Source organism: Podarcis filfolensis (genome assembly GCF_964270895.1).
Source record: "Podarcis filfolensis genome assembly, chromosome: 1".
NCBI classification, from domain to species: Eukaryota; Metazoa; Chordata; class Lepidosauria; order Squamata; family Lacertidae; genus Podarcis; species Podarcis filfolensis.
Window position 1 is genome coordinate 24296861 of NC_139604.1, and position 144179 is coordinate 24441039.

Consider the following 144179-nt stretch of genomic DNA (forward strand, 5'->3'; position numbering starts at 1 on the left):
CTGGTTTTCCTTGCTTCCATAATCCACAGACTAGAAAAGATTTACAGTACACACAAAAACAAAAGGACACCATGGGATTTCTGAAATAATGAGCAATTGCAAAATGATGCTCTGTTCCCACACATATACTTACCTATCAGGGTTGGTCCACCCCCCAGCCCCGCATCACTAAAACATAGTGTTGTGGATCGAGGGCCTGACCCCCGCTAAGTGAAATAAATACACAAGGACACGTGATATAAGGTTAATGGGCAAGGAAAGGCCACAACTTTATTGATTACAGCAGTGAAAAGGTATTGGCTTAGGCATTGGATGACTATAGGAGGTGGGTTTATTCAACAGTAGGTGGAGCCTGTTGATGCTAATCCAACTATAGGCTCACCCCCTGATGTCACCGAGGGTCGTGCCATGGCCTCCCGCCAAGCAGGCATCGGACGGAATACACGACCGCCAGATTCCTTTAACGGAATAACCCACGGTAGATAGCATAGGCGATGGCCACACCTAGCCCTTGACACAGCACAACACATGAATCCAATGCCTAACCTACCCACCAATACCACAAAAGTTGTGACGATTGCTACGAGGTAGGCGAAAAAACCAAAAAGCCTAATGCCAAATGGAAAAATTCCTACCAGGCCCCCCAGACAACCGGGGCGACCAACCTAAGGTCCATAGCAAGGCCAAAAACCTAGACCCTGAGCTAAATGGGAGTGGAGGGTGGGTGACTCGCTGAGGGACGACGACGAATGAGGAGGAGGCGGAGCTGGTGCCACAGCATCAAGCTGCTACACACGCCCCCCGGAGGCACCTGGTTGGCTGCCTCCGGTGGGCGTGGGCACCAGCCAGGTAAGGAGGGGAGGGGGCTAAGGCCCCCTACCAGGGCCGGAGCTCGGTCTCCCGCCCACAACCACTCCCCTCTCTTCCAGGGAGGAGAGTCTTTGCAAGTTAGTCTGCGAGGGTTAAAAATCTAATGGAGGATTCCATGGTTGAATTAACCAGGCAAGGGTCCTCATTACCTGTTTGACAAACAGAAGCTACCTGCATCAGGTACCTGTTCCAGCAGTGTGAATCCTCTAAGCCAGGGGTCAGTAACCTTTTTCAGCAGGGGGCCGGTCCACTGTCCCTCAGACCTCGTGGGGAGCCGGATTATATTTTGAAAACAAACAAACAAGAACGAATTCCTATGCCCCACAAATAACCCAGAGATGCATTTTAAATAAAAGCACACATTCTACTCATGTAAAAACATGCTGATTCCCAGACCATTCGCGGGCCGGATTGAGAAGGCGATTGGGCCGGATCTGGCCCCTGGGCCTTAGTTTGCCTACCCATGCTCTACCAGCCTTTCTCAACCTGTGGGTCCCAGATGTTGTTGAACTACAACTCCCATCACCCCTAGCTAGCAAGGCCAGAGCTCAGGGATGATGGGAGTTGTAGTCCAACAACATCTGGGGAACCACAGGCTGAGAACCGCTGCTGTAGAAGCTGATGTTGGTAAAAGCATTTCTGATAGAAATGGGAATTGTGGGAGTTTTGCAACAGAAGTTGAAATGGGAATCTGGACTAAAATTCCTGTCTAGGTCAAGCTGCAACTATCAGCCTTGCCAGCTTAGTCTACTTATTAATGCTGACTCTGCAGTTGCAAAGGTTTGACGTCAGCTTGAAATACGTCTCATTAGCAACCCGAAACAAAGTCAGAGTTTCAGAGTTAGGGTGCCTGACTCATAACAAGGGCCAGTTTTATGAGCTGTGAAAAGTCGTATTCTCTCCAGTCCTCTAATTTGCAAACTTCATCAGCATCACTAGTGAGCTGTGGTGGCTGGAATGACTTATGAGATGGGAAGTCCCTGGGGCAAATCCTCACCATGAATATTCTAAGTGGCCTTAGGCAAACTATAAGACACAGGCTGCAGATGCACCAAACATTTTAAGCCCATTCTTCCCACCCATCCCTGCATCCTGGAAACTTACCCATCACAGAGCTACAATTCCCAGCACCCCTAAAACAAATCACAGTTCCGAGGATTCTTGGGGGTGCACTTTAAATGTGTGGTGTGCGCACAACTTCTGTCTCAGCTCCCAACCAAATGCAAAGCAGGGGGTGATAATAGCTTGCTTTACATTACAGAATTGCTATAAGGTTTGCCAAGATAATGGGAAGTGCTTTGAACACATGAAAGTGCTGTGCAAATGTTAAATATTACTATTATTTAAATCGTGGCTGTCATCATTTCACAGACCTATGATACTCTGGTAGTTGAGTGCAATGTGTCTGTGGCTTCCACCGGTTTTAAGAGATCGGGATCACTCCTAAGATGGGAATTGGCTGCTGTCAAGAGTATGCTCTTTTATTACTGTCCCTCAAAGGCTGGATAACTCAGTTGGTAGAGCATGAGATTCTTAATCCCAGGATCATGGGTTCAAGCTCCACGTTGGGTGAGAGATTCCTGCACTGTAGGGGGTTGGACTAGATGACCCCTTTCCAACTCTGCTATTTGCCCTTTGGTGGCACAATGGGTCAATGTGTCTGGCTGTTAAGCAGAAGACTAGTGGTTCAAGCCCACCCAGAGACGGCTGTGGGCAGAATTCCTGCATTACAGGGAGTTGGACTAGATGACCATGGGAGTGTCAGGAGCTCATCCTACACTCGAGTAGGACCCTGGCAGAGACACATGCCCGACTGGCATGTTCTCTCCCTCCTGGTCGATCGTTCGGGAGCTTCAAAAGCTTTCCTCAGCCCAAACATCATAGCGACCGATGCCAACAGACATCGGCACACTTAGGGATCCGCAGAGTGTTCGCAGTTTGCGTGACAGACCTCATCAACTCAGCATTTTGGCTAATCTACTTTATTTACACGAAGCACTGCAGCATGGCTCCTTCTCTTTCTAGCATCAGACAGCAAACAGAAAAAAAGAACAAAGGACAATAGTCCCACTTCACGGAACACAGTAACACAAACATCCTGTCTCCGTCACTTCCCACTCTGTGGAGTCAAAACATATACCGTCATGTGATAGACAAAAATCCCATGACTGCAATCAAGGAGCAGGAATTCTAACAGGGAGGTCCCTTCCAGCTTACAATTCTGTGATTCTGTGACTAATCCCAGAGTGGTGACCTTGTTCTCCTGTTGCCGCAAAAACAACAAAGAAGCTTTGAGCACCTTGAAAGACTAGCAAACATACTGTGGCAGAAGCTTTTTGCAAACCACATCATCAGATTCACTGAATATTTTTTCCTGAATGTGGCTGAGGAATAGTGGATTTTAAAAGGTCGGAGGAGAACGGAATATGGAAGGTATTGACAGTGACAATTACATTATTCACAGGGACCATTCAAGAAGAGTGTAGATGACAACACCAACATCCTGGCATTGGTAAGTGAATTAACACGTGCGATCAAAACCACCATCCCCACCCTGTATTCAAGCCACAGGTGGTAGAACTGAACCTCTTGGCAAATTGCCACTCTTCTTGAGGTACCTGTACTTGAACAAAGAAAGTTCAAAGGGAGACTTCATTGTGAAACTGCCAAATTACAACTGATCGGGAGGTTCACTCAGGTTGAGTGGTTTGAATTGGCGTGTGTATATCTCCCATGACACATGTTCATTATCAATGTCAGGGTGTTTGTGTATTCAATGCCAGCATGTTCTTTCTATGGAAATGGTCACTCTTAATAATGATGTTGTTCGTACTCCCTGTATTCCATTTCCCCCTAATCTTCTGGTATTTATAGCTGCGACTCAGGAAAACACTTAAAGCAACTGATGAAGAGGACTCTCGCCCGTGAACGCTTCTGTCATAATAAATGTATTAGTCTTTCAGGTGCCAAAAGACTCGCTTGTTTTTCCTTGCTGGCACTGGGCAGACTTCTGTGGTTCGTTTTGTGCTTGCATCCCCAAGTTCAACAAGGGAGAATGAAATGTCTCTGTGACCACATTCCCTCCTCCACAAACACGAGGACCTGTGCACCAGGGGGAAAGTGGGAACGCCTGCATTATTTCAGCAGGCCTCCTGGCCAATGCTGTGTCCACTAAAGCGTTAGCCTGGGAATAGGGTACTTGTGGGTCCCCAAACATTGCTGGACTACAGCTTCCCTGACCTTTGGCTATGCTGGCCATGGTAGATGGGAGCAGGCATCTAACATCATCTGAGAATTATGGCTGTTGATGTTTGTGTTGTGTTCTGTTAGGCTTTGAATAATGTGTTAACTGCACTGATGTACACACTGCCCTGGAATATTGATCGGGGGTAGCATAGAGAGTTTTATAATAATGAATAAATGAACAAATCAAGACATTATCACCCCCACCTCAAGGTGGCATGCATGGTTTGCCCCTAATTCTTTTTATCCCTATAACAAGCTTCATATTTATTATATAAGACCAGTGGTTAGAGTCAAAACTCTCTAACCACTGGTCTTTTATAATAAATAAGTATCTATCTATGGAAAACAGGCCCAGCCCAAGACATTTTGCTGCCTGAAGCAACAGAGACAATAGTGCCCCTCTCTCCTATTCCACATACAGAACCGTACTAGAATGGCAGTGATGGGTCAACAGGCTCCACTGCACCTGAAAGCAGCAGCCTAGTTTAGGAAGTACGAAGCAAGCCTCTTGGCAACACTGCTACACAAATAGAGAGAAACACACACACACACACACACACACACACACACACACAGCCTCATTTTGCCCCATGGTAGGTCTGGTTCTCTTCAAAACCTTCAAAGGAAGACAGCTTCAGAATCTGTTCTGACAGCTTGTTCTATTGCTGAGTTGCTTTCCAAAGAAGTTTGAAAGGTTTCCAAGAAGCTCATGCTTATATCTCCCCTACTGAAGTCATTCCGGGTTTTAAAAAGTGCTTGATTTTGGGCTGGATCGCATATAATGCTTCTTCCCCTTATTCCCGGTGGGCCTGTTAAAACGAAACACTTCCCTTCCCTCTCTTGTCCTTTTTAAATATCGCAAAGTGTTGACGCGACTCGAGCCATCTTCTTTTGTCTAGACTCAAATGCACAAAGTTGAACGCTAAAACAAAGCAGTCATGCATTTACGTTTCTCCCCCCCCCCCCAAGCTTTATCAGCTGAGCTAATGGAGCAATTCACTGCAGCTCGCAGAGCAAAGAAGAGCCTCAATTGTTCTCTGTTCTAAGAGCTAGTGGTGATGTAAAGTCAACATCCAGGGGTTACTTTCTGGAATTGTGCATGGCTGTAGATCCATGAAGGGGGAAACAGGACACGGGGTTGTCTTAAAGCAAGGCAAGCAATTAGTATGAACTGGTTCCACACCTGGGGGAACGATGCCCAAAATCAACCCTCAGAATGCAAAAGGTAAAACTGCTATTAAAAAAAAAATGTGTGTCTCATATTCAATATATGTTGTTGCTAACAGTATTGTGAAACCTTTGGTTCAGTTCATTAGTAATCTGTTTACTAAGCTGTAGCACAGTGTGATCTCATGCATGGGTTGCATTTCCTTATCTAGATGCCTGTGAAATTTTTATTTGTGGTTGCTTAATCAAGAGGCTGTGCTTCTCCAGGAATCGTGCGCTCCAAGTTTCTTCAGCCTAATACACGGGATTGTGTTATTTATTCATTGTTTCTTTATTGCATTTTTAGCCCATATTTTTCTCCATGGAGCTCAAGGTGGTTCAGTACTTGGTTCTCCCTCACCTTCCTTTGCTCTTCATAACAAACTTTCGAGGTAGGTTGGGCTGAGAGTGAGTGACTTACCCTAGGCCATTCTCATGGCCAAGTGGGGATTTTAACCCTGGTCTTCCAGGTCCCAGCGTGACACTCTAACCCAGGGGTAGGCACCCTAAGGCCCGTGGGCCGGATGTAGCCCAACTGCCTTCTCAATCCGGTCCATGGACGGTCCGGGAATCAGCGTGTTTTTACATGAGTAGAATGCATCCTTTTATTTAAAATGCATCTCTGGGTTATTTGTGGGGCATAGGAATTCATTCATCCCACCCCCCATATAGTCTGGCCCACCACATGGTCTGAGGGATGGTGGACTGGCCAATGGCTGAAAAAGGTTGCTGACCCCTGCTCTAACCACTGTGCCACACTGGTCTTGAAAGCAAGTGCTCGCATATTATTTCTAGTGGCCATATGGACCTGACAGCCACCTGTTGTGGTGATTCCTTGGCTAGAAAATGAAGAGTGCTGTTTGATCAACAAATGGGTCCAAAAAAGATCCTCTGGAGTGGACTGTTCATGGCAACAGTAGTTTACCCCTTGCAGAGCTTTGATTCGCAGCACCCTTAAAAACTCTCCTGCTGAAAAAAAAAGAGAGAAAAGGTAATCTTTGATTATTCCTCTTTTCTGTAGGCTCATGAAAAGTTGGTCCAGAGAGCTGGACCTTTCACTCACGGAAGCGACATTTGTTTTGCTGTTTGGGTACATCGGACGTATTCTTACTATCTATTGACTCATGTATTCTTACTATCTATTGAGTGATGACATGTATTCATGCATGCTCATCCTCTATAAGAGGCCTTTAATACCCCACCCCGGTCAAGCTCCTGTGTATGAACTCGGTGGGTTGGGTTGCATCCAACAAAGTCATCCTATGAGTGCAAGGATTTCCCCCTGTGTCATGGCACTACCTCTCTCCACATCCTTGTCCCAATCTGATCCACGTCTCATACCTCTGGAGCAGATCTGAGGTGGCAGGGGTTGTACAGAGAGAGGAGAAGAAGTCCCGTATTGCAGGCGGAAGTCATGGCACTGAACAGAATGCCTTGTTGGAATGGATGTTTAGCTTTGAAAAGAACACTCTGCTACCAGGAGAGACGCAACAGGCTTTGCTGCAGAGCTTGCTTATTTCAACACCACAAAACAAAGCTAGCCAAAGACACATGCTCAAAAGATCCCTCATTGCATTGGAGCGACAGCACCCGTCCAGCCTAGAAGTTAAACACATACCCAGTCTCTGGTGTGACAGGTCTAATGTTCCTCTGACTGTCTGCTGACAGCCTGTGGTCAAGAGAGTAAAGAATGTGAGAGGAGGTTTGAGAAAGCCACTTCCGAGCTCGAGAGGAGGGGGCGTTGCGGGCCATCCCCTTCCCACACACGCAGGGGCTGGGTTTAGCCCCCGCGAGAAGAGGGAATCCCCGGGCGTGCCCGAGACCCGGCCCGCCAATTGGCGGGCAGGGGAGGCATGGCCTGGCCCCATTTAAGGCCAGGGCGCCCAGAGACCGCCCTCTTTGCCCCCGTTCCTGCTGCCCGGTTTTTTCCCGTCCCACCCACCCTTTAGGACTAGCTAGCTTTGACCTTGCTATGGACTTCGGTTGGTCGCCGCAAGGGGCCTGGTAGGAATTTTTCCAACTTGGCGCACTTTTAGCCTTTTGGTTTTTTCGCCTACCTCGTAGCAATCATCACAACTTCGGTATTGGCGGTTAGGCATTGGCAGGGGTAATTGTTATGCAAATGAAGGGGGGAAGGAAGCGCCATCACCTTCCCCCAATGAAAAGGGGTAGTCCGGTAGAGGACTCCGGGGGGCGTTGCCTTGTCCGAAACCTAGGGAGGTAAGGGCCTCCGGCACGCCCCCAAGCGGTGACACCCGTGGGATCCTAGTTGGCGTACTTCAACAGGACCCCCACGGCTTGTGGATAACCCTTCCCGGTCTCCATGCCGGGTAGTCGATAGGAGCCAATGCCTAAGGCCAATACCTTCCAATTCCTGTAATCAATAAAAGTTGTGGCCTTTTTATGCCCATTAACCTTAAATAACGTGTCCTGTGTCGTCATTTCTCTTGGGGGGAGGGGTTTCGCCACGCAAACTGAGATTCCCCTCTCCCGGGGGGGGGGATGCAAGAGCTTGGAGAGAAGATAGCATTTTGGGGGAAATGCAGTGGTGGTGAAGAGCTCCACATGGAGCAACAGGATGCGGCTGATGCCAACAGGCCCGCTCCTTCCATTGCTCTGTTCTTACTAAATTAGCCATCTACCTATTCAGAACACCTCTTCTCAGTCACTGCATCCCTACAGAGTGTGTGCATGCCTGAGAGCTCTCTGATTTCCTAAACCGTATCCAATAAATATGGTGTTCCCACCATTCCCCCTACAGTGGTACCTTGGGTTACGTACTTAATTCATTCTGGAGGTCCGTTCTTAACCTGAAACTGTTCTTAACCTGAAGCACCACTTTAGCTAATGGGGCCTCCTGCTGCGGCCGCACCGCTGGAGCACAATTTCTGTTCTCATCCTGAAGCAAAGTTCTTAACCCGAGGTACTATTTCTGGGTTAGAAAAATCTGTAACCTGAAGCCTATGTAACCTGAAGCGTATGTAACCCGAGGTACCACTGTATTTATGAGTCCCTCTGGTTCTTTGAGGTTGAGTTATTACTGGAACATATGAAAATACAAGCGTTAATAATAATAAAATAAGTGAGAGGTGTATGCTTTCAGATCTGGGATCCCCCAAGATTGGGGAATCAATCATCTATTTGTTCCAGCTCTGCAAGTGATTTTTCACTTCCTATGCAGCGATAGCAAACATCGACCCTAGCTTGCACCAATGTTCTTGGATAGCACTCCTAAAGCAGGACAGTTTTTGTTGCAGGAAGAAGGGGCAGTCAAAATTCCATATCCCTAGCTTGCTTTCCGCATCTAGAATGCAGTTTTGTGACCTATTAGTTGATGCTTTGGCTAGGACTGCCCCTGCATACACACTATACATTTAAAACACATGGCTTCCCCTAAAAGAATCCTGGCAACTGTAGTTTACCCCTTGCAGAGCTTCGATTCTCAGCACCCTTAACAAACTACAGTTGCCAGGATTCAGTAGGGAGAGTCAAAAGCTTGAAATGTGCTTTCAGCGTATGGTGCGCATGTACACAGCCTGGCGCATAGGTGACATCACTCGTTACGTCCTTTAAAGAGGATTGCTATTCATGTATTGTTAGACAACAAGGGGAAAACCTTTATCTTCAATTGATCAGTAAAATCTTTCTGGATTTCAATGGAAAAATAAAATGAATAAGTATTAATTGATATAAATAAGCATCTGTTGAATCAGCTGGGCATTTCATAAATATGTGACATTAAGTATCAGGAAATCACATCAAGGCTGGCCTTTTCAATTGACCTCTGCTCAAAAGTATTTTGAAAGGTGACATCAAAAACGCTAGAATTAAGCTTAGCGTGTATCAGGTTACTTAACAGATACAGAAAGATACCGTTGGCTTATCTCTTTAACTACCTCACTTAGCTCTGTTTCATAAACATTTTGGTACACTTAAAGGTTGCATATCTACAGCTGAAATGAATCTTCACAGAAGACTTTGATCTTTCTCAATTTCACGAATCTACATAAAGAGAATTGGAGTACTTGACGAAGGAAACGTATACAGCAAACTCTCTTTTAGGCCTAGGCAGACAACCCATTTATATTCAAACACGCTGATTTTTCCTACCAACCCAGACTGAATTTGCACACGGTAAAGTGGTCCTGAGTGCTTCCTAAAAGATGGGGTAGGATGGCATAAGAAATCGAGACCCAGGCACAACACAGAGGGCTCAGATGATTGCGTTGCCGTGCACAAATTCAGGGCCGTTGCAGAAGACACAGAAACTTGAAACTGCAGAAATTGTCATTAGTCATAATGTGTACTGACTGCACATGGAGCTATTTCAACATGTACAGGAAGCCATGATTGACAGGGGATCCCCACTGCATGTGCAGAAGGTAAAACAAATGCATGGATTTGTGCCACATGTCAGACTACAAACAGAATCTACATAATTCCACACAAGGGAGCAACTCCTGCTTCGGATAAAGCTGTTGTCAGTTTGAACTGCCGAAACAACTCAGCGCAGAACAAATGTAAAGTCACAAATGGGTTGTCTGAACTGGCCTTTCTTTAAACCACTAGGAGGCTGTGCATCCACGATCAAAACAACCTACTTTTTACAGAATTCCATATGCCAACATATCTTAGAAAAGATACTTGGTGTGGTTTTTCTGTCCCTGGAGTAAGCCTGATTTTCTTCTGAATTCTGTTTGGAAAGGACAGCAATCCTTGCTACCAATCCGAGCACTAATTCAGGCTTATTCCTCCCATCTAATGGGAAATAGGTTGCTTACCTTTTGTTAACTGTGAAAGTGTCTTGTTCGTTTACATATACACTCACTTCCCCTTTAAACAAACCAAATAAACTACTTAATGTAGGGCCAGAAGAACCATTGGTCCTCCCAGCTCAGAATTCTAGGGATTGAACCTGGCACTTTCTGCATGATTTTTTAAGTGTGTGTGTGTGTGTGTGTGTGTGTGGTGGGATTATTATGGAGAGCGTGGGAGAAATTGGGTTAGTGACATCACTGGTTCCAGCCAGTCCGTGCTGCACACGGTTAGCTTCATTCTGGTGCGATGCAAAATCATGATGATGTTACGACACTGAACTAAGCTCCGTGCTTGTGCTTCCACAGTGGGCTCACTGTTCAAATTATAGACATTTGTATGCACTCTTAGTTACCTCTGCAGAGGTTATTTCTATGATTTGGATAGGTGTGGTGCCATAATGCTGTGCTGCTATATGAATCAAGTCAAGTGTGGGCAGAAAGGAGATCAGAATCTACTGGTAGATTTCCAGGTTGCTTGCAGCAGATCGGCAAACATGTCTGTCTCTGACAGTTAAAACCAAGGAACAGCGCCTGAGTTTGCTTTCCCCCTCCTTCCTCCCATCCATTCTTTTTCTTCTTCTCCCTTTTGTGTTGTGTCTTTTAGATTGTGAGCCTGAGGACAAGGACTCTCTTATCACTGACATTTGTAAGCCACTCTGGGAGCTGCTTTTTGGCTGAAGAGTGGGATAACTCTTTAAATAACGCTTTAAATAAACAACCAAGCAAATAACTATATATACATTGGCAATGATGGAATGACTCTCTCCCCTGCCAATAAATAAATGAATTAAACTGCTGAAATGAAGAAAACTTTGTGTAACCTGGAATGGATTTTCATGTGGAAGGATTGTGAACTCCGCTCAGCTCTGCTGCACAAGACACAAATCCCTGTCGTCAGCCTCTGCTCAAAGGCACCGTGGTCTTTAACTCTATATCTTTTACACCTGGCCCCAGCTGGTGGAGCTCAGGGATCTAGTAAAACACAAAGCAGATCCTGCAAGCCTGAAGTCTGCCCCTGAAGTAAGTAGCCGTGCATTCCCCACAAAGATGATAATGTCCAGTAAAGTAGTGAAAAGGATGTGGTACTGTATCATAAACTGGAATTCCCAGCTCTGTTTTCCTAAGCTCAAAGAAAGTGGTTCACTCTTCTCTATTGCAGCCTCTCTCCTTCTGCATCCAGACATGTGGGAAGATTGGGAAGGTTCTGAAGGAAACTGGTGATCTACTCAAAGACCAGTGGTGTAGCGTGGGTTGCCAGTGCCAGGGGGCTGCATGGAGCAATGGGGTGGGAGTGAGGGAAATGGACAGAGCACACATGCACAATCAACTCCCTAATGGCATCCACATTACCCAGGAGATTGCAGCCACAGAGATAAGAAAAGAAGAGTCATTCCATTGTCTGGAGAGGTCACTTTCTGGTCCACCAGCAACAGAAGCATGCAGCTGTATTGAGGCAGCAATGGGTGTTGAAATTCTGTGCCCCTATCAATTTTACATCCAGGACAACCAGGACAATCCCTGCTATGCCACTGCCAAAGTCCCAACGAACAAATTGCTTCTGCTTTATGAATTTGAAGCGAGGGCTAAGCTAAAAGACCCAACAGTGACTAGTCTTCTGGACAAAACACTGGAGAAGCCTGACATGGATGTGAAGAGACCATGTTCTGTCAATCTGGGGTTCCCCACCTGTGGCCCACACGCTTCATTCAGGGGCCCGTGGTGTGTCTGTGAAGGACACTTGCAATCTGAATTCTGCGCTGTTCAAACTGCAACACAATACAGTCATACCTTGGGTTGAAGTAGCTTCGGGTTGAGCGTTTTCAGGTTACGCTCCGTGGCGACCTGGAAGTAACGGAACGCGTTACTTCCAGGTTTCACCGCTCGCGCATGCGCAGATGCTCAAAATGACGTCACGCGCGTGCGCAGAAGCGGCGAATAGCAACCCATGCAGGCATGGGTTGCATTCTCTTCAGGATGCGAACGGGGCTCCGGAACAGATCCTGTTCGCATCCAGAGGTACCACTGTAAAACGTAATGTAAGAAAGAAAAGAAGTACCGTATTTTTCACTCTATAGGATGCACTTTTCCCCTCCAAAAATTAAGGGGAAATGTGTGTGCGTCCTATGGAGTGAAAGGCTTCAGTGAAAGGAACCCGAAGCCTTTGGAGCTTGGCTATCCCTGAAGCCTTTGGAGTGCAGCGGGACCTCGCGCTGCGCTCCAAAGGCTTCGGGTTCCTTTTGCCGAAGCCGGGAGAGCAAGACTCTCCTGGCTTCAGCAGAGAGGGAGAGCTGTGCAGCGCCCCTTCAGCAAAGCGGGAGGAGAAATGGAAGGGGCTCCATTTCTCCTGCCGCTTCGCTGAAGGGGCACTGAGCAGAGAGGGGGAGAATTTTTTTTCTTGTTCTCCCCCTCTAAAACAAGGTGCGTCCTATGGTCGGGTGCGTCCTATAGAGCGAAAAATACGGTAATAAAAATACAATTGAAAATCATGCAACATCTGGTGCAGTGCACAACAGTTGCGACGGTAGGCAGAAAAGAATCAGGGTCTGCCAAGACCCTTGGCAATTTTCAACTGGTCCATAGGAGGGGAGGGGAGTTGGGAACCAGTGCTGTCAATCATGGGTGAGGAGCTCCTTGTCCAGCCCTCTGCCTAGCCCTTGGGACTCTGAGCCACACCCACTCTCCCTACGCGATGTCGCTCAGTGCTCTCGCTCTGTGGCCTCCTCCGCTGCTTTGACCTAGCTAGAATGTGTCCTTCAACTACCATAATCCTTTTTGTGTCAATGGAATGTAGCCTCCTATGCAAAAGCAAGAGTCACATCCATTGCTCCACCTTCTTTTGCTTCTGGCTCCACCCCTTTTGTACTGTGGCTCCACCCACCACTTTGAAATGGCCCCCAGAAGGTGACCAATGAGGGAAAGTGGTCCTTGGGCTGCGAAAGGTGCCCTGCCTCCTGCTTTAAATGTTCACCTTCACAAATAGCTCAAGGGGGAGTCTAAAAACATTTCTCAAGTTGGGAATCCTTGTCTCTGTTTTGTCTCATACATCTCTCCATTGACCAGCTGCGAGCTTGCCACCGTTTGTTAGTAACTGTTTATGGGGAAATTGCCCAATAAGGATCCTTTCTATTCTGGGATCTACATAATAACCCCCCAGTAATTATCTTAATTCATAAATGCTTTTGTGTTTCTCAGCTACCTTTCCCCCCTATTTTGGGCACCCTATAATTACAGATAAAAGTGGGACCCTTCCTAGGGACTGGTGGGAGAAGGGGCTGCTGTGCCGCGTTTGATTTGCTGCACAGAAAAAGCAGCGCGAGAGTTTTGAGCCTAGCTGCATCATTAATTCTCACCTTTGATCAAATACATTTCCAAATGCTTAATCCTGACATTCAGGGTTTCCTCCTAATCTCCCAAGTCTCATTTGGCACCATCAGCGGCAGGCAGCTGAACGAAAGGCTCTCACATTGCTGACTGATAGACTTCTGATATTGTCCTGCGTCTCGCTTACTAATTATGCCCAAGCTGCTCATCATCCAAGATACTGTTTATGCTAGGAATTTTTCGACTGTGCGTCTCAGGGGCAATTTGCTTGTAGTGGGGAGCTGGGAATTCTCTGAAGCCTATTTTTTAACAAACAAACAAGCAAACATACATACATACAAGCCTTTGCTGTTCTTCCACGCTGCAGTCGAACACCAAATTCTGCCTTATAACCAGGTCAGCTTGCTTGTTCATTTAGTCCGGGTCTGCGGACTTTGACTGGCAGTCGCTCCCTGGGGTCTCTCAGGTAGAGAGTGGGGCTCTTCACATCACCTGCTGCCAGGTTCTTTCTAACTACAGGTACCCGAGACTGAATGTAGGAATCTAGAGTATACAAAGCACAGGCTCTGCTGCATGGTTGTACTGTGTTTACATTACCCCCCCCCCCATTCTTTGACTGCAACAACTTATGCTCCAAAAAGCCGTCGTAAAGAAAAACCATTAGGGTCACATTCTGAGTGCTCTTACATAACTGTAAACATTCATAAAAGGTAAAGGGACCCCTGACCATTAGGTCTAGTCGTGGCTGACTCTGGGGTTGCGGTGCTCATCTCGCTTTATTGGCTGAGGAAGCCGGAGTACAGCTTCCGGGTCATGTGGCCAGCATGACTAAGCCGCTTCTGGCGAACCAGAGCAGTGCAGGGAAACGCCGTTTACCTTCCCGCCAGAGCAGTACCTATTTATCTACTTGCACTTTGACGTGCTTTCGAACTGCTAGGTTGGCAGGAGCAGGGACCAAGCAACGGGAGCTCACCCTGTCGCGGGGATTCAAACCGCCGACCTTCTAATTGGCAATTCCTAGGCTCTGTGGTTTAACCCACAGCGCCACCCGCGTCCCTTTTGTAAAGTCATGGCTTCCCTCAAAGAATCCTGGGAAATGTGCTTGGTTAAGGGCACTGATGACCTCGCCTAGCTGCAACTTCCAGCCCCCTGAACAAACCACAGTTCCCAGGATTTCCCATGACTTTGAAAGTGGTATAATAAGAGTGCCTTAAATGTACATCTTGCGGGTGAGCTAAATCTGGGGAGAAAGGGGGCCTGGGAATTCTGGGATAGCTTCATCGGTAGAGCATGAGACTCTCAATCACAGGGTCTTGGGTTTGAGCCTCATGTTAGGCAAAAGACGACCACCACCCAAAGACCACCATTTATGCGGCAGCACTTTGGAGTGTTTAAGAAGCATCGCACACATTATCACTCAGTCACAGTGGCCACTGTTATTGAAGCGTTGGAGGCAAGACACCTGGGCCAGCCGCTGCTTCTCTCTCTATAACGGGGGCACATGCCTAGTTTTATGGGCACAGCTGATGATGACTCCCGAGTGTCAAGTCCATACTTGAAATGCGCAGCAGAGGAGAAGCCCATTCCCTCTCTCCAGGCTGAATTACTTTTCTTGCTGCAAAGATAAGTGCACTTGCTTGAGACTCTCATGTATATGTGCTGGATTCAGGGCCGGATTAAGACCTTTAGAGGCCCTAAGCACTTAAAAGATTTTGGTGGCGCCTCCTCCCATATATATCTAATTCAAAATATAAACAATAATAAACCTAAAATAACATAATAACACTATTATGTCCATGACAGCCACTTTTTACATGGTGCCTTAGTATCGGTCATAAATAGAATGAAACTCTAGGGTGATTCCCTTATCGGTTATCACAAACAACATAGCGTTTGGTATCCAAATTAAAGACGTTACGAATTCATAGTGATGCACATATGATTTCAACACAAGTTGACACATTGATTGCCTCCAAAATCTATGCAGTTAACATTTCGCTCCCCCTAAATGCCCCCAAAAGAAAAGTTCTCTCCAGAATTCTTGCCAAGGTCTTTTTAAAAAACCCAAATCTGAAGAAACACCCCCCCCCCTCCAGCAACACTGTATGGAGAACTGCTTCACTTTCTCTCAGTGGACACTGAATGGGATAACTGATATGATAAATATTAGAACAATCATTCCAGTTACAGATAGGTAGCCGTGTTGGTCTGCCATAGTCAAAACAAAAAAAATTTTTTTCTTTCCAGTAGCACCTTAAAGACCAACTAAGTTAGTTCTTGGTATGAGCTTTCGTGTGCATGCACGTGTGCATGCATGCTTTTGTGTGTGTGTATCTGAAGAAGTGTGCATGCACACGAAAGCTCATACCAAGAACTAACTTAGTTGGTCTTTATGGTGCTACTGGAAAGAAAAATTTTTTTTTTGTTAGAACAATCATGTGAGTGGTAACTCAGTGGACCAAGTTACCAGATTCTAACTTGGCTGTATTCCCAAGGTTAATGTAGATCATAAATCTCTATTTTACCTATTTCACATTATATTATTAATTTTGTGTTTGTGTGTGTGTGTGTGTGTAATTTTTTCATTTATTGTAGGAGCCTTTTTTGTAGAACCTGGTTCAGCTGCACCATATGGTCCATGGTAAATCCAGCAATGGGAATTTTCTGTGCCACCCCCTTCCCTTGATTCCCTAAGCGTGTGCTCATTTGGCTTAATGGTTAATCCCGCCCCGATTCAGGACTCTCTGTGGTGGAGAGATGTGATATTGCTTTTCTTGGCCCCCACCCAGTGTTTAGTGAGAAGGTTTCTGCCTGCATAGATCAGATAGTCCTGTCTGGCTGAAACCCTAGGAGCACAGGTATATTCATGTGCAAAGGGAAAAGCTTTTGCAATAGCACTTAGAAACGTGGGTACTGCAGCAAAGGGTTGCAGCCCTGAGTGTTTCTGTGCTTGCTTTTAGCAGGCCAGCCTCACCTTTCTCCAGGAGAGTCCATCCCATTCCCCAGCCCTCAACAGGCATTCAGGGGTTAGTGTTCAGTCTTTATTAGGTCATTTTTGGGTGCCCACCCCTCAAGGCCTTCTGCAAAAGTGTCTTTTGTACGTCTTTAAAACTTGGGGTTCTCCCAAGCCCGCCTCTTGCGCTATCATTTTGCCTACATAAAAATGGCACTTGGATAATGAGTTTGCTATTAGAACAAGATATTTGCTTTGCACAGATCATGAAAGGAGCCAACCCTTTGTTTAATTCATGAAATGAACAATACGTTGTTAAAACAGCATGCCCCTTTGCGAAGTAGGCATTTAATCTCTTTCTTAAATTTAGGCTAGGGTGGTGTTGCCAGTTTGATAAACTAGGCAGAGTTTGCCGAAATGCTACAGGTAGAGGCAATTCATGAACCAATGTTCTTGTTTCATGAATAATGTAAAGAATGTATTTAATTCAGACATCAGTGTCTTTAATTCAGACATACGGCAGTTTCTGACATTATGAATCCAACGATGTTTTATGCTTGTGTCTTGAAGCTTATTTCCAGGGATGTGTGACAACACTCCCCCCACCCCACCCCGACCCACAGTTCTGCTTGTCTCCTTGAAATATTTTTGGCTGCCCTTAATATTCCTCAGATATTTGAATTCTGCTTTAGGCGAAATCTGACGGCAACCCAGCAATACGCAGAAACCTTCTAAAAAGGTATTTAGTTCTGTTAAGTTATTTTTGGTTTCCCTTGAAAGTCCTCCAAAGTTCTGTCTGAGACCCTCCCTCACTCCCAACTGGCTTCAAAACGCTCTTTAAGTAGAGACTCTATTAATACTCAGCCTCAGGGATGGGAACCAAGCGCAGTGTTTTTTTCATCAGCACTCTTCCGGGAGTCCACATGACAGTACTGGGCAGGGCGAGAGGCAAGAGTGGATGGAACAATGGATGTGATTCTGACCTCTGTCCAACAGACTCCATTGCAGCCACGCCGAAGATAGGACTGATCCACACCTCTGTTTTCCCTGCTGCCACTTTCCCCCGGGGAAACCCACTCTCTATTGCTGGAATGGCACAAAAAACCATTGGGTTTTCTATGGATTTTCATTGGTTCCGATTCAGCAGTAAAGAACCCTTTGCAAATGCAAAACTGCTCGAACCTATGCCTAGAATTCGTGCAACAAGTGGGTGCTGGCAAACTCAGGAGAATCTGGAGGTTTGCAGGACTACCCAAAAAAAATGTCTTTTTTCATTTTGGGGTGGCGGCGGGGGGAACACACTCACCAATAGTTCAACAGCGTGGAATGCTAAGAGACTGAATAAAACCCCCCACTGTTGTGCAGGTGGGAGAGGGGGACTAAATAGAGCAGCTGAAAGGAGGAGGACAGAAGCACACACATACAAACCACTGTCTGGATAGGTCACTTCCTGGTTCACACTGAGAAGCTATTTTAAAACGCCCCCAGGGGCAGAAGTGAGAGCTGCTGGTAGAAATCAATGGAGGAATGCAAGATTTCCATGTTGCTGAGTCTGGGCACTGTCATATGCACACTTACCAGGCCCCCTTCCCCAACTCCCCCATCTTGAAGTAGCAGCAAAAGAAAGAATTTGCACTCTGTCTAATTCAGATCCTATTCAGTACGAGGTAAAAGGTAAAGGTAAAGGTACCCTTGACCGTTAGGTCCAGTCGCGGACGACTCTGGGGTTGTGGCGCTCATCTCGCTCTATAGGCCGAGGGAGCCGGCGTTTGTCCACATACAGCTTCCGGGTCATGTGGCCAGCATGACTAAGCTGCTTCTGGCCAACCAGAGCAGCGCACGGAAATGCCATTTACCTTCCCGCCGAAGCAGTACCTATTTATCTACTTGCACTGGCGTGCAATGGATAATGATATCCAATTTTGTAAACTCTCACAGCACAATGCAAGGTAAAATAAAGCAGGCATAGGTTATGTTATTATCAAACCCGCGATCAGAAATGCTTCGTAACTGGGTCTTGCAAAATCGGGGCAACCCAAAAACTGGGAAGAGGAAAAGCAACAGAGCGGCTGGAAATCTGAAGGTTTAATTCCGAAGGCTGCAGCTAAAGGGTTGGCATCACAGGGGTAGTTTTATATGAAAGTCTACCTCTCTGCAAGGAAACACAGAGTTACAAAGGGATAAAGGCAACGGAGGAACGGGAACAAAGTTGATTCTGAACACTGCCACTTACTTTTTAAGCAGATCTATGGCAGATGTTTATCATTAGGCTACATTGTACATCGACGCCACGATCATCAGAATGCAGAATGCATAGCTGGGAAGGAAGGAAATTATTTCCCATCATGACTAATAGCACAATTCTCCTGGTGACATTTCATGATTCCCAACCCCCCAGCACAAACGGCACATTGCTTTATTGCTCCATAATTGATTAGCCATCCTTTAATCATGATAGTCAAGTTCCCATTACTTCATTATCAAAATTAATATTTCATTCACATTAATTTGCTTTGGGGCACAGTTGTCCTTAGCCTTAGGAGACCTCGGCTAAAAATCGAGGCTTGCTGTATGGAGCTCTGGATTCAAATTCCTACTCATGCAAATGAGAACTATCAGTTCTGCTTCCAAGCTTTTGGGGAGGAGCTTCTGTAGGTCCCCTTTCTACTTGCTGCTGCTCATTCACTTGCCCTTCGAGGGAAGAAGGCTCAGAGCCAGGGGATTGGTGGTGGGACAATGATGAGTGGTCAGAGGGAGAAGAGGGAGCAGACGGGAAGGAGGAGGTGTCAGAAGCTGAAGAGGGAACAGGGCTTAGTGAGCAGGAAGAGGCTGTGGCAGAGAGCAGTCCAGACTCAGCAGCAGAGGGGGCCAAGAGGCAGAGATCAGGCAGGCTACTGAAGAAGCCAGGAAGTTTCCTGCTCCTGCTGCAACCACCTCCACTCCCCACTGGTCTTCCAGGACCAGAAGAGGCATGAAGAGGGCGGACCAGAGACAGACATGTTGACGGAGTCTCAAATTGCTTGGGAAAGACTTGGGGACTTAGGCAAGTGTGGGAAGATGGGGACTTTCAGTCCTCACAACTGCCCCATTGGGGCAAGATCTACTGGGAAGAATTGCTGTGCTCACAAGGCCTGGTCTCCTGAGCTGTTTGTTTCTTAGAATAAAGATTTAAATTCACTGATGCCGTGTGAATTCCTGCTGACCTTGCTCAGTATCCCATCCTTTCTCAAATTTGGGTCCCAGATGCTGTTGGATTACAACTCCCATCATGCCTAGCTACCAGGACCAGTGGCCAGGGATGATGGGAGTTGAGGTCCAACAACATCTAGGGAACCCAAGTTTGAGAAAGGCTGATACGCTAGCTGGCAGTGGCTCTCCAGCCCTACCTGGAGGATTTCTGGGATTGTACCTTCTGCTACCCACTGAGACATGATCCTTCCTCTTCCCCATCCTTTCTACATGGCCAGCAAGGGAGTGGTTGAGTCCCAAAGAGGAGGAGGCTCCTTTACCTTGCTCCTGTCACTTGCTCCGACAAGTTGAGTGAAGAGGTGGTTAAGTGGAGGAGGATCAGGGCCACAGGACTCTGGTGGCCGGAGTGGGCCCCTGAGTCAGGACATTGGCCCAGCAATACCAACCCTTGCAGATGTCAACATGAATAATAGCCTACCTTGCAGGACAGTTGTGCTATACAACCAATTTTCCCCTGAGAACAACTCCCTGAGTATGCATCTTCTACCCTCGATTTGAAGTGAACCCAGAGAACCAGCACATGCTGGCAAGATAGAGGATCCTGTCTCACATCATTTGGCATATACAATAGAATTGTGGTGGGCAAGGAGATGGCAAGGTCCATGGAGAGATGAACACAGGCCAACCTATGCAGCTGAAATATCTTAGGAACCATTGACACAGGGCTTGGTTGCCCACATGCAACAAGAAGGAAGGGAGAAGGACTCTCGAGCATGTCACACGCAGCCCCCCCGCAACACATAAGGAATTGTTACTGTGGACTAAGTATGTGTGCACCTGTGGCCTGCAAAAAAAGAGGTGGATAGATTGCATGGGGGTCAATATGCTATCTCATCAGGAGGACGTAGTAATTGGGGTGGAATTCAACGTTACATTAATAGGAGTGTTCGGCCAGTGCAGGCACTTTTGCTTGCCAGACAGAATGATCTCCCTTCCTCTTCTCCCCCTTTCCACCCCATGCACTGTTCTGCAGGTTCTCCTGAAATTCCACAGCAGGATTGAGGGCATGTGGGAGAGGATGGAAGAAATCCCATTGCACTAGCGGGATTCCTTGCACTGGCTTCCGCTAGCACAGTGGGCGAGTTGAATAGCAGACATGCACCGCCTCTGTAGTTTCCTCGGCACCTGTTGCAGATCTTCCCTTTCCAACAAGCCTTTTAAAGTGGCGGTTTTTATCCAGGCATTCAGTTGGGTGGGTAAGGGACTTGCAGCCACTCACTCCTGCACATCACCCGCTTTATAGACTGTACATCCTGGGTGGAAGCACAAGTGAATTCACCCTTAGAATTCCTTGCTCACCTAGACACAGGTGTGCAGGTCGCAGCTTTTCAGATGGCAGTCTCAGTGCCTTGGCTGTGCATCCCTTGAGGAATATAGGCTGGGCGCTTAAGGCTTCAACCTCCGTCCCCCGCTCCCAAAGCATGCATCACCAAAAAAGGAGGACATAAAAGGATCCAGATTTGCATAGAATCGATACATGCTAATTTATGTTTGTAGACACAAATTTAGAAATTCTGTCTTTAGCGGTTTTGCCTGCAGAGCAGGCAGCAGGAGTGAAGACCTTTGCCCTGGCCAAGCCTATGGGCGTACCTCCTGCTCTTTTGATGCAGGTTTAGAATGTTCTGTATTGTTTGTCTAAAGAGAGACAAATCATGCACGTTGCCTTGAGTTTATTGGTGGAGAGTAAGGATATGGATGAATGAATGAAATACAAAGTGTTATGGGGGGAAATGGATTTTGAACTTGGACAAAAAGTGATGATGATGATGCCATGATATCTTCTCTCCCTGTCCCTCTTCTTTGTTTGAAAGCAAACAGATCAAAAGTTCAGTAGTTCCGACAACCCTTGTCCTCAGCCGTACAATCCAAGGGTTCTTGAATGAAGCTAGGAAAGTTCATTCAGGGTGAGATGCTTCGTATGTGGAGTAGCAGGAAACAAAATACTTTCCTGGGAAGAGAATTGAGTCCCAATATCTGTGGTGGAACAGTAGAAGTGTGACATCTTTAGGTTCAGTTCTGGGGAAGAAGAAGCAGAGGAGGAGGAGGAGGAGGATTGTAGAGTTGGAAGGGGACCCTGAGGATCATCTAGTCCAACCCCCTGTAATGGAGGAATATTCAGGCGTCCCATACGGGGATCAAACCTGCAACCTTGGCGTTATCAGCACCACGCTCTAGCCAAGATGATCTGTTCTCTGCAGTGCTTTTTTCTGAGGGGACACATACCCCTAAACATTTTGTGAATCTTTGCACTTTTGTCCATTTACTGTATTTATTTTTCCTGATTTGAACTATAAAATGGTGATTTTCTTGAGTCAAAATGAGAGTACCCCTAAACATTTTTTTAATAAAAAAGCCCTGGTTCTCTGTATCCATAGCAGTGCCCAGACAGGCTGACCCACCAGAAATATTGAGCTGGCAAGATGGACCTGAGCAACTTTTGGTTAGGCGGGCCTCTCTTTTTCCTTTCTGAAGCCCCAAACCTGTGCGTCACCTTCCAATAGTTTGGCTGAGCGTCTTTTTCAGAGCTCACCTTGCACAGCAAAGTGGGCCTCTCCCTTACTCAACCCTAGACTTTTATTTATTTCCCTGAGAACAGATAAGTACCATATCTACAGCTACCCCCTTTCCCAGGCTTAGGAGGCACCTCTAGAAAGAGCAGTTGGGGGGGGGCACAGGAACATGGATTGATTCTTCCTCAGCCCATTTCATCACAACTGCAAGGCAGCTGTCAGCTCAAGCCAGCCGATTCACGATTTCACTGCTCACCGCCACCATCCATAGCTGTTATCCCCCCCCCCCCACACCCAACATACCCGCAATAACTGCCGCCGCTGGCAAAACATGGGAGCGGTGTGTGTGTGTTAAGTGTTCCCCCGTGGGATGTCTAGGGGTGGGGTGGAGGGGCAGAGATGAGTGCCTCCAGAAGCCATTGCTTAAAACAAGAGCCAGGGTTCAAAGTTGTTGTTGGTGGTGGGGTGTCTCTCAGCACAGGCACCAACTCTTTGTCCTTGGCCAGCACCGAGGAAAGCAGGCACCCTGCAAAGGTAAAGAGCGCGCGCGCCCGCCCCGGCCCACAGGGGCGCGCGCGCGCTCTGCCAGCCGAGTAAAGCGAGCGAGCGAGCGAGCGCCGCCCCCCTCCACCGTTGCTGCCACCTTCTCCCTGTCAACTCCCCCCCCTCCACACTCTTCCCACCAGGACATACACCCGCCCCCCACGCCAACCCGCTCCTTCCTCCGTTTTGGAACTTTGCTGACTGCAACGTTCTGGAGCCGAACGTAGCGACACAAGGGGGCGGAGGCGGTGGAACGTTCGATCCTTGCCTCGTTCCATCCGGCCTTTCCTCCCCCCGGGGAAAGCGGGGGGGGGGAGAGAGAGAGAGAGAGGGAGGGAGCGTGAGAAAGAGGGAGCTCGCGATCCCCGAGCCACGTTACTCCTTACCCCGCCGCGGGAGCTGGCTTGGAGGAAAGGGTGCGAGGTGGGGATTGGTGGTGGGGCTGGGGGAGGAGAGGCGGCAAAGGGGAAATAAATAAATAAATTAGGAGGCCTCTGCAGCACCACCCTCCGGCCATCCAGCCGCACTGCACCTCCCCCTTTCTCACTCACTCACTCACTCACTCTCCCCCCCACCCCACCCCCCCGCTCCGACTCTCAATGTTCCACACTGCCCGGCCACAGAGCCTCCTCTGCTGCTTTATTTCAACGCCCCCCCACCCCACACCCGGGGCTGCTTCCATCCCCTCCAAGGACATTTTCTCTCCCCTGCCCTCCCCCCCTCCCGTCCATCCCTCCCCCCTCCGAGCTAACGTCGGGACAGGACGCCTGCGAAGGTAAAAGCAGAAACGGGTTAGGTGGCTGCAGCAGGAGCCTGGGCGAGCATGGTGGGGGGAGGAGGAGAGAAGAGGAGGAGGGGGAGGAGGGGGAGGGAAAAAGGAGCGCGGCGCCCGAGGTTGAGGGGGGGGGGCGCGTTGAAGGAAGAAAGAGAGATTGGTAGAGGGAGCTTTGTTCTTGTTTTCAGCGCTTGCTGCCTGGCGGTGGCCGGCAGAGCCGGAGGAGCCGAGACTTGAGTTCAAGCCTCACTTGGTGTGCACACACCACGCTGGTTGTGTGTGTGTGCGGGGGGGGGGAGGCTCCTGCCATAGCAGCCCCTCCATACCCTCCTGGCTGGGAGCTCGGCTCTCCCTACAAAGCCGAGGCGCGGGGGGCGGGGGGGGGGGCGAGACGGCGACGACTCTCTCTGTGTGTGAGAGAGAGAGGGAGCGCGGGGTGGTGGTCTTGGGGGGGCCCCGCAGAGCTGCAATTTTTGCCCTCCTGCAATTCCCGACGAGGATCCTCTGGTTTTTTTTTCTTCCTTCTTCTAAAAATAGAAAAAAATATAGATATATAATACAAATATTCCAAGCCCTCCGATCTGAGCCTCCCTGGATGTGTTTTTTTTAGAGGGGGCAGGAGAAAAAAAATATGTCGGTCTGTTTTGTAGAAACTGATCAAGACTCGGTGGCGTTGAAAGCTTTGCAGAAGGTGCAGTTTGAATTATGCTTCTTCTTTTCTCTCTCTCTCTCTCTCCCCCCCCCCCTTTCCCTCTCTCCCTCCTCCTCCTTTCCAGGCTGCTCGGTGGTGACCAAATGCAATTCTTGCTGCCGGCCGTGTAAATAGAACCCGAGCTCGCGGGTTTCTCTGGACGGAGAGAAAAGCATTTGAGTCTGAAATAGCAAATCCTCTCCAGCCCTTTAAATACAGGGAAACAAGAGGGAGTGGGTGGTGTTGGTGTTGGTGGGGGGTTTATTTCTCACTCCCCCTCCCAATTTGTATATCAGCTTAAGTCTTGGGGGTGGGGTGGGGGCTGGGAAGGAGGAGATATGTCTGCCTTGACCCCCTCTGCTCCAGTGTAAATATTTAGAGGGTATTACTGACTTGAAGGGGAAAAAATCCTATATTTTTTTGGCAAGCCTCTGCTATTTACAACGTGTCATAAGTTATTAATGCTCATTGCCTGAGTACTCTGCTAAATCTGCCTCATGCCTCCGAACAAAGTAGACAATTGACGTACTGTCTGAAGAATTGGGGAGTGTGTTGTGGGGCGGGGGGGGGGGGAGGACGCATGATAGGATTTGGAGGTGGGAGGAGAAAATCCATTTTTTTTAAAAAAATCTTTTAAAAAAATTCATAAACATTGGAACTGTTGCATTAGAACCTCAAACTGAGACGTGATTTTGGTCAACCCTATTTTCCCCCTCTCGTACACCCCCCCCCCCCAATTCCAATCTTCATCATGACCAGTTTAAGGGGCACCAAATAAGTATGCTTGCAGATGACAGGGGACTGAATGAATAGCCCTTCGCTGGGTGGAACTGATTTTTATTTAATTATTATGTGCAGGAGAGAAAACGTAACATCAACAATCGACACACAGTCATAATAAAGAGGAATCAATAGATTTGTTGTTCTTGGGTGAATTACAATAGAGTATAGCTTCAGTAGTCTTGGCCACCAAATGTATAACTAAGTCATATTTATTTTTCCTGGAAATTGACGTGTGTGTGTTTTTTCTTTTTGTCCCTCTTTTGCTCCTTCCCTGAAAGTTTTCCAAGATGTCCAGTGACAGGCAGAGGTCAGATGACGAAAGTCCCAGTACTAGCAGTGGGAGTTCAGATGCAGATCAGAGGGACCCACCAGCTCCTGAACCTGAGGAGCAAGAAGAGAGGAAGCCTTCGGCCACCCAACAGAAGAAAAACACCAAACTCTCCAGCAAAACGACTGCCAAGCTCTCCACTAGTGCTAAAAGGTAATATGTCCCACACACAAGTTTTGAGGGAGAAAGGTTTTATTTTTGTTTGTTTGCTTTGCTTTGCAAACAAGGGAAGGTCCTTAAGGTGAACTAACAAACTTTGAGATGTTGCTGTTCACTGTTGGGATGGCATGGAAATAGTCCGTGGATTAAGAGGTCTCTTTCTAACACCACGTCAGCGATGGCGGTAGAATGGGTCCAGGCAGAGTTGTGACCAGTGCGCTGTTGGGTTCACCCCCTGATTCTTGGGCGCTGCCCAAAGTGAGTGTGTTTAATGGGGAGTCGAGTTGTGAACTGCTTTGCCCCTGTATATGTGTGTGCTGGGGGCGCTGCTTCGATTCACTTTGCCCACTCGTAGAGCAGCTCCAGTTTCCCTGGGCGATGCAGCATCATCATGAGAGGTTCATTCATCCATGTACATTCATACCTGGATCTGAATGCTTCAACTCTTTCTTTTGGTGGGGATGGGAGGAAATGGGACGATTCATCATTTGGCTTCGGTTGGGTGCTGTAGAAGAGTACTTGACGAGAAACGACTCTTTTGCTCTTTTTCTTTTTGGGAACCTCATGTATTCACATCCATAGAAGGTTTTTTTGTTTGGTTGGTTGGTTCGTTGAAATGCAAGCAGGTGTGCTAGCTTGAGTGCCTTTTACCTCATCGGAAATACAGATTAATGACTGCCCTTCTATCTTGAAAGTTTCAAAAACTTGAGAGGAACCTGCTAGAGGCTACCTCTACGCATCTACGATTTGCAGCGTTCTGGAGATCCTCACTCACGGATTAATTTTCTTTAACAGCCTTCTGAATTGGGCAAACTTAAAATGCCTTGTTGATCTCTGCCTCTTTGGAGATAACCCAGTAATGATTTCCTCGAAGCTCACTTTTAGCTAGGAATCTGCGTTACATTCTCCAGTAGTGTATCTGACAAATGGCATCCAAGATATTTAAGGGTGCAACAATCTCCCACAAAGTCAGTGGGAGTGTTTAACACTTATTTCTGAGTGGGCCTATATGTTTGGAGGGTGCGTGTTGGAATATGCTGATGCCAAATGCCACACATTCATTAGCAGCTCTGAAACTTCGCCTTGCAGATGGGCAGTCCTGCAAAAATGACTTGAGGGGCGTGTTAGCTTTTACCATCTGCTGCTTTTAAATCGAAAACAGTAGAGTCTGAAAATAAAAGTACGTACAGTTGTTGAGGAGGGAAAATGATAAGAAGTGGATCTTTTGTGTAACTTCCGATGGATTTAAGATAACTTTTGCTAGCGGCTTACTAGGTATTTATATAGTAAGTTTACTGCTGATACATAAATACAGTGAGTGATTCTTTTAATATCCTGCTTGATCTTGCAAAATCTTAGCCCTGCGTGTTATTTGACCTGATGTTTTGTGTAAATTCATGCATGGTACAAATCCAGAGCAGTTCCATCTAAATCATTTGTCATCGCCATGGATCTACTACAGGCAAAACATAAATTATCTGAACTTTGCAAAATTAGCAGTAAAATACTCCTCCCTTCGAAAGAGAGAGAGAGAGAAAGAGAGAATATTTTGTTCCTTCTTTTGATGACTTCTATTAACTGTAGCAAAACTGGTGAAACGTTTTCTCTCGGGATCCAGGCATCTTTATAACTGCTGTCCAGAGATACCATCTGGGCTGAAATCACAACTGATAGATCAGTGTTTGTTTTATTTTACGGGATTTCTGGAAAAGGAAAGAAAAATGTTTCGTGGGTTTGAGGAGAGAAAGCAGCAGAAGGATGTCAAGGCTTAGTTCCAGCAACCTGGCTGCATATATACCAAGGTGATTGAAATGCTAAAAGTCACTAGTGGCAGTAGGAGAAGCATTGCGCCCCCCCAAAAAAAGTGTCCTTGTTTGTCATGCAGGCTACAACTCCCAGGCAATGTTGGTAGAAAAGTCATTCTCAAATATGCTTCTGTTTTCCTCCTGTCCCCCTCCCTCCCGGGTCTCATTTGCATATAAGATTAAAAAGAAAAAAGGCCTCCTAAAGAGCGGCTGGAAATCCCTGAGACTGACTTTCCTGAGGGCTTGGTGGGAATTCCCACCGGGCTGAAGGTGCAAATGCTCTATTTACCGCCACAGCTAAGAAAAGGGAAGCTGCAAAGTTTTCTCTGTTCTGGGATTTGGGTTATGCCTCTGAGAACAAAGAGGAAGCAGCCATGTTAGCATTACTGAAGCAAAACCAATCTTGCATTTAACTGCATGGTGGTAGAGGGCAGTGTAATTCCCCGAGATATTCCTCAGGCTCTCGCAAACGCTCTGTGTCTCTTCTCATTTTGCCAACAGGATTCAAAAGGAGCTGGCTGAAATAACCCTGGACCCACCTCCGAACTGCAGGTACGGGGAAAACTGCCCAAACTTATTATTTTTTTGGGGGGGAGGGGGTGGCCGCGGGGGGGGGGAGTTAGTGTGCCAACGAGGGCAGAAACGGGGGGGCGGGGAGTTAGTGTGAACAGAGGAACGCTTGGCGTTGGACAGATGTGTCGCTCTGCAATGTTTGTAAGTGGATTGAAGATAAATCAGGAGTTGTGTGAGGAACAAGTGCAGCCAGATGCTGGATAGAACGTACCATGAAGCTTTGATTGTTAGCTACACAGGGTAGGTGTCACGCTTGCTGGAATTAGTAGCCCTTGTTGACAAGTGCTATGTTTGCATAAGCTAAATTGTCATTACAGACGGGATTTCTTGTTAGCTTAAGGAGAGCTCAGGCTTACGGAATGGTGTGTTGGAATTGGAAGTGAAAGCAGGTAACCCCCTGGGTTGTTGGTTTTTTGTGTGACTGCGCTCTGCTTTCCCCACCCCCTTCCTTTTTTTTTTTGAAAGAAAGTTGTAAGTGCAGCATCTGGAAGTTTGGTTTTCTGGGCAGCCGAGAGTCCTGCGATAAAGAGGCATTGTAAACACAACTCGGAGACTCTTGGGAGCGGTGGAAGCTTTTAGCAAAGGAGAAGGGCAAGTTGGTGCGAATGAATGAATGCTTGTCTCTTTTTTTTTTTAAAATGTGAGAACTCTGGGGGATCTCTACAAAGAGTGAACGCTGGCTCAGCCTTTCGTTGAGAAATGGTCAGTTGTCATGCATGCATGTGCAGTAAGCAAAACTGTGATGTGTTCCTCGAATATTCAGTGTTGGGGCTAGGAAATAAAAGTTGTTCTGAACTGTGCTGGATACACCTATTGACTTTTTGCTCTTGATCAATTCTTGTACGCTTCCGTCCTCCACACCCGCTGTTTGCGTTGCAGTTTACAGTGACCAGTATATTGGAAGCATTCCTCATGTGCGAGAATATTGCACTATTCGGGCGAGGATTGCTCTTTAATTGGATTCTGGGGGAAATAGCTGTCAGAGCCTAAGTGGCTTTTTTATTTTTTTGCTGCTGCTGCTGTTGTGTTTTGGCGCAAGCGGTCTCTTTTATCACTTTCCTTACCTGCTCCAAAATAAATAAATACATCTTGACACCAGGAACTGGCGACAAAAGCGTTGACTTCTGCAGGGCAGGTCAAGCGCTATTCTGAGCTTTGTGCCGGCTCTTTGCTGCAACAGGTCGGATAGTCTGTTCTTTGTTGTTGCATTTGTGTGGGTTGTTGTTGTGGTGGTGGTTGTTTGTGTTACTGCTGTGTGGTCACATCACATATCTGGTCTGGCATCCTATAATGGAAACAGCAAAGCGGGATGATGGTAGAACGTTTTAAAGAGGGAAAGAAACCCACATGCATTTGAGGCTGCTGGTAGAGAGACTGAGCTATGAGCTTAGAGGCCCGCAATTTGAATTTCGACTTGGCACTGCCATCATCTAGCTCTAAACTGACTTATCAGGGGGAATTCCCAGCCCTGCCTGGAGGAACTGTGGACTGAACCTCCTTTCTGCATGCAAGGTAGATGGTCTCCTTCTAAGTTCTGGCTCTTCCCCCTGCAACCTCTCCATCCCAGAAAACTGTGTTCTTGCAACCTTGCAGTGTTTCTGTAAAGTTCGCCCAGGCTGAAGTTGGCAGTCTTCAACCTGCAGATTGATGCTCTGCCTTGTTAAATTCATAGCTGAACTGGAAGATGAGGCAGAGGCTGCCTCTCTGGACCATTTCTCCTCGTCCCACTCCCCTCTGCCCGCCTTCCCTGCTGCGCAGCACAGCTGCAATCCTGTTTTCCTATAGCAGCGGGGGTGGGTCAGGTAGCATAAACAGTTAATTTAAAGGCAAAACGGCAAGATTTGGGTGGTAGCCTGAAAATTGTTGAGTGCTGTAACCTATGTGAAGTGTTTCAAGCACACAGGGGAAACGCTGCACATATACCGGCGGCGAATGATACATTGCGCCAGTGAAAGAAATATTTGCTTCTCTGAAAGTAGATTTTATCGTGCTGTGCAGTGCATGTGGTTCTTCCCATCCTTGCTTACTGTTTGAGGCACTGCATGTGTTTGGAGAACTTTGGAATCCAGTAAGACTGCACACAGTGAGAGGGGTGGGGGGCTTATTGGTCTGTGGGTTTATTTCTGTTCTTGTTTTTATTATTCATTTTGTGTCTTTATCTTGCGTTGTTACGTTCTGAGGTCTACAGATGAAGGGCGGCATGCAACTTGGATAAATATATAATAAAATGACAATAAACTGCATAGTAATAATAATAATACTAATAATAATTTCTTATTTATACCCCGCCCATCCGGCTGGGTTTCCCCAGCCACTCTGAGCAGCTTGCAACAAAACACTAAAATACAATAACCTACTAAACATTAAAAGCTTCCCTAATCAGGGCTGCCCTTCAGATGTCTTCTAAAAGTTTGGTAGTTATTTTTCTCTTTGACATCTGGTGGGAGGGCGTTCCACAGGGCGGGTGCCACTACCGAGAAGGCCCTCTGCCTGGTTCCCTGTAACTTGGCTTCTTGCAGCGATGGGAACCACCAGAAGGCCTTCGGAGCTGGACCTCAGTGTCTGGGATGAACAATGGGGGTGGAGACGCTCCTTCAGGTATACTGGACCAAGGCATAGTTGTTCTTCCTTGAAAGCAAAGAGAGTGCAGGAAGGAAATGATAACGTTAAAAAGAGGAATCAGTAGCGGATATTTCTTTTTCTTTGAAAAAGCTCCTGGAGTATGAGAAATATCCAGGGGTAAATATCCATGAAGTCCACTATCTATGCCATGCGTGCCATCTTGCCCCCTCGATTGACAGGACTGCACAAAATCAGCATGCCATGCATGTACAGCCACCGTGGAACATTAAGGGGGCCTGGCCCTTTCACTGAAATTTTTTTTGGATGCCCAGCTCCCCAGCCCTCCTACATGGTGTGTCTGATCTATGCAGAGAGGTCTCAGAAGAAAGGGTGTCTCAGGTTAAGAACAGTTTCAGGTTAAGAACGGACCTCCAGGATGAATTAAGTTCTTAACCCGAGGTACCACTGTAGTTGCCTTTGACTGGACTTAACCGTCCAGGGGTCCTTTCCCTTTGTTTACCTTACATGGCATGTCTGGTCTATGCAGAGAGGTCTCAAAAGAAAGGAACCACCTGTCTCTTTGCAGGTGCTCAGAAGCAGCGAGAGGCACCACAGGATAAGGGATTCTTTTTCTCCCCACCAAATCTCATTCCAGAGGACTGTAAGGGAAAGATAGTCTCTCTCTCTCCCTGCCCACCCAAACAGGCTTGCACTTCTCATCTTGAGGAGGTTGTAGGTACGGTGAAAGAATTCTTAGTTTGTGAACGCTATGCTTTCCAGGGGCAACTTAGGATATCTCCCCACCCCCACTCCCCAAAAACACCTCTGGTGAGAGCCCCTTCCTCTCTTTAAGTTCTCGGTGATGTATACAGAACTCAGGTAGGGGCATCTCACAGAGTTCAGGTGATTATCAGTGTAGGGTCCCCAGTGTGGAACCAATGGCCATATTTTTAGAATTCTGCAGGTCTTTTGACAACAGTGGAGAAATCTGTGGAAATTACTTTGTAAAAGTTTGACTGATTTTTTTAATGTGTTTCCGCCGATAATTATTTTACATATATTTGTCTGTCAGTAGTTCTTGTTTTCTCTATACAGTTTTAGCGTGTACACTTCTTAAGGGAGGTCTCTGATAAAGCAGCTTACTTGGAAAGTTTGATAAACAGCCCCTGGTTAAAATAATAAGCGTGGACACTGTGCCCCCTTGCAGGCTTGAAGTGAAGAGAACGTAAATGCTGAAATTTTTGGAATTTCCCGCCGTAATTTATGGGATGGAATGCTTTCTCTACCTGATGCAAATTTGTTCACAACGAGGGTTTTGCTTTTTTATTTTGGTGGTGGTTTTTTTGGTTTTGTTTAAAGAGGCCATTGGATTCTACTGTCACACCAGCAATATGGAAAAAAGTTCCTTGTTCTGTGTGAGAAATAAGAGGTGAATGAAAGTGAAGCTTCCCCAGTAAAAAGGTAGCGTTATTGGGAGAGCTGTTTTGTGAGGGAATTGCCAGTACCTTGGAAGCTCAGGGTGTCTTCCAGTCGTGCTCTTAAACGGTTTTAAGGGCCATTTCGTAAACTGCATTTTGTCTTCAGAAACCACTTCCCAAGTATATAAATATGTGTGCCTTATGAAGGGCCCTTGTGTGCAAATAAACAGCAAATTACTGTTTGCAAATTACTCACGAGCAATGACTGGAAATCCCTTTTCTGGGGCGTGTTTTGGCGAAAGCTGCAATTTGCACATGTGGGCAGCTTTTAGAAATTGCGCTGCGCTTTGTACCTGGGAACCGGCGCCCAAAATGTACCATAGGAAGATAATAATAATAAAACGCATTTCTATATAGTGCATTTCAGACATACGGAGCGCGTCATGTAGATTGTGAAATGAAATCATTATCACAGACATTACCCCATTAAACAACATCCTCACCGTTAAGCGACAGGCTCAGAATGTTTACAACAATAAAGGCAAGGCATTGTTTCTTGTGCAGCCGAAGCGAGGCTCAGAATAGTAGCTTTTCTTGGTGAGCTTGTGTTCAAAGTGAGATTTGAACCCAGGACATCCTTGCTTGCGGTCCCTGCTCCTGGCTGTTACACAGCATTGGGTAGGGTTACGCTTTTTGCCTGTTCTGCTTCTGCAAATGGGATGAAAAGCCACAGTTGACTAGCATTTCCATCTGATTTCAAAATGATGCTCTCTCTGCTTTCTGTCTTGCATTAATTATCATCGCAGGCAATCCATTCCAGATTTAAAAGCCTGCTTAGCGTCACTCGTGCAAATGTCCTGAATTCAGAGCGGCAGGAGGAAACTGTTGTACTTTGTAGGTTGTGTTGGCACAATGCGGAAACACACCAGGTTTCCAGGTGCACTGTGAATGTTTAGGTTTGGAATTGCCTACGTCATATTTATTTTCTTACAGTGCCAGAACTTGGTTGAGAAGCTTCTCAGTCATTAAAAGTGGAGCTTGATAGCAGTAAAACTCCGCTCACAACTTTAGCACTGCTAAGCAGGGGAAAAAAGTGAGGTATTGGGGGGCAGGGCGGGGAGAGTGCTCTGCTTTGAATGGAAAACCAGTCTCTCCATTGTTTAAAGCTCCAGCATTTCAGGGTAATCGGGATTCGCAACAAACCCAGTTAGATGCTGCCAAGAGTGATTTCTCGTCGTCCGAGCTAAAAAGTAATCACAAATGGTAAGAGGAAGCTTGGCTTCTTCTCGTGCCAGAACGATACTAATATGCAAAGGAAATGATTGGATTACTTCGGGGGTTGCTGTGTGTTATTTTGTTTATATGTATAATTAGGAAGCCACTGTGGTAAATGTAATTGGGGATAATTTACCGTGCAGCAAACGTTAGCTTTCCTCACTGACTAGCAGCACTGCAAACATCGCGGCTTGCTCCATAATACAATTATGTTTATCAGCCTTTATCTGATGAATGTGAATATTCAGTGGGGGTTTTTTGCCGACAATTTGGCTTGCAATTTATTTATTTGCTGTTTATTTGTTTGTCGGAGCTAGAGCTATATTCACACATTACAGCCCTTCCCAAATTTGGCAGCGCTGCTGTTAGATTTCAATTTCTGTGTGAATTCTTTTGAGCTTCGTTCTTACTCTTCCCCCACCATCCACTTAACATTCCCATGTAACAGCTTCTTATATTTCACCTGATTTGACCTCTTTGTACTTGACACATGGAGAGAACAGGCCTTTTCCATCTTGGCCATTTGCTGATGCACATCCAAGACATTTGCAAGCAGTAGTTTAATGTGTCAGTGAGACAAATCCATGCTTTATTTTATTTTTATTTATTAATTAATTTATTGCATTCGTGTCTACAGAGCTCAAGGTCCTGCTCCTCTACCTGTTCTTCTTTCACCTTCACAACAACCCTGTGAGGTTGGCTCAAAGGGAACAGTGACTGATCTCAGGTCACCCAGTGAGCTTCATGGCTGAGTGGGGATTTGAACTTGGAGTTTCTCAGTCTGAGTCTTGATGCTCCAACCTTGGGATGGGGAGCCTGCGGCGCTTCAGACACTGCCAGACTCCCAACTCCCTGCAGCCCCAGCCACCATGACCAATGAATGGTCAGGGTTAATGGGAGCTGTATTCCACAACATCTGAAGTTCCTCACCTCTGCTCTAACCACTATACCACACTGGTTTGGAAACACGAGCTAATAAGGTGTTGACTGTGTGAATGCTCAGAGTGTGGATGGGGAGAGCGATATACATGCAAGCCCCACCCCAGTGTCCTTGAAGCTGTCTTGCCCTCCCTTACTCCTCAACCTTCCTTGTGTTGCGTTGGAAACATCTGCAGCGGGCTTCTATTCCTATTCGCTTGGGGTTTTTTTGCTTTATCTTGTCCATGGTTCTACATAGAGGGTTCAAGGGAACACGAGTAGAAGCCCCTTACAGACCTCCCTCCTGTAACATTAAGGGGAGGGGCAATCTTTCTGCCTGATGCCAAAATTACAATGAAGGAGTTGCCAGGCAAGCTTCCTTTGGGAGCACATTCCCCAGTTGAGGAACTGCCACTAAAAAGGCCTCCTCCCTACACCACAGATGCCTGGAGAAGGCCCTTTGCTGAAGATCCTAGAGCAGTGTTTCCCAAACTTGGGTCTCTAGCTGTTTTTGGACTACAACTCCCATCATCCCTAGTTAGCAGGACCAGTGGTCAGCAATGATGGGAATTGTAGTCCAAAAACAGCTGGAGACCCGAGTTCAGGAAACACTGGAGTATAGACGAGATAAGTGGTCCATCAGGATTACTGTCCTCAAGCCGTAAAGGCCAAAAACACGGCTTTGAATTTAGCCCAGAAACTAACTGGGAGTTGGGATTGGCACAACAAACTGGCAGAAGAGAGGTGTAATGTGATGACAACCACCTAGCCTCACAGTTGTATTTTGGACCAATTGTGGTTTCTCTGAAATGCCTTCTGAAGAGTGCATTACTGGGCTATGGATCACTAGACCAGGCATGTGCATTCCACGTAGAGTCACAGCTGGAGAATTAAGCTGAGTTGGCAGTTCGTGCTCCAGGAGCAAAGACAGGGCAGTGGATACCACTAACACCCAAACTGCAAGCCCATTCATACAGGAGGAGTGTAGCCTTGTTGAGCATGGCGTGGGTACCACACATGGCGGCAGGCAAATCACCCACCAGCAGAACCTCCATTTTGTCTGGATTGAGTTATTGGCCCTCATCTCATCTGTTGCCACTGGTTTAGCACTGCCTCACCTGAAGTGAAACAAAAATTAAAGGTCATGAAACTTTGGCATCATTAGATCTGAGATTGTGCATGTATGTATATGGACTCTCTGATCCTGGTATAGGTTTTTGCCCTTGTATTTATCATGTGCTTTTGTTCTCTGTGCTTCCTTTCCCTTCACTTCCTGGCCTTCAGACCCATTTCAGAAGTAGTAGCCCACTATTCCACAAACGGGTTGATTTACACCATCATGTCCACTGTAAAATGAACATGGGAGATTTTGCTGAACCGAGCAATATCAGATTTTTGCAAGGCGACAATAAAAGAGATCAGAATTAATCAGTCCATGATACAATTGAGTGGAAACTGTGGGTGAGCTTTAAAGCACAAGTCGGCACTGTGAAAAAAGTGGACTTTCAGTGTTGTGAGTGTGGGGTTTTAAAAATAGAACCTAGACTGCAATCCAGTGCATCTCTTGCCTGAACTAAAACATATTGAGTTCAACTGGACTTAACTGCCAGAACTGAATCCTCAGGCATGTTTTAGGCACAGCCTCTTGGGAAAATCCTGCTCAGTCACAATCTGCATAGTTAAGTGTTGAAGAGTTAGGTTTTAAACAGTTTTCAGTTCAGACCTTTCGGATGCTTTTATGATACCAGTCACTATAAACCCACTGGTAGCCTCATAAAGGTTGACTTGCCACTTCGAATGGAGCTCAACAGGTTGTGGGCTGGCTCTCATCAGAGTGGCCACATAAGATCAGCTGAATTTTGAGAAACGACCAGGAGAGGACAGAAGGCAGGTGAAGGTCTCACCATCCATCCAAAGCCAGCGTTCAGATCAGCTCAGAATTTCTCTTTTCCTCGGTCAGTTACAATTTGGAAAAGCTGGACTTTGGGAACAGTTGCTCACAGAGCCTGTACCGAGCACCCAATTCTAGCCTTGCCTATTCAGAAGTAAAACCCAAATAGTCTTACTAAGTCCATGTCGCAGGAATAGCTACCATGGCAACCTCCCAAAATTGCTGGGACTTCATTTCCCACCATCCCCGACCATTGGCTGCCCTGGCTGGGGCTGACAGGAGTTGGAGTCTAGCAATATTTTGATGGCACCTGGTTGCCTTCTCCTAGCTTGGCCTAAAATGACCACCCAGCCTGCTGCAGATTGTTGTAGCGTTTCCCAGTTCGCTGTTTTTCCTGGACGTGTATTTTACTCGTCTCTCTGCCCGCGAAACACGTGCACTCAAATTCAACCTTTTGCCTGACATCCAGGGCTTAGCGCATTTTCCTCGACAGCTGGTCATAACATTCAATTGATACACTAAGCCTGTTAAACCAAAGGCTGACAGGAAATCTGTGCCATTCACTTCCCTAGTAATCATAGCCGAGCAAGGAAGTAACCCTTCTTCTCATAAAAACGAAAAGGGTCATGTAATGCCTTTAGGGGTTGCTCGTGCGTAAGTTGCCGCCGCTCTGGGCTAGGTTGGTTGGTTAAACCATTTCTCGCTGGACAGCCATCCACTCCGTGGCTGTTCAGTCGCTGGCAGAATCCGTCAGTGGGCGTTTCTTAAACCTTTTCCAACATAAAAGTTGTTTGACGCCCAGTCTCCTCCTACTCTCCCTGCGCGGAAGTCTTCTGCGCAGGGAGGGCGTGGGTAGCGGAGGACCTGTGCTCTCCCCGCTGGTGTCCAGTGAAGAGTCCCGGAGCCTGCTCTCTGCTTCCCCCATTGGCCCCCCTCTATCCCTGGTGTTGCGCTGATTTTCTTCCCCAACAGGAGACCTGCCTCTCTCCCTGCTTGGCCCCTCTCCAGCATCGCTGTGGAGCCTCGCCTCCTCCTCTAGTTCCGATGGCAGTTTCCTGACAGGTCAGGAGTTTCTCATCCAGGAGCTGTCCTCAGACTTTGCTTAATGTGGCTTCCTTTGTATCTCAGCTAAACCTGGAGGGCGAATGTGTGGAGGATGTAGAATTGTGAAAAATACACTTCTGTAGCCGTATTCAAGGCCTTGGGTTTTCCCAACCCTGATCTCCAATACAAATTAAATGGCCAGGTCCCTATCATTTATATGGATTTCTCTCTCTCTCTTTTTCACAGCAGTGTAACAACACTTCACTTTTAATTTTTTTGGAGTGGGGGAGAGTTTCCTCCTAAGCACCAGCAGCCTGCAAGGGAGAATGGCATTTAATTTGAAGGAAACTTTTGGAACCCTCATCTTAGGGGAAATTTGCACTTGGCAAAAAAATGCAAGTTAATTCCTTGAATGCTGTTGTGGAATTTCCTTCCCTTGGAAACGGGTTTCCACGTGTTTTTGTTTTTGTTGTTCCCTGCTAGGGAAAAAGAGTTCAAAAACAATGCTTCTGTTTGGACGACGCAGTTCAAAAGCAAACTCCGAGTTGGCTTTTTGTGTTCTGACGTCTTTGAAGCGCCAGCCTCCTTCCCCCCGCCCCGTTATTCTCTCCGGCGTATAAAGGAAATTTACTTTCCTTTAGTTTCCTCCCCATTTTTTTTTTTTTTTTTGCGAGTGAGTGCATGCGCATAAACACAACGCGCCACTGAGATGATCTTTGATTGTGGGAATCTCTGCTGTCGCCGTAATAGTGACTAGAGATAGCAGCTGTGGCATTTGGTCATCTAAGCAGTTGTGACAGGAGTTTGCCGTGCCAGTGGATCATTGCCAGTATTATACAGCTGTCCAAAAAACGGTAATGGATAGGCTCACAAGGGTGATTCTGTTTCGCTGAACGAAAAATCACAAGTTCTGCAAACATAGGAAGCTTGCCTTATAACTGTCAGATTGTTGGTCTATCTAGCTCAGTATTGTCTAAAAGAGCCCGTGTGGTGTAGCGGTCAGAGTGTTGGACTAGGAACTGGGAGACCAGGGTTCAAATCCCCACTCGGCCATGAAGCTCACTGGGTGACCTTGGGCCAGTTACTGCCTTCTCCGCCTTGGCCTACCTCACAAGGTTGTTGTGGGGATTAAGCAAAGGGGGGAGAACCATTCACACCACCTTGAGCCCCTTGGAGAGAAAGGGGGGATAACACAGCCCCCTTGTGTTAAAATTATTGTTTTTAACAGGGATGGGGTTTTAACTTGGGTGGGTGCTGTTCTTTTTGGAGGGTGGGGTTGTTTTAAATTGTTGTTAAATGTTATGTGTTGTGGGAGCTAGACTAAGGCTACCAAATCTTCCCAGGGACAGTCCTCAGATTTACAAATCAGTCCCCACACAAAATCCATTGAAGTTGAAAAGTGTCCCCGGATTCATTGATAAAAATCTGGTAACCTTAAGCTAGACTGGTGACTGGGAGTGGCCGCCGAGACTGTATAACACCAGTCCTGAGAGACCTTCATTGGCTTCCAGTACGTTTCCAAGCACAATTCAAAGTGTTGGTGCTGACTCTTAAAGCCCTAAAGGGCCTCGGCCCAGTATACCTGAAGGAACCTCTCCACCCCCATCGTTCTGCCCGGACTCTGAGGTCCAACTCCAAGGGCCTTCTGGCAGTTCCCTCACTGCGAGAAGTGAGGTTACAGGGAACCAGACAGAGGGCCTTCTTGGTAGTGGCGCACGCCCTGTGGAACGCCCTCCCATCAGATGTCAAGGAAATAAACAACTATCTGACTTTTAGAAGACATCTGAAGGCAGCCCTGTTTAGGGATGTTTTTAATGTTTGATGTTTTATCGTGTTTTTAAGATTCTGTTGGGAGCCGCCCATGGTGGCTGGGGAAACACAGCCAGATGAGCGGGGTATAAATAATAAATTATTATTATTATGATTAGGATTAGGATTTTTGTATTTGTAGCCTGAAGTATTATTTAGGGTTTTTTTTGGTTGTGGAGTATTTTTGGTTGCGGAGTATATTGTTTATTAGTGTGTATATATTAGTATTGTTAATTGTTTGTGTTATTTTTATGTTTGGGTCATTTTTATTTTCCTTTTCGTTATGTATTTTGTTCTTTGATTATTTTCATTATGTGTTTTGTGCTTCGTATACTGTAACTTTGTGTCGTGAACCACCCTGAGACCTCTGGGGATAAGGCAGTATACAAATTTAATTGATGATGATGATGATTAATAATGCTCTCCAGGGTTTCAGATTGGGTGTGTGTGTGTGTGTGTCGGGCATTCCCAGTCACACCAACCAAATCAGGAATCATCTGCATAGAAAGCATATTTTCTGTCACTGAGCCGTGGCTGCTCTCTGGTAGTATAATCCAGACTCCATGTTAAGGAACAGCTGAATGCTGGGGCTTTTATATATTAAGCAAATTAAGAATACTTGGGCATTCTCACTTGTTTGTACACTTCTCCTTCTGCTGGCTGTGGGAATGGAGATATGAAATAATAAAGCAACTTTACCTGGAACTCGCAACATACTTTCATGCCTTGAGTTCTTCTAAGTCCTCTTGATTTTGTTGCACGAGGTCATTACACGCTTAATAAGAGTTTCCCGCTTGAAATTAACGGCATTCAAACGTGTTAAACTTTGGCCGGATCTCCAGAGGGATGCTGGTGTTGTCTGGACATCGGATTTCGCATCCAACACCAAATTATACGCTTGCGCGGAATTGTGGAATAGTCGCAGTTCAAAGGTTATTCGAGGTGAAGGAATCCTGAGTTACATCTGCAAGTCCACAAATTGCTGTTTGGTGAGTCCAGAATGGTCTCAATCTCTCTGAGATGACTCTTTGCAAATTTAATACAGTGGTACCTCGGGTTAAGTACTTAATTTGTTCCGGAGGTCCGTTCTTAACCTGAAACTGTTCTTAACCTGAAGCAGCACTTTAACTAATGGGGCCTCCCGCTGCAGCCTCACAATTTCTGTTCTCATCCTGAAGCAAAGTTCTTAACCCGAGGTAGTATTTCTGGGTTAGCGGAGTCTGTAACCTGAAGCGTATGTAACCTGAAGCGTATGTAACCCGAGGTACCACTGTACTGGCTATCAAAGTGGCTAAAATATATACAGTGTGTATCTATGTATAAAAGGGGTCATTAACCATTTTTTGTCATGCTGTCAGATAATGCTGCCGGCTGCCATCGTGGCCTAGTCTTGCACTTACTGGTTCCCTATTACAGGAGCTGTCTCTAATGGTGCCATTTGTGCTTTCTCCGAGGCAAAGGGCTTCCTGTTTATCTGTTATTGGCACCTGTGAAAATACTGCTTGACGGGGTTTTCCTTGCACGCTTGCATTCTGCCCTGGGGAGCGAGGGTGGAGAAAGGAAACTCCGAATAATGGTTGAGGTGGTCTTGCCACATTGGAGCATGCGTATGAAAGAGTGTGTGCTTTTCAGTGTTAAAAATGTACTGCTTCCGGGTCAGTGAACACTTGCTGACAGGATTGAGCGAAAGCAGGGTTTGCTGATTTCCGGAATAGTCATGGAAGGCAGGAGAACAGGAGAGGAGAGAGGGTTGTGAGTATCCTAAGGGTATCCCAACTGCCCAATGGTAGAGATGGGCCTTTAGGTTGCCGCTGTAGCAAAGTGTTTCCCGAACGTGGCTCTCGGGAAGTTTTTGGACTACAGTTCCTATCAGCCCAGACCACTGGTCCTGCTAGCTAGGGATGATGGGAGTTGTAGTGCAAAAACAGTTTGAGAAACACAGCTGTAGCGGAGCCATCCTTTGGAAGATGGAGCTGAATGAAGCCCTTAGCTAGCCGATCCCGGTGGCAGGACTGTCTGTTCAAACTGCGACTTCCTTCATCGTTAATCTTTTCGGAAGGTAAATCAATGCGTCACAGCCGTTTAAAGATGTGTTTAACTAGCGATGGCCTTTATTTACCCATAGCTATTATTAGTAAGTGATTTATTGGCGTATTGGGGAGGGACTCGATGATTTAATTTTGGAGCAGCGAACTCGGGAAAAGAAGAAAAAGGGAGCGAGATGCCATTTAGTACAGCAGCGGCTGCGACAATCTATTATTTTATTTTAGTCATTGTGCCTCCCTTTCTGCCACCTCTTAGTCCTTCAGGGTAACTAGTACTTAATGCGAGTAGCTATGGTGCTAGATACTAAACACAGTAGAATTCCGAGGCAATTAGATGCCTAATAGAATTTTAAGAGAGTTATTAATTTAGCAGACTTGACAAGGCTTGGAGATCAGGAGGGTCTTTCTCACTTTGCTACGCTTAGGAACGATTAGAGCATATTTTATCCAAGACAGGCTCAGTGTTTTCAAAATAATCACAATAATAATAATAAAAACCTAATGGATTTTGTTTTGTACAGACCGAGCTCCTCTCTTCCTCTATAGCGAGGTGAAACTGCACTCTTGCCATCTTCATAGGTGGAGGCCTGTGTTCAGTGTTTTGAGTTTAATATCCCTTCATTCGTGTTATTATTATTATTAATCTTCACAGCAACCTTCAAGGTAGGTTACACTGAGCTGCCATGACTGACCAAAGCTCATCCAGTGAGCTTATTCGCTGAGTGGGGATTTGAGGCCTGATCTCAGTCCCAACACTCTGAACACTACATCAGAATTATTTCCAACAAGAGGGATGAATTAAAATAGGAGGCAGAAATACATACATACACAGAGGGCCTAAATTCAAATCCTGCCTGGGCCTTTTCAGGACTCAAAACTATCCCAGGGGAATTTCTGATCCTTTCCTCCGTTTCATCTGCAGTTTGTCATACATCCTAAGTACTAGACACAACTTTTAGAAGACATCTGAAGGCAGCCTTGTATCGGGACGTTTTTAAGGTTTAATGCTTTATTATGTTTTTATATGTGCTGGAAGCCACCCAGAGTGGCTGGGGCAACCCAGTCAGATGGACGGGGTATAAGCAATAAAATTATTATTATTGAATTGTTATAATGGGCTGGGGTGGCAGTGGCGTAGCGTGGGGGGTGCAGGGGGGGCCGGCCGCACCGGGCGCAACATCTGGGGTTAGGGCAAATCCACAGGTTAGGGGGTGCAAATTACTTGCCTTGCCCCGGGTGCTGACAACCCACGCTACGCCACTGTGGGGTGGGGAAGATGCAGTTCAAGTTAAAAGTGATTGGCTGCCGGTTTATTTCTGGACCCATTTCAAAGTGTTGGCGAAGGCTACAGAAACAAGAAAACCACAGTGCTATGCCTCTGGTGGGTATGTGGGCTTTCAGGGTTCATACTGGGGGAAAAAAAAACATTTTTAAATGCCGCCCCCCCCCAGGTTGGGAGGAAAAACTGTCCATAGAAATCAGTAGAGAAGTCCAGAATTTTACCATAGATGTGACTGGGCAGTCACATGTCTGGCCAGAAACAAAAGTTAGCTCTTTCTAACTCAGGGCTTGTTTTGTGTGAAACATCAGATTTTAAAATGATTTTAAATGAAAATAGTTCTGCCTGTGGACATTCCAATGCGGATTCCATCAATTATCCCCATAATGTCATCCCCTGCCTTGTGTCGTCTTCTTCTGTAGTTGTTCTGCTGCCTTGTTTTAAATATCTACCGGGTCCAGATATTGCGCCCCGCCCACCGCTCCTGGACCAGAAAGTTTGGAGTTTGAATTCAAAGCCGGCTGCAGATGGAAAACAGCGGCAGGCGGGATGGAGATGAGAGTTGATTTCAGGTCCCCCCTTGCCGTTAGCATAATCTTTCCTTTAATTTTATTTGTGTTGTCACAATCTTTTAATTGAACCCAGCTTTGGGGATCTGACAGAGTTGAAAAGTGAGCTAAAAATAACCCAGATATATAAAATTCTGCAGCTCGAGGGGGCTTGGGCTGAGAGAGCAATCGTCCAGGGGTCCTTTACCTTTGCCTTTACCTAGGGCAGCCTGCAAAGTAGTCCCTTGTTAATATTGCACCCGGGAGAATGATCTGAGTCCAGTTTATAACTGCCCTTCGGTGTAGACCTGTGCAGTGTTAGAAACTCAAGATACTGTAGATCAGGAATGAAAATCCCTTTATCTGTCCTCTGTCTGTCTAAGGTGTGATGGTTAGCAACATTTATTTATGGAAATATTTATAGCCATCACTTCCATAAAAATACAGCCAGGCAGTATACAGCAAAGAAAATTGCAGCAACATAAATAAAAACACCAGAAGTGGGCAAAAATGAAATTTGCATTTCTGAATAGCACAGGTTTTAAGCGGTGTCTAAAAGAAAGAAGGGATGGTTCTCGCCAAACCTCCAGTGGCAGGGAGTTCCACTGGGCAGGGCCTGCACCAGTAAGGTCTTGGTCTTCATCAATCACATGCAAAGGGCCACATGAAACACATAAGAGGAGTCCTGCAGCTGCCCATCTAGTCCAGCATCCTGTTCTCACATTGGCCAACCAGATGCCCATGGGAAGCCTGTGAGTGGAATGTGGGGGAAAAGATTCCTGCATTGCCAGGGGTTGGGATAGATGACCCTCGGGGTCCCTTCCAATGCTACAATTCTATGGTTCTGTGTAATAACATTCTCCCTACCTGTGATCTGCATCAGCTGGCATTCAGAGGTATACTGCTTCTTGACAGTGGAGGTAGAAACCTAGCCATCTTCATTGACACCAAATTCTTAACTGATAGGGGGTTGTGTGCGTGTGTGTGGTCAGAATCAGGTAAGGGTATTTTGTGCCCTCGGCAAACTCTCTTCATGCATAATATAACAGTGCATTTTAGTGGGTTGCCTTGAACAAGACAATGAGACTACTAACCAGTTTCATTGATAATAATAATAATATTTAGTGTAAATTTCCATCTTTGAAGTTCGTGCCATTTCAGCTCAAAACCCTCTAAAATTACGCCAGATGTAACTGTACTATTCTGCAGCTTCTCACCGTAATGGTTTTTTAAAAACCCTGTTCCTCAGCAAATAGCCCTGTATGTAAGACAAAACTGTGGGGTGGGTTAACGTAGAAGAACCCAATAAAACTGAATTAAATTTTTGGCAGTGGACGAGAAAATCCTTAAGGCTGCTATCCTGTGCGCAGTTACCTGAGAGGAAGCTACTCTGTATACAGCAGTATTTATTACCAAGTATGCATGCGTACAAGGGACGCGGGTGGCGCTGTGGGTTAAACCACAGAGCCTAGGACTTGCTGATCAGAAGGTCGGCGGTTCGAATCCCCGCGACAGGGTGAGCTCCCGTTGCTCGGTCCCTGCTCCTGCCAACCTAGCAGTTCGAAAGCACGTCAAAGTGCAAGTAGATAAATAGGTACCGCTCTGGCGGGAAGGTAAACGGCATTTCCGTGCGCTGCTCTGGTTCGCCAGAAGCAGCTTTGTCATGCTGGCCACATGACCCAGAAGCTATACGCTAGCTCCCTCGGCCAATAAAGCGAGATGAGCGCCGCAACCCCAGAGTCGGCCACGACTGGACCTAATGGTCAGGGGTCCCTTTACCTTTACCTTATGCATGGGTATATTGTGCTGTTAAATATACTTCTGCAACTTTTCAAGTCTGACATAGGGATGGACAAACCTAATGGCCAGCCTGTAAAGGAGATATCCATCCATCCATCCATCTATATTTTAGAAGGAAGAACTATACATGTACCTCAAAATACTTACAAATATTGTTGGTGACTTTTGCAACAAATTAACAATTTAAAATAAACATGAAGTTGGGATGATAACATTTCTTTGATGAAAATACGGACGTTCTATTCCATACCTTCCAACATTTCTCCCATGAAGATAGGGATGACCTAAGGAAAAGCGGGACATTCCGGGATCAAATCAGAAACAGGGGTAGCTTCTGTAAATGCAGGACTGTCCCGGGAAAATAGGGACACTTGGAGGGTCAGGAATGATAAGAGCTTTACAAATCTTGGTGGGATGGGAAAGGGAAATATTCGCCAAGTTAGGAGAGGGGGAATGAGATTGAAAAAGAAGAGCTTCTTTCTGCTGTCTCCTCTCCAAGAAAGAATCAGTTGAATTGCTCTTAACCCCCAGTATCATTTTGGAAAATTGGATGGCAATGCTAAAAGTGAAGGGAGGTGGGGAAAGGCAGGAGACTTAAGATTATCTCTAAAGCAGGGGCACCCAAAGGTCTGCTGAAAGCTTCGATTCGCCAGGTATAAGCCAGGGCGGCTGCTATTTATATGCACCAACCTGGAAGATAGCTGAGTGCAAAGAGGCTTTTAAAAAAGACATATGCTGAAATCAGGAGGAGAAGAGAAGAGCCATTTTCAAGAGAATGAAGAAATCTCCTCTGCCCCCTGCCCCACTTTCAGTTCCAGATACCCCCCCCCCTTACACAATGGCTAAGGGTATGTGGTTTGTGTTTTTTTGGGTTAAAAAAGAAGATGCAAAAGGAAAATCTGCCCAGAACCCTTAACTAACAACAACAACAATTCTCTGCAAGTTTGATCCATCTCCATGGTCTTAATGATGATAGTGATCAAACCAAATTTAGGTATTTCCTACGAAATTAAAAATAGTCGGGAGTGTAAAATTTTCTCCCTCCCTTGGCATTGGGAGAAGGACCTCCAGGGGTAGCAAACTGCCCTTCTGATTTTGCCACCCTTAAAATCCCCCTTCCCGGGCAGCTAACCTACTTCGCCTAGTGCTGAATCCGACTTTTGTCAGAGTGTGTGTGAGTGGTTTGGTTAGCAGGTGTTACTCCGCATGGGCGAAGCGGAAGGCCTGGCCACCCCAAGGACTTTCTCAGTTCTGCCGTTTCAGTTGTGCCAAACCCTCTCCAGAGATGCAGCCTCATCATTTTGCCACTCGCCTTTTGGTGAGTGGCTTATAAGTGGCTTTTTTCAGACAGGCTGGAGTCAGTCAAGTTCTCCGAACCATAGAATTGTAGAGTCAGAAGCCCGTCCCCTGCAGTGCAGGATTCTTTTGCCCAATGTGCGGCTCGACTCGAACCCAAGACCCTGAGATTAAGAACCTTATGCTCTGCACCTTTGCAGTTCCTGTTCTGTGTTTTGGTTGTTTTTATGCAGTCTGAAATCGGCTGTGTTTGTTCTCGCTTTTCTTTTTCATTTCATCACCGATGGCGTTAGCTGCATTGAGGGTCCTCAGACTGAACGCCAGGTTACAGTGGTGCCTCGCAAGACGAAATTAATTCGTTCCGCGAGTCTTTTCGTCTTGCGATGTTTTTCGTCTTGCGGAGCACGGTCAGTCGCAACTGCACCTCTTCAAGCGGTTTTTTTTAAAAAGGACACAAACTCACAAGACGTTTTCGTCTTGCAAAGCAAGCCCATAGGGAAAATCGTCTTGTGAAGCAACTCAAAAAACGAAAAACTCTTTTCGTCTTGCGAGTTTTTCGTCTTCCGAGGCATTCGTCTTGCGAGGTACCACTGTAAATATCTTTAAATAAATAAAGCACCCCTGAGCTGTTTGCAGTTTTGTTTTGTTTTTTGGATTCTGATATATTTAGAATTTACATGTGTGTGTGTGTGTAGGCCTCAGATTCTGGCTTTAAAGAATCACTCCACTTAATGCTCAGGTAATGGCATGCAGGGATAAATGAGTGGCTGTTTATATAGGATTATGTTGACATGAAGCTGCTGGGGATGGAGATGGGGGATGCCACAATAAATGTGTCTGTGTTGCTCTGCACATCATTTCTATTAAAAGTGTGACCTGAAAATGAGTGGTGGCTTTGTTAAAATACCTTTTTCTGAAAAATGGCTCTCAGACTGTTTGTTTGTTTGTTTCATTTATTCCCAAGGAGCTCACGCTGGGATACATGTGTCTCGCCTTCCCCATTTTAACCTCCCAACAACCCTGCAGGGTGGTAATAATAATAATAATAATAATAATAATAATAATAATAATAATAATAATATTTTTTGTGCCCTGGCCTTCTGACTGGGTTGCCCCAACCACTTGGGGCAGCTTCCAACAGAATATAAAAACATTAATTATGAAAAACTAAGTCTCTCTGATCCTAGTCGAGCACTAGGGAGTAAGCTTCATTTAACATAGTGGGGCTACTCTTGAGTAAATGAAGATGAATTGGATTGCACTTTAGACCAGAACTGTAAGAGGTGCTTTGCGTGTTATTCCACAAACCTATCTTATATGACTACTCAGAAGGAAGTCCTGCTGAGTTCAGTGGGACTCACTCCCAGGCACGGGTCTACAGGGTTGTAGCCTCAATCGTTGAGTTTGTAAAGTTTGTTGAGATTGTTCTTCGAGAGGGATAAAGAAAGAGCCTAGAGTTGGCCATGGAAGAAGCAAACAACGAAGATACGCAATCCAGCAAATGTTTATTTTTTTTTTAAATGAGTGGTCTCTGGGCTTGATTGCTCACTTCTCCTCACAGTTGGCTGAGCCTGTGAGTTCAAGGCTGGGCTCCGGATCTGTCACTGAGTACTTTGAGGAAACATCTGATATATTTTGTGAGCTATCATCTGAACAGGCCCAAGGCAAATGATTAAGAGGGAGATTTGGAAGATACACAGAAAGCATTCTGCTCACAAAAGGGAACCCATTCCTCAGTATCCTAATCCCATATTTTTGCTTGAAAGAATGCCAAAGACACATTCTTTCCTAATTTGATCCTCTCTCCATGGGTAGAGCAAATGAAGTCAAATCCTGCTTCTTGTTTACAAGAAGCCTGTGAGGTGGGTCACCATTAGCCTCTTTTTTCAGAAGAAGGGCTTGGGGTGAGAGACTCTAACCTTTGGAAATGAACCTTTTAGATAAGTACACTATATGCTGGGTGATAGTTGGCCTGAAAAATGAGAAAAGCCACACAGTTTAGCATTTTCAAAGCTTGTTTCAAATCCATGCTTAATACCAGCCTTCCATTTCACTTCAAGATTGATTGACATCTATCTTTCATATGTAAAATCAGACTGTGCAAAAATCCTCCTGGTACTGGTTAGCTGTGCACCTTGCAGCTGAAGTCTATGCATGTCTATTTAGAAGCAAATCTCACTGACTTTAGTGACACTTATTCCTGGGTAAATATGTTTGGGACTGTGCTTTAATAAATAATTGTTGCATAGATTTCAGTACACTGGATGTGTCTTGTACGTGTGTTCCAGTTCTGGTGTGCAGTAATCATTGTCTTAAGTTTTATATTCATTGGTCTATGTCTTTTGCACAAGTTTACCTGCGTACAAGATGGTTGAGCTGTGCAGATCAGCAAGTGTATACTTTCCCCAAACAAATACTTGTACATGTGTATAGACAGCTTCAGTGTGAACCAGCCTAGACTGTAAACTCACTGAATGTTACATGTGAATAGCCATATGAGTGTAAAATGGTAAAGGTAAAGGACCCCTGACCATTAGGTCCAGTCGCAGACGACTCTGGGGTTGCGGCGCTGATCTCACTTTACAGGCCAAGGGAGCCAGCATTTCGTTTGCAGACAGTTTTTCCGGGTCATGTGGCCAACATGACTAAGCCGCTTCTGGCAAAACCAGAGCAGCACATGGAAATGCCATTTATCTTCCCGCCAGAGCGGTACCTATTTATCTACTTGCACTGGCATGCTTTCGAACGGCTAGGTTGGCAGGAGCTGGCACAGAGCAACGGGAGCTCACCCCGTCATGGGGATTCGAACCGCCGACCTTCTGATGGGCAAGCCCAAGAGGCTCAGTGGTTTAGACCACAGCGCCACCCGTGTATCCCACGTATGTGAGTGTACAGCTTAACTATTTGCGTACACAGATTGGACACTTGATGCATGTAACTTGTGAACTTTCCTGTGGCTTTGGGGCAACCCTGTTTCTGCACATTTCTATCTTTGCTGTGGCCTCCGATTAAGCAGATCTGTTTAGGGAAGTTTTTAATGTTTAATGCTGTATTGTTTTTAACACTTGATTGGGAGCTGCCCAGAGTGGCTGGGGAGACTCAGCCAGATGGGTGGGGTATAAATAATATATTATTATTATTATTATTATTATTATTATTATTATTATTATTATTATTATTATTATATCTGTGTGTTTCTGCAGCACTCTGAACAAAACGAACATTTGTGCATGTGTATATATGATGGTAATGAAATATCTCTATAGTGCCATTTGTGTAGAAGCCACTTTACAGAGTTCAATGGGTCCCTACTGCAAGGGGTTTAACAGTCTAGAGAGGAAGGTGAGAGAGGAAGGAAAGGGAATCAGAGGCAGAGTTAAACAGGGGAAGATGTGCTTCAACTATATGCATTTAGGCTCAGTTACAGTGAGGTATTGAGCAACAATAGTTCCATACTTTCTTCCTGGCGTCTATGAAAAATGGTCATCCTTATCTAGCATAGTTAGCCAGAGTTAGGCTTGCTCGAGTCCCCTCGAAATCACTGAGAATGAAAGAAACAGTTAAACACCTCCCGGGGAATCCATTGGATTTAAAGGGCATTCCTCGCTGGATTTTCTTTTCCCCAGGCAGATTAATTTACAAGCTGACTAGCTATCCAAATAAAATTATTCTTCCAATCGTTTGCAACGGGCTTTTGACTTCATATCCCGCTGCCCCCAGTGCCTTGATCTCTTCCTTGCAACCCACGGTACATACGATGGAAAATGAGACGTATCTCTTTGTTTGCTGAGTCTGGAGTTAAAATACGTCGGGGCGGTGGATTATTAGAAGCATGAATCCCTGTAACAGCAAGAAAGAAGGGGAAGAATGGATGTCTCTACTGTTGGCTCGAGCCTGGAAGCAAATAGCCTTGTGGGTGATGATCAGCTGGTCCTCTCTCTCTCTCTCTCTCTCTCTCTCTCTCTCCCCCTCTCCCCTCCGCCCTTCCCAGCCTCCATCTCATTGGAGACTAACATTCATAGAGCAAAGGCCAGGACAGGTACACCAAAGCTCATGAGCACACCAATGATTTATTTGGAGGCATCTCCCTGCACCCTGGCCTCGCTTGACTAATTTGCAGCTTTATTTTGCTCCAAAGGGATAGTGGCGACAAGGTCTTTGTTGCCGAAATGAAATCCTTGGGCAAAGAGAAAAGGGTGCGCAATCCCTTGGGCGCAGAATCGGATAGTGGTGTGTCTGTCTATGTATATAGGTGTGTGTGTGTTTGTGTATATGCATACCCTCTAGCTTGCAGCCGGGCAAATGGAGTGTTTGCAAGATGGCAACAGAACCACTGGCTTGGGAGTCTGGTGTGTCGTGTTTGTTATCAAAGGGTTGGGCAGACCAGGTGGGGAGGGAAGGCTGTTTTCCTTGGGCAATGAGCTTGACTTGGAATGTTGTAAAGCGTAACAGCAAGCGGTAACTGCAGGAAGTGTTTTCTGCCAGAGAGTAGGGCAAGTCTCCTCCACTCTGTTTGTACACGCACATAGGCACGTGAACATTTCCCCCCACCAACTTTTTAAAATAAACTGAAAACGAAACCAGGCAACGGAAGAGACAAAGTAGCAGCAGCTTTTGAGATTTGCTCCTTGCCTGATGAATTTCTGCTACACAATATGCCCAAAGAGTGTTCACTTCATCCTATCTGAATGAATCTCGGGTACAGTGGTACCTCGGGTTACATACGCTTCAGGTTACATACGCTTCAGGTTACACACTCCGCTAACCTAGAAATAGTGCTTCAGGTTAAGAACTTTGCTTCAGGATAAGAGCAGAAATTGTGCTCTGGCGGCGCAGCGGCAGCAGGAGGCCCCATTAGCTAAAGTGGTGCTTCAGGTTAAGAACAGTTTCAGGTTAAGTACAGACCTCCAGAACAAATTAAGTACTTAACCCAAGGTACCACTGTAATATCTCTCTCTCTCTCTCTCTCTCTCTCTCTCTCTCTCTCTCTCACACACACACACACACATTCAAGTGATATATATCTGTAGGATCTGAGCATTTAGCATTTTTAAAACTCCCTAGATTTCTTTCTTTCATTAGATAAAACTGTTTGCTTATATAGCTATTTATCACATTTGTCTTCCCATTTCCCCCAAGGTGGTGTATGTGGGTCTCCCCCTCATTTCATCCCCACAAGAATCTTGTGAGATAGGTTGCCCCGAGAGAACAGTGACTGGCCAAAGTTCACTCAGTGAGCTTCATGGCTGGGTGGAGATTTGAACCTTGCTTTCCCAATTTCTGCTCCCAACACTCTCGGCAGCACACTAACATTACACTACACTTCACCACACAGGGAACATGAGGCTCCTTGGGAGTTTATTAGGGCAGGAATGGCAGTCCTGCAACCCTGGAATGCAAGTGACTTTTGTCAGGATTCTCCAGAACCAGCGTGACAAACTCATATATATATATAAATCAAATCGCCAAATGGAGCCTTAAACCTGGATTACGGTCGCCACAATGGAATGCCTAGGCACCATTTTTGTTTTGCTGTGGACTGTTGTTGTTGTCTATACCGCTTTGTATTTTAAAGAACATATCTCAAAGCGTTTTGCTACACATTAAAATATCAAACAAAACAATCCGGAATAAAACAAATTCAAGCTTCAGTGACAATATTTCAGATCTTTTTCTTAAGCGACCTCTTGTTATCTAGAGATCTCCGCAGTTGGTCGCAATTGGACCTGCACCAGTTGCAAAACGTGCCTGGCGCCTGGCTAATTTTGAACACGGTTGCGGACACAATTATGTATATTAGAGCAACACAACTCATGGGCATCCTATTAGTTTAGTGAAGCTGAATTTTGGAAGATTCAGTACAGACAAAAGTACTTATTCACAAGGCACATAGTTAAACTATGGGATTCATTCGGATAAGAGGCAGCGGTGACTGCCAACTTGGATGGTTTTAAAGGGGACTCAGGAACATTCCCAGAGGATAACTAGCCATGCTATGTTCTATCTCCACTTGCCGGAAGCAGAATGCAGTGGTTGGAAGCTACAGGTGAGGAGAGTGTTGTTGCGCTTAGGTCCTGTTTGCAGGCTTCCCATGGGCATCTGGTTGGCTTCTGCGAGAGCAGTATGCTTAGGGTTGCCATACCTCCAGAATTTCCTGGACACAGCTGGGATTCGGCCGTCGAAAACAGTGTCCGGGTGGGAATCGCTTTCATGTCCGGGAAAATCTGGATGCATGGCAACCCTAGAATTTGGCGGATTTCCTCCAGATTTTCTCTTTTTGAAATATGGCAAGGTCCCTAAGAATTCTTGACTAGATGGGCCACTGACCCAATTGGCAAGGCTCTTCTTATGCTAAGTGCAACGAAGGATCCCATGGTAGACACTCAGCAATCCCTGGCTGAGGGGTCAATGGAAAGGATTCACTCCAGGTAAAGAGTTTGAACTTGCCTGAGTTGTAAGTCCAGGACTGAATGTTGGTGTAAGGATGCTGCTACCTCGTAAACAAGTCCATTAAAATTATTAGTCTACACATTTCTTTTTACTAGTCGCTTGTATATAGCTTTTGATAGTTGGGGAAAGGAGAAGAAGAGGAGTTTGGATTTGATATCCCGCTTTATCACTCCCCGAAGGAGTCTCAAAGCAGCTAACATTCTCCTTTCCCTTCCTCCCCCACAACAAACACTCTGTGAGGTGAGTTGGGCTGAGAGACTTCAAAGAAGTGTGACTGGCCCAAGGTCACCCAGCAGCTGCATGTGGAGGAGTGGAGACGCGAACCCGGTTCCCCAGATTACGAGTCTACCGCTCTTAACCACCACACTGGCTCTCCAGTGGGATAGAAAGGGATAGAGGGGAAACCTACTCCACACTGGATATCTGGGGGCAATTTTTACTTGCCCCTGGCTGGTTTCCAGTTGATGTCATTAGACTTGGAAGACCAAACATCTCCCTTTGCTTTGAGGCTAATAGAGTAAATATGAGCAATGAAGACTAGCCTGAGATACAAACATGTTAACGTCAGGACAGACTTTTGCGTTAGATATCATGAGCTTATTTCTCCCATCGTTTATTTAAGTTAGATATTAAAATAATTTATCACATGCCTTTCCCCTGCTGTCTATAGCAGAGCTTTCCAAACTGTGTGTTGCGACACTGTGTAGGTGTGTCGCGCGAACACTCCCTGCGCTACTCCCGGGGCTGGAAAGGGGTTAGCTGAACCTCCGGGTTGCTAGTAAAACTGAATTACTGTGTCACGAAATGATGCATGTCTAAAAAGCGAGTTGCCAACATGGAAAGCTTGGAAAGCTCTGGTCTACAGTGCCAAATAAATATAACTCCATTGAAAAAAGACTGGGGTTTTATGTCAAAAGTAGAGAACGTGGGTATATACCTAACCAAAGAGAGGGGGAGGGAAGACTCCTGCCTTAAATTGTTTATGCTTCATGCTGTTTCAGTCGGCAGAAGGTTGGAAAATGTTTGATATTAAAGCATTAAAGGATTGCAGTTTACTTGTATCACCTTAAGGCAGAATTGTAATGCAGAATTAGGCTGATGCAGTGCCTTGTTTCTCTAGCTGTTAAGTTATATTTAAGCCAAAATAGATGTTGAATTTGCAGTAATAGCAGTAGTCTTACATACTCATTTTTTACGGCAGCAGCTGACAAACGCGTTCGCAGACAGGCTGAGCATTAGGCAAGGGGGAGGCAGATGGACTCAGAAATAATGTTTTATTGTTATGGTGCTTTAGCGCTGGGAAGAGGCCTTGTGTGCAATTAGCGCTATATAATCTTTACCGCGTTTTTACTCATGCAGTGTGCCGGGCCATTGCCTATAGGCCTTGGACCACTTTCAGGTAGGCCCCAGTGCCACAGCCTGCCCTGTGCACTAGCTATGCCATCGCCGTAGCATTTTGTTTGGGCCAGTGCCAACACCAGCAGCTCCTTGCAAAGCTGGTGTTGAGGAAGTCAGAAACAGAGAGGAAAAAGTGGTAAGCGGATGTTAATATATAAATAAGGAGGGAAGAGAAAGGGAGGGGATAAGAGAAGAAACTGGTTCTAGGAGGAAGAAGTGAATAGAAAAGGACCGGGGATGAAATAAACTGGCAATTTTCCTGTGTGTGTGTGTTTGTAAGTCAGGTACGAAAGAAGAACGGGAGAAGAAATTACAGGAGATGGGTAAAAATACGTTGAGACACACGTTGAGGGGAATTGCGCAGCGAAAAGCCTTCTCCACTGACTCTGAGTCATTGAATTCTGCCTAAAACGGGGAGGTTGAGTCACAAAACCCCCAGAGTCAATATCTGTACTCTGCAAAAGCTGAGCTGTGGAGCGCTTTGCCAAAAGGAAAGTGCCATGGCAAAGAATTTAGCGACTTCCAAAGGCGGGTTAGGTTTCAGTAGAAAACGATGCCAGCCACTGGCATGTGACTGTGCCTTGTACCTGACTACCATATTTGGACTGGTGCGCCTCGGTAATTTTTGCCTAAGTCAAGTGGGCTCTGGGATAGAAGGTTTGAGAACTCTGCAAGGTGGACCAATTTTATTACCTTGTAAAACCGGGGAGGGTAATCTGAGACGGAGAGATATAGTGGCTTGCTTCTCTGGGCAGACCTAGAGTGGGTGACTGGAGGGCAGTGGAAGGGGGCAGAAACAGCATGGCAGAGCAAAGAATGCACTTGATTATAATATTTTGCTGTTCCACCTGTAGAGCCAGAATTGACTCACTTTGCCTTTGAACTGAAGAATTCTCAGATATTTGATTTGCTAACTGGCTTTGCTCATCTCTGAGCCTCAGTCTTCCCTATCTGTATAATAGGACAACATATATATGAATTTTAGGCCCAGGAGCCTTCCAGGACTATCTGTCTGGTTCTTGGGGACTCTTCCCTAGGCCACATTCCGTCTTCAGCCATGTCCCTTTACCTACCTTAACTTCACATCCTCCTTGAGAGTTTTTACTCGACTAGAATGTGCCCTTGAACTTTGATAACGCCTCTTGCTTGCCTGTATGGAGGTTAGAGTGTGTGAGACTGTGGAAACCAGCCTAATTTACATTTTTTTATTGCTACATTCACTTCCCTGCTCGCCTGGCCTTTGGGACGTTGCCCAGAAGGAAATGTGGCCCTTGGCCTTTACTTTTTACTCTTAAGAGAAAGAAATCATTGCTTTTTCACCAAGTTCTGAACAGGGAAAAAGAAGTCGGCCTATGCAGCCTGCTGAGAGGTCATCTCTTCAAGAGTCCCGCACCTTCAATTGTCCTCAGCCCTGTTAGTTAAGTGCCGGTCAATTTACCAATGAAACCCCTTATTTCTTTCCCGCAAGAGTTTGCAAATGAATGGGCAGTCTGTTGTCTACAGATGAAACTGTGTAAGAGATCTCACTTCCTAGCGGTTGCGTTAGCACCAGCGTTTGAAATTTGCCTCCTCTGACCACGTGAAGATGCCTGAGCACCAGGATGGATAGCAGACCACTGGATAGCTCAGAGCATGGTGCTGATAATACCAAGGTTGCAGGTTCAATCCCCATGTGGGACAGGTGCTTTGCAGGGGGTTGGACTAAATGATCCTCAGGGTCCCTAGCAACTCTACGATTCTGTGATCCAAAACGTCTCCACCAGCTGGAGGTGCATGCCTGCGGATCCTCGGATCTTGACTGTTTTCACACACTAGCAACACATCCCGTAGAATTCTATCCATTATATTTTATCTGCACCATCAGAGTGAATTTCAGGAAACAAAAAGTTTACTGAAAAATACGACGTTCGAACCCCAAAACGGCAAGCAGGCGTATAGTTTTGGTGACTGTAACCCTGGTTCAAGGAGCCATTCGGCGCCTAGCTTATACACCTGAGTTTCAAAAACTGGTTAGCACTCACAACTGTTTCTGGAGAAGGGATGCCGAGCGAAGTGCTTGCCGCTCCCGTTCTGAATGGGCTGAAATATTGACTGGGAGTGTTCCAGCGGCGAAGCGGAAGTGGCACAGCAAGGGCAAGACGCAAATAGGCAATAATGTCAGCAGCCTTTCCCAGCTCTCCGTCCTCTCACAGCAGCTGTGCAGCTCTTTTGTAGCCACGCTTTCGTTCCTAGTTATCTGCGGAAAGTGTGCCATTCCCCCGGTGCTCTTTCGGAACCCCCCCTCACTGCGAGAATGAACACACCCTTCACCAACTTTAGAGTCTCTGTCTGGAGAGGAGAGGAATTCAAATTATTATCACCTGTAAGTCGTATGCTCCTGGTTCCTATTAAGCCCTTGTTTTCGCTTCCACAAATTCCTAATAAAATCTTGGCCGTTTCCCGCTGATGTTGTGGGCCCTGGATGCAGTTGCTTCAGTTTCCACGTCCCGATTTGAAGGTGTCCTCCGCCCTACCTCTCCCCCCAGCTGTTGTTTAAATTCCAGCAGTTCTGAGCTTGCTGTTTCCTTGGGGAGACCAAGGAATGACACGCAGAAATAACATTTCCCCTCCCCTCTGAGCTTTGCTTTAGACTGGCCCCAGTGTTTGGATTTGGATGCCTTTGTCCTTTGCTGACAGTGGAAGACACTGCTTTGTGTATTTGTGTTTTTTAGCAACCTCGTGTGGACTCAGATGCCAAGAAAATAAATAGCTTTGCCATGGTTTCTCTGTGTGCTGCTGCTTTGTGCTTCCATATGTTGTTAGCTGTTCCAGTTTAGTGACGTTAATCTTAGAAAGCATCACAGACGGATGGCCTCCTTATCAACAGGTGTGCTTTCCTTTTTAAACCCATTGGCCTGAACATGCATTTGTGTGCATGTCATAGAATAATGGAATTGCAGAGTTGGAAGGGACCCCGACGATCATGTAGCCCAACCCCTTGCAATCCAGGAATATGCAGCCATCCCATTCAGGGATTGAACCTGCAACCTTGGTGTTATCAGCATCAAGCTGTAACCAGCTGAGCTATCCAGTCTTTGTTTAATCCTTGCAGAAAATAATCAGGTTTGTGCAAATGTGGCAGCACCATGTTAGGAACATGGGGACCCATCTGATACCTTTGTAACTCAGGGATGCCTACACTAGCCTTTGCCAACCTGGTGCCCTCCCGGTGGTTTGAATTACAGCTCCCAGCAGCCCCAGATAGCATGAGGAAGAGGACACAAAAGCTATCATCCTGAAGAATGCAGCCTTTCAACGGAAGTGTTCATACCTGCACTTATTGTTGGCGGAAGATATACATGGCAGCAGATGAGCAATATGTTTTTGGGACAGTGCTGTTAGACATCGTTTCAAGAGCTAAACTGGGATTTTTATTCTAGCCTTTTAGCAAATTTTAATTGAGTGCCCCCACCTCGGTTGCAGGGTTATGGTCTCAGTGTGGCCACACATGGAAAAAAATGGTCTGTGACTGTTTTGGAGGATATGGCGCCCAGGCAGCCTGGCATTTTGAAATGTCATTTGAACGCTGCGACAGATCACAGACACCTTTGGCACCTTTTCTGGAAGAGGGCAGGCAGCGTGAAGAGGCTATCCTGCATGCCCACAACACATTGGAGCAGTCAATTGAGCCAGTGTAGTTGCCCCGTGGTTTGGTGGCTTCATGGCATCAGCTGCCCCCTCGATGGCTCTTAGCCACAATAGCCATCTTCTGCCTCTGCTGTCCCAGGCAGTATTGCCTGTCAATGTCAGTTTCTGGGCCATTGCATGTGAGCAGAAGGCTGTTGTTTGCAGGTCCTTCTGGTGGGCATCTGGTTAGCCACTAGAGTGTCGGATCAGATGGACCTTCTGCCTGATGCCTCAGGGCTTTTCTCAGGGCTTTTTTTTCCTGGACAAAAAGGTGGGGAAACTCACCACGAAGTTGCTTGCTTGTTTGTTTGCTTGCTTGCTTATTGTGGGCCCAGTCTCACTGCCAAACACCCACACCCCTTGTAGTGGCTAAATGTAAGCTGTGATGAATAAACTCAAGCAGACAATGATCTGGATTAGAAATGGCCACAACTTTATTGATTACAGATATAGGTGGATTTTTGGCTCAGGCGTTGGGTGTATTCCAGTCCTCCCCACCTCAGACCCCCCCAAAAAAAGAACTTTGAAAAAGGTAAAAGAACTCAGTTCCTGCTCAAAAAAAACCCCCTGGCTTTTCTTATATTCTTACATGGTTGCTTTGCGCCTTCTTGATTCACAGAATTATTCACCCCTCGCACTCACTGTTACTTTCCCATAGCTAACACACTGTCCTTTTATAGCCTATTTTTTTATTAAATTGCCTATTGGGATGTGAGCGCCAGCCTCTCCCGCACTTCTTATTCCAGAAGGAAACTCATCCATCTCAGCAGACAAATTTGACTAATGGCAGCAACACAGAGTCTTTGCCTAACTGTTTGGTGTTAACTCAAAAGCCCTGTGTTTTTCTAGCGCATTTCTTCATTATTGTATCCTTGCATTATTTAATGAAAACCACGCAGGGAGACGGCGGTGCTCTGCCAGGACAGCATACCAAATAAAAGCCAGGTGGTGTTTTGCATCTGTTTTCTCAACGCCGACTTTGGTGATATATGTATTCTCTGTGCAAGCCGCTGGGTTGTTTTAAGGTGAATCCTCAAAATAAATAGAGTGCATGTGGGAATGCAGTTTCTTTATGAGCGCAGCTAAGCCAGCCATGAAGAATCCTAAGCCCTTATTCTGTGAGGAGCTCAGGTGATTCCAGGGCTGGGGAGTCAGGGCCGCTTTCCTTTCTGAGGAACCTTCGAAGGTCAGAAACTCAGATACATAAGCTAGGTGTCAAATGGCTCCGTAAAGGTAAAGGGACCCCTGACCATTAGGTCCAGTCGTGACCGACTCGGGATGCGGCACTCATCTCGCTTTATTGGCCGAGGGAGCCGGCATACAGCTTCCGGGTCATGTGGTCAGCATGACTAAGCCGCTTCTGGCAAACCAGAGCAGTGCACGGAAACACCGTTTACCCCCGGAGCGGTACCTATTTATCTACTTGCACTTTGACGTGCTTTCGAACTGCTAGGTTGGCAGGAGCAGGGACCGAGCAACGGGAGCTCACCCCGTCGCGGGGATTCGAACCGCCGACCTTCTGATTGGCAAGTCCTAGGCTCTGTGGTTTAATCCACAGCGCCACCCGCGTCCCAGTGGCTCCTTAAGCCAAGCTTAAAGTTGCCAAAACGGAATGTCTAGTTGCTATTTGGGGGAAATTCTCATTTTTTAAATGATGGACTGAACTGTGATTGATTATCAGTTAAACATCTGACTAGTTCAGAGGACAACCTTGAGCTAGGTTTAGAGCTCCTGAGAACTTGATGAAGATAAGTCACCTTATCCATGAACAGTCCACACATATATTAGCCTATTCCTACCTCTGTTTTGTAATGGCGACACAGGCCATTCACAACATAAGAATATTCTTCACAACTGTGAGCAGGGCAGTGGAGTGGGGCAAGCGAAGACAAGCGACAACAGTTAGCTATAACATTTTTCACCACTCCTGCTCAGGCCACACAGAAAAAGCGTTTTGGTTCCTGAAATTCATTCCAATTGTGCAGATGAAATATAACAGATAGAATTCTACAGGACGGGGTATTAGTGTGTGAAAACGGTCAAGATCCAAGGATCCCCAGGCATGCACCTCCAGGTGGTAGAGATGTCAGGTGCCAACCTGGCGCCCACGCATCTTCACTTGGTCACAAGTGGCCAACAGCTAGCTGCAAAATGTGCCTGGCGCCTGGCTAATTTCAAACACTATTCTGAGGGCTGCATGGGGTGAGCCGGAAGCAAAGTTGGGAAGAACAAGGAATATACTTGTTACCTTTACACAGCAGGCTAGTTTTTCCCCACACACCTCTCAGTGTCCATTCCAGACAAATGAAAGTAAAATTAAGTACCGTGGTACTTTGGGTTAAGAACTTAATTCGTTCTGGAGGTCCTTTCTTAACCTGAAACTGTTCTTAAGCTGAAGCACCACTTTAGCTAATGGGGCCTCCTGCTGTTGCTGCGCCGCCGCTGCACAATTTCTGTTCTCATCCTGAAGCAAAGTTCTTAACCCGAGGTAATATTTCTGGGTTAGCAGAGTCTGTAACCTGAAGCGTATGTAACCTGAAGCGTCTGTAACCTGAGGTACCGCTGTACAGTCATACCTTGGGTTGAATGTGCTTCAGGTTGAGCACTTTCGGGTTGTGCTCCGCGGCAACCTGGAAGTAATGGAGCGCGTTACTTCCAAGTTTTGCCGCTCGCGCATGCGCAGACGCTCAAAATGACATCACGTGCATGCGCGGAAGCAGCAAAATGTGACCCGCACATGCAGATGCGCCGTCGCATCTTGCGTTCCATTCAGGATGTGAACGGGGCTCTGGAATGGATCCTGTTCGCATCCCGAGGTACCACTGTATAGTCAAAAACACTGACGTGTGAATCTGTGCCAGTGAAGGAGGGGGAGTCTTTGTGAGGGGGAGTTGTGAGGGCTCATATAGAGAGGCAGAAAAGCTGAGGTTTTCCATCTCTGCATCACACACACACGCCGGCAGCCAAGTCCCAGTTTTTGTTGTTTAGATGAAGAGTAGCTTTGGGAGACTGAAACACGGCCAGCTGAATTGCATCATGATTTCAGCATCCTTTTTCAGTCCCGCCGCGCCTTGGTTTGAAAAGTGCCATCTAGTTTTTGAGAGCTCCAGAACACTTCCCTCCGAAAGCATGTGTCTTTTTAATACGTCATGGCTCAATTATCACATTCAATTTGGACTGCCAAAATAGCCATATATATTGTCTAGCGAGTGACAGGCTGGGCCTTTTTATCTGTGCCTGGCTGCCTGCCAGCTGCTTAATTGAAGCTCTGTGTTTGCTGTGTGTCAGATCTTACAGTGGTCTATTACGCCTAGCTAAAACAATATTTTGAAAATGTTTCAAATGCAAACCAACCCTGCGCCTAAGAATTTCATGTTGTCTTGCCGAATTGTCTCCTGCTGCAGTTGTAGCACTTGGTCATTTAGCATAGGTTATTTTGGGGTGCTGTATTTTTTTTGGGGGGAGGGGGAAGTTGTTGCCTATGGGGATAAACAGGATCCGGTCCTCTTGCATTCATCTTGCAAAATTACTGCAATTCCAGCACCTTGCCACCCCTCAAAGCCGAGATGATTAAAGCGGATCCCTCTGCCTGTAATTTCTCATTTGAAGAATGCATTTTACACTTGCGCACCACCCAACCGGTCTTGCTTTTCATTGTGGAAAGCAGCGAACGCCTCTGGAGGGACCCGCCTTCCCGTAGACCCTGCTCTGCTGAGTCCCACATGTCGACTTGTGTCATAGTTACACTCCATTAATTGTGGTTCCGTTTGACTGAACTTCACAAGCGTTGGGGAAATGCTACCACTTCTCTTCCAGCCTCTGCATTCTTGGCTGTTTGATAAATGTGGGCATGTCGCATTTTGGGGGAGCCCCAGCTTAATAGCCCCCATCCATCTGCAGCCGCACGTGGCGAGGCAATTTGCATGATTTAGGAGTCCCCGGATGAAGAGATGGGGGAGCACGTTGCCCTCCTGTTGCAATGGCAGATGGCCACATCCTACATGCCACAGCTATTCCCTATGATGCATTTGTTACCGTTGAGTGCTGACAAATGAGGGTCTTATACGTTAAACCGCAGGGGGGTCGAAAAGGGGAGAGATAAAGGGTGTTATGTGTGCTGCAAAGGGTAAAAAAGCAAAATGTTGACACTATTAAGAAAGTGAAGTGCAAAAGGCAGCCACAGATCCTTCTGCCCATCACAGTGCAGTTGGCCATCCAATTTGCCAGCTGCCGATTGCCCAAGGTTTCAAATACAGTAGGAGAAATGTGTATGGGCAACTCGGGGCTGGATTAAGAGGCCCTAAGCACTTGAAAGATTTTGGTGCCCCTCTATATATCTAATTCAAAATATAAACAATAATAAACCGTGGAATAGAACTGTTTCGATTCAATTTCTAGATGGGGAACCAGTCCCATCGGTACCATCCATCATGGCCAGTGGTCAGGAATGATGGGAATTGTAGTCCAGGAATATCTAGAGCAGGGATTCCCAAACTTGGGTCTCTAGCTGTTTTGGGACTACAACTCCCATCATCCCTAGCTAGCAACACCAGCGGTCAGGGATGATGGGAACTGTAGCCCAAAAGCAGTGCTTGGGAAACATTGAAGAAGGCCACAGGTTAGCCACCCCTGTGGTTTGAATGGTGCAGCGGATGGCAGCTGAATAAAACACCCATTAGCATGTTCAGAGTTAAACTGGCCCATGGAAAAGCATTAAGTTTTCCCGTTTGCAAATTTGGCTTTGGCTCCTTCTATCTATGTGTCTGGAATGGAAACTCTGAATTCCCATTTTTTTTCACAGGGAGGAAGCAGTGCTGGTTGATTTATACTTTTGGAGGGGTGTGCGTTTCTGCCTGTTTCCGCTGGCAGTTAATTAAAACTAGCCTGTGGCCCCGGTGTTTGACCAAACAGGCAAGGAGATTAACCTGAATGCCTCTTCCTCTCCCCTCTCCCCTGGCACCCACTTCAGCTCTTTGCAAGATGAGAGTCTATATAAAGCCGTGCAAATTTGCCATGGGCATGATAACTAACAATTTCTTCGCAGAGCGTGTATAAATACTTAGAACTTGTCCTTTGGAACCATTTCTGCCAGGAACTTTGTATATTTCTTTCCTTCCCTTTCCCCTCCAAGTGTGTTTTATGTCTGCTAGGAATATGTTTGACTGCCTGTTGAGTAGTTAAGGCCATAAAGAAACTTTGTGTTGGATTTTGAAAATGTTGTATTTTATTCCCTTTTTTCCTTCTAAGGGGAGAATGAAAATATATATAAACACAGATATATTTACACACTTTTATATATCCCATTGGGAGGATATATTTCCTGTTGAAATTCATTTTTTAGATGCATGTATATGTATACATATACACACACATATTCATATGCACTGTTTTATAAACATGTACACACTCCACTCAGCAGGGAACAATAACAAATCCCTCAGAAACTATAGAAAGTTAATGTGAGATTATGCCTGCAAACATGCCCCCTTCATCACGAAGAAGAGGATGGAGGGATTTTAAGCATTTTTACGCATAAACTCCACTTCCCATTTAAATGCTCCACACAAGTTGGGGCAGCAGGATGTCTTGGGGACTCACTCCTTCATGTAAGCGACGTAACTCTGGGGTCCTGTGAAGGCTAGCTCATTCTAGGGTAGAGAACCTTTTTTAAAAGTGGAATTGAAGCAGGGCTTTGAGGGAAAACAATGGCAGCAAACAGACACAAAAATGGTACTATGAAGATGTGACTCTGATATGTAGCCTCTGAATAAGCACTTCTTATGTGCTAAAAAATCAAAAGGGGTGAACCTTTAGCGCCACGGTAATGAAGACATTCATGTATCTATGTTTACAAATTGCACTGTTAATTCTATCTGCACAAGAAATATTGTAAGGAAGGACGCACTATTTCAGATATTTGGGGACTGAGCCATTTAGGGTTTTTAAACACTTAAGCTTTTTAAAAAACAAAAACAAAGCAGGAGTTATATGTGCTGCAAAGAAAACCGCGGCCAGAATTCTGGCAGCTGGATTTGGGACCAGTTGGAAGTTTCTGGGTAACTACCATCTTCAAGGGTAGTCCCATGTAGAGCACATTGCAATAATTCAGTCTGGAAGCTACCAGAGCATGGGATTCTGTGGCCAAGCCATCTTTGTCCCAAAAGTACCATAATAGATGAACCAGCCAGCACTAGAAAAAGACTTCAGGTCTGACAACCTGAATCTCCAGGGACAAAATTGAAACAAGCAGCACTCCCCAAGGGAGATGGAGTCCCCACCAGGACAGGCCATCTTAACACCTTCTGGATGTGAGAACTTGGAGCACATAACACCCCTGTCTTTTCAGGATTCAGGTTCAGGGTTTTTTTTTGCCTACATCCAGCCTATCACAGCCTGCAGGCACCAAAATATTAACGCCTGAACTACCTCTCCTGTTTCAGATAGAGCTGGGTGGCATCTGAATATTGATGACACTTCACTCCAGATCTCCTGGTGACAGTTCCCAGGAGCTTCACATGTTAAATAGGATGGAGGACAAGCTGGAACCCTGCGGGACACCATCAGACAACTCCCATGGTGTTGAGCAGTAGCCTTCCATAACTACTTTCTTGAAGAGGCCCTGGAGGGAGGAGTGAAACCACTGAAGCACAAGGCTGCCTACCTTTACCTCCTTGAGATGTTCCAGGAGGATGCTGTGGTCAATGGTATCAGCAAAAAAACATGTTTAGCCATTTATTTCATTGTAGGGAACAAATGGCTGAATTATCACCTTCATAGTAGACTGACTGCTTTCCATACTCATTTAATTGAGAGAGGCATTCAGCACTTGATACTAAAATCCCGTGATTTTCTTCTTTTTTGTTTGCAGGTCACCCTTTAATGGAACTGTAAAACTAAAGTGTAGACAGCAGCTTTCTTTTTTGTCGCCTGAAGGGCTTAAAAGTTGAGAAGGGTAGTAACTCAGATGTCAGAAACTCCTGAGGAAAGGAGAAGGAAGAGTGGGCCGCGCTGTTAGCCTTGTGTAAGTAATGCAGCCGTTAGCAGCGAGGGAAGTTGAAAGGCTCAGATTGTGACCCTTTTCATTCATTATCGCTGTAAAAAAAGGAAATAAATGCCTCCCACACATGGTGTATGAATGTAAAAAAAATTCTGTGGTCCATGTGCCTCTGTTGTTAAATGGTCTTCACACTGTGAATAGTGACAGGCACGTATTTTCCATTGTTACGTGGTGCCGGCTTAATGCTGACTCCCTGCAAACGATGGTTTGCAAATGGGTTATTCCAGACTCCCTTTGCTTCCTTCCCTTATCTTGCATGGTCCCACCTCCCTTTCCTTATAATAATTTGTTATTTATACCCCACCCATTTGGCTGGGTTTCTCTAGCCACTCTGGGCGGCTCCCAACAGAATCTTAAAAACGCGATAAAACATCAAACATTTAAAACATCCCTAAACAGGGCTGCCTTCAGATGTCTTCTGAAAGTCAGATAGTTGTTTATTTCCTTGACATCTGATGGGATGGCGGTCCACAGGGCAGGCGCCACTACCGAGAAGGCCCTCTGCCTGGTTCCCTGTAATTTCACTTCTCGTAGTGAGGGAACCACCAGAAGGCCCTCGGAGCTGGACCTCAGTGTCCAACCTGAACGATGGGGGTGGAGACGCTCCTTCAGGTTTACAGGGCTGAGGCCATTTAGGGTTTAAAGGTCAGCACCAACACTTTGAATTGTGCTTGGAAACGTACTGGGAGCCAATGTAGGTCTTTCAGAACCGGTGTTATATGGTCTCAGTGGCCACTCCCAGTCGCCAGTCTAGCTGCCTCATTCTGGATTAGTTGTAGTTTCCAGGTCACCTTCAAAGGTAACCCCACGTGGAGTGTGTTGCAGTAGTGCTCTATTTTAGCCATGGTTTAGTGTTACACCTGCACCTGTACACCTGTACCTGTTAACACCTGCTCACCAGACACTGCCTTAACAGCGAATGCAGACTCTACCCATAACCCAGGCAGGTTTGTATGTGAGAATGGTGATACGTCAGGAATTATTAGTTATAGTTGTGCTGCCGGGTGCCTGGGACAGTTCCCCTCCCCTAACTTTCCTTCTTTGCTGGCTGGCCAGGGGTGGGTGGGTGAGATTATGTACTGCAGCTGACTTGACTTTGACCTTTCTTACAAGTAACCATTTGCCAAGTGACTACTTAAAGGTTTCCTGCATGTAACGGCTTGTCGTCTTGTGCTGTCTTGTCAAGCAGTGAGGAGATTGGACAGCTGGAGATGGCAACTTGCCTGACCCCTGATATAGGGCAGCTTCCTATGAACCTGATAGCTATATGGCCCCTACTGCTTGAATTTTCCTCCTTGAGGTGAAATGAGCATTCCTCTGCTTAAGGTGAAGGGAAAAAAAGGTGCATTTCCAAAAAGGGAGGCGGAAAACCAAAGCAAAACAGAGAAGACTAGATTACACAGCTATTATTGTCCTTGTTTCAAAGTGGGTCTTTTAAACTCTTTTTTTCTTCTGATAGAAGGGCAGCTCTGTTTCCTCCTCTCTGTTGGAATTGCTTGGCCCAGCCATTATTAGCAGGGTTTGGAAGAAATGAGGCAGCTGGTATCTCTCCTTAGAGACCGAAGGCAACCGAAGGCCACCAGTCCATCTTGGATTACAAGCGGCATAAACACAGCTCTTCCTTCTCTCTCCCCCCTCCCTTGGCTGCCTTGATTCCATTTTTTTCTTAAAGAGGAAGGGAAGTTGCATTTGCCACTGCTGCGCTGCAAAAGAAAAGATCTGGAGGCATGATATACAGTGGTACCTCGGGTTACATATGCTTCAGGTTACATACGCTTCAGGTTGCAGACTCCGCTAACCCAGAAGTAGTACCTCAGGTTAAGAACTTTGCTTCAGGATGAGAACAGAAATTGTGCTCTGGCAGCGTGGCGACCGCAGGAGGCCCCATTAGCTAAAGTGGTGCTTCAGGTTAAGAACAGTTTCAGGTTAAGAACGAACCTCCAGAACGAATTAAGTACTTAACCCGAGGTACCACTGTACATATATTTTAAAGTTTGCAGGGAAATGGGGAATTGAATCAAACAACAACAACATTACCTTCAGTTTGATCTTTAATGCCCCCACATGGCAAGAAATCCCCCCTCCTTTTAGTGTTTGTGTGTTTTTAAACAAAAGGATGGAATTCTGCTCATTGCTAGAACTTGATGCTCGCTTGTTTTCATTGGTTTTGGGCTTTGTGTTCTGGCTCTGCCGGTGCAGCTTGCCTACCTCTTATTTCTGCTGGCATTAGAAGACCCAACTAGGCAGTCAGGACTCTGAATTCTTCCCTGCAGGACTTTTTGCTACAGACCGCGATACCCCCTCGCACTTAAGGCACCACGTCATCTCCAAAGGAGAATGGTGTTTCACCGAACGGATAAGAGCAGGTGTGGGGAATCTCAGTCCCACAGCCAAATGCAGCCCTCTAGACCTTTATATTTGGCCCTCAGGACTCCCCCCCCAGACCACACCCCTCACCACCCCATCTTCATGGCCTCCATGAATACTTTTCAAGTGTCCCTATTGCCCTTACCAGTGCCGCCACTGCTGAGCTTATCCTGCTTCTTTTCGAGCATCTTAACTGAGGCACAGCCTTCAGAACTTACAGTGTTTTTCCGTGTATAAGAAGATTTTTTTATTATAAAAAATGTTAAAAACTGGGGGTCGTCTTATACATGGATAGTGCAGAGGGGGGACTGGCGATTGGTGGCAGCCGTGAACAGGAGATTGTCAGTGGCGATTGGGCGGGTGATTCGTGGCTGCGGCAAGGCCTGCTGGCGATTGGCTGCTGCTGTGGCAATTGGGCAGGCGATTGGCGGCTTTGTTGAGGCGTGCGATTGGCAGCGTTGATCAGGCGGGTGAGTGATTATCACTATAACCCCCCAAAAGCTCAACAACTCTGGGTAATCTCCCCCCCCCCATTTCCTTAATTTGGAGTCCCAAAAAATAGGGGTCATCTTATACGTGGGGGCATGTTATACATGGAAAAATACAATAAGCCACTGAGCATCTTCTTTTACTACTGAGGAACAACTGTGAGCAACCTCAGTTCATCTATGACTAGACTGAAAGGGCTTTTAGTAGCTGGGAGTTTTGGGGACTATTACAATGCATTGGGCCAAAACCTGTAACATAACTACTTCTTCTTCTTTTTCTCCTCCTCCTCCTCCTCCTCCTCCTCCTTCTCCTCCTCCTCCTCCTCCTCCTCCTCCTCCTCCTCCTTCTCCTTCTCCTTCTCCTCCTCCTTCTCCTTCTCCTTCTATAATGAACCACTGTATTGTGCCTTTCCCTCACCTCTATTTTTGAATCATGGGTGCCAGGAACAACTTGTAAGTGGAAGGGCAAAATTCATTTCGGGCAAATGCCACCTGCTCTTGTGAGCTTCCTTTGTCCCAAAATCTAAGCATTTTTGGAATGCTCTTTCAAGATGCTTCCTGATAGTACTTGCTGCTTGAATGGACTCAGCACTTTTGGTGCTTCCTTTTCGAAAGTTATGTTCAAAACCAACAGCAAAGTAAAAAGGGGCTTTCTGTGGTTCCTGCTGCGCCCACACCCTGCAGAGATGCGAAAGAGGCAGCGAGAGAAATTGCTTTTTTGCGGGAGAAATGGGAAGGCTATGGAATTGTGAGAGACTGAGGGGAACAAAGCATGATTGCACAGCGCACCTGTTTTAGCGTCTGTTTTAAATATTTATTACATGCTTGAAATGCTTAAAGCTTCGCACTTAAAGCCGCGGTCTGATTTAATGTTATGTATAGCTGTGAAGGTATAACTGAAAAGAAAAGAAAAATCACTGGGCTGGGGTGGGAGCGGGGGATGAGAGAGAGACAAGGGGAGGGGGAAACAGAGCTAGGCATCAAAGAAGTGAAAAGATTGACATGTGTGAGAGAAAACGGCGACACTTTGACAGGGCAGTCTGTGCATGTCTGCTCAGAAGTAAGTCCCAATGAGTTCCATGGGGCTTATTTCCAGGTGTAAGGTTGCAACTTACTGGTTGTTTTGATCTCTGAAAACAGTTACTTATTTATTGCCCTCTTTTTAGACAAGTATTATCTCCCTAAAGCGGCCCTCCTGGTGAGAGAGAGGCCAGACCAAACATGAGGCAGAATGAGGGAATCGCCTCAGGCGCCAAATTCTGAGGGCATCCTCTTGAGTGAGCCCTGTGGCTGTACTCTTCCTTGGGAGACCAGAGCTGTTAACAACAACAACAACAACAACAACAACAACAACGACAACGACAACGACAACAACGACAAGAATTTATAACCCGGCCAACTTACTCTGTTGCTCCAGCCCCTCTGGGAGGCTTCCAACAATTATAAAAGCATAATGAAAAATCAAACATTAAAAACATCACTGAACATGGGCTGCCTTTGTATTTCATGTAGAAGTTGTATAGTTTAACAATGCAGGCAACAAAATGCTTTTATCTTGTCCTAGAACCACTCCTGGTTCTAGGACAAGATAAAACTGAGTTAACAACATAACTCATATACTGTATCCGTCTATAAAATAGGTAAAAGGGAGGGTGGCTGACTGGGAGCGATACAGAATATTAGATGAAATGTGGAAATGTGACTAGTTTACATATGTTTAAAGATAAGTGAATTAACGTGTTACAGAATGGGAAGGGAGGAGTATTCTCTGTAGATTGTATACAGTTCACTGAGAAGATAGGTTTAAATATTTATTAGGTAGATTTGTTATAGGCTAAGCGAGGAGTGGGCACAGTGGTTTTACGGGGGCATAATTCGTACCCTTTCGCTGCTCAGGAAAGTTAACATGGAACGTTTCAGTGACTGACTATGTGAGGATCTTCAGTGGATGAAAAAAAAATTACATATTGCAGGATTCATAATCATAGTAGCTATAGTCAGTTAATTTATATAGACCACATTTTACACAAATACTTCTGTGCTCATAAAAATGTCTAAATACAGTAGTAGAATAACAGGACATAATAAAAAGTAGGAAGAGCACTGCAACCTCACACTATACCCACCCCTTCAACAATTAACAGTTCGTTTAACATACATCAAAAACCTAAGGGAGCACAAAACTCACCAATAGTTCAAGTAAAAATATATTCAGGTTCGGAGCTGTTGTGGGTTTCATTACAGGCTTGCCACGTTTATGTCAGTATCTTAGTGGTACTTAACTCTGCGATTGACTGTGACCCTTTGCTGTTACAGTTGTGAACTGGCTTAGTATCCATGTAAGCTCGCAGACATTATCAAACAGAAATTTTGCAGTTGGCTCCCTTGATACAATTCTGTAGTGCAAAAAGATGTTGGCTGTGTGCTCAGATATTTTGGACGATGCTCCTAGGCAGCATAAAGGCTCTGTTTAGATGCAAACCAACGTGGTTTAATATTTATTACAACCAACTAGCATGTTGCTTGTTTAGGAAACATGTGAATGACAAAATGGGGAAACTGATTTAGGGCAGTAACTTGAGTTAGTCCTTTTCTCCTTTTAACTTGGTGTCTTCAATCATGACGGAATTAAATCACTCCACCCTGCTGGAGAGTTTATTTAGCTGGTACTGAAACGGACAATGAGACTTGCTTCTTTGCTTGAAAGAACAGTAAATTAACCTGATGATATTGCTATATCTACTCAGCCTGAGATATTTTAAAATGTCATTGAGCCTGGAAACACATCTGTTAAACCACACTGAATCTGAACATCAATTGTTGTCTAAGGCTGCAACCCTGAACTCTCTTTTTTCCATGGCAGTAAATCCCACTGATTGAAGTGGGACTTGCTTCTGAATAAATGTACGAGATTACACTGAAAATTGCTTTTAGTTAAGGCTGAGCTGAAAGTTCTCCCCCTTGACACCAAAATTTGGTGTGTACAGTGAAAAGGGGTCATTATTGGGAGGGCAATTTTTTTTAAGGGGAGATAACCAACTCCCTCCTTTTACATTTTTGTGGAGAAGAAGAATATCTTCTGTTGACATGTTAGATTTCCACCACAGGAAGACATGTATGAATTTGGGGGATGGGGACCCTTCATATATGCAGTTTTCCCCCACACACTGAAGTGGTACACTCCTTATAGGGTTGTACCATGTGTTTCCTCCACATCAGGGGCAGAGAAACAGTTTCCAGCCTGTGGGCATCCTTCCAGGGATGTGCGAATTGGAAGGGGAGAGCCTTCATATATGCAGTTTCCCCCCCACACTCTGAAGTGGTACACTCCATATGGGGTTGTACCATGTATTTTATACACATCAGGGGTGAGGAACACTTTTACAGCCTGGAGGCCAGTGGGTGGGGCCAAAGGCCAAAGTGGGTGGGGCAACAGAGCGTATGCCTCTTGCCTTCAAGTAGGCTACCTTCCAGCCACTGGAACCAACTCCTGGGGGCTGTGGGTGCTTTGACACCCACAATAATATATTTGTGGGGGCTGGGCCACCCCCAAAGTTCATGGGCAAAGTTGAAGTCCTTCGTTGTGGGCACCCACAATCTTCGGCACGAGATGGCACCTGTGCTTCCCAGCCATGCAAAACCAGAGGTTTCTGTACACACACATACAGACACCTGCACCTTGACAAAGAAGAGTTTAGCACCGTTTTAAGACTAGAAGAGCACACATAACTGGGATGGTGAGGGTGTGACCTGGGAGATGGGAGTCATCGCTTGAGGGGGCTTCAGAGGGCCAAACAGTAAAGCTGGGAGGGCTGCCTTCAGTGTCTGGCCTGGAGCCTCTCCACCCCTGCGCTATATTTTTATAAAATCTGTCGTTGGTATCCAGGTAGTCCAAAACAGGAAATACACATGCTCTGAGTTTCTTGTCCAAGGAATGCTGTAGTTGAAGCCAGGGATGTGCAGGTATTCGCCTCCCCCAGCATCTGTTGTGTCACCTTAACTGTTGTCACTCTGCTCTTGCACCCTGTGCATTGGCGCAGCAACCTCAATCGATGTGACAGAGTGGATGACAGAACGGCAGACTTGGTCATGGTCATCTCTTGCCAGAGGCAGAGCTCCATAGTCAGTTCACTCTGAGCTCCAAAGACAAACAGAACAGACACTTCTCATGTGGGAAGCTCCATGGCGTTTGGTAATGTAGAATAATAGTAGTAGTAGTAGTAGTAGTAGTAGTAGTAATAGGAGGAGGAGGACATGTTCTTATTCTGAGGGACTTCGGATCTGGTGTGTGCACAGATCTGCTCGTCAAGGGAAAGGATACTCTAGGCCTTTGGCAAGGAGGGTGCCCAGCCCCACACGTCCCCTCCCTCCAACCTCTCACTCGAAATGAGTTTGAGAGATGGTAAGAAACAACAAGAGGATTTTTGAAACCACAGGGCATTTGAGAGGAGACCTTCTCTCCCCTCTGATGCTGGGGTTTTCTTTCACATGTGCTAAGGTTTAGAGCAGATAAGAAGCGGCAAGTGTATCTGTTTATCTACATCTATATCTGTTTCTTAAATTCTCTTCCAGGCATTCAGCGGAGAAGAAGGAGTTAGTTGCAAATGCAATCAGAAGCTGCCTTTATACTAGGGAATGTCAATATTTGTGAATTCTTGGAAATTTGCTTCCTTTGTTTATTATTTTAGGGGTTTTTTTTTTAATTTGGATTTGTAAAGAGCCATTCATGTGGTCACCTATGGTGTTTAAAAATCACCTGCAGGTGACCAGACTGGAAAGCGTTTGCAATCTGAAAGGTCGTTTGCTTGCTTATCTGTCTGCTTTTCAGTCTCTCATTCATGTAAGCATTATGGAGAACAATAACCACTTCTTTGAAGTGGAGTTTGGTGGTCTTTCGGACATGTGCTCGTACACATCCTTGCAGTTTAGTTGTTTATCTGGCAAGCTGCAGTTAGTGCTTTTAGTTTAAGTGTTGAAAAGTTTCATTATATTTTCCAAAGGCTTTGGCATCACGTTTGCAGGAAGAAAACCTGTTTTTAAAAGTGATGATTAACATGGCTGTTAGTTAAATCCCATTTATGAAGTGGGTTAGATGGTTAGAACGGTTTATTTCCTGCATGTTGTTTTCATTTCCCTTCTTTATGACATTGCTGAGTAAGAGTAATAAGAGTTCTTCAGGGAGGAGCACAACGAAGAGCAAAATTCATTTCTCTCACTTTTTTATTGCCTTGTAATTTAAATCGGTTGGCACACTTTTCCTCAGAGGCAATAAAACATCTCTATTGCTCTTCTAAGGGCGAGTTTGCTGTTCTGCTTCTTCTTTTTCACCTGCTTCCATCCAGCATTATTCTTAAATTCTAATTGTCCTCTTCCCAGAAACTTAGACTCACAGGCTTGTTTATGTAAGGATAACCATTCTGAGTAGGTAAGAGGTGTCGGGGCAGAGACACCTCTTTGTTGAACTACACTTTCTCTGAGCTTTGAAATCATAGAATTGCAGAGTTGGAAAGGACCACAAGTATTCATCTAGTCCAACCCCCTGCAATGCAGGAATCATTTTGCTCAATGGTAGATCTCGAACCCACAACCCTGAGATAAAGAGTCTCACGAAACCTCAGAGCTACCATAGCTTCTTGCGTGTGGCCAGACCCCCAGAACCCTCTTCAAGCTGTAGTGTAACAGAGATGTAAAGAATTACCCTTCCTCAGAAATTATGGCCACAGAGTGAGCTGGGAGCAGGGGTAGTCTTGCTCCAGCATCTGGATGTACAGAGCAAAGTCTGCAGCAGAAAAGGCTTCGTGCATATAGCTGTACACAAGAAGAATACACAGCTTGGGCTGTGTGCATGGACACCAGAGAGCCTGTCTGAGGGGGGCACTGCCATGGGCTGATCAGTGGCCTCCAGACCATCTGCTGCTTCCCCATTCTCATTTTTGTGACATGACCACCAGCACCCACCTCTCCTTCCCTCTGCCCCACTTCCTGCTCTCCCCTGACCCCTTCTCTCTCTCTCTCTTCATTGCTACCATAGCAGCAGTAGCGTTGATGGGTCCACCTGCTACTTGGCCAGTGGCGTAGCATGGTGGGCAGAGGGACGTTGGTCCCAGGGCACAGAATTCTGAGGGGGGAGTAACCAGGAACAACACCCACTCACCCTGCCCCTGAGACGGCTGAGCCAAGAGGTTTCTAACACAGGCAAGCAGTAGGAAGCCTCTGGGCTGACCAAGCACTACATAAAAACTCGGGAGTCCAGCCCTTGCTTGGGAACAGATAATACACATTTTTGCATTTTGCTATTTCATCCAAATTTTCCCATATCCAGCAGCTGTGCTCATAGAGAGGCTGAATATTCCCCTCTAATACTGATCCAAATAATACACCCCTCCTAGAAAAAGCATGTATGATTTTATTTAGAAAATCAAAAGATATATACAGAAAGACGCTCAGAATTGTCTTGTTGGATTAGACCAATTCCTATCTCACCAGTGATTTTCCTTACAGCACTGTAAGATCATAGGTATCTCTGCCTAAAAGGTAAAGGGCCCCCTGACCATTAGGTCCAGTCGTGGCCGACTCTGGGGTTGCGGTGCTCATCTTGCTTTATTGGCCAAGGGAGCCGGCGTACAGCTTCCGGGTCATGTGGCCAGCATGACTACGCCGCTTCTGGCGAACCAGAGCAGTGCACGGAAACACCGTTTACCTTCCCGCCGGAGCAGTACTTATTTATCTACTTGCACTTTGACGTGCTTTCAAACTGCTAGATTGGCAGGAGCAGGGACCGAGCAACAGGAGCTCACCCCGTTGCGGGGATTTGAACCGCCGACCTTCTGATCGGCAAGTCCTAGGCTCTGTAGTTTAACCCTCAGCGCCACCCGTGTCTCTGCCTTATACAGGTACAATTAGCTCAGCATTGTTGACATTGACTAGCAGTGGCTCTCTAGGGTTTCAGACCAGAATTCACCACCAGCCCTGCCTGGGGATGCAGCCTTCTGCATGAAAAGCCAGAGCTCTACTGTTCAGCCCTGGCCCTTTCCCCAGATGGCTTCGGAAGCTCACAGCGGTGCACAAAGGCACCACTTTCCTTCCCTCAACTCTGCAATCCTGTCATCCATAGGTGCCAACTCTGTGGGACTGAGGACACCTCAGCCCCGCAAACTATCTGGACGGAGCTCCCCAATCTGGAGGGGCTGGGCCTCGTCAGGCCTTCCCGTAGCTGTGGCAGGGCCCCATATGCTGCGGGCCTTGTGGCCCCCTCCTGCCACGTGGCATCACAAGTGTGTGCCGTGTGCGTGACATCACACACGTGCGACGGGCACCTCCAATTTGGGCGGAACCTGGCACCTATGCTGTCGTCTGCCCCTGGCATCTAGTTCTTCAGAGTCTTGCCACCTCTGGGCACAAAGGTTTTGTTTTTATCTTTTTGCCTAATAGCCATTAAAGACTTCGGATAGACTACTCTCTTCTGAAGACAAAGGCAGCAGGAGAACCGCGACAGATCTCATTCAGTAGCTTTTCATCTACGCAGTGGTAGCGAGATGTTGTTCATCTTGTGCATACAGGCCTTAATCAAAGGGGGGGAAATCCTTTCATTTGCCTTATGTGGCCTGTAATTGTCAGGGTCATAATTCCAGGCAAGTTCATTGTATGTTGTTTGGCTGCGAACCGATTGCTATCTGGCCAACAACAAGCACTTCAAACTGCTTGGCTCTGGTCAGTTTTATTACACAGGAGCAGATGTTTCCTGGCGCGACTGGGATTCTTTCACAACTGAATGAGTCGTTTGAGTGAGTGTTACTCTGTGCAAATGAATATATAACCTCACATTTACACGCAGGATTGCATTTTCGAAAATGTTGTTTTATCTATCCAAAATATTATCCTGTGGCAGTTCTGATGTTTGCAGGTTTCTGATTTAGAAAGGCAAATACACCGTCACTTTTATGTAACCTTCTGCGCATGGCATTACTTTGTATTCGGCAACGAAAAGGGCTTTCCTTATATTGATATGCTACAATTGGAGGCTCAGAGAAAGAAATAAGAAATGCTTCTTCCTTGTACCTGTTTGTTTTAAAGGCTTATGTAAATGTTTGTTTACTTACATGTGGCATAAATAAATCAGAAGCCTTGGGAGATAAATATCACACACCTTTTTCCATACCGAGGATGTATTCCGTCTACAGCAAGAAAAATTAAATTATATTTACAGTTAACACACACTGCTTAGATGCACTACTCAGATATTTATGTTTTGTTTTTAAGCTGCTTGTATTGTTACACTTTTTTTTTTTACTTGCAAAGCTGGTTAGATATTTGCAAATTTTCACTAACAATGCCCTTGTGTGTAAGTTGTAGCCCACCCTGTTTGACTGAATCTTGCGGTGATTTGATAGCAGAGGCCATAAGGAGAAAAGTCTGGATTGCCAGCCCTACGTGAGTCAGGAAATTTCTGAAAATACACACTTCACTTGGGAGCAGACATGATCAACACCACCCATTCTGCTTTAGAACGCTGACCGTGTTTAAAAACTGCTTTGGCCTTTGAGAGTTGCTGTCTGTGTTTTTTAAACTTTGTTTTAAAGCAATTTTGTAACTGTTTGGGTTTTCCCTACGGCTCCGGGATGAAAGCCAAGAAGGAACCATTCACTCACTTGAATGGGACTTTATGCTTTTCCTCGCGTGTATTTAATATCTGCACGTGAATAATAAGGGATTGCAATTGTTCAGAATCTAATGCCCCATGTTTCGTTTTAACCAGTTAACCGATTTGGTATTTTCTTCTAGGTTTGTAATTGGAATCGGCCTCTCATCTCCTTGCAGTCCTTAACACATGAGTCCTTTATAAATACTTTGCAACTGCACAAGTGTGTAGTACTTGCTTTTATTTATTTTTTACTGTTCAAATGGTGAACAGTTGCCAAATTGAAATCTGAGACTTGCAGGTGTAGGAAATTACTGATGCCAGCCAGAGATCAGTCTAAAGGTGTTGAAAAAAATAGGTCCTGGGATGATGCAAATGCTGCTAGTTTCAAAATAAAGAAGATCAAAGATCACAGTCGAGATCGAAGGTGATCTTGGATGCCATCTGGCAACATCTCCTGTTTTTCCAGGGAACTGTATGCCGTGCCTGCAGAACCTGACTCCATCCTTGCTAGAGCCACAAAGCACCACCTTGACACCTGGCTGAGTTCCTGGCCTTTAACTGGTAGCAAGAAACCTCAGAGCTTTGACATTTCCTTTTTTTTTTTTAATATTTATTGAAATTTTACAAAAACATAAAAGAAATAAGAAAAGAAAAAGATAAAAAAAGAAAACATACAAAAATACATAAAAAATAAAAATAAAAATACAAAATACAAAAAAACGAATAGATACAAAAGAGTTAAAAACAAATCCATTTTTTGTAACTTTAAACTCATTAGCTTGTTTCCTTGACTTCCTCACACCTCCCCTTTTTGCATTCCCATTTAAATAATCAAATCAGCAAATCCTTACCCTCTTTCGTTTATCTTAACTCTATATCTTAACATATTATAACTCTATATTTTCATCCATTATCAATTCATTTTTGCATATTCTCATTAACTTTGTTGCTAATGCCTCTTATTTTCAATCCATCATCATTTTTAACATTCATTAATTTTACAGTGTTTCTGAAGATAGTCTTTAAATTTCTTCCAATCTTCTTCCACCAACTCTTCTCCCAGGTCTCGGATTCTGCCAGTCATTTCCGCTAATTCCATATAGTCCATCACCTTCATCTGCCACTCTTCCAGGGTGGGTAAATCTTGTGTCTTCCAATACTTTGCAATGAGTATTCTTGCTGCTGTTGTTGCATACATGAAGAATGTTCTATCCTTCTTTGGCACCAATTGGCTGACTATGCCCAGGAGAAAGGCCTCTGGTTTCTTCAGGAAGGTATATTTAAATACCTTTTTCATTTCATTATAGATCATCTCCCAGAAAGCCTTAATCTTTGGGCACGTCCACCAAAGGTGAAAGAATGTACCTTCATTTTCTTTACATTTCCAACATTTGTTATCGGGCAAATGATATATTTTTGCAAGCTTGACTGGTGTCATGTACCACCTGTATATCATTTTCATAATATTCTCTCTTAAGGCATTACATGCCGTAAATTTCATACCGGTGGTCCACAACTGTTCCCAGTCAGCAAACATAATGTTATGACCAATGTCTTGTGCCCATTTAATCATAGCAGATTTAACCGTTTCATCCTGCGTATTCCATTTTAACAGCAAGTTATACATTCTTGAGAGTATCTTAGTTTTGGGATCTAACAATTCTGTTTCCAATTTTGATTTTTCCACCTGGAAGCCAATTTTTTTGTCCAAATTATAGGCCTCTCTTATTTGATAATAATGAAGCCAGTCTCGCACTTTATCTTTTAATTTCTCAAAACTCTGTAATTTCAATTTATCTCCTTCTTGTTCCAATATTTCCCAATATTTCGGCCATTTGGCCTCCATATTGAGCTTTTTCTGAGCCTTTGCTTCCATCGGTGACAACCACCTTGGGGTTTTATTTTCCAGTAAGTCTTTATATCTTATCCAGACATTGAACAATGCTTTCCTGACAATATGGTTTTTAAATGCTTTATGTGCTTTAACCTTGTCGTACCACAAATATGCATGCCACCCAAAAACATTGTTGAAACCTTCTAGGTCCAAAATGTCCGTGTTCTCAAGAAGCAGCCAGTCTTTCAACCAGCAGAATGCTGCTGATTCATAGTAAAGTTTAAGGTCTGGCAGGGCAAATCCGCCTCTTTCCTTTGCATCAGTTAATATTTTAAATTTTATTCTGGGCTTCTTGCCCTGCCAGACAAATCTAGAAATATCTCTCTGCCACTTCTTGAAACAGTCCATCTTGTCCAAAATTTGCAATGATTGAAACAAAAATAACATTTTTGGCAATACATTCATCTTTATAGCTGCAATTCGACCCAACAAGGAAAGCTTCAAATTTGACCATATTACTAAGTCTTTTTTCACTTCTGTCCAACATTTCTCATAATTATCTTTAAATAAATTTAAGTTCTTAGCCGTCATATTAACCCCCAGATATTTTACTTTCTTAACTAATGTTAAACCTGTCTCCTTCTGAAACCTCTCTTTCTCATTCGATGTTAGATTTTTCTCAAAAACTTTAGTTTTTAGCTTATTCAACTTAAATCCTGCCACATGACCAAATTCTTGAATCAATTCTAATACTCTTTTCGTACTAGATTCTGGCTCCTGTAACGTCAAAACTAGGTCATCTGCAAAAGCTTTCAATTTGTATTGTTTGGCTCCGACCTGGATACCTTTAATCAGACGGTCCCTTCTAATCATATTTAACAAAACCTCCAGGACCGAAATAAAAAGCAATGGGGAAATTGGGCAGCCTTGTCGTGTCCCTTTCTCTATCTTAAATTCCTCTGTCATCACATTATTGACTATTAGCTTAGCCTTTTGTTCTGAATAAATTGCACTGAAGGTGGCGCTGAAGGCACTGAAGGTGCCCGCTGAGTCCCACGAACACAGGCTTCTCCCGCCTGTAGTTTTCTAAGGGGTCCCCGCGTCGCCGTCACGGCTAGACCCGATTCCCGTGGAGCTATTCCCTCACAGCTGGAGGGAATCCGCCATTACCGTTGGCGCCGCCTCCGGAAGTCCCCAGAGCTTTGACATTTCCATCCTCCCTCCTAAACAGATTTGGGTGCAGGCATGGGGTGAGAGATATGGAGCTGCACAGAAGCCTCACTTCTCTATGTCTGCTGTAAGAAAATCCCCCAGCTTGTGGACAGATTGATGGGCAGATACCCAGCAGCTGAATTTCCTTTTGGCTGTGTTCATAAGCCATGAGCTACAAGTCCTATTAACTTCACTATAATGATGGAATTGTCTGGGGCCACCATATATAGTTGGAAATTGTGGTTCATAAAATGTAAACCAAAGCAGCCATTCATTTTGCTTTATTCTCTAGGGGATTAAAAATTGTGCATTCTTTTGCATGTACATCTTACTTCATCATAGCTACCAATTGCCATATTTCAAAAAGTTAAATTTATGACACCCGCAAAGTTGTTCAGTTTTTTTTTAGAAACCCACCAAAATTGTTAAGCTTTTGAGCTCGCTGCTTTTTCCATTGTCATACATCTGGGTTTCCCATGACATTTTGCCGATTCGGCAAAAATCCCCCCCCCCCCCCCCATGACATTTTTACACTTGAAAACCAGGACATGTCGGGAATTTCCTGACATATGGCAAGCCTAACGATTGCAGCATTGGAGATGTCTCTCACTTGACTTCCTCCACTTGGGTACAGTCCTTCCTATGTTGAGACTTCATCCTTCCTATTGTTATTGTTGTTTAGGCATTTAGTCATGTTCGACTCTTTGTGACCCCATGGACCAGAGCACGCCAGGCACTCCTGTCTTCCACTGCCTCCCGCAGTTTGGTCAGACTCATGTTGGTAGCTTTGAGAACACTGTCCAACCATCTCGTCCTCTGGCATCCCCTTCTCCTTGTGCCCTCCATCTTTCCCAACATCAGGGTCTTTTCCAGGGAGTCTTCTCTTCTCATGAGGTGGCCAAAATATTGGAGCCTCAGCTTCAGGATCTGTCCTTCCAGTGAGCACTTGGGGCTGATTTCCTTCAGAATGGATAGGCTTGATCTTCTTACAGTCCATGGGACTCTCAAGCGTCTCCTCCAGCACCATAATTCAAAAGCATCAATTCTTTGGCGATCAGCCACCTTCAAACATGCTACTGTACTGCAGAAAGGTTCTAATCCCTGTCTCTCTTCTGGAAAGTCTCTGCTGCGTTCTTGATTTAAATTGACAAAATGCTTAGGACACCTGCACACATTACACTGGTCCTCATCTTGCCCTAGGGATTCCTAGCTTTTTAAGGAGAGAGCGAAACAACAACAATTTCTGTACAGCTGTAGCATTTTATCAACACAGTGCATTTCTTTGTAATCTGGCTGCACAGTTGATGATCTGGAGCCAGAGTCGTTCATGAGAGATGGATATGGTTTGCATTTGCATTGCTACTTGCCCTGTGAATGTAGCAAATGTTATGTCTGCTTTAAATTGTGATTGGTACAGAGCTGGGATTATGTGGCATGCCAATCACCAGAAATACAGATTTAGGTTGTGCTCATATACTCAACAATCCTCTTGTTTGGTGGATGAGGGTGTGTACACAACTTCAACCCTGCTGTATGCACATGTATGTCTGGTTGTGTGGAAACTCAATTTGTACAGTGGTTCCTCGGTTTACAGACGCTTCAGGTTACAGACACTTCAGGTTACAGAGTCCGCTAACCCCGAAATAGTACCTCAGGTTAAGAACTTTGCTTCAGGATGAGAACAGAAATTGCGCAGCGGCAGCGGGAGGCCCCATTAGCTAAAGTGGTACCTCAGGTTAAGAACAGTTTCAGGTTAAGAATGAACCTCCAGAACGAATTAAGTTCTTAACCCGAGGTACTACTGTATTACGTTTCTGCCCCCTTCTTTGACCTTCCCACCACATACTGTATAATTTAGGACTACGACATCTGGGATAGTGGCATTTAAATAATCCTCAAAACAAACGAAAGACAGAGTCAGCCCTCAGGAACAGAACACTACATTTCCTAAAATTCTCTGCATAATTGGTGGGCGGTATTAAGGTAAATTCAACAGTATAAGATTTTAAAAGGGATGTAAGATGGGAGAACTGAATCAGATGGATATATAAAAATATGCAGGAATGGAGGGCAAATTAAAAGAACTCTGGAAGTGGAGGGAGGGAAATTGTTGAATGGATGGCTATAAAATTGTAAAATTTAATTTAAAAAATTTATATTTATAATAAAAAGTTATCTATATAATTTTTAGTATTTCATTTGGGCAATATCCAAAGTTAGTATTACTTGAGAGTAGACCAAAGGAAATCAATTCATTTATTTCAATGGGCCTACTTTGACTATGACTTAGGTTTATGATTAAACTCTACCTTTTGGCCCACTAGAAACCCTCATGACAACATTTATATTAAACAAGCAAACTACTTTGATAATTTTATTCTGCTATCCTATGCTTTCCTGCTAGTCTATCTGCCTGCAGTATTTGGGAATGTGCAAGATAAGTAGTTTGAATTCTCTTGAGAATTGTCTTGAAAGTAAGTTGCTGACAAAGAAATTTTAGGTTGCGGTTCTGTCCTCACTTAACCTGGGAGGAAATCAGAGGGGCTTACTTCGAGTAGATACACAGAGAATCACAGTGCTAGGGACCTTTCATTAACACTAATTGTGGTGGGCTTCCTTAGCATATTTATCGTATCATTTTCACCAGCTCCTTTGCTGTTTCTTCCACCACCCTGTTCAATATTTGTGGGTTGTAAATGATTTTTCCTTTGGTTGGTTTCATAGTCACTGCTTGCCTAAAGGTTTTGTCACATTAGCACCACAGTTTCCATTTGGAACCAATGTAAGCAACAACAACAAAAAAATGATGTTAGTGGGACAGGATATTATAACCCAATTAGCAGGGTGCTGGAACATTTACCACAAATAAATGAATGATGTCACTGGAAAACCACAGGCTGAATTTACCTCTGCTCTGACATATGGCAAGAAGGCACTCTTTAAGAAGCAAACTGTCCTCACATGCCTGTTAGAAATCTGGCAAGAGTCTGTTGCTCTGCAGAAGGCAAGGGCACCATTACCAAATGTAAATACAGATTGGAATATTTACACAGCTTGCTTCTCAATGCAGCATTTTCCTGAAGCCATATAACGTAATGACTTAACAAGGCAGAGCCTAAAGCTTTTGCGGGATTGCAAGTTTGCAAAAAAACAACAACAACCAAACCATCATAGTCCCTCATGGTTTTCCCCATATCTTCTCTAAAAACCACTGTAGCCTTAGGAATAAGCCTCATAGATATACAGTGGTACCTCAGGTTACATACGCTTCAGTTTACATATGCTTCAGGTTACAGACTCCGCTAACCCAGAAATATTACCTCAGGTTAAGAACTTTGCTTCAGGATGAGAACAGAAATCGTGCTCCAGCGGCACGGCAGAAGCAGGAGGCCCCATTAGCTAAAGTGGTGCTTCAGGTTAAGAACAGTTTCAGGTTAAGAACGGACCTCCAGAACTAATTAAGTTCTTAACCCGAGGTACCACTGTATAGAGGATTGACTATGGTTATTGTCTACAAGCAATCTTGGAGCCATTCCAGCACATTATGCAGAATGTTGCAGGAAAGTTCTGAGGCCTAATTTCTTTCTTTCTTTTCTTTTTATCTCCTTTTATTTATTGCATTTATATCCCACCTTTTCCTCAGTGGAGCTCATTTAATTCCTCCTCATTTAATCCTCACAACAACCCTGCGAGGTAGGGTAGCCTGAGAGGCAGCGACTGGCCCAAGGTCACCCAGTTAGTTTCATGGCCGAGTGGGGATTTGAACCCTGGTCCAAGGACGACACTGTAACCGCTACAGTTCTGACAATCGAAACGCAACTCGGTTGTGGGAAAACCTGAGAGCTCATACACTCAGTCTACTTGCATGGTCGGTATATGTGAGAACAACCAATTCTTGTAAGAACCCAGGGGAAATCGAAACGTGGAGGTTTCCACTTCCTAGAAGGGCGGGGGTGTTTTTATATGGTTCTGCCACTTCTGTTGCCTCCCTCCCACAACGTATCATATGAGCTGTATCTCTGATCATAGAGATTTGGACAGGACCACCCCAGACTACAGTGGTACCTCGGGTTACATACGCTTCAGGTTACATACGCTTCAGGTTACAGACTCCACTAACCCAGAAATATTACCTCGGGTTAAGAACTTTGCTTCAGGATAAGAACAGAAATTGTGCTTTGGCGGTGCGGCGGCAGCAGGAGGCCCCATTAGCTAAAGTGGTGCTTCAGGTTAAGAACAGTTTGAGGTTAAGAACGGACCTTCAGAACAAATTAAGTTCTTAACCCGAGGTACCACTGTACAGGTGATGTGCTTGTATTTTTTCAATGTTCTCCCGTTTTTTAAACATAACCCCCTGCATGTAGTAAGCTAGCCCTGCAGGGAAAGGTGCCAAACATTTCTTTCTGATGTGCTAGCTTGTTATAAGCAATGATGTTGGATTTTTTTTCTGGTTCTTTTTCCTTTTGCAGCGAAGACCAGCCAAACATACGACAACTGCTTCTTCCCTTTGCAGTTTGAAGTAGTACAGTCCAGAAGTCTCTCACCTCTTCATCTCTCTCATTATATAATGTGTAGATTGATGCTCCATAGGAATGTATTAAAGAGTGGCAGCCCATCTCAACTGTATTTGATTCGGCCTTCTGGTTGTCACAATGCAAACAGCTATTTCTGCCTGGGCTTCCCCGCTTGAAGGAAATGACAAGTTCTTTTTGAAAAGCCCCCGTGCAGACAAGTTCAATAGTAGGTTATTTAGTGCCCATATATTCCGTTAGGCATTTAAAGTGATTTAAAAGCATTGCTGGCGTTCCTTCCTACGGCTCAGCTCCGTTTGTTATTTCAAACAATACCCACAGCGTATATTAAAAGATTAATAAATTCATACATAAATCTGGATTCGCCAGCAGTTTTAGCTCAAACCCAACAGAAAGCTAAACTTATTCCTGTTCCAAGTGTCGACATCTGGAGTTTGGGTCTTTCCAGCATTCTTGAAGAACAAGAAAAAGGAATGTAAGAACTGTTTAATTTTTTGAAGAAATATGTATATCATGAGGTCCCGTCCCCCCCCCCAAATAAGGCTTGGGATTTTAAGTAAGTCAGTTCCACAGCCCAGTCCTGTGCTCATTTAGAAATAAGTCCAATTGTCTCTAATGGGGCATTCAAGAAAGCATCTTTCTGTATATAGCCCATGTTTTGCCAGTCGGAGAGGTTGACAAGGTATCTGGTAATTTATTATTCAGTTTCTAGGGAGTACTGTTGTAAAACCAGTTTCTCCAGGCAACTCTAATTTCACACAGCAGTACAATAGACCAGGCTTGCAAGACATAGGATTCTTCCAAGGGAGGAGCTTGCAACCATTGAATTCCTCCCTGATCTTTTTGATACTTCAGCTCCATGCTGAACTAACACAAGATTAGGTTCAGGCTCATGGTTAAGCTTTCTCCTCACTCACCATGACCTGGAGCCATTGCTTTTTTCAGGAAAAAACCATGAAGCTATTGGTTTGAGTCTTACCCTCCGGAGCAGGAGAAAACAAGCTTGTTCCCTCTTCCATGTGACAGCCCTTGAGATATTTGAAGATGGCTATCGTATCTCCTCCCAGTCTCCTCTTTTCAAGGCTAAATATACCCAGTTCCTTCAACCGTTCCTCATAAGGCTTGGGTTCCAGACCCTTGATCATCGTGGTTGCCCTCCTCTGCAACATCCTTCCAAGACCTGTATAGGATTATAGGATCAGAAGGTAGCTTGGCAGGAGATTTAGCTCACAGTCCTGCACCTAAATTTTCCACTGCGGTAGAATAAGCTGGATTCCATGCCAAAGTACTAGCCGTCCAGCTTTACATTACTTGCAGGGCTGGGGTGGGTAACTCAGCCCCCCCCCCCCCACTACCAGATTTCCTTCTCCATCTTTCTGAACAGACTTTCCCATTGTTGGGAAAGAAAAAGAAAAAAAACCCAACCCATTGCTGGCAGGAAACTGGCAAGTGTCCATTGACTGCAATGCAAGGCTGTGCTAATATTTCAAGGCCGGGCCAGGAAACTAATAATTCATCCTTGCCCGAGATTTATACAGGAACTGATTCCGATCTTTCTGGAAGGTAGGAAGTTTTATTTATTTGTTTTAGCTTTGACGGCAGCTGTCAAGCGGGCTTCTGTTCTGCGTGGAGCCCAGCATTTGCATTTTCCCTGCCCTTTGGCAAGTTTCATTATCGTGGAGTCAAATTAGAAACAATTCTAGAAAGGTCTAAACTCACAGTTCTCCCCCTCTCGGCCTCGTATAGTATGTGTTACTGTAGGGGCGACTTTTTGTGAAATGTCAGAAACCAGGAATGGGAGGGGGATAAGTGTTCCAGTGATTGATTGATTGATTGATTGTACCGCCTTTCTCTCATGGGGGGTACAGTGGTACCTCTGGATGCGAACGGGATCCATTCCGCATCCTGAAGCGAACGTAATATGCGACTGCACGGGTCGCGTTTTGCCGCTTCCGCGCATGCACGTGACGTCATTTTGAGCGTCTGCGCATGCGCGAGCGGCAAAACCCGGAAGTAACGCATTCTGTTACTTCCGGGTCGCTGCAGAGTGCAACCCAAAAATGCTTAACCTGAAGCGTATTCATCCTGAGGTATGATTGTATATAATTTTAGTGTGGTTAAACAAACAAATGGTATAAATATAGAACAACTGGGGCAAAGAATCCTCACTCCGTGAGCTCTGTAGCCTGGGTGTCGTGTGGGTCATTTACAGTAGCTGGAATCCTAACAGCAGCCCTGTAAGATGAGTCATTATTATTGCTTCCCATATTGCAGATGGGGAACTGACACTGAGAGAGAGTGGCTTGCATAAGGCCACGTAGTGAGTTCGTGGCAGAGGTGAGATTTGAACCATGGATTATCTGATTTGGTGCTCAGTCTCTTAGCCACTATAGTACACCAGCTGTCTGTATAATGTATACAGATAAGTGTCTCTATGTAGAAGGATACAGTGGTACTTTGGTTTTCGAACGTAATCTATTCTGGAAGACCGTTAGAGTTTTGAAAACATTTGAAAATTGAGGCGCAAAGGGCAGTCTGCAAATTTAATAGAGAAAGTTGAGGAAAATAACATATACACTCAGTGGAAGCCGTTCGACTTCCGAGGCACGTTCGAAAACGGAAGCATTTGCTTCCGGGTTTACGGTGTTCGGAAACTGAAACGTTTGTCAACGGAGATGTTTGAAAACAGAGGTACCACTCTATACATGTTAACTATAAGCTACACAGCTTTTACAAAAGTTTTTAAAAAAATAATAATAATAATTTTATCAATATATTATTACAATTGGCAGCCAGGACCTTTAGTTTATGGAACTATTTTTAATCCTCTTGGATTAACAACACCTTGTTTGTTCTCATAGCAAATTAATTTCCCTCCCTGTGTATCGATAGAAACTGCGTAGGTAATTGCGTGTTGTTTGGTAGAGATAGAGCTAGATCTGGAACTTTGGCGCATGCGCGAGCACACGAAACCAAAAGTTGCTTGTTTGCAAGAACAAAAAATGAATGGATTTTGGTTTGGCATTCTGGTGTGAATCAACCAGAAGAGGCTGCTTTTTCAGTCTAGTGCTCTGGCCCAGCTGATTTGCACCAGAGCACCACCACTCGCTGCTTCCCACCACGGCATGAAACCAGGGCGCCCCAGGATGAAGACAAAACCTGGGGTGTCCTCAGAGAAAGCCGGGCCATCTCACTGAAAACAGGGTGCTTGGCATGTATGGTGACTGCAAGAGGAAGAGGGAAGGAGTGGAAATCTACCCTCTCTCAACTCCCTCCAGATGAAGCCTCTGCTGGAACAGAGTCCTTTCTGTGGACATAAGTTCGAAGAAGAACAGGTCTGGACCAAACCCAGTATATATCCTGTATTTTGCCTGACTTTGTAAGTCTAGCCTGAGAACTCTGGGAGAATTATTGTCTGGGAGGAGAATTTAGTGTGCCTGTAAAGGCGTACTGGAGGGACGCGGGTGGCGCTGTGGGTTAAACCACAGAGCCTAGGACTTGCTGATCAGAAGGTCGGTGGTTTGAATACCCACGACGGGGTGAGCTCCCGTTGCTTGCTCCCTGCTCCTGCCAACCTAGCAGTTCAAAAGCAGGAAGTGCAAGTAGATAAATAGGTACCGCTCCGGTGGGAAGGTAAACGGCGTTTCCATGCGCTGCCCTGGTTCGCCAGAAGCGGCTTAGTCATGCTGGCCACATGACCCGGAAGCTGTCTGCGGACAAACGCCGGCTCCCTCGGCCAATAAAGCGAGATGAGCGCCGCAACCCCAGAGTCGTCTGCGACTGGACCTAATGGTTAGGGGTCCCTTTACCTTTTAAAGGCCTACTTAATGCATGTGAGGAGCAATGGGATCTGAAGCTCTGTGTGACTGCTTTGGTGTCAACCACACAAAATGTGAAGGACAGAGAGGCTGGCAGCAGTGTGGAGGTGTTCTCATGGCATAAAAAGGGAGCGCTTTTTCATACACTTGTTTTGATTGATTGAAGTCAAAGTGGGAACATGAATAGCATCACTGGAGACAGGGCTCTGGTCGCCTGAGCAATTCTTCATAATAGTGATTGGAAGGAACGCAGTCTGTTACGTGTGCTATTGGTAAGGAAATCTAGAACAGCAGGTACCACACAATCCTATACGTGTCCACTCAGAAGAAATGCTCATAGTGAGGTTTACCCCCAGGTAAGCAGGTATAGCATTGCAGCTGTAGTCTGCAAACATGTGTCTGCAAACATGTGGAAACACACTGATACATTTGTGTTCATCTGCCCTGGAAGAAATCTTGTTTTGCTGTAGATCAACATCAGACAAGAATTAAAGTCTGGAAACTTTAACATATATATGTAGTATTATTTTAATAGCATATCCAGTTGCCTTGTAATTTTGACTTTCTGCCTCTCTAAAAAAGCTTTCAAAATAGTTATATGAATGCCACCTTTGACACATGAGTTCTATTTGGATTCGAGAGGTGTGTGACACCGTTAATTATCCAAAGCTTCCCTCCTAACCTCTCTTCTGTACCTCCTCAAAAAAACAAAACAAAAACAAGGTTGTGGTTTCTTAAACTGAAAGTTCAGTTAATTGCAGCAGGGTAATTATGCTTAAATGGTTGGCTGACATTTCTGTCCTTTAACAAAAATAAATAGAGCAAGTTTTGCAGTGCCTGCAATACATCATACAGCTTAGCTTAGTAAAACACAGTGTCAGCCCCCAAGAAAGGGACGTGGAGTGGGGGCTAGCATGGTGACAGGTTAATATTTAGCATTTCTAAAGTCTCAGTCTAAAATGGGTTCAGGGCTGGGAAAGACTTCAGTCTAAAATCTTTGAGGATTCAGCGTAGGCAGCACAGGACGTATGTACCATTGACTTTGACCTGGTTTGCTCTTAACATTAAGCCAGACCATGGCTTTGAACAAACCTCTGGGTTGCCGAAGCAAGAATAATGGGCACAGACAGCACTTCTCTCTGGCTTCTGCTGCTGCTACTGTGGTTTGGCTTAGCGCTGTGTCTGATCCTGGGCTCATGATTTCTCTGGGGGATCAATATATTTTGAAAAACAAACATGAAGCATCCCCTCTTTTCCTTATCATTTGGCAGCTGGGGAAAATTTTGAAGCATCCAAAAGTTGCACTGGCAATCTTCTTTTTTTAAAATGAACAAGTGTCTGTTACGATTCTCGTTTATCTGATGACACTGTTTTAACAATAACAAACCCTGTTTCGAAGGAAAAAGATGATAGGAGACAGTCAAGTTGTCTACTCAAACGTCGTTTCCCTTGGCCAAGACAGTGTCGGGGTGAATTTGCTACAGAAACCATCAACATCGAGGTGAACGCTGAGAAATTGCTCTGTTAGAATATCCCTAATTTGTGGCCAGCTAACTTCCTACTTTGAAGTCACTATGTCTCCTAAGGCTCTCGCTGACTCCACTTCAGACTTAGGAGGTAGAAAGCAGCTGTGCAAGGAGGAATCGACAGCCCTTTACAGTTCTTTCCCCTTCTCCTTTGCACATCCAGCATTGCAGAGAAAGATGAGGACAGTAAAGGGCTTTGCAAACTCTCCCTTCTTGTTTGCACCTCAGGCATTCAGAGGTACAAAGGAGAACTGCTTGGAAGGACTGCAAAGCCCTTCCCTGTGCTGCCCCTTTCAACCTCAGATGTTGCAGTTTGGAAAGGGGGCGTGTGTTCCCTATGTAGAAAGTACTTATGTCTGCGAAAGACTCTGCAATCTTTATATAATTCTGTGCACACTGGTTGCACATTTGTACTCCAATGCAATTGTCAGACATGCCAGTTCATAGCAAGTGCATGATCATAGCTGTCAACTTTTCCCTTTTCTTGTGAGGAATCCTATTCGGAATAAGGGAATTTCCCTTAAAAAATAGGAAAAGTTGAAATGGAGGCAGTGAGAGATTTTCTTGGGCTTTCTTGGGCTCCATGATCACTGCAGGTGGTGACAGCAGCCACGAAATTAAAAGACGGCTGGTTCTTGGGAGAAAAGCAATGACAAACCTAGACAGCACCTTAAAAAGCAGAGACATCACCTTGCCAACAAAGGTCCATATAGTTAAAGCTGTGGTTTTCCCAGTAGTGATGTATGGAAGTGAGAGCTGGACCATAAAGAAGGCTGATCGCTGAAGAATTGATGCTTTTGAATTATGGTGCTGGAGGAGACTCTTGAGAGTCCCATGGACTGCAAGAAGATCAAACCTCTCCATTCTTAAGGAAATCAGCCCTGAGTGCTCACTGGAAGGACAGATCCTGAAGCTGAGACTCCAGTACTTTAGCCACCTCATGAGAAGAGAAGACTCCCTAGAAAAGACCCCGATGCTGGGAAAGATTGAGGGCACAAGGAGAAGGGGATGACAGAGAACGAGATGGTTGGATAGTGTTCTCAAAGCTACCAGCATGAGTTTGACCAAATTGCGGGAGGCAGTGGAAGACAGGAGTGCCTGGCGTGCTCTGGTCCATGGGGTCACGAAGACTCGGACACGACTAAACGACTAAACAACAACAAGAACATGTGCATGATAGGATTGTATGTAGCCCCATAGGATGCCGGTTTCCATGTAGGAAAGTGTGAGTGAAGCAGCCTTAAGAAAGATAGGCTCTGAGCTAACAGACAGTCTTTGGTGTCTCTGGAAAGCAGAAAACCACACGCATTGGCTGTAGAAACTGGAACTCCTTCAATTTGCTGTGATGGCTGTAAGCCATTAGTTTGGAATGGAATTTTAGCTGACGGCGTTAATAGACTACTTGGGTTTTCTTAGCAGCAAGCAAAATAGCTGGGATAAGCTGAATCCCTAACTTATGCAAGTGAGTTTGTTTGTTTTTAAAAAAGAAAAATATCATGGTAAATAAGCTATCTAAATAATGCTAATATTCTCCTGTTTAGTTCTGAGCATCTGTACTTCTGGCCTCATCTTTTAGCGGGACAATAATGTAAAGTCTTAATGAAGCAGATATGTTAATCACACACCTTCAGGTGCTTTTGTTTGTTTTTAATGGTTTTGAAATGCAGCCCAATGCTGTAATAAATGTTACTTAAGAACAGCTCCAATTTGCCAGAATATCAGTACTGGTACTTCCATGTAGAATCAGGTGTTACCCGCACCTATTCGAACAGATGTATATTTTAATAGTTTTAAGGGGTTTCAGATGGTCCATGTGCAAAGTGTCAATTCCAGATGGAGAAACCTCCCCGTGAAGCAGATTGTAAACAGCTGCAACATCTTCCTTCTGTCGGCCAGTTTTGTGATCATGGTTTGAAGCAAAACAAACCACCATTCTTGGTTCTGACGTAGCTATGTGCTAGCAGGGAGTAGCGCATGTGTGTTAAACACATGCACAGCAAACCATTAACTGCATCTTACCTTTCTGCTTCTATCCATGGGAAGCTTAGAAGCAAGGCATGAAGGCAGCTGTTCCCCCAAGTTGTTTTGAGAAGCAAGGGTTGGTCACAAGTTTCCAACATGCTTGAGAGGCAGCAGCTCGCAGGACATAAATGCCCCCGCATTCGTGGAATAAAGTACGTGGCTTGCAAACAAAGCAAAGCGAAATGTAAGAAGGCAAAAGGACTTCTAAGAGAAGGAGAAATCTAAAAGGCCAGGTCTGTGTTCGAATGCTGGTCAGCTGACTTTAAGTACTTGGTCATGCAGATAGACTTGAAAGAGGGATTAAGTTAGCAATTTATGCAGGTTTATTAAAAAAATTATTAGCATATTACTAAGGGGCAGATAGTGGGTGGTATTCAGCCAAGTTTTACTGATAGAGTAGACCCATTGAAATTCATTAAAATAGCCAAGTTCGGTCTATTAATTTCAGTACGTCTACTATGAGTAAATACTTAGTTGACGACTATCTGTTGTTAAGAGCAAAGTTAAGCATTGTTTAGTTTGTCTCAAAAGTGCTGAGCATCTGGTTGGATTCTGCCCCATGTGCTGCATTGGCTGGAGGCTCGCAAAAGTAGTAACATGAATCCATTGTGGGAATGTGGTGACAAATTGTTTTCCACGTGGGGAATGAACGCTAAACTATATCTTTGCCACACTTTGCTAAAGTGCCTATTTGTGCTCCCTTTAAGTTGTATTAATATTAGTTAGTGAGCCCTTTGTTTATATTATGCCCCAGGGGGAGCCATCTAACACAATTATTATTCTAATTATTTACTTTCTTCATATTATTTGGATAGGTTCTACTCATGCTTAATCTTAATGCAGAGCTGAACATGGAGTTGGAGGGCGGCTTTATTAAGGGAGCTCTTGAAAGATCATGTAAGATTGCTTTACATTATGCTGACGCAAGATTCTCTTTATATTGAGAGAGGCAACAAAATGCATTGGGTATCTAGAAATCTCTGTGGCTGTGATTGTACTATGAATTACAGCATCTGGCTTTCTAGCAAAGGCATCTGTGTCGTCAGTGCTGGATATGTCAGCTTTTAATTTCCTTTTCCCCCCTTTTAAACCCTCCCCTGCAAAAAAAGGCATGTTTCCAGGCTGTGTGGTTACAGAAAACTTTACAACCGCTCAAGCAATTTAAGCGAAACTAGAAGAATTCAGCGCAGGATCTGTATCAGGATTGGGCATGGTTGTGTATTGGAGGGGATTGGTGTATGTGTGTGTGTGCACACACTCAAGTGCAGCTTCAAAACTATTTTCATAGCAGGTGGTTTGGCATCATCTGCTGGATCAGTGTTTCCCAATGTCTGTGTGAGAAACCTCTCGCCCGTTCTGTTGACATGTATGCTGTTAATCCTGACTGTATCCAACAGCCGACCTTTAAAACCACTCTTTCCAGCATCCACATTTGAGAGGCATCGACAAAGGGCTACTAAATGCAGCATAACCACTAATTTATGCAGGGTGAAAAACATCTCCTAACTGACGCATCTACATCTGTTTTATATTGCTTCGTTTTCTCCCTCTTTCCTTAACCACCATGCATTTTGTAGCATTATGCCATGATTTTGAAATTTTGGGGTTAGCTCTAGGTGCTGGTGCAACTGGCAAGAGGGAGATTTGTTCCTCTTACTAACTCCAGGAAGAGAAGAGGAGAGCATTTGCTTGAAAAAAACCTGTCAATCACAGATTCAGATGCAAAACCCCATTAATTGTAAACACCAGGGTAGCTAAACTTTATTGCCCCTATGGCTGTCTCATTCCACAGATCCTTATTGATGAGTGTCCAGAAGTAAGTGTAGCAAATGCAGAACACTTCCATGAGCTCCACACTTGATCCACAACAATTGCCACGTAGCCCTACAAGTGATGGGGTGCGCCTCTCCCAAAAACGTGCTGAAGTGTAGGCAACTTGCCAGAACTTTTGAACTCTGCTTATGAATGCATCAGGGCACCCAGGTGCAGCCAGGATTGCCAGGGGTTATGCGCCCAGGTGTTTAAAGATGCTGGCATGATATCGCCTGTCCTTTACACACCTTGCAGGAAGGAAACATACCTGTAAACACGAGGCAGGTGCACTTGCAAGAGGACAGCTGTTGGAGTTGTGGCACTTGACGCCAGCACGAGCAACTTAATATCCTGTTCCTAGTCAGCATTTTTAAATGGGTTAAATTACTCATGAGAAGAGAAGACTCCCTGGAAAAGACCCTGATGTTGGGAAAGATGGAGGGCACAAGGAGAAGGGGACGACAGAGGACGAGATGGTTGGACAGTGTTTTCGAAGCTTGACCAAACTGCGAGAGGAAGAGAGGAGTGCCTGGTGTGCTCTGGTCCATGGGGTCACAAAGAGTCGGACATGACTAAACAACTAAACAACAACAAAGTTAGCATTTTGCACTTTTTGGTGGCCCTAAGGTTTTCAGTTTCGCCCCTCTGTTTAGGGCTCTTCCCTCTATTGTTTCCTTTGTGATACACGAGCGAACGGATGTCTGTGAGTTAAAGGGTGTGGTGATGTGCAGTTGCATTAATGTGATGAGTGGTTAGTGCATGGCATGTTAACTGGGTCTCAGCTTGCGGCTGTTTGGGGCCTTGACCAATGTCATTTGTGTGTCTTTCAGTTTAAAGACCTCTGTTTTGTTGCTCCCGCTGTCCACGATTGCTGGAGATTACTGTAGTAGGGAGGAATGCTGTTGGTGTTGAATGGGGTTTGTTGAGAGCCTCCACACCCTTCTACCTTCCCACCTATAGCTGATTCGTGCTGCGGTTGAATCGTAGCTTCAGTGAAAAATGTTTTCAAATGCCCTGGTATCCCAGGACATTTTGCTGCACTAGTGAAAATGCCACAGCGCATCTTCTTTTCCATGCTTTGCCTTACACTGACAGTACTGGCGCTTCTTGAAATTATGGGCTATTTCTAGCAATGAGGGAGAGATTTGATTCAGTTCACATTTTATTGCACATCCCGAAACAGTATGGGAATGGAATCGTGGCAATGCTTAGAAATTCACAGCCCTTGAAATTTTGCAACGTGGTTCTCCAACAAACAAATGCATCCTTTTGGAGGAAATGCACATAAAAATGGATGCATTTGTGAAAATAATATAAACCTGCATTATATTAGGAAGAGTAGCTTGCTAAAGTGTATTTTTTTTTAAGGGAAATTGAATACAAAAATGTGTATATTAGGATAAAAGTGCAGCAAAATGATTTCTTGTGTGAAGGCTTTTATAAAAAATGCAAACTGACCTTATGACTGGGGAAACAAGAAAATGAAAATAAATCAAAATACTACCTGAAGAACTACAATATTACCAAATGGGTTAAATTACTAGTGTAAAAATTTGGTTTAATGGATAGCAGTGAGTGCATTTTATATAATACATTCCTGTCGGTTGCTGTGTAGCTAGCATTAGCTGTGCAGAGTTGAGCTGTCAAATATATTATGGTTTCTTTTTGTGAATGAAGAAAAACTGTAGGGTTGATTGCTTTGTGTGTGCGCATTTCTTTTTAAGAACCAAGGAAATTCTTCAAGGTTTCTCCAATGTGTTTTGCTGAAACTTATTCTACATTGTTAGAAACAATAACACCTGTGCGGATAACATAAATAAGGAGAAGGAATGGGATTCCCCACTCTCACCCTCCCAGCAACACTTTCTAGACGTTTTAGCTAAATGCCATGTGCAAGCACTGTGGTATTTTGAACAGCACTCCAATATGCCAGCGTCTTTTATGAATGATTTAGAAATGCTAAATAATTGTTCCTGTTCAGCTGCTGTTTGTGTTGCGCCTTTGACTTAAATAGACAGCGCCAGCTGCATAAAGAACTGCTAAATGTTATATTTAAAGAAGCAGCCCCGAGCCGAGAGTTTGTAATACTGGTATTTTGAAATCTTGCTTGCTTAAACATATACTTTAGTGGTCACATTTCTGAAAAGTAATTATTAGATCTGGCATCCAAACAGGCTTGGGATGCTTACAAAATCCTGTCGTTTACCTAGCACTAAAATCACTGTTGGGCTCATAACAAGAGACCTGCTGGTGGCATTAAGCTGTTGGAAGGTTTGAGTAGCGTTAGAAACTCAAATAGATAAGCTAATCAGCCAGTGGCACCTTAAACCTAGGTTACAGTCACCACAACAGACTGTCTAGGCACCATATGTTTCCTCAGTGAAATAAATAATTATTATTGTTATTTTCATTACCACTTTATATTTTAAAGAAAAAAAAATCTCTAAGCAGTTTACAACACATTAAAACAACAAATGAATATAAATGGAATGAATTTATGTACATTTATGAGACGTTCAGATGACTGCAGTTTCAGCAGTTGTTTCAGGAGTTCTGGTCTTGCACAACTCTCTGCTTCCTTGGCGAGAGTGGGCCTACCTTGCTGGGTCTATTTTGCACCAAATTTTGCTGCCAACCAGTTTGAAAGCATACCAGCGCTACGGCAGGAAGGTAAACGGCGTTTCTGTGCGCTCTGGCACTCGTCACAGTGTCCTGTTGCGCCAGAAGTGGTTTAGTTATGCTAGCCAAAAGACTCAGAAAAACTGTCTGCAGACAAACGCCGGCTCCCTCGGCCTGAAAGCAAGATGAGCGCCACAACCCCAGAGTCGCCTTTGACTGGACTTAACTGTCCAGGGGTCCTTTGCATTAGACTTATCCAAATTTGAGCCCTGAGGGAATTGCTCTGTTGTGGGCTTCCTCAGGCATAGTGGTGGCAGCACTGCACTAAGGGTGGCAAAGAGCTGGTGTTTGGTTTTTCAGAAGCCCTTAGAGCTCCCAGCATAGTGCTTTTGGGAAATTTAAACGGTGGTTTGAGGACCTACCTGGAAGACTCGGGACTGCATACCCTCCAACATTTCTCCGATGGAAATAGAGACTTTCTATTCCATCATCATATTTATACCCCATCTGACTGGGTTGCCCCAGCCACTCTGCTTGGCTTCCAACATATATAAAAACATAATAGAACATTAAACATAAATAAAAAAACTTCCTTATACAGTGGTGCCTCCGGTTGCGGACAGGATTCGTTCTGGAGCTCCAGTCGGATCCCGAGGTTTCCGAAACTGGTGGTGCCTGTTCTGTGCATGCGTGTCACACGATAGAGCCCTACTGCGCATGCGGCGAAATCCGGAAATATACTTCCAGGTTTGTCGCGTTTGTATCCCGAAGGATACGTAACAAGAGGGGCACATATGTAGAGGTACCATTGTGCAGTGCTGCCTTCAGATGTCTTCTAAAGGCTTTAGAGTTACTTAACTCCTGGGCTTCACATAACTCCATACCCTCCCAACATTTATCCAATGAAAATAGGGACATCCTAAGGAAAATTGGGACACAATCAAATCAGAAACCTGTAAATCCAGGACTGTCCCTGGAAAATAGGGACACTTGGAGGATCTGGGGCTGGACCAGTGTGAATGGGCCCTGTTGGGGTCCCGGCAGCTCCCCAAATTTGCCAGGTTGTGATGCTGGGCCTGTCTTGCTCAGCTGTATCCACGCCAACAGCTAACAAACAGAAAGTGTGGGTAGACTAAGCTGAGTCAAGGGGAAATGTTGTGGGACAGCTTTATCCTCTGATTTTCAGAGGCGCATCTGAGATAATCATTCTTTTTTCTTTGTAAACCCCCCCCCCTAAGTTTGGCCTTGTGTTCCTCCTGCTACAGAGGCAACTTTATTTTAAGAAGGTTACTGCCACTGATAGCACATCCCAAAATACCACGTCTTTCCCCCCTCACTTTTGCAACAGCTTTGCTAGCTTAAAGGACTGACACCAGCGCTGTTTCCTCCAAGAATTCTTGCTTAACAACGTAACACTCCGTGTAATCTGCGGTTGGGCGAAGGCCCGGAGATAACATCAACTTGGAGCCCTTGTTGAAACACGATTCATCATTCCTTGTGGCTGCTACCATAGATTCTTCGAGTCAAAGCTCCTAGGTCAGGCACACCCTGTGTGTGTGAATTGTATATTCTCCCCCCCCCCCCCCGAAACAATCTTCCGGTCATTAGCAGTCCTATCTCCCCCAAGTGTGCTTTGCCTACACTTGAGGAACTTGCATTAATTTTCTGTCTCGATTTCAATGGCAGATCCAAACCCTAACAACACAGAAAACATGGCCGAGTTGATTTGTAAAAACTACGTCCCAGTTATTAAAGGGAAGATGATTTCTGGTTCAAAACTGGGTTTTTAATCTCTGTGGATTTTTTTATTCCCTCTTAAAAAAACAAAAGACAACATTTATATGCATGTATATTGACTCCCATCCTTCCCTTTTGCTATCTGTACAGTGGTACCTCAGGTTACAGACGCTTCAGGTTACAGTCACTTCAGGTTACAGACTCCGCTAACCCAGAAATAGTACCTCAGGTTAAGAACTTTGCTTCAGGATGAGAACAGAAATCGCACGGCGGCAGCAGAAGGAGGCACCATTAGCTAAAGTCGTACTTCAGGTTAAGAACAGTTTCAGGTTAAGAACGGACCTCCAGAACGAATTAAGTTCTTAACATGAGGTATCACTGTATATTGATAATTCCATACTGTATTTGACGTGCAAAAGCAAATAAACAAAACTTGACGATCAGCAGTCATATTGATCTGTTTTCAAGCAGCGCATGCCATTATATTCCCTTTGTCCTCAACAGACAGGGTCCCTTGGTAGATATGACCATGTTTTGGGGGAGGGTGCAAGTTTCTACCGTCAGCAAAATAGAAATGACCTAACGCAGCTTGAAGTTTGTGCTAGACTTTTTAACCTTTCCTACCTGTTAAGAATCCATAGGAAGATGGACCAGGCCAACAACCTGTCTCGTCCATCATCCTCTTCTCACGACGGCCAGCCTTATGCATGTGGGAATTGCGCAAGAGGGACCCTGAGAGCTCAACTGCAGTTTCCCTGTTTGTGAATCCCAACAACTGATATTCAGAGGCATACAGCCTCCAATGCAGCAGCTATAGGTAGCTTCCCTAAGGTGCCTTAGGAAGGGGCTTTATTAAGGTCATCTGAACAATCAGGAATGCAGCTTGGAATGTTCTCCCCAGGAAAGCTCTCCTGGCTCCATTGTCATATATCTTTAGGTAACCAGGCAAAATCGTTCCTGTTTCGCCAGACCTTTGGCTTTTAGTTATCCATGGCTTCTGTAAGTGGGCGGGGATGTTTTAATGTCGTTTTAAAAAATAGGATTAGCCTTTAGAGTTTATTTTAAAAATGCAGGTTTTCAAGTATGTTTCTGTTTATTTCATGGAATCATAAAACTGTAAGAGTTGGAAAGGGACCACAAGGATCCTCTAGTCCAGCCTTTCTCAACCTGTGGGTCCCCAAATGTTGTTTGACTACAACTCCCATCACCCCTAGCTAGCAAGGCCAGAGCTCAGGGATGATGGGAGTTGTAGTCCAACAACATCTGGGGACCCACAGGTTGAGAACTGCTGTGTCTAGTCCGACACCCTGCAATGGAGGGTGCAATGGAGCCCAACGTGGGACTCGAACCCGCAACTCTTAAGATTGAGTCTCATGTTCTACCAGACTGAGCCATTTGTTTGAAATAATTGTAAGTCGTTTTGAGTTGTCGTGGCAAAAGAAAAGCGACTAATAAATTTATTGAGTGGTGGTAATAACAACAGCAGTAGCAAGTGACCAGCATGAAACACATGTTTGCCAGTCCACTTAAGGAAGGCTGATTAATTTTAGGAAGTGAGACACTGCAAAGACCATCCATGTCGGCTGCTGCAAACATCTTTTGTCCCCTGTGTGGAACAAGTCAGACTGCATGGCGGATGTAATGCCTAAAGGAGAGCTGCTTGTAGTTTTTGATGACAGCATGTGTGTCTTTCTCATTGCCAGCACATGCTCTGGGAAGGCAAGATTGGCATCAGCTTCCCGGCACAAGCTTTATTTATAGGGTGCCATCTGTGTGCCCGGCACTTTGCAAAGAATGAGAGAACGGGTCCCTGCTCTGGAAGCCGCAGCGGCAGATGGCTTTGTAGGGTGGCGGTGGCCTCAGCAACCACACAAACCGGAGGTCAGGTGAGTGGCACTGCCACATGGCACTGCCCAGTACTGCCAGAGAAGCTTGGAATCCCCACAGGGGTTGCTAACGTGCAGATATTCCTGCACTGCAGCTCCCATCATCTCTGACCGCTTGCCTTTCTGGCTGAAACTGATGGGAGTTGGAGGGCAACAACTTATTTGCAGGAAGGGATGCAGGCTATCCCCGTACCAGTGTTAGAAACTCAGATATATATGTTCCATTGGCCTTCTCTCAATTTCTTAACTACAGCTAAGAAGGAGATCAAATCCTGACCTTTCCACCGGCCTTCAGTGAATGAGGCCTGCACGCAGCCAGCGGATGACTTTGGGGCACTTTCAGTCTCTGCGTCTGAGGCAGGAGCTGGTCAGCAGCCTCTTTGTAGCTGCACAGTTGACATCTGCCCGGATTATTCCCCTTCTGTGGGCCCAGGCAGGTTCTTAGAATGGTAATTGCCGTCAAAGCCTCCAACCTCTTGTCAGGTCACAGGCTGAATTATTCTTTCTTTCTTCTCCCTTTTGTTACCCTAATCCAGTTATTATGTGATAATGAAATGTTCTTGGGTTTTAAGTCTAATTATTAAAGATGAAACGCAGCTGACAAGCATTTAATGGAGCTATTGCAAGGTAACCTGTCTGGCGTGGCATGCTTTATATTGCTGATCTCTGCCCCAGTCTACTAGTCAACCCCCAAGATAAGCACCTGGCATTGGGTGCCCCTGTCATGTATATGCATGTGTGCGTGCGCATAATACTGAATTTGCGCTGGTCTGTCATCACGCAGGCAACCGAGCGTTTATGCCGACGCAGGGGAGAGGAAGTAAGTAAGTGAGACAGTGAGATTGCTACCAAAGTGAACATGGGAAATTCCGTTTGCGACCCATGCTGCGGCCACCAGCCTCTTTACCCAGTGCTTCATGTCTTTTTCAACACTGCTTTGCCTGCACAACTCTCCACTGGGCCCATGCAGGACTGGTTCTGGCTGGTTCCTTGAGGTGGCTGCAATATGCTACCTTGTTTTATGATAGTACAGTCATACCTCGGGTTATAGACACTTCAGGTTGCGTTTTTTTCAGGTTATGGACCATCAAAACCCAGAAGTACCGGAATGGGTTACTTTCTGGGTTTCGGCGGTCACACATGCGCAGAAGCGCTAAGTTGCGCTATGTGCAGAAGCGCCGAATTGCTACCTGTGCATGCGCAGATGAGCTGCTGCGGGTTACGAACATGCATCCCGCACGGATCACGTTCGCAACCCGAGCGTCCACTCTAGTTTGTTTCAGCAAGCTTTTAAATGCCACAGAACTCTTCCTTGGCATATTCAGTGCAGGTGGAGCTGTGGTCTAAACCACCGAGCCTCTTGGGCTTGCCGATCAGAAGGTCGGCTGGTTCGAATCCGCTCGATGGGAGTGAGCTCTCATCGCTCTGTCTCAGCTCCTGCCAACCTAGCAGTTCAAAAGCATGCCAGCACGAGTAGATAAATAGGTACTGCTGTGACAGGAAGGTAAACGGCATTTCCGTGCACTTTGGTTTCCGTCACGGTGTCCCGTTGCGCCAGAAGCGGTTTAGTCATGCTGGCCACATGACCCAGAAAGCTGTCTGTGGACAAACGCCGGCTCCCTCGGCCTGAAAGTGAGATGAGCGTCGCAACCCCAGAGTCTCCTTTGACTGGACTTAACTGCCCAGGGGTCCTTTACCTTTTTATATTCAGCAAAGCAATGCAAAATAAAAATAACTGGGATAGATGCTTCAAGGGATGATTGGGGGTGGGGGAGACACCGTTTGCAGTTCAATCAGATTGCAGCAGGTGGTTCTGACAGCCACCATAATAGGTTGCATTTAAAAAAGGATTTAGCAGGTTTACAGCTAGATCTGCCTGACTGCTAGCCTTGATCGTTATATAGACTCCCTGCGTTCAGAGGAAGTGTAACCAGATCTGATAGCCAGATGCTGCGGACAAAAACACATGTGTGCTGTCGCAGTCATATTAATTGGATCCCTTGAGTTGGTGTACTGTAGTGGTTAAGAGTGTCGGGTTAAGAGTTGGGAGAGGTTCAGATCCCCACTGGGTGACCTTGGGCCAAGCTCCGTCTCTCAGCTGTGTTTTGGGATGAACTAGGAACGGGGAGATAAATGTAACAACTAATATGGATTTGCCTGATTTCTGCATTGATTTTCTGAAGCCTGTTGCACGTCACCCTCCCGCATGACATCTGCGCTGCGGTGGATATGCACGGTGGGCAGAGCCTTTTCTGTGTTGGCAGCCAGATCACAGTATGCCTACAAAAAGAGGGCAAGAATGTGGCCAAAGAAGTTGCCTGTCCCGATTGCTGCTTGCCTTCCAAATACTTTGCCCTTTCTGTCAGCATTTTAGGTCTGGGGACTCAGCTATACAGCTGCAAATATAAAGTTTTAAGTGCGTTTTAAGAGCATTATATAAATGTGACACTAGATGGCGATGGTGAGCTAATGGCAAATTCAATATATATTTTAGGACTTTTTTTTTTAAAGCATTTTCACAGCATTTTAAATTTTGTCTAGATTCAGCCTTGGTCTGTGAATCTCATTTCTGACTTCGTTGCTTTGTGAATGTTTTTAATTGTACTTTCAATGTACTGTCTGCTTTGCGTTCATTTCTAATGTTTGAATTTTTACCCTGCCTTCTGTACAATTTCTTAATAAAGTGAGTTATAATCCCGCCGACCTGGAATAGCTCAGTCGGTGAAGCATGAGGCTCTTGATTTCAGTGTTGTAGGTTTTTGTCCACTTTGGACAAAAAAGAGTCCTGCATTGCAGGGGGCTGGACTAGATGACCCTTGGGGTCTCTTCGAACTCTGCAATTCTAGGATTTTGTAAAAATAAATAGAAACACAGCAAATCGTGCCCTGCTGGCGAGCTTCCCAAGTGGATCTAGCCAACGGCTGTCCAAAATTGATCCAGATTGAACCAGATTGATCGTTAAGCTAAGCCTAGTAAGGTAACACTTAAGCGCTTAAGGAATTCTGGGATCAGGAGTGGTTTTTGAATAAGAACATTTTAAAAAGTGGAAAAATCTTAAGAACTTTACAAGCACACATTACAGTCTTTCTAAATGCTTGGGAGATATATATATATAACCTACAAGTTTCCTTTTGGAAAAAGCTCTCTTGTAACAAGAAACTGTACTTTCCAGCATGTGCCAAGGTCCAATAAGCCACTCAAGCTGCAGCTGCCTTAGTAATATTTCAGAGCACCTGAATCACACCAATACAGCTCAATACAGCCCAGCAACTGGGAACAAACCCTCACACTCTTTTCCAGAGAGAGCTTCTGCACTTCAGAGTATTTCTGAGACAGCAGTTCCCGAATCCACGCTGTGAAGTTTGACTTGGGAATAAGAGAGTGTAGGAAGATTCTTGTGATCGACTGGGGAAAGCATGACACTTCCACCATGCCGTAGGATTTACACATTTACTTTTTGAATATCCTGGCCATAGAATAGGGCTTAGCTTTGCCCCCCGCCCCTTGCAAATTTACAAGAAGTGCCTGCGACTAAATGTTGCAGTGCTTAATGCTTCTGTTTAGACTTGCAGCCAGCCAATTCCAAGCCTCTTTCCAGGACACTCTATTCCATTCCCAGAGCTATTTTTTATTTGTTATTGATACTTTTTTCTTTTTCTTTTGAAATTCCGTGCAACCGACCCTGTGGCCCTGCCCATACCACACCACTGACAGCAGGGGACAGGAGAGGTATGGAGGCTGCATTGATTGTTATGGTTTTACGGTTGTCTGCCTAAAATCAAACATTGTCCATATTTTTAGGCATGGATTTTAGGCTTTGCTGCACTCTTTCTCAGCAGAGAGAGAGAGATCATAAAAGAGGCCAAAAATTATTTTTCAAAATCTGCAAAGTAAAGATTTAAGCCTCGGAGTGTATTTGGTTTTCTTAGAACGGCAGTGATTTTCTGCGGCACCTCTCAGTATGATTCATCTTATTCTTTGCATTGGATTGACACACAATGTCTCCGGTTTCCCATCCCAGCAAGCATTTGCAAGAGAATGGTTCTGCGAGAGATAAGCCCGGTTGCAAAAAGGCATCATTGAGCTGCCTTGAATTAGGAAGCATTTCTGTGAACCTGTAAAGGCCTCCCGAAAGGGAGAGCAAAAGCAGGGTATAAGTTACACCAATAAAAATCAAATAGGATCCACACGGAGCAGGATGGGGGACCACATGGGCTTTGCGTGCAGAAGCTCCCAGGTTCAGTCTCTGGCATCTCCAGTGGTTGGTCTGGATCCGGCGGCAGGTGATGGAAAAGACCTTTGCATGTGACCCTGAAAAGCCACTGTAGTCAGGGTAGGCAACGCAAGGCTTAGATAGGCAAAGAGCCCAGCCTGAACAGCTCACTGTGTGATGGAATCTGGTGCCGTTTCATTGGGCTGTGGTTTTCAGCCCAAGTTTTGTCTCGAGGAAGCCATGTCCACATTCGCTTGTCTGTGCGTTGCAGAGGGTACTGGGGGTGCACACCTAGTTCACACAAGGCGCTGACACAGCCTGCATGCTGCCAACAGGGAGAGCAGGTCGTTCGCAGAACAGAGAAAGACACTTCTGGTGCAACGGAACACCGTGACGGAAGCAAGAGCTCATGGAAATGCCGCTTACCTTCCCACCGCAGTGGTACCTATTTATCTACTTGCACTGGCATGCTTTTGAAATGCTAGGTTGGCAGGAGCTGGGACAGAACAACTGGAGCTCACCCCATTGCAGGGATTCAAACCGCCAACCTTCTGATCGGCAAGCCCAAGAGGCTCAGTGGTTTAGACCACAGCGCCACCCACATCCTTTTTCACAGTGCAGTGGAGAAGAACACTATCACCCTGATCCATCTGAAGACAGGTCTTGTATTAGACAGACGTGTCAGGCTTCTGAAAAATGCCTTCTGCACCTGCCAGGTTAGAATACATGGATTTATTTTTTCCCCCAGTAGACTTTCCCCCTCCAGGAACAACCCTTGTAATTTTAAGTGGCACTAATGGTAATGCAGTAGATGACTGTAAATAGTAACTTAGGAATTATTGCTCTTAGATGTTTGACTATTTAATTGATAGATGCCCTTGTTCTGACTCTTTGAGTGATTACCAGGTAGTCTGGCACACGGCTAGAGGCTGTAACCTTAATTGTGACTGATTAATTTGGCTGAAATATGTTGCAAAGTCAATTCAGCTGTTTCGTTAAACTGATTGAATTGCATCCAGCTATTAGAGGTGTTTGAAGGAAAGGTAGCTGACAGATGATATAGGAGCATGAACCTCTGCATTAAGCTATAAAATAGCCATTAAGGAAACCTGTGCCAAAACTGAATTGTTCCACTGAAATTTGACTTCCAAGCCTAATGCTAATTAAACGATATATGCTTAATGGATGTCAAAGAGTTAATTAGCGCACCGGATGGCCTGTGCATGGGTTTTAAATATTTCTACATTTCTCCAGCCTTTTTTTTTTTTGCATTATTGCTTCGGCTGTTTTGTTCTGTTAGCAAACTTAAGAAACGCGGGCAGAATAATTTAACTGAGCGACTTTGGAAATGCCTGTGAATTACTTAGGCATTGTGGCCTGCTGTCCCTTCTCCGTCTTAATTCTGTTTGATATATTTGAATCACCTCTGTTGATTGCTCTGAAATACTACCAGATGTTGTGGTCTTAATATCGTTCGGGTCACAAAAGGATCACCCACTACTGAATGTACTTGGGATAACTGGGTACAGTGTCCCAGAAGTCACTTTGCAGGAGTTTTGTACCCCAATCTCTTTCCAAATTTCGAGCCATGGTTCCCAACGTGGGACACACGCCCCATAGGGGGTAATTTGAGAATCAGTTATTAACAGTGATTTTTTTTTAATTTTTTTTGCAACTGGCCTTTTGTTCTTTTATTTTTCTCTTTCATGGATGTCATGTTCTTTGGAAGCTTGCTTAGACCAAGTTAATGGCCTTTTAGGCTTCCTCTATGTGAATAGGAGTTCACTTTTTGAATAATAAGAATTATATGTCACCGGGGAGGGGGGGATCAGGATTTTAGAGGTGCTTAGATGGGGCATTTCCCAAAAAAGGTTGGGTACCACTGATCTAGAGGTTGGGATGGCAAATCCATGAAAAGGAGTCCAGCCATCTTTTGCCCCACCTCCAATCAACATTGTTATGCTATTCCAACTCCTTTTGTTCCCAGCTCACTATCAACTTAGTTCTATTCCCAGATAGGTTTCTCTAAATGATTCCTGGAAATAAAACATGTGGGCCTCTTCCTCCAGGCATCTTTTTCATGACACCTTCATGGTGATTTATGCTCATGATCCTGCCTTCAATACTATTTTTTTTTTGAGGCAGTTGGACTGCTTCATTTCCCTTCAAAACATATCTTGTAACTTGGTGCAGAAATCCCATAATTTTGCTTACCACAAATGTTCTGGGTTCGTTCCGTTTTTTGTCCTGCTTTCATTGTGCTATAACCCCTTCGATCAGCAACAGAGTGGGTGGCATTGGGGAAGCTCAGTTGGTTAGAGCATGGTCCTGAAAATGCCAAGGTTGCAGGTTCAATCCCCACAAGGGACAGCTGCCTATTCCTACATTGCAAGGGGCTGGACTAGATGATCCTCAGGGTGTCTTCCAAATCTATGATTCTATGAAATCCGTCACTAATGCATCAGGGCCACAAAACCTCTGTCCTGGAGGGCCAGTCAGATTTCATACCAGCAGAAGAGTTTATTTGGGAAGGAGGGACTGGTGTAAAAAATCTTGAACAGGGAGCTTCGTAAGACCGCCTTGATGCTTCCATATAGAATTTGTGATAAACATTACTTTAGAGATCTTCTAAAAAAAATGGTTACTTGCTGAAGTCTTTCGGAAACTGTTTTTGAATCAGTGTTAAAAAGAAAGGAAGCAGAACGGACATTGGGCCCTCTTATAGTATAACTGTACGAATGTAGATGTTCTTACAACATTAACCTCAAAGTGTATTTGTTGCTTTTTCAGTAACTTTGCAGCCTCCTTTATAAAAATAGCAGTTCCTCTGTCAAAATAGGCTTTTCAGGGGGGTGGGGGAGTTTAGCTTAACAGTGGTATCGTTGCTGCTACATTATTGTAATGCGCTGAGCACTTAAGCCTTAAAATAAGTATTGGGCGGATCCTTTAATAGCTGTCCATTTCTATAAAACTGATCAACTATATAATACAGGCACTTGGGAACTAAAATGGCCTTCGAAACTATATTAGATTGTATAATATCCCCCCCCCCCCCCGGTGCTTTCACTGTCAGATAATGTGATAGTCTGAGGAATGGCAGTTCCTGACCACCACTCTTCCACATCTTCGTTCTGGAGGTCAAGGGAGGCTTTTCAGGAAGCGAGTGAACAAATTCAAGAAGCATTTGTAGTATTTTAGGACCCGAGGGAAACTACTTGGAACTGACTGTATGGCAAAACTGCAAGAACAGTGTGGGATCAAGCAATAAAACATTCTTTTAATGTCTGCATTGGTTACCTCGGAGCAGGACTGGGGAACCCTTGGTCTGTCGGATCTGGTTGGACTCAGAACTCGCAGGGATGATGTTGAGTTGGAGTCCAGTAACAATTGGAGGGCCACTGGCTCCCCATCACTGCCTTGGAGCCCTAATTTACAGCCGAGAGCCATTCGAAGGGAGTTTTTTTTTTGCCATTCAGTTGTGTCTGGTTTGCACCTTTTGGCACAGGTTTAGGCAAGTTGACTGAAAAGCCAGTACTGCTGTGTTTCGTGGAGTTTGCTCTCAGGCAGATGGGCATAGGATTGTAGTCTTACTGGACCAGAGCAGAGAGACCTGGGTTTGCAATCCCTTCTCAGCTTGGAAGCTTTGCTGGATATATCGTAGGCAAGTGACTCTCTCTCTTAGCCTAACTAGCTTTGTAGGATTGTGCAGATAAGTTGGGATAAGCCCATGCACGCTGCCACGAGCTCCTTGAAGAAAAGGTTGGATATAAATGGTGAGTGGTGGATGAATGGGTTTAAGTAGGCCTAACCCTTCCCTGTGTTGGATTGTAGTCCTTTGTGTTTTAAGGCATCCCCTCTTCTCCCCCCTCCCCCCCCAGCTTTCTTTCATGAATGCCCCACGCACCGGAAAGAGCAGCAGACAAAAAGGCCACAGAGCTAAATATCATAAAAGACAAAGATGGGTTTTGTGTTTGAAAACATTGACAGAAGCACAGTTGACGCGCCGTTCCTTCGTTCATAGCACACACATACAAAAGCTCCACACCAATGACAACAGATGTCATTGACGAGGATTTAAGGATGAAATGAGTAATGACTGTCAATGCCCAGGAACTGTCCAGATCACTTTCTGTTTATCCCTCCCTCTCTTTTATTTCAACAGTGCTGGGCCTAAAGGCGATAACATTTACGAGTGGAGATCTACTATCCTCGGTCCCCCAGGTTCTGTGTACGAAGGTGGTGTCTTCTTTCTGGATATCACGTTTTCATCCGATTATCCATTTAAACCACCAAAGGTAAGGATTTGTGGCTCTCTGTATTTTTATATGTAGCTTCTCCATCCTTGAATGTATCTCCATTCTTCACATTTGTACCAGTGCTCATGAGACGCTTGCACATTTGACTATCAGGGGAAGAGAAGACTCCGTAGCTCTGAAGTTTCAGGCGTAGCCCAGGATCTCAAATAAACCAGTGACCGTGCCAAGCTGTACAATATGCAGCCCAAGAATCCACATTTAACTTGCACTCAGTGTGTTGCAGAACTTACAACTCAGGGTTGGCAATTTCCTGAGGTGGGAGGAAATGAATTCTGTCAGCGTGCCAGTAGCTATTAATCTCCCCCCATCCCCCTTAGATAGTTTAGGGAATGTTTATGGTTGTGATTCCATTCCCTCTCACACATGCAGGAAAACATTCCTAAATGGCTAATAATATCCTCTTAGTTCCCCCTCTCCTACCAGCCTTTGATCAGGTGAGTATACTGCCTAGTGTGTTAGAGTCCCTGGGAAACCGGTGTTTCCCAAATTTGGGTCTCTGCTGTTTTGGACTACAATTCCCATCATCCCTGACCACTGGTCTTGCCAGCTAGGGATGATGGGAGCTGTCGTCCAGAAACAGCTGGAGACCCAAGTTTGGGAAACACTGGTCTAAGCCTCTGTGTTTCGGCTGCCTCAAACTGAAACAGAAAATTAACCGTTGCAAAGAAACAGTTGCTTTACTAGAGCGATGTGAGTTAACTACACAAAGCAGGGAAATTCTGAGATGAAATGAAGTGTAACACTCAGCTTGAACTAAGCTAACTTTGTGCTCCTGTCCGGTCTCTGTGGCCATCATACGTAATGGCAAGGTAAGCTTATTAGCATAATAAACCTTGCTGTGCACACAGTCCAATTGCATCTACTTCATTCTTTTCCTGACACAGGCAGGTACCTAAAGCAGGAAGGGGACTGCTTAGTGTTAGGTCTGAACCCTGGGATCATGGTTTGCTCCACTCCAAGATATGATCAGTAAGTCAACACCAGGCCATGGCTTAGGGCAGGCAAGCAATAGTGTGGTTTGTTAGGGCAAAACAAACCGCAATGCTGGGTTTGGCTGAAGCATTAAGTTACCGTATTTTTTGCTCTATAAGACTCACTTTTTTCCCTCCTAAAAAGTAAGGGGAAATTTGTGTGCGTCTTATGGAGCGAATGCAGGCTGTGCAGCTTTCCCAGAAGCCAGAGCAGCAAGAGGGATTGCTGCTTTCACTGCGTAGCGATCCCTCTTGCTGTTCTGGCTTCTGACATTCAGAATATTTTTTTTCTTGTTTTCCTCCTCCGAAAACTAGGTGCGCCTTGTGGTCTGGTGCGTCTATATGCTTTCTGGTTTGTTTCCCCACTCTCTCCAGGGGAGGAGCGATCAGGCTTCATGTGCAAGTATGGTTTATTAAACCAAGAGCCTCGGCCTCATGTGAGAATGGAGTCAAATTCTTGGTTTAGCAAGCTAAAGTGCAGCTTCAGCAACTGAAGTTAGTACAGTGACCATACCTCTCAACTGAACTGATTCAATCAGGACATCCCGTTTTGGGGGGCCGTGCTCTTGAGAGCACAGTGCCCAAAAACATGTGTTTTGCCACAGCCCCAAAAGATGCGGGGTGCGATCTTGCGCCTGTGATGCACATCCCGGTTTTCTGCAGTGACCTGTTGGAGGTGACTTGTGTCAATCATTGTTTTCTGCGTAAGCAATATTGTAAGACCACTTGACCCAATTACAGAGATTTTGATAAGTGCCCATAAACGTATAAGGAGGGTGTTGAAAGCCAGTTCTTACATTTAGGCAGTTTAACTTAAAACTGAAAGTAACTCTAACATGCTGCAATTTGACCACAATTCGTTGGCACTTAGCAGGCATTCATGTGACCTGAACAGAAAAGTACCAGTGTGAATAGACTCAAAAGTACCCACGAATTAGGAAAACCCAAACGAAGCAATTCGCAAACTGACAGGTTGAGGACAATATGATATTTCCTGAAATCTTGTGTAGTCCCTTATGTCCCACTGATTCCAGTAGTATTTAAGGGTTTATGACATGTACGCTGAATTGTAAAGTTGTTTATTAATCTCAAATAATGCGCTTTTGATTACGGAGAACTGCTTGACTTCCGCCCATATTTCTGGTAACTGTTGTCAAAATCTGTCATAATTGTTTCGCTTCTGCAATAAGGCGGGTTAAATCACTTGGAAAAGAGCAAGGTCTAACGAATGGGACCTTCTATTTCAAGAACTACATCCTGATATTAATTATCTATTTTTTTTTTTTAAAAAAAGGAATACTGGTCTTAATGCTGTTCTACCAAATGAAAATTAGGGCCAAACTACATATAATAAATGGGACGCGGGTGGCGCTGTGGTTTAACCCACAGAGCCTAGGACTTGCCGATCAGAAGGTCGGCGGTTTGAATCCCCACGACAGGGTGAGCTCCTGTTGCTAGGTCCCTGCTCCTGCCAACCTAGCAGTTCGAAAGCACGTCAAAGTGCAATTAGATAAATAGGTACCACTCCGGCAAGAATGTAAACGACGTTTCCGTGCGCTGCTCTGGTTTGCCAGAAGTGGCTTAGTCATGCTGGCCACATGACCCGGAAGCTGTATGCTGGCTCCCTCGGCCAATAAAGTGAGATGAGCGCCGCAACCCCAAAGTCGGTCACGACTGGACCTAATAGTCAGGGGTCCCTTTACCTTTATCTTTACATATAATAATGCTTGAATGGCTCTACACTTAAGTATAGCATACTTTTTGAGAAATGGCTATTGCTTGTTCCAAGTTGGAAATCCAGCTTAGGTGCAAGGAGGGGGGGCAGGGGACCCAATATGGATCATGCCCCCCCCCAAGATACTTGTCCCCTCCCCCAACCCTGTGCATAAGGGCAGAGCTACAAGACTAAAGTTGTGTGTATTTGAGTCTTCAGTGTTGGAATCAATTATCATTTGCAAAACAATGTTTATGCTAGTGATTCGTTTGTCTAACCCTGTTTCTTGGGGGGGGGGGAGCTGGGAATATGGAAAACACGGCACACAAAATTGTCCCAAGTGTAATTTCATGTGCTCGCTCATATCGTATAGATATTTATGCCAGCATAAATGTTTGTTTAAAAAATTGCAGCTGCGTAGCAGATGTTTGATGAGGAAGATTCAGAAATCTGCTGTTGTACAAATAAGACAAAATGTTAGGTTTGCGAAGCTGTTTAATCTGCTGAAGATATGCCGCAAAAATCAAGGGACCTAGATCCCAACTCCTCACCTCTGCTCCCCCTGCTGTTTCGTGCCTCATCTAACTTGTTGTATATTCTGGCTGAGATCCAAAGAGCTATTTTTGACATACCCAAAAGACTGGGTATCCCCAGTGGGCTTTTGGATTTAAAAACCAAGCAAAAAACCTTCCACATACAAGCTTGCTTTTGAAAGTTCCCAGATAGTTTGCCATGCAGCATGGAGTGCTACTGGGTTTTTTTAGGGGGGGGGAGGGGGGATGGGAACCCAAACCCAAAGTTCCCTTTTGATGTGATTCTGCCATCATTTCTTGCTTGTGAACTTCCAAAAAAATGAGGAAACAGGATGGTAAATTAGAGAGATCTTTGGTCTGATCCTGCAGAGGGTAGCCTGTGTGTGGAACTAATTGTGCATTTATCCGGATCGTGTATGGTAGATCTTTTCTCTGTCCATCTGTCCCCACGTGGCCTAGCAAAGGGAGGAAATGAAATCTGTCCTCACAGTTCTGCAAAAGCCAAAGAGCCTGGTCTTGAATTTGGAACAGAACAAAGTTGCTCAGAGTTATGCATTTTTATTTAGCTTTTACAAAGCACCGCCCTCTGCAAAAAGAAAAAGGAAAAAGCATTGAAAGGACTGCTGTTTCGGTTTGTTTGTTTCCTCTAGCGTGCGGTGCCGTTAAGAGTTTGGATTACCCTTTGCGCCATAAAGTATTCCTTCTGTAACTAATGCATTTCAACTCTGTGCGGGGTTTGTACAGAATGTTAAAGTCAATTAAAGCAGAATGATGACACAAATTAGAGCGTGGTGTGCCTCACACATAACGATGCCGTCTATAAGTGTTTTTCAAGTCCTTTGATGGCGAGCAGCTCCCTGTTCCATCCGTGAAAATCTCCCATGGGAATGTTAATGCTGGACAGATCATGTGGTAGTTTTAGACTATCCAAGTTCAATAGAATAGTCCCCATGCACATGCAAACCTGTGTGTTTGTGTGTGTGAGAGAGAGATCTCCTTTTCCAAAGTATTGTGTTCATTTCATTTCTAGATCACTCTAGGGAAACTTGGAAATATCTAGTTGTCCTTCAGAGCCGATGACAAGCCCCTATGTTGGCCTGATTCATAGACTATGGTTGGGGGCCATGTATTCCTTCCTCGCTCCTCTGCTCTCCATCCAAGTTGGTGCCCATCACTGCATACTGTGGTTGTGAATCCCAAAGTTTAACCATGTGCTGCACGAAGCTCAGTCGGTAGAGCATGCGTAGGCAAACTAAGGCCCGGGGGCCAGATCCGGCCCAATTGCCTTCTAAATCCAGCCCGTGAGCAGTCCGGGAATCTGTGTTTTTACATGAGTAGAATGTGTTCTTTTATTTAAAATGCATCTCTGGGTTATTTGTGGGGCATAGGAATCCGTTCATTTCCCCCCTTCAAAATACAGTCCGGCCCCCCACAAGGTCTGAGGGACAGTGGACCGGACCCCTGCTGAAAAAGTTTGCTGATCCCTGCAGTAGAGCATGAGACTCTCAGGGTAATCTCAGGGTAGTTGGTTTGAGCCCCATGTTGGGCAAAATATTCCTGAATTTCAGGGGGTTGGACTAGATGACTCTTGGGAACCCTTCCAACACTACAGTCCTACGATTCTACCTTTTGTCCGCCCTGAATCTTCCAATGTTCTTGCCCCCTGGCAGGCACACCTAAGCTTAGTTGGCCCTTTCTCTCAGCCCTGATGGTCCTAGCCTTCTGGAGAGCTTGACACTGGACACTGATGTCCAGCTCTGAGGACCTTCTGGTGGTTCCCTCACTGCAAGAGAGCCTTCTCAGTAGTGGTGCCCTCCCATCAGATTTCAAGGAAATAAACAACTGAAAATCTGACTTTTAGAAGACATCCGAAGGCAGCCCTGTATCAGGAATTTTTTTAAGTCTGACGTTTTACAATTTCTTTATATATGCTGTAAGCTGCCCAGAGTGGCTGGGGAAACCCAGCTAGATGGGTGGGATACAAATAATAAAATATTATTATTATTACAGTGGTAACCTTGGAAGTTGAACGTTCTGGCTTCTGGGATAGCTGCGCAGCCTGCATTCACTCCATAAGATGCACACACATTTCCCCTTACTTTTTAGAAGGGAAAAAGTGAGTCTTATAGAGCAAAAAATACGGTACTTAAATTTCCCCTAACAAATTAAATGGACTGGCTTAGTTGCACACAGGCTCCTCAACCCATTTCTCCCCAAACCCCAGACTCCTCTGCAGCAATCAAACAGCAAATTTATATAACTTTATATCTCTCTCTGATGTTTTGGCCTTAACATGCACTGAAATGGAACGGAGCTAGTCATCTGAGTGCTAGTTTTGTCTATCTCCCAGGCACAGAAGGACAATACAAAATAAATTTCCCTATGTTGTTGTGGTGGTGGTTTCAAAGTGGGATTTCAAAATGCTGTGTGCATGCCTGCCGGGGAGGGGAGGGTGAACCGCAATAAAGCTTTTAACATTGAGATCTACATGGCAAACATGAGTCAAGACAGCTGCTTGAAAAGTGGCAGTGGCGGGGAACCACTTTTCAGATGAGCCTTACAGAATGAGCAGCAGCAACAAAAAATAAAATGAAATGAAAGGTCTCTATAGAAAAAAATTCTCCCACAGAGGGTGAATAATTCAAGGCTGGTTTCAAAAAGCTGGCAACAAGCTGTGCATGAAGAGCGTGTAATGATTCTCTCCCCCCCCCCCCCGCAATCTCCCCCACCCACACTTCTACCTCTAGGTTACGTTTCGCACTAGGATCTATCACTGCAACATCAACAGTCAAGGAGTCATCTGTCTGGATATTCTGAAAGACAACTGGAGCCCTGCTTTAACTATTTCAAAGGTCTTGCTGTCTATTTGTTCTCTCTTGACAGACTGCAATCCTGGTAAGGCAATGGTTTGTTTTGTTTTGTTTATTTTTTTGAAAGGACAGGAATTTCTAATTGGGTAGTAAGCAGAGTCAAAACAATTCCTACCCTCAGCTGTAAAAAAAAAAAGGAGGGGGGAGATTGTTCAAAGTACATTGACTGTGTAAACAATTACATAAATGTGGGATCAGACCGGGATGAGATAAATTCAGGTTGAAAAGGTGGGTTGTTTTCCTTTTACACAGGGTGGCCTGGAAACGGATCCTCTTTGTTCAGGTTGTGTTTAAACCTCTGAATACCTGGACTTTGAAGTAGAATTGGCCACGGATTCAGACTTTGCATTCAGTTTAATGGCAGAATGCACTCTCAGCGCTCCCAGTTTGCTCAAGATTAAATCACAAAATCTGCGAAGCCCTTGAGATACCTTCCCATGTACAAAGTTCTAGGCTTGTCCAGCTCTAACTTACTTTAAAAAGGTGGAATAAGAAAGACTGCTATAGATGATTGCCTTGGATTGCCAGCCATTTTGGACCAGAGGGCACATTTTGAATGTTGAGAGAGTGCTGGGGGCACCATTCACAAAATCACAGTGTGAAATGTTCAGGGGAAGGGGAGAGTTTTGACAGAGAAAAGGAAGACATTGTTGGAGAACCAAACCAAAAAAAAAAAATTGCTTCTTGTCCAGAAGTGTCCGCATTCTCTTTCCAGCTGATGTTTAGGTCAAGCACCTTGTCTTTTGAACAATGCATGCTTGAGGAGGTTCTGCCCCGCAGCTTAGCTTGGAAACAAGTGTGGCGAAATGAACTATTGTGATGCTGATGTGTCTCTGATCTTGACGCGCCGTCTCCTCCCTCTCCTCCCATTTCTCCCCCTGTCGTCCCCCCCCCCTTTCCCCACGCACCCAACTCTTGCAGCTGATCCTCTGGTAGGAAGCATAGCTACTCAGTACCTGACCAACAGAGCCGAGCATGACAGGATAGCCAGGCAGTGGACCAAGAGATACGCAACATAAGCCATGAACCGACGGCTTGGTGTGCGGCGCCAAGGTGCACGGAGGCAGCCCCTGCAGTGTGCAACCGATCTTTATAGCCTTTACAATACGGACTTCTGTGTATATGTTATACTGATTCTACTCTCTGCTTTTATCCTTTCAAAGACGGGGATATCGCTTTCCCTCGACCCTTAACCCCTCCCCTCCCCAACCACGAGAAACAGAAAGGAAAAGGTAAACGCTATCCAGAGTAGAACTTTGTAGCTGTAGATTAGTTATGTTTAAAATGCCTACTTGCAAGTCTTGCTTCTTTGGGATATCAAAATGTATTTTGTGATGTAACTAAGGATACCGTTCCTGAAGTCAACCAAATATTATAGTGCATTTTAGCCTAATTCATTATCTGTATGAAGTTATTAAAGGTAGCTGTAGATTACTAGGAAATTACGTCATTTGTATTAAGCCCAGATCTATTTCCGATATGTGGTACATGCTGTTGTGAAAACTGTTTTAAACTTCTACCTTCGTCGGTTTGTAATGAAAGGGTTTCCCCTCCCCTCTTTTTTTTCTTTTTTCTTTTCCTTTCACCCCCTTTCCCTCCCATCGCCACCACCTTGTAGCTCAGAAGAGAGCATCCACTGTATCATCTCAAACACAAATAAACATGTTCCCCCCAAGGAATAGTTTCTTTGTTTTCGTATTTGAAGCTAAAAATCTAAAGCATACTGCAGCAGGTTAGAATGTAGGGCTGTTTAGAGATGGACGCCCACAGTGCCCCCACCCACAGCCAGAAAGCCAGCATGAGGGGGAAAGGAAAAACCTGAGCATAAGATCTATTGCTCTTGTCTAGACTTGTAGTTTGCCTCTGACTGGTGCTCCTGAGGGACAAACTTCATGCTGAACCTTCTGCTTTTCTAGTTCTCTGCATGTTAAGTCTTAAGCACCAGCTATATCTTAGGCCTGGGAGAATGGATAGATCCCATCATCATCATCCCACAACCACCTGGAGCCATCATAAGTCACTCCCCACCCCCCAGGATCTTACGTTTATTTATTTTGTATCGTTCTTTTTTTTTTTACTTGTCAGTAGCCATGAAAGGTAAATGCATCAAAAATCAAAGATGCAAGTATTTGAAAGAAATGAATGGTAAGCAACAAGAGGGGCAAAGTGGGGTGGGGTCAGAATTAGGGCATGTTAAAAGGTGGGATAACCCTTTCCTCTCCTGCCATAGTCCTGATGAAAATCCATGTGTGTGCTCACACACACACCTGTGAACTGCTATCAGCCCTGGGATAGAAGTTCCCCACAGACTTGGAGCTTTGACGGCGCCATTGCTGGGACCACAGCAAGGGAGGAAAAGGTTAAACCACCTCTCTCCATGGTCCTGATTGAAATCCTCCCCCTCCTATTGTGCCTGCTTTTCGCCATTTTAATAACATGCATGCAAGTGCAAATCACACGCCTACTGTTTTGGTTTGGCCCTCCATTGTATTTAAAGGACGGACAGGCCTGCTGAGGAGCAATTGATGCTTAATATATGGCAATGTCCGTGCAAATGGGCTTGCTGCGGTGGATGGATGCAGACCGCTACTGTGTGCTCACGTAAGCACCTGGTATCGCCTGGGCAAATGTCTAGGAGACTCTTAGCCACAGTTCTTCCCCGGATCAGAAATTAGAGAGTGATACGATTTTTCTCTCCCCTTGGCCGAACAAATATACGCAACAAGTTTATCAAGCAGCTACATGCATTCCATATTATGAATGGGTTATATTGGTAAATGATCATTTGCTGTCTTCCTTTATTGATAGGGCCAATGGCGGGGTGCAAATGTTGGTTGGGGCAGGGCAATTGTGTGCCTTGCTACTTCATAGCAAATCCTCGAGCAACCCACCTAATAATGTGGTTTCCCCGTGGATATTTTTTTACAGTTTGTTCTCTTCCTCCCCTCCCTCTAATTTACCATAAACGAGCTAGCTTTTGCAAGTCAAAATGGAAAGGTTTTCAAATTGGTGGGCTTAATTCCCTGCCCCACCCCCCCACCCCCGTAAAAGGCGCTGTGGATTTTGCTGAGATTATAACTTATATCAGATTGGAGGCAGTTTTGTGGTTTAGACGGAGGTGTAAAATTGCAGTTTATCTAATCATGTTAAACTGTCTTCCAAAGCAGCTTGCCTGCATGCTGTGTATACCCGCTTTTCTCAAAGTGGAATGAACACTGAGCTGTTAAATCAGAAACTAGAACATTAATATTAATAATAACAATAGTGGAGGCAAATGCATTTTTATAAGTGAAACATAGGTTCTAATTAACTAGTCGTTCTGAGTACAACCCAACAGTGCGGTCTCCTGCACAAGCCCCAGTGAAATTAATGGAATCTCTCCAAAGTAGTGTTTTTGCACAATTTCCACTCAGGAGATTGCTCAGGAGAATCTCCCGGTAGAAGGTACCCTTTGCAACTAAGGCCTGATTCATACATGACTTTGCAGTTTAATTTTCTACCCCCAATCTGCTCTGTTCCTTCCATGTTAAGTAGTATATGGTGTGGATGCTTAGATCAGCTTGGATTACAAGTATTTCCTGTGTCACGTTCCACCCTCTTCGTTAGGGTGACTGGCACTCATAGAGTCATAGAATCGTAGAACTGTCGAGCTGGAAGGGACCCTGAGGATCATCTAGTCCAACCCCCTGCAATGCAGGAATATGCAGCTGTCCCATATGGGGATTGAACCTGCAACCTTGGCGTTATCGGTACCATGCACTAACCAACTGAGCTGTCCAGCTGGAAATGATCCATGCAATAAAAGTATCTACATTTCACCCAGTGCAAGCCGTAAACTCATCAGAGTATGAATCGAGTCTTAGACACAGGCATGAAATTCTTGCAACTTGTTCGGTGGCGATTACTTTCTCTTCCTTATGTTCTCTGTGGTGGTGACGAAGGGTTGCTTCTAGTTGATATCCCTCTACAGGTAGAAAGACTCATTGATCCAGCAGGGCCTTCTGTCAGCTGAGCAGATATCAAAGAGCTCTTGGGCAATGGCCTACCTCCCCTACAGTCCAGCCTCCCAAAATCCACCCTGGAGGCTTGGAGTACCCTTTGGAACATCAAGTGAGAGTGGAAATTCCTGAAGACCAACTCAATCCTGGAAGGCTCCGCTAGATCAAAGGGCCCTCTGTCAGCAGGGGGGTGCCAACTGGATGCAGCCCATAGCTTAGAGACAGAAAGACCTTAACTGCTTTCTTATGACTGATTTGCTATCTGTAATCCTCGCCCACCAGATCTGCTGTGCATTTTCGGAAGTTTTGGAGCACCTCCTCCATTTAACAGTTATGCGCTTTGCATTTATTGGAAGTTGCATTTCAGTATTTGCAATATCTAAGTATTGTCAGAATGCAGAGGCTTCAACATGTTGCAGGTTCATGCCTGTAAAACTTTTGATCTCCGTGTCTGACATCACCAGACCCATGTTCCTTAATTCTGTATACTTACATATTCTGAAACAATTTTACCTCTCAACCGAAGGCCATTTTCACTTGCCGTTTGAGAGGGGTTTGTTAACGGCTCAGGTTCGATTTCAGAACCTGATGCAAGAGTCATTGTAAAATTTGGGTTCTGTCTGGTTGGGCAGAGGAGAACAGACTGTTCTGTACTACGTTTCTCACTATATTCTAGTCCTCGCTGAGGTGGCCAGGCTGTTTCTGGGATGTGCCACCTCGGAACTGCAGATAGAGAAGAGACTCATGATTTGAATGATACACAAAAGTTCCCTCTACATAGAAAACTAAATGTTGGAGGGCAGGATTTTAGCCTAGCTATATCCCTGGCATGCTAGATTTCTGTGTACATGGAAGTATTCAGTCTCCATTACTTCTCCATATTGTAGAGTTAGAATGGACCCCAAGGATCATCTAGTTTCTCAAATTTGGATCTCCAGCTGTTTTTGGACTACAGTTCCCATCATCCCTCACCACTGGTCCTGCTAGCTAGGGGTGATGGGAGTTGTTGTCCAAAAACAGCTGGGGACTTAAGTTTGGGGAACCCTGATCTAGTCCAACCCTCTACCTATTGTGCAGGAATCTTTTGCCCAACATGGGGCTCGAACCCACGAGCCTGAGATTCAGAGTCTGGTGCTCTACTGAATGAGCTGTCCCAGCAGTTCTGGTCATATAAGCCGCAGACTTCAGTCTGCAGCACTAAAAACCTCAGCGAGATCTAGGCCTACATCTCATTTTGTAAGGGGAGCACATTATATAGGGTGTGATCTGTAGGGTGCTTCTGCTAGGCAACCTTCATCCATTTCAGTGGATCATGGAAGGTCCCACTAAAATGAGTGGAGTTTATACTGCATGCACGCTTTGTAGGTTTGCACTATAACCTAAGAGAACTAAGGCCCTACAACTACCAGGCATCATAAGAGTGTGGGGAGAGACTCAAAAGATTTTGCTGGTTCCCGTATGCCCGAAAAAAATGCACCCATACTTTGCATGTACAACACTCCCATAGATTTACAATGAGCTGCAAATTGTATATTTCACATATTAAATATGTGACCTACAAAGCTTTCAAATATTTATGTCGCAAAATATAGAGTATAATTAAAAATCTTGTTCTTGTTTTTAATGTACTTTGTTTCATTTTGCACCTCAGATTTCAGAAACCTTCAAAGGGAGATACTTCCTCACTACTGCCCGTTGTCCTCTTTACCAAACATTTGATTATTGAGTCTGAATTCTCTTTCTGTCATCGGTTTGTCACAACCCTGTTCTTTTTCATGTAGGTTTTTTTTTTGTCTGTAAATTTTATATTTACTGAAGTAAGAGGTTGGGGTTTTTTTGTGTAAACATTTAAACTTTAAAAAAATAAGAATAATTTTGTTTCTGAACTTTTCTCTGCTTACACCAAGTGGTAGAAAGAAATTTGTATTGTTAAATAAATCAATTAGTTGTTAAACGAGAATGCGTGTCTGCTTTTTGGTGGGGGGGGGGTGTCTCTGACTTTGCTGTGGGAGGAACCTGCACCCGGTTGTTCTAAAGCAAAGTTCAGACATTAGCTGTTCTGTCATCAGGGTGACAGGAAGTGAGGTAACAGCCATGACTCTCCTTGGCCTGGAAAACACATAGCTTTCTGATAATGGGATAATGCAAGGAGAGTCACAATAGTGCTATTCTGGTGTTCAGCCAAACGTATGAGGACACAAACCGAATGTGACTGTAGATGGTCACAGCGTTCCTGCTCTCTCCTGAATGCACAAAGATCTGAAAGGATATTTTACACATGTTTAGCCGTACATAAATCATACCCCTGGCATGCCCCCCTACAACCCCCTGGAGCAGGTTGGGGGTTTGGGATGCAACGCATTGGCCAGAAAATAGAAATATATGGAAAAAATGCAAGGGAAATTATTTAACTCTCTCTGTGTGTGTATCATATTTCTCCCCAATGAGATTTCATGAAGTAGAAGCTGCTGCTTCTTTTTAATGAAAATTGAAGCTTCCTTGAGGGGGACAGGCCCCACTTCACAGCCCTATGCGTCAAGCTCTAAATATCAGGACAAGAGATTTTCGCGAAACCCTTTAGCCGACGATGAGGAGGATGGCGATTCGGGATGTCATTTTCACAAAGAGGAGTGTGCAAAGTGAATTCTCCTGGCTGCGCTTCCGGGTGCTGACTGTTCTACCATTGTACTCTGCTTGCAAGTGTAGGCCAAAACTAAGCTGAGCTCTAAGGCCCGAGAGAAAGACCCAGTCACTCATTTCAGCTTTTGTATGCGATAAAGCCTGGTGTTCCTGCCTGTCCTGTGTTTCATGCACCTCTGTGAACCACATACAGTGGTACCTCGGCTTACAGATGCTTCAGGTTACAGACACTTCAGGTTACAGAGTCCGCTAACCCAGAAATACTACCTCAGGTTAAGAACTTTGCTTCAGGATGAGAACAGAAATCACACGACGGTGGCAGCGGGAGGCCCCATTAGCTAAAATGGTGCCTCAGGTTAAGAACAGTTTCAGGTTAAGAATGGACCTCCAGAACGAATTAAGTTCTTAACCCGAGGTACCACTGTACAAAGTATTGTGTCTGCCTGTACACACTCACTTCCTCCTCTCATCATCACCATAACAACAACAACAACTCATTGCACTCTGTGGTTGGGCATTTTGCTATTTCTGCTTCCCCCCACAATAGTAATTTTGTATGCCACAGACAGCTTGTGCAGAGACTGCCCTCCCTCATTTTAAGGCCTGCTAAAGACAAAGAAAGAAATGCTGGCGGATTTACTTTGGCTTGTGCAAAACCTAGACACTGTCTCCCAGGAGCTCTCAGGAATGGCATTACTATGGGGAGCCACAGCCAAGGATCTCGCTTAACAAGGGCCGGGAAGAGAACAAGAGTCGCTGGCAGGCAGAGCAAACAGCACTGGGCTAAATGAACCAACCGTCTAACTTCTTGTAAGGGTACCTCATATGTTCAATCGCTAAGATAATTTATTGGCTAATTCCTCATCAGCCCTGGTTCAAAGCCATAAAAGGGCAAGTTTTCTAGGTAGCGCCCAGCAAACCAAACTGCTTCCAAATTTGTGGTGATTTAAGATCCATTGAAATCAATCAGAGGGCCTTATCGGCAGTGGCCCCCTCCCCGCAGAACGCCCTCCCATCAGATGTCATGGATATAAAGAACTACACAACTTTTAGAAGATCTCTGAAGGCAATACTTCCCAGTATTGGGAAGTTTTTAAGGTCTGATGTTTTATTATGTTTTTATATGTGTTGGAAGTTGCCCAGAGTGGCTGGGGCAGCCCAGCCAGATGGGTGGGGTATAAATATTTTATTAGTAATAATAATAATCTCACTTGAGTTCACACTTAAATGTTTAACATTTAATTGAAGACTTGGAATCTAACGTGCCTAAGCTGCCATGCAACAGTACCAACTCAAGATTTCATGTGAGATTACTTCTTTGACTGTACTCCCTTTCTCACATTCAGTGGTGACACAAAATAGGGTCTGCTTAGGGAGTTGTGTCCTCTCTGCGGTGGTGGCACTGCACTCTTTGGAGCTGAGTGGTGGAGGGACAGCAATGGGGCTGGGGGAGCTCTGGTTTCTCAGCCCCACAAACATTAGCATATCTAGGGGGCTGACACCACCATTCTGGAGCTCACTCCAGCACCCCACTGGGAGGACGTCGCTGCCTCCGCCTCCGCCTCCCTCGTGAGCCACCGCTGGTGGAAAACTAACCCACCAGGAAGCACTCCTTCAGCAGAAAAGGACCCTCCCAAGGTTAGTGAGAAATCATCATTCTGAAGCACACAAAGTGGACATAAAGAAAATAAGTGAATAAGACACGAACAATTCATTCTTTACCAGAGGAACCTCTCAACATTCAGGGGAAAGGGAAATTAGGTCAATAAACAATGGTTTGACGGAACAGTTCCGCTGCAGCTTTGGAGCAGGGAAAAATTATCTACTTGCAATAGACCGACAGACTTGTTCTGGATGCAAATTAATTAGGCTACAGTCCTAGACACACACAGATGTCGACCAGAACAGCTGGCAGGCGGGGAAAGAGTGAGATCCCCGGCCACATACTGCCTTAAATAAGGCAGGCCAGGCCCCCAGAGCCAGCTGATTGGTTGGCCAGGGAATGATGCGGCCAAGAATCCCCCCAATGGTGGGGCCGTGAAGCCCGCAACTCCACCTCCTTCTAAGGGCGGAAGTGGCTTTGTCCGGTGTTGGGATTCCAAAGTATCGGGTGCAGACCTTAGGACAGGAGAAAGGCACCTGTTATCCTCCAGAGAGTGGGTTGGACTACAGCTCCCATCAGTCCCAAACAGCATGGCCAATGGGCATGGATGATGGGAATTGTGCACTTGACAAGTCACTTGGCTTTATAAACTCTAACAAACTTCTACTTCCCTGGGTTGTACCCTGTGTATCTAGAAACAGCTACCTCATTTTTAAGCGGCCCCGTTTAATTTCCAAACAGGAATGCCCAGCTTCAGTATTATAGGGGACAATTAGGGACCCACGTTGAACGCTGCACTGTACCCCCTCCAGTCCCAACAGGAGTTCAGGGCTCCAACCCACCTGGAAGAGGAAGCTTGTAGCATGATTCAAATTTCTTGAAAGTGGGTGAGGTTTCAGGAGGGAGCAAAGGAAAAGGAAACGTATTGTTCACACACACACACAAACACTCCTGGATTATTTACTGCTAAAGATTTAGGATTCAGGATTGGTAGCTTTACTGGTATATATGGGTGTGTGTGTGTGTGCGGAAGGAGTGTCATTCCTTTCTCCCAAACATGCTCTTCATATGAAGATCCCAGGGTGGTTCACAACAGGAAAAACAAATACAAAATGAGAATACAAAATACATAGTAAAGCAGAAACAAACCAATACCTCCGCTTCCACAAACAGATTTAAAAAGCCATAGAATGTTAGTCAACCGAATGCCTGGTTGAAGAAAAACGTTTTCGCCTGGTGCCTAAAGATATGTAATGAAGGCGCCAGGCGAGCCTTCGTGGGGAGAGCACTCCACAAACCTCATGACTCAAATCTTCCTGACCCTAATGCCCCACCACCCCATAATATGTTGTTAGTTGCTGAAGCAGACCAATTCCCTGACCTCCATTTCTCCTCCAACTGACACCCTCGACCACCCCCCGTCTGCCCTTGATATTCCATAGGTCCCTCAAGCCTTTACACCTAGACCCAGTGCTTTTTTTCTAAACAAATGTTTAGGGGGTACTCTCATTTTCCTACTTATATTGAAATACAGCCCCTCAAATTACCAAGCGTTAATATTGAGATGTGGGAAATATGAAAACAACAAGGAGAAGCCGGTCTAAGATGTGGAGAAATGCTCCAGAGATCCAGACCATGTGGAGGCCCAAGAAATTAATAAATACAATTTGGACTATAATTTGATTTGATTTTATTTTTATTTTTTTACTTTTTTAATTGAAGTATTATGATTGGATATTTAATTGGATGTTTTTTATTGGAAAATCAATTAAAATGATTTTTAAAAAGAAAAGAAATACAGCCCCTCAATGAGGCCAAACTTAGATTCACAAAATGTTTAGGGGTTTGCGTACCCCTGCATCCCCCCAGGAAAAAAGCACCACCTAGACCTTTGTCAAGCTGTTTTTCTACACACCAAACACATGTTTCTTTTCATTTAATTTACTTCGGCCTGCATGCATAAGAAGTCCTCAGACCACGAGGGAACCTTACCTTTGAGCGGCCCATTTTTCACTTATATAAATTCACAGGCCTGGGACCATCCCAAGTCCAACATTAGCTAAATAATGACTCTGCCCACCCAGAATTTTCCCACAGAGAAATGTCAGTGCTCAAGACCACCCAGTGAGCTTTACGGTGAAGACCTCTGTCTTTCCAGGCCATACACTTTTCTCCTCTATGCCTCGTATAAATACATATTTCAGAGTCTTGAAGTCTGCCAGGTTCTATATGGAAACTTAAGCCTATTCTAACACTGATTTACTGGTGAATTCCTTCATGAAAACAACCCCCTCCCTCAAACACACACATCCCCTTCTCCCCCTCAAAACAATGATTGTTTCTTAAGGAATCTCATTAAAAACCAACCACATCTCCACTAGATGTCAGTGCAACCCCGTTTTGCAAGATGCAGAGGAAATAATTAAAAATTGTGTACTGACTGGCCTCAAGCAGCCAAACACTCTAAATAAATGCAATGAGCTTCCTAGTACTACAAACAGGATCTGCAACACAACGTCCAAGTGTCGGGCGCTCCCATGCGGGGTGCCGGCCGGCCATGGAAGCTTCCAAGATACCCCATTCTGTTTCCCCTCCCAGTGGTTTCCCATCCCTCTGCCTCAACAGTCAGTAAACACGACATGTCCACTAAGCATGCTCAGTGCTCATTGGGCTGCTTTGAAGGCAGACCTCCCACACACTTAATTCCCACTATCCATCTCAAAAATGTGTGTGTTTGAAGTAGTTTTTGGGGTACCTCAGCCAGCCTGACACCACCTCTTTTGTGTTTGTGGTGCCATTTTGGTTACACATGGCTGCAAAGTCAGGGAATGATTGTGACTATGAGTCTATATAATCTGTCATACCTGGATCATCTGCTGGGCTTCTTTGCAGCAAACAGAACAATGTTTTAGCTAATCTGGGGAGTTGCAGCTGTGGGTTTCTGCAAACCCTTCCGCCGTGTTTAAAATGTTTGTGATGAGCTGAGTGGACAGCGGATTTCCCTTTTCCTTTTTCAATAAATGGGGAAGGGGGGGAAGTTGCAACCTAATGGATCCTGCCGTTGTGGTAGGGGGCTAACAGGAATGGCAACACTACAGGGATGTTCAAGATGGATGGAAGTAGCCCATGCTCTACCATCATGCAATGGTAATGGGGTGTGTGTGTGGAAACGAGTAACTAGGGTTACTATGTTTCAGAGCGTTGCCCTTGTAGTAATCATCTGGTCCAGCAAGACCGTCAAGAGTATTTGCAAGGGAAATCCAAGTCAGTCGTGAGCTGTATAATTGACATGGTGATTATGGTTTCCTTCTTTCTTGTTTACACTTGATTGGTTAGTACTGGCGCATGGCCCTGAGAAGATACAGAGCGATCCGGTGCAGCAAATGGCAGGCTAGGCATCTGTGGCTTGGCCTTGATTGCGCATAGCATGCGCCCTGGCACTTCGTTGCGGGAAGGATCAATTAGCAGCCCTGAACAGCTTCAAAGTGCATATTCCTGCGGAGGCCTTGCTGGCTCGTGGAATTAAGATAAATGTAGATTTCCTTGGGGGAAGGGAACCTTGCAGTCTACATCATTTTGCTGCTTCCCCATGAATCAATTTTTTGATTTCATGAATCAAAAATATTAGTTTCTTCAAAAAATTGTTTTGTTAAAAAAACAACAAATCTTCTTGTGCAATTAGATGTGCTCATTTACCATATGTGTGCTCAAAGCTGAAGAACGCCTACCCATCAACCAGTAGGGGCATTAGAATAAATATGTGATTGCAGCTTTTTCCCTTCACACATTCCCCCCTCAACCCAGTGCTTTGACTGTGTAAACCATTTCTTTGAGGCAATGGAGGTTGGCCTATGAGGGTGAGTAGGGTGCTGCTCTCATCCTGCATCCCTCCCATGCCGGCCTTCTTAGGGAAACAAGGATATGACAGTTTGGGTGCTCTCACTTTCTCGTGTCTTTAATCTTTAATTCAGTTCTCCACATTTCTGCAACAATTTGCCATTATTATTATTATTATTATTATTATTATTATTATTATTAATCCTCATGAATTTCTTTAGCTTTTTAGTGCTGATTTCTCCTCCTAAACACATCTTGGTGCACCTCTGTGACTCATTTGCACATTGCTGCAAGCAATTTCTCCTGACATAATTCATTTTTTGGTGCTATTTTCCCCAATATATTTATTTCCATGCACGCTTTCCCCTAATAGGCACATTCTTCTAAGGTTGGAAAACTGCGTTGCAAAATTCAGATAATTTTGAAGGGTGGCTGTGTTTCTATTTTCTCACACTTCCAGAAAGTGTGAATTTGTTAGATTCGACTTTAAACGAGGAATGAATTGAATCCCTCCTTGAGTAGGGACTCGCCACCAGTCCAGGTGATGTCCCTGCCTCTCAGCTTCCTACTCCTCAGTATTCGTATTGCCCTATTGTAGAATTCTGCAGAGAGGATGAAGGAGGAGTTCTAGGATCGGTTGGTTCTTGCTGCTGTTTCCTCTGGTCCCATCTACTGTTGACTCCTCTGATCTCCACCCTAACAATCCTGGGGACTTTGAGGAATTTCCCAGATTACAACCAGAAACCCTTTCCTGCAGCTGAGGAGAGAAACTTGTCTAACATACTGAAGCACCATTTTCCATAGTCACTTATGTACAATTCACCATTAGGCGTCTCTTTTTCATCTTCATTTCTTTTCAATTACTGTATTTTTATGTGTATTGGACACCCCCATGTTTAGGACTCGGTTTTAAGAAAATGGCGAAAAATGGCCTGGAGTTGTTGAGCTTTTTGGGGGGATAATTGACAAGAGATTTTAAGCATTGGGGGGGGGGGATGACATAAATCACAAACCCAGATATCAAAGGTTGAAAACATGCTGCTCGCAGGTGGAACCAATCACCTGTCCCCACAATGTATAAGACAACCCAAGTTTTTTAACATAATTTTTGAGTTAAAAAAAACCCTTGTCTTAAAAGTACAGTATAAAGAATCACACATCTTTTAAAATATATATATAAAAAAATCCTTAGCACAGCTAAGATATAACCGCCTGGCATGCAAGAATACCATAATCATGATTATTCTTTCTTTCAAAAACACCAGAATCCACACTCAAAATAATGTTGGCTTCCATAGAGGGGGGAGGGGGAGAATATTACAGAGCATGCTGGTCATGGGATGTCATGGGCTGGTTGGATGCAGAGGAATGGTGGTAGGAACCAGCTGAGGAACCTCCAAGGGAAGAACGCTCAAAGCATGGGGAGTGGTGGTGGGATGTGGATGAGTGGTCACAGGGAGAAGAGGAAGAAGACCAAGAAGAGGAGGTGTCAGAAGCTGAAGGGTAACAGGGCTTAACAAGCTGGGAGAGTCTGTGGCAGAGAGAAGTCAAGAATCAGGAGTGGAAGCAGAGGGTGGGATAAGTCAGGTCAAGAGGCCGTGTAAAGTGCCATAGGTGTCTCCCCATCTTCTTGCAACCAGCTCCCTTCCTCCTCTGTCTCCTAGAAAAGGCATGAAAGGCAAGGAAGAGAGGTCAGCTTCACACAGACACAGTCTCTGATTTCTTGGGAAAGCTCTGGAGAGAAGGAGACATAGACAGCTGTGGAGAGGCAAGGATCTTTATTCTCAGCAACTGAATCATGGAGTTAGACCCACAGGGAATGAGCTGCTGCGCTCATCAGGCCTGACACCCAGCAAAGTTTGTGTAGGGCATGTTTTTTTGTCAATGTTGTTAACTCCAGCTTTGAACAGTACGATTTACTGGCTGGCTCACTCCGTGACATGGGAGCTTTTGCTTGCTATCGAAATACAGTGGTACCTCGGTTTAAGAACGGTCCTGTTTATGAACGATTCGGTTTACGAACTCCGCAAAACCGGAAGTGGTGTCCCAGTTTGCGAACTTTACCTCAGTCTAAGAATGGAAGCCGAACGTTGGAAGGGCACTGGCGGTGGGGGGCCTCATTAGGGAAAGCGCGCTTCGGATTAAGAAAGGTTTTGGTTTAAGAACAGACTAAGTTTGTAAACCAAGGTACCACTGTAGTTGCTAAACTCATTCTTGCCTTGAGCAAAAATAAACTCCCAATACGTATTTTAATTGATGCCTTTCTCCTGCCAATTGCTCCTTGGTCCAATGCAGGTTTTGACAATTATTTCAATGGAGCCAGGATTAAATCTCCCAAGTTTGCTATTGCGCCAGTGCTTCTGGGTTTCCCCTAATTCTACTCTTTAGGCACAGCTTGGCATGATGGATAAATTTTTTCGCAGCCCCAGATTGTAAGTGGATTGATGTGGAAACAGTTTCGGTGTGTGCCGGCTCGCTTAGGGTATGAATGCAGCAACAGTGGCAACAATACCTTTCCATGTAAGACATTTCCTTTGTCCTGCAGGCACCAGTGTAATGGCGTGAAATACTGTCTCCGGCATAGGTTGACTTCATTGTCGCCACAGTGGTTTTTAAATTGGGTTTGGCTCTGTACCTGGATCGTATCTACAGAGGTAATTTCTAACTGAGCCTGGCTTCTGGGTACAAAGCATTTCAGTGTTGATTTCCCAAGTCACATTCAGGAATTGGAAAACAGATTCTGCTGAATGAAGGTCAGCAGCATATCACAGCCGTAGCAAACATCTCTTGGCCTGTGTGTGTACACATACAAAATTGTAGTGCCTAAGGATCTGCTGAACGGTCTTTCTAATGCTCCGTGACAAGAATATGTTGCTGTTGATTTAATTTCTATACCACTTTATATATATTTTTTTTGGGGGGGGGATCTCAATACAGTTTACAAACGACATTCAAACATCAAATAAAACAATCCAGAATTCTGAAGAATGTCAAATATACAGTGGTACCTCAGGTTAAGTACTTAATTCGTTCCAGAGGTCCGTTCTTGACCTGAAACTGTTCTTAACCTGAAGCACCACTTTAGCTAATGGGGCCTCCTGCTGCTGCCGCACCGCCGGAGCACGATTTCTGTTCTCATCCTGAAGCAAAGTTCTTAACCTGAAGCACTATTTCTGGGTTAGCGGAGTCTGTAACCTGAAGCGTATGTAACCCGAGGTACCACTGTAAAGTATACCTTCAAAGCAGGATAATTAACTGGAAACTAACATATTACCTTAAGGATTTATTTATTTTTAAACAAAGGAGGCCAACTACAGAATGCACATTTAACACAACAAAGTTTTAAAAAATCATATTTTTTAAAAATAATTTTTATTAATGTTACATGTAATCTCAGTACGTAACATCATATTCACATTTTATATCTCTTTGGCTCAACTGAGCCTGATGACTTAACTCTATCCCGCCTTGTGGTTTACAAAGTTAAATTTGTAAAAACCAATCTTAAAAGATTTCAGAAGAAACATTAATAAAGGAAGCCAAATATAAAATGTACATTTAAAACAGCGTAATTCGCAAGGGAATAAAATATGCTGCTGTTGCTGCCATTCCTGCCTATGGTGGTTCATGGTGGGCAACTGCAATGGAAGCTCAGGCTCAGTGACCTGGGTCTGCACTGAGAGACAGCCAAGATGATCCCTGGTCTCTTCAGCAGCCTCAGCTTTTGTAGCTGGAGTCAGTCAGGGCCCTACCCTCCCAGGCCAGGTGGGAAGAGGCCTGCGAGGCCTTCCAGGACTCACAGGAAATATTTAATGTACTGAAATATATAACAAGATAACATGTTTGCAGTTGGGTGCTTATAATTAAGACCGTGCTGAATATTCACTGACAAACGTGTTTGCTTCATGGGAGCATTCAGGGACCTCCAAATCCTTCAAAATGATTCCTTGTTCACCGTGTCTGTATTTGTTCACGGCCCTGATGGTTTGTTACTTTAGTATTATTATTATATTTTTTTTAAAAAAATAACATCTACCTTCTTCCCAAGAACAAGGATGCCATCACTTCATCCATCAGATGTGTCTATGTGATGATGTCACTGTGGACAGACAGTGCTAGTTCAGAGTGAGGGTATTGCCACTGACTGGCTATATAATGAGGTCACCATTACTAGGAAAAAGAACAGTCAGATGGAAGAAATGGCAACAAAGCTGTAGCTGATCAGTTTTGCCAAGAGGATGTGCCACCACTTGAATACACACACGACTGATCTAGAAAGCGTTATTTTCACTCTCAGTTGTTCCCATTTGCCCTCAGTGGATCTCATCCTGTAGCCTGATCTGATGGGCTATGTGGCATAATGACATAACTGTGTCATGTGATCTCTGATTGACTGGGACATCCTATGTGATAGATCCCAGAAACACGAGCTCATGGCAGCAGAGGAGAAGGATGCTGAGGCAGCAGCAGCAGCCAGGAGGAATGATGCCATTGACTAGGATAACAAAGGTGAACATCTGCAAGCAACAACCTCAAAACCTGAGAAGCTGTAGTGAAGCTGTAAATCAGGGTTGTGTGTGGTGATGCACTACTGGGCTTAAATAAGAAAGAGATTATCTGGGGCCCCCTGGGAGATAGCTATCGTTGGGCTGTACCATCTCAGACTGGTGGGAAAAGTCCTCCCTCATCAAACGTTATTGTGCCTACATATCTAAAAGATGATTCCAGACTAGATTCCCCCTTGACATGCTGGTTTTGTACAAATGAATGCATTTTTTTGTGGGAGAACATTTGATCCCACACCTCTCTCTGAAGTAGTTCAGACCAGCAACAGACATATTATATCTGTTTGCGTAGTGTTCATTTCTGATGGCTCTTTTAAAAAATCAATAATAATAATACTTTTCAAGTTTATACATTTCACTAATTTTACAATCATTTTGACATTTGAAAGCTTGACTTCCTTCCCCCTCTTTATTTTTAATATCTTCTGCATATCCAAGTTAACTTAATTTGCTCATTTATTCATCTTCTTTAAATATATACTCTTATGAAACTGCAGGTTATTACAATAATCCTGCCAATGTTCTTATCTGTTTACAATTTATCCGTAAATATTCAACAAACCATTTCCATTCTTTTATTAAGAGTTTTGCTGTCTTGATTTCTTATTCTTCAGTAGGTTTCACCATTTCCATAAGTTTTTGTATCCATTCTTCCTTTACTGGGACTTCTGCTTCTTTCCAATTTGGTCAAGTAACATTCTTGCTGCTGTAGTAGCATACATGAATAAATTTCTATACAGTTTAGGTAGTTCTGTCCCTATAATCTCTGATGGCTCTCAGTGTTAGGTAATAGCTGCTGAAGGAGGGTTAACAAATTCTCCTTCCTTGCTGCCTTTTGTTCCTTTGAAATACTTTCCTTCTGCAGTTCTTTTCAAAGTGTGTCATCGTAAGACAACATACCATGTATCCTGACTTAGTGGTGGTTTGTCCAGGTGGAAGTTCCCCTGTGTTCAGCCCAGCTTGTTCTCAAGTAGGCGTCTTTGGGTTTCAACTTTAATTTGTGTGGCACTAGATGTCATATTAAAGCTGCCAGTTTTTAACAGATGGCAAATCTGTGACTCTCAGGCCGGGAAGAAGCTGTCAGCCATAACGATATATTAATTTTATTGGGGTACACGCATTAGAGCTGGAGCATGCAATACCACCATTCATTACATGGGGACAATAAAACTATGGGATGTGGGTTTTTATAGAGACAGGAGCTTGGGATAGGTGCATTATTCTGAAGTCACAAATGACAGATGTGTCTGTACACACAGCGGTCCCAGTAAGTGCTGTGAATATTAATGGAATGTACATTTTTGGCATAAAAGTCAAGAACCTTTATGCCACACAATAAATCCTGTGTGTAGCGTATGCTTTGGAATGGAACGAGAATGATGCCTAAAATGGGGAAAATAGTATACCACTGCATTTCTGTCGAAAGGACCCTGTAATCCTTTCAGCCATAAACATACGGTCCAATTCTACTAGCAAAGCCCTTTAACAATCTTCTGGCCAGCCAATTTCAATATGTGGCAAGCTAATGGTGAACTGATGTAGCGAATTGTCAAAAGCCATCCCATGCCCCCACAACATGGCGCATGTAGAAACATGGCAGAAACATATTCCCACAAAAGGAGCCCTGCCTCTACTGTTAAGCATCTCTAAGGACATTTCTCCATCTGCTGTGTTTACTTTGGGATTGCTTGTTCTGCGCTGATATAAAAGTCATAAAGGTGATATAAAAGTCATAAAGGGGTAAACAGAAAATTGTTGTTGTTTAGACGTTTAGTCATGTCCGACTCTTTGTGACCCCATGGACCAGAGCACGCCAGGCACTCCTGTCTTCCACTGCCTCCCGCAGTTTGGTCAAACTCATGCTGGTAGCTTCGAGAATACTGTCCAGCCATCTCGTCCTCTGTCGTCCCCTTCTCCTTGTGCCCTCCATCTTTCCCAACATCAGGGTCTTTTCCAGGGAGTCTTCTCTTCTCATGAGGTGGCCAAAGTATTGGAGCCTCAGCTTCAGGATCTGTCCTTCCAGTGTGCACTCAGGGCTGATTTCCTTAAGAATGGATACATTTGATCTTCTTGCAGTCCATGGGACTCTCAAGAGTCTCCTCCAGCACCATAATTCAAAAGCATCAATAAAATAGAAAGGCCTAATTAATACATAAGATGGTATTGACTTATGCACGCAACTAATCTTATCAGCTGTAGCATGTAAAACCACAGCCTGTATGTGACACGATATTCATGTTCAGCCACAAATTGACATGGATGACAAGAGAGACAAGCTACATCAATTCCCTAGCATGAGACGAGGATTGGTAAAGGCAGGAATGAGTATTTAAATGACAAAGAAGGGATTCTTCTTTCCCCTCAAACACAGGCCTTAGCAATGTGTGTGGAGACATTTGAGCTTCACTTTAGACAGTGACATATTATTAACTGGTACCCGCCATTTTGTCCCTGCAATATCATCTTTTCTCTCAGCTCTCAATTTTGCCTGGATATGTAAGCTGGCAAGAACTAATAAACTTGGACAAGATGCATTTGCAGGTTCCATTGACAACAGCTAATGACATGGGAAAGTGCAGTCTGGGAACTCTTGTCCCAGGAAAACCTGCCCTTTCTTCCTTTTTTGGGACTGGATTCACCCTGATGCTGAGCAGTGCTATTTTTCTAGAAAAAGAGGTGCCGGAACCCACCATGAACACCTCCCCTGTTCTTTTATAATGGCAATGGTGCCCACCTGAGAGGGGCTGGAACTGAGTTCTGGCGAGTTCCAGCTGAAAAAAACCTGATGATGAGGATCCTCACTCCCCCTCCTTTTTGACATGTTTTGGGCAGATCATAAGGAAGGATAGGTAGCCAATCATACCATCTTGCATATCATCTCCCTGGCTTCTTCCTCTCTCCCTCCCTCTCTAATTCTTTCTCTCTTTTATCATTTCCCTCTCTTTTCACCTGTAATCTGATGTATTCTTGCACAGTCATTTATGACTCACAGCTCTCTCCCTCCCTCCCCCCCATCTCTTCTGAGACAAGTCACTAATAATTTACCATGCAATTTCCCTTATATATAATTCCCTTTATTATATATAATAAAGTTACTCCTGGGAAGGAGTAAAGGAAACAAGGTCAGAGCTCATGTAGGAAAAGGAGAGTGTATATATATATATATGTGTGTGTGTGTGTGTGTGTGTGTATCTCAGAGGAGATGGGGGATAGTAAATTCTTAGTGTTGTCTCAGAAGAGATCACACACACACACACACACACACACACACACACACACACTTACTTGCTAGGTACTGACCAGTCGAGGAATGGTCTGTTGGGAAAAATGGAGCATTGGCCTCCCCAAATTTCAGTCTGTCCTTACCTGCCTGCCTTCTTCCTTCCAACCATCTAACCAACCAACCAACAAACCAACTGATTCTGGGGGTTCAAGTGCCTGTCAGATTCCTTCTCCTTAGTGTCAGTATTTCCCCTGGAACAACTCAGTAGGCAGGGAGATAGGGACAGATGGCTCTCTTTGTCAATGGCTCCAGCTCCAGCTGTAATTGGCTCTGGCACCCCCTGCTGTTGGTCCTCCTACCTTTTGCCCTACCAGTCTCCATGGATACCAACTACCACTGGTACTGACTGAGATATCCCCTACTTGTATCTCTGCCTCCCATGGATGGTGCTCACCCAAATAACACCATAGAAGCTTTCACCATTGCTGACTGCCAGGCAACAACTAAGAAAGATTCTGAGGGAAGCAAAAATTAATTTAACTAAAAAAAAAAGAAAAAAAAAGAACTGTGTTTCTAACAAAATGAATGTCTGCTTGCTTTTACACCCAGACACCTCAGGATTCATGTTTAGGCTGGGTAAGCAATTAAAACACTGACTTTTCCAAGAGCATGTCAGCGATGAAAAACAGAGAAATTCTTTAAAAAAGTGCTACTGGAAGGAAATTTTTTTTTGTTTGTTTTAAAAAAAGTGGTGTGGGGTTCTGCTTTTGAGCTATTGTCCTTGTGGATTGTGTTGGGAGTTTACTCTGAATGGCTGAACTATGAAGCAAACGTCTTCAAAAATGAAATTCTCCATAGCCTTCACTCAGGATAGTTGGAAGACAGCATTCCCAGACCTCCAAACATTTAAAAATTTCATGCAAGAATCAGCTACAAAAATGGCTGCTTCTGGAGCAATATATAAGACGCCATCCTATACTGAGTCAATACCAACCATGAGTAAAATGGGAAGAATGGAAGTCTGTGGTTTTGGTCTCAAATTTCCTTCTTATTCTGTCTCTAAGTGAGACTGTTAAGTTACTCTCAAATGCAGATGTTTGTGGTTTAATTCATATAAAAATACTCATTTCCTGAAGTTTGGGCTGGTCATTGTAAAAAATAAAATAACACTTATTGAACCAGCTAAAGTGAAACCAAGACCACACAATTTTATTAAACTCATGCAGCATTAACCGAAGGGTTTTTTTTTATTTAAAAAACCCAAATTAGCTGCATGGCATTGGCATCACTGCAATCTTACCTGGGGAGCAGGTCTTCAAGGCAGGATATTAGACTGGCAAGCAACACTCAAAATGCTGCCTCAAAGGTAAAAATCACCTCAGAATTATATACGTCCCCATTATGAGATTTGTTTTCTTCTTTTTCTGATACGTGCCAGGTTCTTAATGAAACTGGAGAACATTCTCAAGCAGGACTGCCTGCTGAGGGCCTGAAGGGCCCCACCCTTGCCTCTTTCCACATGGCTTGGGGCCTTGCTTGACAGGCTTCACAAGGACTGCTGCTTAGCAGAGAGGTCTCCTCTTTTAAATTGTTTTTTATTTTCATCTGTGTTGTTTTAAATGAGACCATATTGGCTGTGAGCCCTGGAAGACCTGCACCCTGCCTTACTGGCCCTTTCCCATCTGGCCTGGGAGAGTGGAGTGCTGACTGACTGCAGCTACAAAAGCTGAGGCTGTTGAATGGATTCTTGGGCTGGAGTCTTGTTTACAGGGAGTTGAGAGAGCTGTTGCTGTTATTGATATTATTGTTGTATCTTTAGTTTTAGATCTTATGATTTACGCCGAAATTGTTTCCATTAGGTTGTGTACTTTTTGATGTGTTTTATTTATTGTTTATGACTAGCTTTAACTAGGGAAATGCGGCATACAAATAAAATGATGATGATGATGTTCTGCTTTTGAGATTTGTGGCTTCCCTCACGAGGGGTTTTTCTTCCACAGTACCGAAGCAGCTCCATTTCATTTCACCCTTTTCTGTGCGCCAGTCTAATAAGATTTCCTCAGGAGATTGTGCTGAGTACCAATGCCTAACTGCAAACCTTACAAGCTGTGACGATTTGCTACGCAGTAGGCAAAAACCAAACGGCTCCAGCCAATCAGCCAAATGGACAAAATTCCTACCAGGCCCCTGCCCCAAAAGCAGGCGACCCCATGACAGGCATAGCAAGGTCAAGCGCAAAACCCCATTTCAGGGAGTGTGGGCGGGTGATCCAATGCACGCAGCAAAAGAGGAAGCTCAAAGCTGCGTGCCCAGTATTTAAAACCTTTGAGCCCAACCCACAAATTGGCAACATCAAAATCTCCCCAGAAACACAAGTACCCAATCACAGCCTGTGGCCATCCAAACAGATCAGCCCAGCAACAGTGGGGTGGCCTGCTAGACCCCACCGCAACACATGCTCTCTATTAGTGAGAACACGCTTTCCCATGATGCCAAGCCACACCAGATGTGCACCATACATATGGGGCAGATGACCCTTCAACGCCTACTTAAACTGAACACCCTTCCTGTACACGAATGCACAGCGGCATCCTTAGACACATCCTTCTCTCCATCTCTCAATAAAAGCTGTGGTGATGAGGACTGGTATCAGGACTGAAGCAGGCGGGTAATCCTCTTCACTTCCCCAAATGATTGGCTGCCCTTACTTTATCGAGTGCTGACACTTAAAATGCTTGGGGCCAGATCAAAATTTCCCTTCTGTTTATGTGAAAATGTGGGTGAAACCTTTCGCTGCCTTGCTTTATTTTTCTCTTAAAGAATGAGATGCTACCCATTTTGTTCATAAAGATGGTTCCTACCGTCCATGTCCCTAGACCGTTTGCATTCAGGTCCTGTTATTAGTAGATTGAGGAATCGAGACGTGTGTTGAATGGATCAACATTAACAAGAAAACAAGCATGATTATATTTATCTTATTATAACGCTCACACCCCATTTTTTCCTTCCAGCACTCTAACTGCTACACCACACTGCCTCTCCTGTGTTACATAAACTATGTGTTCTGTAAAAAAACAAAAAAAGGCACACAGGTGAAATGAACAAAGCAGTATCTCATTTTCCTGTTGTCCACATTTCAAAAACTGGGAGTTGGTGCTGCACACTGGGAGGAATGTGTGGAATTCTGCAAACAGATCAATAGTATGCTTTAATATATCTTTCCAGGGTGCAAGAGGGAATAGGTGAAGAAGTTTCCAGGTTCAATCACTGGCATCCCCAGGGATGGTTGGGAAGAATTCCTCCTTGAAACCCTGGAGAGCTGCTGCCTACATTGAAAGTCCTGCATTGGCTCCCAGTACGTTTCCGAGCAGAATTCAAAGTGTTAGTGCTGACCTTTAAAGCCCTAAACGGCCTCAGCCCAGTATATCTGAAGGAGCATCTCTACCCCCATCGTTCAGCCCAGACACTGAGGTCCAGCTCCGAGGGCCTTCGGGAGGCAACCTCACTGCAAGCAGTGAGGTTACAGGGAACCAGGCAGAGGGCTTTCTCGGTATTGGTGCCTGCCCTTTGGAACGCCCTCCCATCAGATGTCAAGGAAATAAGCAACTACTTTTAAAAGGCATCTGAAGGCAGCCCTGTTTAGGGAAGTGTTTAATGTTTGATGCCGCGACAACTCCTTCTCTAGCGCCACCCTCTGTCCCCGACCTGAGATAAAGGAGAAGAGAAGAGTAAGAGAACAAACAAACAAACAAACAAACAAACAAACAAATAAATATACAATATAGAATTCTTTGGTTAAGAGTCAGGGTATTCCCCTTTTTAGAAGCACTGGTTTAATCTCCCCATGACTGATTTTTAATGGGTCTTTTACAAACAGATTAATTTGGAGGATGTCCAATTTTCAGATAACTTATTCTAAACTGCAGAGGCATCTAGGTTCTGTTGTTCTCCCAATGATGGCTCCAAAAAGGCCGTTGTTGTTGTTGTTCTCCTCCTCCTCCTCCTCCTCCTCCTCCTCCTCCTCCTCTCAAAGGCCCTTTGAGCATAGATGGTGTCTTACAAAGAGAGGAAGAGCCCTGCTGGATCCGATCAAAGGCCTACCTGGTTCAGCACCTTCTCTCCCACAGTAGCCCCTGGGAGAAGAGCAAGCAGGACATGCATGAGTGCAGTAGCCCTCTCCTTCTGTTGCTATTCAGCACATGGTGTTTACAGGCAAGCTCCCCCTCATCCTGGAGATTGCATATGGCCATCAGAACAAGGAAGTAACTCACTACTCCACATTCTCTCCCACATTGTGCTACTTGCCAGAGGTGCAAGGACAATGCACAGGCAGCCAAGCATACCAGTGCCTGGAGAACTTGCTCCAGTCTCCTGTGTGCAGCACCAGAAAGCTCTTTCAGTGTTTGCAGCCCGACTCCACAAGAAACAGTAACCTCTAAAAACGTCTTAAAATGATTAACACATTCAATATCCATAAAGCAATGCTTCGCATCTCCACTGCTGCTGGTATGTGGACTTCACACACTCTGGGGCAGAAAAATGCCATAACGAGAGGGTTTTAAGTAGGGGGGCTGCAATAAAATGTTGCAGCGTGAATGCTTCTGTCCTGGGTTCTAGTCACCCCGTTCCATGCCATCCACCTGATTGGGAGAAAGGGAAGTCAGATCGTTCTGCTATCACAATTCAGAATAAACAGACTCTGTGGACATAATCAATCAATGTCACACCCTTTTGAACCCCATAATTTTCAACAGGAGAGATGTTCACACATGAATAGCTCGCTCATTAAATCAAATGCATAACTTCAAATCCTAGCCAGTGCTATGTGCTTAGCTTGCAAAGAGTTTGGCCACTAGATGGGGCTGGTGGAATACGTGTAAGACAAATTTAACCTGCTTATTATGGCCTTGCTGCTTGTTTTGTGGTTCCAAAATTGCTCTCCGCTTGGGGCCCCTTAATACTTCCTAAGGGATGTCATTGTGATTGCTGTTTAGTAGTTTGAGTCTACATAAAATTGATGTTGAGCATTACAACAGCTGTTTGACACCATTTTATGTCGATGTTGTGACTTTTAAAAATGCTCATTACTCGAAAACGTTAACTCTTCGGGAGGACATGCTGTGAGCATTCTGCTTCCATTTTCCAGTGATTTATTGTGATCTTAAATCGCATTGCTTGGGATTAGATCTGCTTTGGGTTTGCTGAGTCTACTTTTTCAAGGACTTCTGCTTTCCTTTGCTGGAACGAACGGATGAACATTGCTCTAAATATGAATTACAAAATGTATTTATGCCTTTTAGGCAGCGCAATCCTAATACATTTTACTAAAGTTGGAAAACGCTAATTCTGATCCAGCCAGTCCCATGTGTACATATGCATACACAGTCAAGTTGTTTTCGGTGAGTCCCAGAGACTGGTTGTAGCAGAAGTGGCGAGTGAACCTCTGGAAAACTTGGCAGAAAGTTGTGAACAATTTGCATGGCACTTTGAGGCTAAAGTTGTTCTGCTACGTAGTGTCTTAGACACCACTATCTCTATCTCCCATCTCAGATCTAAAAACCCCATGGCTCCTTTCCTCCTCCTAAAGTGCTGCCTCGTGCCTCCCTCTGGTTGGCTGTCTTGGTAGCCAATCAGGAAAAAAAGGCTTCAGCACTGTTGTGGAATTATCAAGGACTGCATCACCAGATTCTAGTCTGCCTCTGCTGTCCGTCACAGAAGCAGAAAGGCGGGATACATCTAAGGGATAAATATTCCACAGCAAAAAATATACGCTATCCCTTCCTTTCATTGTCCCTTTCAGATCATTCTCCTATGTACATGACGAAGCAACCGGGAATGTTCTCACAATCAGATGCTCCGGTTGGTGTGATTGTTGCACCATTTGGCCGCTCCTTCAAAATGTGGGGGAAGTCTCCCTGTTTTCCTATTTAAGATGTCCAAAATGAGATTGTGCTTATTTTACAAAACCTCATTAGAAAATAACAGCCTCTAAACTACTTGCTTCCTTTTTCTGGTGGCAAAATAGCTGTGTGTGTGTGTGTGTGTGTGTGTGTGTGTGTGTATCCATCCACCCACAAATTTGCAAAGTAGAAAGGGGAGAAATGATTTCATTGACCAAATTGGATCATTTGATACTTTTCTTCGAACAGCCTGTTTTGCATCTGGTGCGCTTTGCTGCATCTACAGGAGCCTCACATCTCTTGAAAATGAGAGTGTTTTGCCTTTATCAGATCTTCGCTCCCATTATCTCTCACATCATAACTATTGAACAACCGTAGCATTGCCAAGTACATAGTTGATGCTTGTGTCACGCTTCTGCCGTGTTTTATTACCCCAAAATAATATCTTTTGGTGAGGAAATATATACACAGAGAAATAAATTAGTGGCCAGTCTCTTGACTGATTAGCCAGCTAGCTAGCCAAGCAAAATAATCATTGCACTATCTCACTAGAAGTGATGTTCTGAGATTTTGGAAAGGTGCTGAGCATATTGGGCATGGATTTGGGAGATCTGGCTTGAATCTGCAAGTTCTGGTTTCGTATCCCTTCCGTGCCACAGACTGGTGTAGGGGGTTAAATAGTTTCATGCGGTGATTATCATCAAGCGCAGGATTTCCCAATCTTGGGCTCCATCTGTTTGTGGACTACAATTCAATTCATCCCTGAGCACTGGTCCTGCTAGCTAGGGATGTTGGGAGTTGTAGTCCAAAAACTGCTGGAGACCTTTGTTGTTGTTTAGTCGTTTAGTCGTGTCCGATTCTTCATGACCCCATGGACCAGAGCACACCAGGCATTCCTGTCTTCCACTGCCTCCCACAGTTTGGTCAAACTCATGCTGGTAGCTTTGAGAACACTGTCAAACCATCTCGTCCTCTGTTGTCCCCTTCTCCTTGTGCCCTCCATCTTTCCCAGCATCAGGGTCTTTTCCAGGGAGTCTTCTCTTCTCATGAGGTAGCCAAAGTATTGGAGCCTCAGCTTCAGGATCTGTCCTTCCAGTGAGCACTCAGGGCTGATTTCCTTCAGAATGGATAGGTTTGATCTTCTTCCGGTCTATGGGACTCTCAAGAGTCTCCTCCAGCACCATAATTCAAAAGCATCAATTCTTCAGCGATCAGCCTTCTTTATGGTCCAGCTCTCACTTCCATACATCACTACTGGGAAAACCATAGCTTTAACTATACGGACCTTTGTCGGCAAGGTGATGTCTCTGCTTTTTAAGATGCTGTCTAGGTTTGTCATTGCTTTTCTCCGAAGAACCAGGCGTCTTTTAATTTCGTGGCTGCTGTCACCATCTGCAGTGATCATAGAGCCCAAAAAAGTAAAATCTCTCACTGCCTCCCATTTCTTCCCCTTCTATTTGCCAGGAGGTGATGGGCCCAGTGGCCACTCCAGCTCTGCTTCAGGTAGTGAAATGTTGTGGGCTGGCACTACATGGATTGTACTATAAATTCTCCTCTCTGCACTTTCCCTTTGTCATTGAGAAAACTTCATGCTTGCTTTTTTTAAGAGTGAAAATGTGCTGGCATTCCTATGAGCCTTGAGACGAGCCTGTGCAAAGTGCTATTTTGAGGACCTATGCCAAAGTGAAGTGACAGGCAGCATCTTGTCTTATTTTGTCAGGGTTGCAATGGAATGACTCACAACATCTTAATCTTCTGCTCCTGGCAAAAAGTCACCATTAGTCCTGGCTTTGTTGATTTGCTGAATCAGACCTAATTAGGCTCCGTACCCAAATAGCCGCTGGAAAAAGCATCAAGGCCCTGGACATTAAACACCGCCCAGTTATTTCAAAGGAAAAAAAATGGAGACTCAATAGTCACATTATCCAAGTGTGTTTCTAATGTGAATTGAAGAATCTTATTTGGCTTTACTGATATGGTTATTTTTAAGTGGGGGGGGGGGAATGCAGAATAAATGTTCTCCCTTCCTCCCTCCTTTCCTTCCTTTCTATTTTCTTTTCGTTTACGAGAACTGGACACATCCTGGCAAAACAACACATCCCAGAAAGACGATAACTGCTGCTATGTGCCAGCATTTAATCATTCTATTTTTAGGCCTCTGTCGTAAAAATGATCTACATCCCTTTGAAATATACAGAAGTCAAACTGAAGTTGAGGAAGTGGCTACTGTTGAATTATATTAATCTTTATTTGGTTCTTCTTCTTCTTCTTCTTCTTCTTCTTCTTCTTCTTCTTCTTCTTCTTCTTCTTCTTCCACCAAAATTGGGGGGGGGAGCAGCCTTGTTTCATAGCAGCCCAAATGGTGGTACTGCCTTAGAACATCTTCATATTATGAGCTGTTTGCCACTGCAACGCTCTCCCTTGGGAGGTTCTGGACTCTCCTTCCTTGGAGGTTTTCAAGCAGAGGTTAGATGGTCATCTGTCGTGGATGCTTTAGCTGAGATTCCCGTATTGCAGGGGGTTGGAGTAAATGACCCATAGGGTCCCTTCCAACTCTGTGATGCTATGAGTCCAAGATTTTGCTCAGTGGCATGAAGGCTGAAGTTCCTCCAGGTAGGAAATGTCCGTACTTGTCCTCCCGCTGCCACCTGAACAGGTCGGCCAGGGCAGGTATGACTACTAGGCTCAGGAAAAATGGGATGTTGAGTATGGTTGAGAAAGCCATTTCCACCCTTCGAAGGAGGTAGAGTTGCGGGCTTCATGACTCCACCACACTCACGGCAGCTGGAGCTCAGCCCCGCGTGATTGGGGGGATTCCCGGACGTGTCATCCCTTGGCCAGCCAATCGGCTGGCTCTAGGGGCGTGGTCTGCCCTACTTAAGGCAGGACACGGCCAGGGATCTCCCTCTTTCCCTGCCTGCCAGCTGTTCCTGCTTTTCCCACCCTCCCGCCCTATAAGGTTTTTGTTCCTTGACCTTGCTATGGACCTTGGTTGGTCGCCATTGAGGGGCCTGGTAGGAATTTTTCCACTTGGCAAATTGGCACCAGCCACTTGGTTTTCGCCTACCTCGTAGCAAATCATCACAACTTTCTTGGTATTGGTGGTTAGGCATTGGTATTGTTCTGTAGATGGAAGAGGGGAGGTAGCACCATCACCTGCCCCACATATTAAAGGGTAGCCCGATAAAGGATTCCAGGGGGCGTGGCCCTGTCCGAAGCCTAGGAAGGTGAGGGCCTAAGGCATGCCCCCTATCGGTGATCCCGGGAGAGTTCCTAGTTGATGTGCATCAGGAGGACTCCCCCTACTGGTGGTTAATCCTTCCTGGACTTCAAGCGGACGGGCTGAAGTTGGATATAGTTGGATATAGCCTGGTGCTCATTCACTCTCTTTCTAGATTCTGTAAGCCTGGGCAGCACCCAATCCCAATCCCAAGCGCTGACTAGGCCAAAAGTAATTGCATACAGTCCAACTTTTGGAGACCCAAATCCAGGACAAGTGTCTTCCAGGACGCACTCCCGGGCAAGTCACGTGACCTGCACCTCGCTCTCACCCTGAAAAAGCACTTTTTTGGGGGGGGGGATGAGAGCACACCAGGCTGCGGCGCCCAAAATGTTCCCTGTGATCTCGCATGAAAAAACGGGATGTCCCATTTTCCCCCCAGGGCACTTGGCAGATATGCAATTAGCAAGAGAAGGAAATGGAGAAAATGTCTGCATACGCAGCACACCTTTAAAGCACATTTAAAGTATACCCTCCCCCAGAATCTTGGATACTGTAGTTTGTGTGGGGTGCTAGGACTCCTCTGAGAGGAGTAAGCTATAGTTTCCAGGATTTTGTAAAAGGAATGTTGTGTATTGGGGGGGGAGAGAAAGAGAGAGAGAATGAGGAAGAGAATATGCACACCATTTTAAACCAGGCTGACACCCCTCCAACCAAACGTGTGAGGTTAACGCTGGTGGTTTAGAGGTGGTTTAGAGGCAGCCTGCTTTAGCAAAGGTGTGACTGAGAAGACCATGAGAAACGTAGAGAGCTGTAGAGCTATAGGCAGGTGTTGGTCATTTTCGCCAACACTGGGCGTTTTCATCCAAAAGCTCAGGCTATTTGCAGAACTCGGTTTCACACTTTGTCCTTTCCGTCGAGTCAGGTCTGGATAAAGCCATATACCGTTCAGATAACGTCCACAGATACCCAGAAGGGTTAACCAGGTAGCCACATGCAGTTGTGAAAGCTGCAGCAAAGGGTGGGGCGGAGACACACACAAACCGTTTCCTGAATAGATCGAAAACCAACCAAACAAACCACCACAGGACGCAGAAGTTCAGTGTGAGACGCTAACATTTTTAAAAGAAGAACAGATGTACTAAGGGGATATTGAGGGGGTGGGGCTGGGGACTAGAACTCTACTTCTATATGAGAAGATGACATTTTTTCTATACCTTATTTACATTTTTAGCTCCTTCAGGTGGCAATCCTATAACACTTCCCTGGGAGTAAGTCCCTTGGAATTCAACAGGTATGGCATAGTGGGCATGTGTAAGTGGGATTTTTATAGACTGCAACCTTTCTAGATAAATCGAAGTTGACGTGAGAAAGCCTACAGCTCTTCTGTGACTGGCAGATCTGGTCAGTTAAACAAACAGCCAAGAGGTACAAGTCTGCTTTGCAGAGCTTAGGAGGAGACAATAAAAAAAAACACCCTCTCATGCTTCAGATTATTACAAGGCAGGCAATAAAACACTCACCAATCTGTTAATATGATGAAGAGTTATTCTCGGCACTATCAAACAGGGACGACACATAAAAATATATATATGAAGGTCCTGAAAATTAGAAGAACCGCTCCAGTTTATTGTTGGAGGGGGACAAATTAGAATAAAACGTCTATAGCTGCTTCTGCCAGGAAGATGGAGAAGTTCACTGTGAAATGTAATGGTGCAGACTGACTTTTCTCATCAGAGCTGACATTTCAGTAGGCACTGGGGTTTCAGTCTTGCACCTGGAAAAAAATAAAATAAA

General features: G+C 45.0%; 1 protein-coding gene and 1 long non-coding RNA gene across 5 annotated transcripts; both read left to right on the top strand.

Annotated features, from left to right (window-relative positions):
• Positions 1-23036: 23036 nt before the first annotated feature.
• Positions 23037-119348, top strand: UBE2E3 (ubiquitin conjugating enzyme E2 E3). 4 transcript variants are annotated; one of them, XM_083572999.1, is made up of 6 exons: positions 23037-23131; positions 25243-25445; positions 27758-27808; positions 107155-107287; positions 113274-113421; positions 114318-119348. In XM_083572999.1, exons 2-6 carry the CDS (start codon positions 25252-25254, stop codon positions 114413-114415), a joined length of 624 nt encoding a protein of 207 aa, XP_083429125.1. In that variant the 5' UTR covers positions 23037-23131; positions 25243-25251; the 3' UTR covers positions 114416-119348. The 4 variants fall into 4 exon arrangements, with proteins under 4 accessions (XP_083429125.1, XP_083429124.1, XP_083429126.1 ...); XM_083572998.1 differs by having other exon boundaries at positions 23040-23138; XM_083572997.1 differs by lacking the exon at positions 23037-23131 and adding an exon at positions 23966-24181.
• LOC310743782 lies at positions 34875-41264 on the top strand. The gene is made up of 2 exons (XR_014539223.1): positions 34875-36516; positions 36956-41264. It is a non-coding gene; the product is annotated as an uncharacterized lncRNA (long non-coding RNA).
• Positions 119349-144179: the final 24831 nt, after the last annotated feature.

Excerpts from the sequence above, each read along its gene's own strand:
- UBE2E3 (XM_083572997.1), top strand. The coding sequence starts at position 24,122 with ATGTCGGTCTGTTTTGTAGAAACTGATCAAGACTCGGTGGCGTTGAAA. Across the intron at positions 25,446-27,757 it reads CTCTCCACTAGTGCTAAAAG|GATTCAAAAGGAGCTGGCTG; the intron begins GTAATATGTCCC and ends TTTTGCCAACAG. Across the intron at positions 113,422-114,317 it reads CTTGACAGACTGCAATCCTG|CTGATCCTCTGGTAGGAAGC; the intron begins GTAAGGCAATGG and ends CAACTCTTGCAG.